Here is a 116,725-nt window from a genome sequence, read left to right on the forward strand (position 1 = left end):
GAGTTTCTCATTGTGTGGCCGGACACTTCAGGTTAACACGGGTCTATCCTTCTCGCTCAAAGACACCAGTCCCTTCAGCCCTTCAGGACTTCAGTCAGTGGTTCGTCTTAAAGCTGTCGCCATCATGATGCACAGAAGACCTTTGAAGGTCAGATTTCATAATGCGCCAATGTCACCGGAAAATCTCTTGAAATACTTCTCTCAAAGGAGATATATATCGTATGATTGGAGGAGACTCCATTATTCACTGATATTGGCTGATATTCTGAAATCTCCCTCCATCATTTTGAGTCTAGTTTCAGTTGGGATACAAGTCACTGAGCAGTGCCAATGAACATTAAAGTAAGTCAGTTTCAATTTACAGTGTAGGTCGCTTTCACAATCTAAACCTTTTTCCAGCGTCCACAACAGTTTGCTCTGCTCCCATTCCCTGTTCATCCATCTCTTTATACTGATTCAATGTCTTCCTTATGCAAATTCAGGGAAACAACCCAGTTTAGCTGCAGCATTAAACATACAATCAGTTTGAGTTTTGTGTATGTCTTGTGTTACAGATAACCTTGTGTGGTAATGTGTTATGCTGCCGTGTTAACTTATTTTGTGAATGCTAAGGTTTTCAAACACCCTAAAGATACACGATTAAGTTAATAAAATGTGCTCATAATTTATTGGAACTGTTACCATACAACAGTGGGGGCGGTCTTGTACCTGAAATCTTTATTTTTTACCACAAGGTGTCAGACTAAACACAAAGTCTTAAGCATTGGGTCCTTTAACAGACCTCAGGTGATGGACTGGCCAGCATGGGGAGTGAATGATGCAGTATCCTTGGGTGCCTGTCTGACAGCTATTTCAGGGTGAGAGCTTTTGGTTTTATCTTGTGCCAAACCACCTGTATAAGCATGAGTCACCTGATGTGATGATAAAAATGATATACAAACTTTCAATTCCTGTTTTAATAGAGATCACAGTGATTCTGTGATTTCTTAATGATTTCTTAATAATATATATATATATATATTTAATTGAACATTTTTAATAATGCCATATTCTAATACTCAGACACCATTTACCATCGATCAAACACATTTCATGAATAGAAATAGTTTTAAAATGCTAATAGATAAAGCTACATCTATACATATATAAATAGATGGAAAGCCTATCAAATAACTGTTAAAACCTGTGTTGATGTTTGTAATTAAATCATGCCGTCAGGATCATTATGACTTTGTCCACCTACCTTTTAGGTCACTGTGGTCATGTCCTTGTGAAAAGCTATTTTCAAAATATATTTGGTTAAATTCTTGGCCAAAACCACGGCCATGATTTATACATGTCTGCCTTAAAATGTCTGTAGAAATACACATCTACCTGCATTTTTGTTAACAGTTAACTTTTACTTCTCGCTAAATAGGCCCATCAGTTAGTTTTCGTCTTCCATTAACAGCTATGTTGATTTGAATAGTCACAACCTTGAGTTTTATTTGTAAAAATGGAATTATCTGACTGATTTAACACAGTTTGACAACAGATATTACAGATTAGTTGACCACAGGTTGAGTCGCTGCGGGGTGTGAGTCAGCATGGGTGTGCTGCAAGACCCCCAGCCTTTCTGACAAAACCAGGATGCAATTGATCCAAAGTGGTCCGGCATCCAAGGCTGTCTCCTTTTGTTGTTGTTGTTAGCACAGCAATAGAAAAAGGTCTGGATGTTGCAGATGTTAGAGAAATGTGCCTGCTTTAGTTCCAAGATACTCTGAAGCAGTTGTCTGGTGAATTGGTAGTCATTCAGGTTTCAGGGCAAAAGGTGGCATGCAGTGAAATAGCAACTCTACATATGCCCCAAACCAGCTCTTACACATTTTTGTTTAAATCTAAATTGAATGAATTGCTGTTTCAAGGCCCCAGAATATCAGTCCTCGTGTTTATTTGTCTATCTGTCAGACATCTTCTGCTGTTCTTCTCCAGCAGGTTTCTCCAGTGCTGCCATCTGAGAAGGGGGAGCCCACAGCAGTCTGGTCTCCAGAGACATAATGAGAATACCGTTTCCAAAAATAGAGGTTTCCTTCTCTCTTTCCATCTTACTCTTTCAGATATCTGCCACTTCAATTTGCTTAACTGAATGGAGGACACAATCACACATCATTCGCACAGTCATGCATAGGAATGATCTGCATCCTTTAAAGAATAAATTTTTGATGGGTTTTTATGAAATATTGCAGGGAGATTGGGTTGCAGAGTTGTAAAGTCAAGTCAAGGTTAGCATGTTTGTGTATGTGTGGGCCCATTGATTAGATATCTTTGTTATTAGCAGCATCCCAATGCAATCCACACTATGAAAGCTTTAAGGGGATGGTGTATCATTGTTGCATCTAACATGTCTGCAGCTGAATGAAACATGGCTGTAGTGTGTCTGCATGTGTGTGCATGTGTGTATTGTTTTCAGTGACTGTAATTAGCAGAGTTCTGTTTATCTCAGGATCATAGCTCCCCTTTCTTCTGAGGACAAAATGGTAGATTTGAACATATGATTAAAACTCTATCAGGCCAATCAAGACCAAATATGACTTGGTATTAGGCAGTATATAAACTTTAACAAATTGATAGCACAGTGCAGTCTTGGGTAGTAGACTTTACAGACATTGTCAGAAAAACATTATGTGAAGATAAAAGTTAATTCTCTTTTAGTGGTGAGGATCTCTCACACATCTCATGTAATAATTTCATCCTTATAGAAGTATGTCTCCTCATAGCGAGCAGTTGCCAAGAATCTCTATTCAGTCTAATGAATCTAAATCTCTAAAGACCTCAGTTCACTATTTCCAACAAGAAAATGATTCACTGTTGGATGCCATGTGTATAATTTAATCCCTATAAATTAGTTTTGTGATGATGAAGTGATGTGTAGTCAGGTTGACAGCGTAGATCTCTCGGAGTTGTTTTTCCCATCTATTCTTCATCTTGTCCTCAACTATCATATCAACTTGTGAGCTGACTAGATTTAGTGGGCTTTGGATATACCTCGGACAGGAAAGTGTTTTCATCCTTTGCAAACTTTTTATTGCACAAGGCGATGATTTATCGAGTGTGATTGTCAGCCAGTAGGAGAGTCCTTGTCTGCAGTTTTACAATTCCTCTAGACAGTCAGTATCTCCAGGCCTGACAAAAACATATCTATCTGTCTGTGTATCTATTTGCCGACATATATTGAAATGGGGGTACCACTAGGCTGCCTTAGACAACAGTGACTGATGCTGTGAAGTATAAACCAAGTGCCCCAGAAATAACTTCATGATTAATCATGGTCCTGTGTGAGAGCTAAAGGCGACTTTGGCATCTGCCAGCCAGTGCTTAACCATAATGCTAAATGTTTCAATGTAATTATATCCAGTCAGCGTGATAATAAGTAAATCCTCTTATTAATTGAGTGTTAGTGTGTGGCTCTTGCTGTCACAGCTAATTGACCCCAAGAATGAGGTGGAATACTTCCTTCATTTGTGCATGGCACTAATTAACGTCACTAAAAGAACCAGTACAAAGTGTGTGTGCGTGCTTAGTATGTCAGTGTTTGTGTGTGTGTGTTATATTGCATTGTTCTGGGTAAATTGGGATTTTTTTGACCACAGTCAACCAAGCCAGATGAAATAGAAAAATGATCATAAATAAAACAATGTAAAAATGCTCTTAAACTATGAATTTCATACATCACAACACCAGATATAGAAATACAAAAATGCAGAGGCTATTGTGGAACTGAAGAACAATAGAAGACAGTGATTGTCACTGTTGACACCGTTTCTCCGACCGTGTCAACTCTGTTGACAAATGTCCACAGAACTGAAAGATCAGGTGAAAATAGTGCATGAGTTCATCATGAGATATGACCCCTTTCATTCACAAGTGGTCATGTGATTATAAGTGTCAGATAGGCGCTAGGTTATATGTCGTACATCTGATTCACTGAACATAACAATTATGACACCACAGCAAATAATTTGTGTTAATGTCAGATTTTATGTGAATGATATTCCATTTTCTGAACAGACGGTACGTTTTCAAATTAAGTTAAAAGTGTATTTAGTTGTTTCGTGGGTGTGAAGGGTTCAGTGTCTTCCTCAAGGACACTTCTGCACGTTTTCTATTTATGACACTGGCGAAGATGTAATCTGACTCTGTCCACTTACGGGACACCACAGCGCTGCCACCTCAAGGGACAGATATTTGTTGTCTTTCAATTGTCCTCACATGCTAAGAAATGATTTGAACTTTACATTTTGCCCAAGTGACATGATTAATAATATATTGATCGTATGGATTGTGTTTAGTTTGTCCTGCAGAGGTACCTTTGCATGTTACGTATATTTTGATGAGTAACAGTGCTTCGTTAGCCTCTGCAGTCTCTCCAGCAGGTTTCTGTACTCCGAGTGGACTGCCCACGCTTTTTCTCTCTTATTTTCAATCCTTTAATCTCTGCATAAACCTACTCTGACTTCATAGCCCTGAGTCACACTGTATCACATCTGACTCCTCTCCTCTCCCCTCTCCTTCACGATGAGGCTTCTTCCTGTCACTGTTACACAGGCAGCAGGGGGTGCAGGAAACACTTGCACACAATTGTGGCATTTGTCGCAAAACAGTTCTAATTTAATGCTAAGCTAATTAAGCAAGTGATTAAGATGATCACAAGATCTACAATTAGAATGTTAAAAGTACAGGAGTGAAATAATTATTCTCATCTTTTTAAAAAGCTTTTTGAAATGTGAAAATCCACAAAAATGCAAAAAGTTAATTTACTTAAATGGACGTATTTAGTCATATCTGGTCTATCAGGTTTTAATAGTTACCCATTATGCAGTAGAACTACCCTTTCTCATTGTAAATGTATTTATTGCATTATTTTTACTATTATTGGCTTTATAACCATTTATAAAATATATATTAATGACTGTATAAACACTGCGTTAGCTGTTGCAGAGGGTGCCTCAGTCAGGATTTCACGACAATAGTTGAAGTTGACGTTTATTGGTACTCATTCGAACTTCAGTCGGTCTTGTGTTATTTTTTTCTTCCCAACTAGCTGCTGTTGTCAGTGTAGTTGAGCAGTTCTATAAATACAATCCATCCTGACTAATCAAATAAATGCTTCCTGCCCACTGAGCAGTGTAATTGATAAGATTAACAGGCTTTGTCAATCACTGATTTGTACAGAGGAATTTCTTCTCAGGAGTGCTGCTACTGTCCAGTAATTGGAACATGTGACTTTTTATACTGAGTCAGAGGTTGTATAGCAGCATATGGGAAAGAAATGACAGTTAAGGCAAATGTCATAGTATAACACATAATGCTGAAATGACGCAATGGAAATGTGGTCAAATCCACAAAAGGCCATCTGTGACTGGAGGCTGTGACTGTTGGAGTAGCGTTATATTCTCAATCTGTGGATATTTACTGCAAACTGCAGCAATGTGGAGGACATTTGTGATCATGCTTTTTTCCCCCTCTGTTTCCTGTCATCGGGCTCCTTTTAAAGAGTCTGTATGGAAAAAGTGCCTCTGATAACAGCAGCACAGGTGTTACCGTGAAGTAACATTATGCCTCATGCTCTTTCCTGCATCCTCCTTTGTTGGGTGTGTGATGGGGGTGACAGTGGAGCTTGTGGATGAGGAGGAGGCAGAAAGGCAAAGAGAGTTGGTCTGCAGCTTTACTCTTGCAGTGACTCAGCAAATTTCAGACACAGATTTTTGAAAATAATCCCCCCTTTTCATTTCTGCTCCCCCCACTGCTTATCCCCTTTGGTCATCTTTGCACCCCGTTGACAACTCCTCCCCGCTCCCAATAATCATTTATGTCTCATTACTTAATTGCTTTTGCACATAAAAATAATGCTTCATTATTGTAATGACTCAATCTGAGAAAAGAGCAACAGCAAATTTGTGCTCTCATCATCACACATTCGTTGTCCATTGTTGCTCCTTTTCTAGAAATTGATAGAGGTGGGAAAAATAACCAGTGAAGATAAAAATAAGGAAAGGCATTACCTGCTGGTTTGCAGTAGGGCAGCACGGCAGTGGTAGCGTTGTTGTTGCCTCGCAACAAAAAGGGCACAGGTTCGGTTCCCGGCCTGGGGCCCTTCTGTGTGGAGTTTGCAGGATGTGCTCCCTGTGCCTAAACGTCATGTTTAGGTTAATTGGCGACTCTAAATTGTCTGAGTGTGAGTGTGAGGGGTTGTTGGTCTCTGTCTGTCTCTGTGTGTTGGCCCTGTGATGGACTGTGATGGTGACCCCGCCCTCGCCTAATGTGAGCTGGGATTGACTTCAGCACCCTCCATGACCTGGAAACAGATAAACGTTAGAAGATGAGCGAGTGAGCAGCTTGCAGTGGCACCTTCAGCTGAATACCCAACACTGGCATCCGTCATCTGTTTGGTGCACAGAGAGAGAGAGACGTCAGTGGCACTTGGCTGAAAGCACAGCGATGCGGCGACAGGAATAGACCATACTGGGATATGGAGAGAGGAGGAGAAGGGAGAGGCCCTGCGATAACACCATCTCTCCAGCATGGCGGGGTGGAAATAACGGAGATTGTGAGCATGCACTGGGTCATGCTTTGAGCCTGTGCGTGAATGTGTGTATTTGAACCGTGAGTAGTGGCTTGATAGAAGATCGAGGAAGGCGATCAACTCCTCGAGATAAGGAAGGAAATCAGCACGAATCATGGCGACGGTTCATAATGTGTGTCATGGATGTAAAATGTAAAACCAGCAGTGTAACACTTACTGGCATATTTGGGTATGGGTCACCTCCACAATGATCTCATACTGATTGAATCAGTAGCTCTTTCACACCAGAAATTACTCCTACATTCACTCATTCATCACTCTCCATGGTGAGAGAGTGAAATTGACACTTTGGTCATGTACTAATATCATTTTATTTCTAATCCTGCTGCAGACTCGCACTAAATGACACTCCATTTTCCACACAGCAGCAACCTCGTCAACCTATTTTGGAAACATTTTTCTGTCAATCTTAATTTCTTACAGCATAACTAAACAGAGTATCAGCCCTGTTTGAATCAGCCATGTCAGGCTGAACCAAAGGTCAGTTTGGCCAGAGCGACTTTTCCCTGAAGCTCCAGGTGTTGCTTCTATATTTATACTTCATTTATGCCACATGAACGCCAGCTATAATACATGTTACAGACCATGATGAACGGTGAAAATGTTCAGTGCTTGGCATGTTGTTTGAAGACCAACATTCAGTTTTAGGTTAAACAATGAATGAAATGAAAAACTTTTGAACGATTTTCTTTAGACTAAACTTTTCCACTGTAATTATTTATGAGCACAGTAACTCTTTCCTGCGATTTGTGCTTGTGCATATTGTGCATATGCTTGTGCCACCCAGTGGCTCTCTCAATAGCCACTGGGTCATCATGTCTTTATTGATTTGTTATTTTTTTTCCTCACGATAAATAGCTTGAAGATAAATGAGTTTGACAGGTGCTGGCACTGGTGGTTTTATAAGCACATTTAATATTTCACACTGAAATACTTTCCTCAATTAGATTTAATCCTCTCCACCAATTTTTCTGGTCAGTGGGATTATCAAAAATTAAAGGCCCATATCTTAGCAGTGCATTTTGTCTTCTTTCAAAACCTTTCTTCCTGAAACTGTAGATAATTGCTTCATTCTATTTCATGATGTCCCACTAACCTGTTCGACGATGCTGGTCACAGTAGTTCAGATATTGCTATTAATTAAATAATTGCAGATCCAGTAAAAGCAATATCTTTTGATCAAATGATTAAATATGGACAGTGTGTGCTGCTCAGACTCTGCTACCTGATACCTCTCCTCATCACTGTGCTGCTTCTCTCATCCCGCAGTCCAGCCTCCTCCTTACATGCTAATGTTTTGGTGTGCCTGATGCATTTGCAAGCCAGAAAAAGTCCAACATTTAAATGTGTATCTGCACACACAGTGAAAACAGACCAAAGCTGCTTCTAAATAGATAAAGATAGATATGTGCAGTCATGGGGAGAAACAAAAAGCTTGATGATGTGGCTGGCAGGCACATTAGTATAGTGACTGCAGAGACCTCAGTCCTTTTTATTGCTTCTGTTCGTCTTGCCCAACTCACCCAACATCTCGAGGGCGCCATTAGGACCGGGGGTTGCTCCGTGTGAAGCTGATGGATGCTGTGGGATTTTCAACCTTCCTGACAATTGCATCACCACCGCTGCTCCGCTCTGCACCCAGAAACAATGACCTGCTTGAGATGCCTCAACATAGTCATCAATCTTTTCTAAGTCCACTTACAAACAAAACTAGAGATTATATCTCTGCAAAGAGGGCTGGAGTCTGCTGCAAAATGCAGGACCCCACAGCAGCATGCTAATGATTGTGGTCACATAGCCAGGCACAATGACGGTGCAGAACAGACTGGCCCCTGGGTTAATGCTCAACATCTGAATTAAATAGCTCTGTTAAAGGGTCAGAACAACAAACAGTTTGTCTTGTTAAATATTTTTGTCTGGTTTCTGTCGCTTTCTCCCCCATCCTCTGAGCTGTTGCCTAATCGGTTTCACACACAGCGAATCTGCAGCAGCTCGGAACAAGGAAAAAATGACCTTGTGATTTGCACAGAACAGTTTTATTGCACTGCTGCTTATTTACCCAGCACAGCTGTGTTTCAGTGAGAGTAACTGGGTCTTATTTGTGCAGGGGTATGTGGCCTATACGTCATTCATTCATTCATGTATCTGTATGATGATGCTTCTTGCAGCATTAAAGAGGTGTGCTGGAATGGTTCAGGAAATGAGGAAATCTAACGGGGAAGATAGATGTAGAAAACTGCCTCTCCTTCCTTATTTTTGGGCTTTTGAATTGATTAGAATTTAGAGGTCAAAGGTCAAGGTTTTGGTCACCTCAGAAAACATGAATTTCATCAAAGTACTTCTGAGATGTTTCAGTTGGATGGACTACATTCAGGCACCCTGAGACATAACAGCCCTGGCTCTAGCTGATGCCAAAGTTAAAAACATATCTGACTGTAGATATTTCTACAGTCCCTTGGTGCTGCAGGTCACAGGCGAAACAGAAGCAACACCAACATAGCAAAACTGATAGGATAGGATAATCCATATTCACACAGCTTTACATCAAACGCACACCATCTCAGCAACTCATGTATACAGTATTAAGCATTAAAAGCAGGAATCGCCTGAACAGAAAGCAAAATGCTAATGAAACAGTGCTAACATTGTGGGAGAGCTCTCATCTCACTTGGAACGACTCAGGACGTCTCCTCCTCAAGAAGTGAGATAGGCCACTGCTTTGGGTTGGAGTTCTACTTAATTTCTTCCCACTTTTTAACAAATGTGCAATTAATGAAACTCATTTGATACGTAGCAAACTAATGGCTTTGGGTGTCAGTTGTCCTTCAAAAGTCTCCTCTGCCCTATTTGTTTTGCTCAAACTTGAGATAAGCTTAATCTCTCCACAAGAAGTGAACATGCAAAGTTAGCATGGCTCAAACACAGAATGAGAATGAGAAACCAATTAGCACAAATACCAGAATTTTAATGTAAACATTGTCTGCAGAAGACTTCAGAAAACATAGTAGAGACTATAAAGTCTGTTTGTGTTTGTTGCAAAATTCATAATATTGACACGACTTTAACTATTAATTCTACATACACTATGAGCATCTCCTTTTAAAAAAAGTCATAAATATGCATACATAAATATATCCAACTTGCTTGTCTCCTGAAAAAACATAATTTTTCCATAGTTGCCACACGTAGATCAGTGAAAAAGTGTGATACCATTTGAAAGAATTTCATGTGAACGTGTGACCTGGAATAAATGAAGCAAACAACATTTGGCTAATGAGCCAAAGTGAAGACTTGCACACGATACCTTTAAACTCAAGAGATAAACTGTCAGCAGTGACACACTGACACACACACTGAGTGCTATCAGTGTGCGATGTCCGATTAGTTAACAGCAGCTTTATGAGGGACACACACATTCAGATGATAAATATTTTTCTCTTTTATGGCCTGTGCGTATGTGTGCATGCGCGCGTGTGTGACAGCATTTGTCAGTGTGTGTATGTGGGAGTGTGTTTGCTCTGATGAATAGCCACAGTGTCACTGAGTACAGACCCTGGCAGAGCAGAACAGATGAGATGATTCAGAAGCCAAAGCATTGTCCTGGCTCTCATCACTTCAGCTGGCGGCCCCGAGCAAATATTATCAGTGGAAGTGGATGATGGGCCTTTTTTTTCCCTGTCTCAAAAACAATCACACCCCACAAAGCCTAAAGAGCAGAGGAGATTAAATATTTTTGCTCAAGAAACACAACATGAAGGGGGAAAAAATGTAATACTGTTGGCATTGTGATGTATTTATTCTTCTCCATTTCTTCGTATGGCTGTTCGCCATAAGCCCAGCATGTCTCTGCTGTACTCTTGGCCCTGCCTTTTTATTTCATACTCACCATTTATCCTTTTCTCTCATTTCGGCCAGGAGGTTTATGGACCTTTCGGGGTGTTCTGTAATGGGAAGTGTTTAGCAGAGCAGATGCATGAAGTGCTTCTGTGGCCAGCTGCTCACAGGGAGCCCAGCGGCCCATCTCCTTTTTTTCATCTGCCCATTCTCTTTAGAAAAAAAGGGAAGAAAAAGCTTTCAGTACCTGGAGATCCGAAGCGGTGAAAGATTCACTTTTCCTTTAGTGAGAATGATAAAAAAATAAAAATGAATTCGGAAGAATTGCGTGTTTCATTCACGGAGCAAGAGAATTTCACAGGAAGGTGCATCTAAAGTGGTTCATAAATGTACCCAAAACGCTGTATGAGCTACACATTGCATGCGGCCTTGTTACTTCTGTTGCCCCATTCTTACACTTTCCCCTCCTTTTGAAGAGACATGCTTCTCATCACCTACTTTGTTACAGTACACTTACAAATATTGATAGGAAACATGTTTGAATTCTCAATGCAGCAGCAGAATGAATTTTAATGTAAAGAGCATTAAAACAGAAAGTGTATTGGAACAAATGTTACTTATAAAGTCCTGGATTATGTGAGCAGCTGCAGCAGTGGCGTTAAAACATCTCGGTGTTTCCTGTCTTTTAATGCATGCAGCAAGCATGTCACTGAATGGTCAACTGAATTACAGTTGAGTCAGGATCATGTGACTTGTAGGCCACGGGGTCCTTGGATGAAGACACCATTAGTCAGCCAGGAGGAAAAATAACCTCCGTTTGTCTAAAGAAACAATAAAACCAACCAACACCAAAAAATGACATTTGTTGTTATTTTTTTCCAGGCTGATATCTTATGTATGCCACATGACTTCTCTTATGTCTCTTGTTGTGTGTTTTTCTCTTCATCATTTCAGCTTGACGTACTTCGCACTTCCTCCCCAGCCCACTGCCCAGCAAACTGTGGTGTGACTGAGGCTGCCTGCGGCTGTAAGATGACTTACTGTATCTCACTCTCTCTGTCTCGCTCACTGACTCATTCTTGGACTTTGAGCTCGGACCAAATGCTAATCCCGGCATTCAGATTGGCGCCGTGGACGCTCCCTAGTGCAGAGAGGCATGACTGAAGCAGCTTCAGCAGAGGGGAAGACTGGGCAGTATCTTATTTCTACGCACACACAAAGGCACCTGCAAATGTTAGAATGGTAACAAACCCAAATGAATTGCTAGTGTGGAAAATATATATTGTGCACATTGGCAAAACCCAGGAGACACATCTTTTGTGAAATCGTAAAAAAGGAGCAAAAGAGGAAGTTGATGAGGACCAGTTGTGCCAAGGTCTTTGGCAATTAAAGGAAGGAGATGGATGGGAAGTCATGGTGAAACCAGAAAGCAGCTAAATAAGCAAATTGCCCTCTGGAGGTAAACAGCCAAGGGGGTAGTGCAGGAGATGCTGATATGATTAATTGAAGTAGGACAGCCAGGGACACAGTAGAGGACCAGCACTGCAGAGGGAACAAGGTAGAGGACAATCCTCGGCCATCTACAGGATGAAACTATATAGTCAGTCTACATATAGCTTCACAACTAGGTGTAGTATCTGCCTACAGCCACTATCAGTGCATTGCTTCCTCATTGAGTTACAATGAAATGAAGAGACGAGAGAGAAGGAGAGAGAGAGAGAGAAAGAGAGAGAAAGGGAGTGTGGTGTGTGTGTGTGTGTGTGTGTGTGTGTGTGTGTGTCAATAGAGCAAAAGAGAGAGAGGACATTATGTCACGTCAAGGTAAAACTATGTACGCGCACTGCGGATGGCCTCACCCACATTTGTATCAGCTGCATGTCGATCTGAGGAGGCAGCATGAATGGTGTAAAGTGCTGGATGGAAACCTCACCTTGCATGTCATTTTAATCTTTCTATTCCAGTGTGCTGTGCATAATCACTGAGGAGCCAGGCAGCACTGTGCCGATGTGTGTGTATGGGAAGAAAAAGGAAAAAGACAGAGGGATTAAACGGGTGGGTGCTGCTCCCAGTCTGCCAGAGGAGTGTGTCCTTGGACTGCCCTCATCTCTGACGCACACACGCACACACACACACACACACACACACAGCCACTGGTTCATTTACCCTATTTCTCTCCATATCAGACAAATGCAAAACAAGAGCTTGCATGTGAATACACACACACTAAGCTACGGGGATAAATTCACTTACTGCTGTGCTGTGTGCATTGACACACACACACACACATACGCAGAAAGACTAGACTGAGCTCAGACATCTCATCAGGAATGCAGTAGAGCTCCTGTCTGCAGAGAGAGAGAGAGAGAGAGATCTCATCTGATGTGGTGTAGGATGAGAAGGGTTGCTGGCTAATTTACAAGGTTGAGGTGGATGTGTGTGTTTGTGCACATGTGTTTGCAGAGACAAGTGTAACTCCAGAAGGTATGTTGAATGTTCACACCCATACACTGCATGCAACACACAGCATCGGGAACAACAAAGAGACACCAGTGAATAAAGGTTCATACACAGAGATAAGTATGCCAATGCACTCGTCTTTTTATTGCACAACAATGTCTTTTTACGAACGCTTAAACAACATTGCCACTGACTGACAGACCAGCTTATTGAGACAGACCAGGGCGTGGCTCTGTTTTCTCAGCCAGCAGAGGTGGTGGACAAGACAGCCTTTTGGACACAGGTTCAAATGAGCCCCGTGCCCTCGCTGCCAGCTGTGTATCACAGGCTGAAAGGACTGGGCAGCGACAAGTATGAGCAGCACTCACAAGCATCCACCTGATCTCACGAGGTGGATTTGGAAGTGCTGCAGCTCGGGCTGGATGCTGATTTGTCCCCGGATTGTAGACATCAACTTAGACAGAGCTGGAGTTCTGACATTCTTGAACCTTTTTTTGTTAAGAGCAGAAGCCGAGCACAGCCTGAGATGGTTACAGACTGGCCTCCAAAGAGAGAGAGACAAAGAGAGAGGGAACACATGCTGTGTCAGATATCTGTGCTGTTGTCTACATGGTGCTGGTAAAGTGTGTCTGGATGCCCACACCGAGCTGCTCGTGCAGGCTGTGGAATGCTACTAAGTCTAAGGATGTGCCAAAGTCGTTTCTAGGAGCATTTTTGGGGTTTTGTAGTTTTCTGTAGTTTTCTTAATTTTTTTGGTCTTTTTATTTATTTATCTTGTTTTATTTTTGTAGAACAAATGGAGTCATGACCATGTAACATTTTCCAGCTGCTGCTGAAGCCTCTCTTTGCCTGACGCGGGGTTTAAAACCCACTAAATGGCATCATATTCTGAAGTGGGACCAACATTATAGAAGGAAAGGCACGGGAACACACACACGCACACACAAACTCAAGCACACAATACACAAAGTCCTGAAGCAGAGAGAAGGCTTAGGTAAGCTAAGCAGGCTACAGTAGCTACGACACAAAAGTTTAACTGTTAGACTAAATAAAATCATTGTACAGTAGTTGGTACACAACAATGTCTAGATTTGAGGGTCCCACTAAGAATTGTACATAGAACTCTGCTTAGATAAGAAAAATACAAACATGCACTCTGCTATTATCTGTCATGGTATTTCAACCAGGAGTTGAGCTCCAGACTGTGGTGGCTCGTGAGCCAAATGCAGCCTGGGAGAGATTTTTTTTTTTTTTTTTTTAATGTCAAACACCAGATCAGTGAGCAACCAGCATCAGTCTACAGAACTGTGCAGCAATACAGTTTGAGAAAGATTTTCCAGCATATGCACAGCCTAGTTTTGTTCTTGTATTCTTATTGTTATTGTGCAGGCGTCTCCACAATTTAAGATGGAATTTTTGGCTCTGTGCAGCAAGCAGGTCATCTAAGCTAACGTCTAGACTGCCGATATCCACCAGAAGCCTGTCAGAGCTCACCCTCTCACTGTAGAAAATGTTTCTTATACAGCAGGTTTTGGTAAAAACACAACAATGTGTCCCACATCTCTGTGTATACCATATATACAGAACATGAAAGTACAGAGTACAGCGCGCATGGTGTTGGAAGGCTCAAACCAACAAAAATGTGCAATTTTGTGTTTCCCAAATGAGGGAAAATTATATATACTGACATTGTCATTTTAATTCAGCAATACTAATCTTCATCTGATGTTTTTACATATATTGCAAGTTGAAAATAAAAACACTGATTTGCATTTTTACAGGCACATACATACCCCAAAAATAGACTATGTGGAAACTAGATATACTAGGCACAAGGTATATACAGTCCATGTGCATGGGACACATTGTAAAAACAATAATCAAACAAAATATACTAATAAACCAAAGACACTTTTACAAACAAAAATAATACCCTGATTTGCTAACATATCAACACCAAGGCATTCAGTACCCTTAATATCTGGTACAGCAAGAATGAGAGGTTTGAGACTTCGATGCTCTCAATAATTGTCAGTCAGTGTCAAACATGTATGAGGGATTTCAATCCCACTTCACAGCAAGGTCCAGAAGAACCATTACACATTCGCACTTTGAACCCTCTGTCATCAGACAAATACAGAGCTTTATCTCTCTCTCTCACACACACACACACAAACATGTCAAACATGTCAAACGTGGTTGGCTCGAGGCCAACTGAATGAACACACTCGTGACACAGACACAAAAGAGACAACTGGCAGAAGTATGTGCTCGGCCAGAGCTGTATCAGCCTCATAGCTGAGGGTTCAAACAGAGCAGTGCTGATCAAAGTGTCGGGGATGCCATCCTTTGAGTGGGAGTGAATTACACCCTACAGTGTCGCACTGGATGGATGCAATAAAACAGAGATTGTGCCTGATATTGCCTGAAACATTAGCTCTTTGACTCTCCTTCCATCTTGCTCTCACTAACTGTGGCTTCATTCAAATAACATCAGCACAGTCCTGATAGCAGCTTAATAGGGCAAACTCTGGTATTAGCACAAAGGAATAGGGATGAGGACCAATTGATTGCTCTGGAACAGTATTGAAGCACACAGCAGCTACAGACTGACTTGGACTCAGTTCATTCACAATCGTATTGGCATTTTGGCATGTACCTTTCCCATAGGAAAAAAGCAATACAAAGTTCCTGTGTTGCTGTTGAAGCAGGTTGCAGCACTGTGACCCGGGTATGACAAAGAACGAGGTCTAGTGATGGTTATTGATCAAGCAAAACGTAAAACTGTGGCTGCTCTACAGCGACAATGACACAGGGATTACAGCAATGAAGCCCTTGGATAAAAACAATTGTGTCAAAACATGGAGAGCTCTCAGGAAGAGTGATCAGGACACAATGTGAGCAGTGTGTTCTGCTAAAAACTATTTAAGGGTTATGACTCCACTCCATCCGCCTTATTTTTTCTCAATCAAAATTAAAGGGGGATCTTTCAGGTTGGTTAAATCAACAGGTTGATTATGGGAGGATAGACGATTCTAAATAAATCAATGGAAAGCAATGCTGCAGCAATCAATACATCTCTCCGGAAAGGTAGCAAACCTGAGTGAAATGTCCATTGCATCGATTTTAGTTTGGCTGTGGATCAATGCTCCAAGCTGAAAAAGTTGGGTGTGGTGTTTGCTTAACACATTTAAACAGCTGCATATTTTCGGTCCCAATTGAATTCAGTTTTCATCCTTAGAGTTTAACCAGATAATGGTTCCTGGAACAGTCCTGCAACCACTTTAAAAGAATAGAGCATTGATTTTCATTTTGATTTCAAGGTTGTAGTGCAACAAAGGGTACTTCAACGGATGTCCTCAGTGCTCACATTAGGCCGAGGAGTTCAAAGTGGTAATGACTCTGTCTCGTTCACAGCCATTGAAATAAAGCCACGACAAAAAAAATCTCCTATTAGATTTAGGGATGGGGTAGTAGTGGGGGTAGCATTCAGGTTAAATACAGCAACGCTCAACCAAGAGAAGCATTGTGGAACATAAAAATATCACACCGACACTCAGCAACACATACAGCAATGCCCCAAACCCCCTTGCATCATAAAAGCTCCTTTAAATCTGTTTCTTTATTTACATGGCAGTTTATATCTGATTAGCTGTCTTCCTTCTCATATGGCATACATTCAGCAAGAGAAGGTTTTTAGGCTCAACAGGATCAGAATAGTTAGAGTAAATATCACTGAAGCCTCAAACCAATCCAAAAGTTTGAGCTATCGGATTATTGTGGATCTAAATGTTGAGACATTCATGGGAGTTTTGGGTGACAGTTGTGACTTTAATATGGGACAACAACTTTTTGTGGGGCATTCCTGCCCAGTCTTGCTTGACCCTAATCTCCCAGTCATCTTACAATTGAACATCCTCAAATAGGCTTTAAAAGTGGCATTTTGACGGATCTGATTTGCTGAACTCAAAGTTGGGATTCTTCCTGCGACTCTATACCAGTTTTAAGTAGTTTGTCTGGTCTGTTTTAACAAAAATGACACTGCACATTCTCTCATTCTTCAAACATTTTTGGTTAAGGTAACAACAGGTCACTGGATTACAATACCTCAAGTGAAGCCACAACTGCTGGAGTCTTTAAGATTTCACATTAAAAAGAAAACAAGAAGAAGAAGAAAAAAAAAAGAAATTCACTTTCCTGTACAGCATATGTATAGATATTTATATTCATATATATTTATATATAGGCGGGGTAGAGTATTGCAGAATTATATTGCATGTGTTAATCATTAAACCTAGACAAAAACAAGCAAGTATACAGTATGGGCTGTTCACAAATGTTTCCTTTTGATAAAGCTCAGATTATTTAACCACCTTTGCCTTCAGGGTTACAATCAGTATGCTGACCAAACAGCTGACCACCTCCCAGATGTTTTGTGAAAACAGGTCAGTGCCACTGTCAATATGTCAAGCCAATCTCGCTTGACAGAGCAGTGTAGAGAGTATGTGAGTCCATTCTGGGAAATTAGAACCAAACGTACCAACAATCTCACACGCACAAACGTACACCCACATATATACAGACACACAAACCAAATATATGGCTTCTAACGTTGAATCAAGGCAGTTAAATAAATGGCATTTTCTTCTATGTTTCTTTTTAGTTGATACAGACACAACCAGACTTTGTGTTCAAGCTCAACTTTGGTTTGGGTAGATACAATGAATATAATATCCCTCTGCACTTTTTTCATCAACTATTTACACATCGATGTAAGATCGACCAGCGGTCTAAAACACTATCACTACTATTTATTTTAAACAATATGAAGAGCAATGTGTTCTTTTGCTACGACAGCTTATACAGAAAAATTACACTCAAAACACTTTTTGAACGCTTAAAATGTCATTGTCATTTGACCTCAAGTCCCTGATTTTCATTTTTACATCCAGCTCCTGCTAGATTGCATTGCATGAATTCTACACAGTATGCAATAGTTACATTAATCATACTTTTCTTCATATCTTTACAGTAAAGACAGCGATATACAGTAGGTGTTTGGAAGCAGAGTGTAAGGGGGTGATACTAAGACTAAAGGTGCTGGCACAGTAGACTAGACCAGTTCAACCTTAAGTTATACTAGTTTAATTGTATAGACTGCTCCTAGTCAAGGTGTCTGAAGACTTTGAGTTGCTCTTTTCCTTCTGCTGACATCAGCACACAGTGCATCCAGGTCAAATGACTGGTGGCGAGAGTGGTAGCTGATTGGTCATTTAGCAGGCTGACAGATCAGCTGGACTGACCTAAAACAAACAGATTCTCCTACAAAAAAGGCCTCTTTCCTGAACTCTACCAGGGTCACAAGTTGGAAGACAGCCGGGATCTGGCAGAGTCTAGCTCTGGAAGGCTGACAATTGAATCTTTCTTGGGAACTCCAGAGTCTGGAGGTCCTGATCCAGCAGCTGCTGCTACTGCCCCCATTCCAGCAGGTCCACCTGGAGGTGGTGTGGAGGCAAATGCCACCCTCTGTTGAGCTCCTGCTGATCTCCCCACCCCAGAGGACCCAGGCAGGCCCGGGTGTGAGGGTTGAAGGGGGCCGATGGAGGTGTTGGAGGTTCGGGTGGAGGGCGAAGGGCTGGGCGCTGCAGAGGCAGCTGGCGCTGGTCCCTCTTGGGGGAGTGAAGGTTGGGAGGCAGACAGGGCACGGGTATCCTGACTCAAGGTGCCTGCATGGAGGGAGTGGGTGCTCTTGTGTGAGGCAGGCCTCTGCTGGGTCTGTGTGGGACTGGGTGCATGGTGCTGTACTAGGGACAGCTGGGATCCAGAAGGTCCGGCACTCCCCATGTACTGGAAAGTCCGTCCTGAAGCTGCGAGCGGGCTTTGGACAGGAGGGCTGGAGATTGCGGACCCAAATGCCCCGCCGAGCGTCTGAGGCGGTTGAGACTGAAATGGAGACATGGAGACGGGGCTGGACAGGTTCTGCATCATCTGGAACCGTCGCACCATACGAGGAGACTGCAGAGTCCCAGGACCCACCAGCGGGCTTGCCATCTGAGGGCAGAAGCTCATGGCTACAGCTTGTTGGAGGGTGGCAATAGCAGAGCCTGTCTGCGACTGACCAGGGGGAGCAAAGATACCACCAATGGAAGGGGTCATAGACATGGCTCGTGGCCGCTGCAAGTCCACCGGCTTCACCATCTCACGGTCATACTTGACAATCTCCTGGATCATCTCATTCTCCCGATTGTTAAAGACACCAGAGTTAAGATCATGCTGAACCTTGTGCATCAGGATAGAGTTCTTTTTACCTGCAGAAGCAAATAAATGCATTAATTATTCAATCGCTAAGACCAGAAAAGAGAAAGGACAGGACAAGGAGGTCAAAAAGCAGAACAAAGCAGAAATAGGTGGTGGGAAAAGGATTTGGAAAAAGAGAACAATACGAGGTAGATAAAGCATGTGATGTCCCTCAGACCAGGTACATCCTCCAGTAGAACAAGCCCGGAGGAAAACGGACGTGCACTGTCATGTATCGCTACAGTGTCCTGCGTCTTGTGTCTTTTGGGGGAAAAACACAGCTCATGTGACCACCTAATTCAACATTAATATACTCGAATCATTCCCAGAGCGCAATATAATTTTTTTTTCTCTTCATTTCCAAGCGATTTGTTATATTTAAAAAAATAATAATAAGGTGGTATGCAGAGTTGATTACCTTGATCCTATATTGCTGGTCAGAGTGTAAATAGACCCAGATCACAGAGTGTAATCTCATGCATTGATTCCAGTGTAATTCCCCTTATTTCTCCTTAAAGTGTCTGCTAAAGTTGTTGTTTTTTTGTGTGTGTGTGTGTGTGTCGTTCCGTCTGTTTTTTTTTTACCTATGCGGTCTAGTCGGTCAATGGCCACAGTCTCAAATGCTCGTCTCATCATGGGATATTCTTCCAGCACCTCATTGAAGTGGTCAACAGAGAGAGAGTAGAGCCGACAGTAAGTCTCTGCTCGCACACTGGCTGTTCGCCGACCCCTCGTCAATAAACAGATCTCTGAAATTATGGACAAAAAAAGAGCAAAAGCTTATGGAGAGATAGTTAAAACAAACAAACAAACAAACAAACAAACATGTGGAAGCTATAAACTGTTGCATACCTCCAAAGTAAGAGCCATCTGAGAGCTTCATTGCAAGAGTGCCTTTGGTGATGACGCTGCAGACTCCGTGCTGGATGAAGTACATTTTCTTTCCAATCGTTCCCTCTCTTATAATGTAGTCATGTGGTTGGAACACCTCAAAATGCAGCTTGGTCAGCATGGCTGTCACAAAGTTTGGCTCTGCATTGGCAAACAATGGCATGGATGCCACCAGTTTGCGACAGTTGAAGTTGACAATTTCCTAAGAAAAAAATCAAAAATTTATTGGTAAATACCGTGCAAGGTGTTATCCTGGATGCAACGTCCATGAAAAGTGCGGCTTGTGTGCAGAAACCATAGCTGATACATTTTCCCAAAAACCATCACCATCAACGAGAAGAACTACACAGGAGTAATACACAGTGCATTTGTTGTATTTGACCAAATTAAAGTTATTAGTTGATGCTTATTTGTAGGAATTGTGTTTTATTGTGTGGTTACCTCTCTGAGAGGCTCGCTGAGTTCTCCCAGAATGCTCTCCTCATCGAACATCTTGCCCTGGTATCTGTGCTCATAATAATCATGGATTTTCTGTCGGAAGTCAGCAGGCAGCTTGTGGAAGGACATATACTGCTCCACTTGTTTGTACTGAGAGTAGGGCAGACGGAGATAATGGTCTGTTAATGCAGTGCATATGATGCTTTTAAAAATGTTTGCAAGAACAGTTTTTTAAAAATACACTCAGCATGTTAGCTAGTGTATTGTAAAAGCCTGACCTAAGATGAGGTAAGCGTTTACATTTTCCTGTAAAAAAAAAAGAAAAAAAAAAAAAAAACTAAGAAAATAATTATCGAGTTGTGTTGTCTATCTAGCTTAAGTTACATCACCATGCCATCAAATTACATTCTAATCCAAAAAGTAATAAAAGCACATTGATTTGTCAGAGCATTCAGAGCCCTGCAGTGGATCCGGCCTCCAGGATGGTGTTAATGTTCAGTTTACAGCAAAACAGTTTGACATCACGGTCATTTTGGAGGCTGAAATTTATTGTTTTGTTGATTTATGTTGTGTTACCGTGTGTCGTCGTGTTGTGCTCACTTTTATTTAGCACAACACAATTCAACAGCAGCACAAGCTACAGCCTTCGGGAGGGGTACAACATATCAATGACAAGTATCACGGCATCTCATCAGAGGATGATGCAATGCTATTTCTGTCGTATTTCTCCCAGTGAATCAACAGAGACAGGTCAGCAGCCACCCAGAGCAGAGCGAGCTCACGCCCCTTCATCTGTCAGCCAAAATGAACACGCTTGCTCTTTGACCAGTGCTTCATGGTAGTTAATCAATGTCCGATCAATAGCAAGTGAAGGGTCCGATATGGCAACAGCACAAACTATCAGATCTGTTGTTGAGCTATGCTAATCATATTCTCTGCCAAAGTGACCACTCGGAAAGTAAAAACTGCAGAGAGGAGGATGATAGATGCGGAAGTCCTCGGGGCAGAGAGTAAACTGTTGAGAGAAAAAGACTTTAGCTCGTACTTTTCTGTCACACTGCATGCACACCACAGCTCAACCTTGCGCCTATGAAACTGTCCAGAGCACCATTTTAAGAGACAGTGTGAAGTACTCGGCAGGCTGGGACACGCTGACTTGAAGTCGTTTTTGTCTGGCCTCTGTCCCACTGGACCTTAGACTCTGCTTTTGCAAGGTGCATACACAAAAACTATCAGCTGGCACGAAGTGACAGTCTGCCGACCAGGCTTCAGCAGGTCTGCTGAGTACAGAGACTGCAACTCAACTGGAAGCTCAGGGCTTCTTCTGCTAAAGACAGCTGCAGACAGCAGTCATGTTAGCTGTCCCCCAGGACAACCCCCCTGAAATAAAATAATCAGGTCCACCTGCTCACACAAGTGCTGGATCCTCAAACACATCTGAGAAATTACTACACTGAGAAGTCTTTACTATCGCAGACAGACGTCCTCTCTGTTGACAGGACAGACACATTTGACAAACAAACATGATCCTCGTCTCAAATCCTTCAGCACAGGGCAACAAAATCCTCATTTTTCTTCTCTAATTTTCATGAAGGCAGAAAAAAAAAAACCCACCTGTTGAGCAGAAAACCAGCTTATTTACTCTACAACAGAGAAATTGTTTTTGCAGCTCAAACTACAAACTAAACTCTTCTGCTTTATAACACAAAGATCATTTCCATCACAAAAAGTCTCCTGGGCAGCGGCAGCTCCACAGCTTTGGTGATGCTGTTATGCAACTCACTGCCTCACCTGCATGAGTAATTCTGCTTCCTGTCATCTACAGATGGAGGGCAACCGAAGAAGTGACCCCGAGTCACAACTCTTTACCAAGCATGTCAAAGCTAATGCCGCAGCTGGTGTTCCTTTCATAGAAAAGAAGAGCTGATAGTGAATAAAGTAGGTGTGGGTTCTCCTGCAGGGAGGAAAGACCTCACGCTCTCCACAGAGATGATGCAGCAGCTGTAAAAAAAAAAAAAAGAAAACAAAAAACTCCCTCCAGCCCGTTTTGGCTCAGCTAGGTCTGTATGAGTGAGGCAGCAAAAGCTTATCTGACTGAACTTCGATGGTGGCATTTAATGACCTGACTTTGAAAGCCATGTCACAATGCATCGTATCGATCAGAGCCAAGACCAGCCTGAAATGTCTGCAGCGTCACAGAGAAGAGGGAGCATTTGGTTGGTGCACCGCAGCACCCAAAGGAGACTGACAAACACTCAAACAAGCTTGAAAAAAACTTCCACTTTATAAAACACTTAGATGACGTTTTGTCAGCTAAAACGCTGTCTAGGGAACTCATTTAGTGAGTTTTCATTCAGATGAAAACCAACAGAGTTTTGTGTCTAACTTCAACTGAATTTACATTTGAACCGCTTCAACTGCTCCAATGTATTATCGTCCCTTATTCTTCCTTCCCTTTCCTCTTCTCCTCTCCTTATTTGTTTTCCCTTCCCAATCCTGTCCTTTCACGTTATTTTTCATGCTCCTCCTCTCCTGTAACATTATATCCTTCCTGTCCTTCTGTCCCTTCATTTCTCCTCTCCAGCTCAATCATCCCACAACTTCTCTCCATTGGAAAGTCTAATTCGGATTCATCCCAAACACCCATGTAGATGTGTAATTCATTCACTTCATTCTGGGCTAAATCGCCTCATTACATTATGAAGCACATTCACCAAAGAGAGGGAAATCAGATAGCAGTAAGTCAGCTTGTCTTGCCAGACTTCAATTCAAAAATGTGTACAGACGGAGGAACAACACACTGTGGGGTCTCACACAGTACAAAGTCTCTTTGGATGAAATGAGGCTTCTAAGGAAAATTCTTTCAAAGGGAGTGACGAGCAAAGGAGAGCGGCTGATAAGGGTTTGAACATCAGACACACTTTTTACTTCACTGAATATTGTTTGGCACAACCAGAAGGACACTAGTTTTATTGTAGACACTGGTGAATGTGAATTTCTTCGGCTGCCCTCTTTGCAAAGTCAGCCTCACTCGGAACAATTGGAGTGATCAGTAGCAACTGATCTGGGGAAGAGAGGACAAACCCCTGTTGTTGATGGTGTCAGTGGCACGGAGATGGAAAAGGAGGAGGGGTGGAGAGGGAGGAAACAGTGTTGTATCCTGTGCAGTGCGACATTATGGCACAGAGCTCAGACTGCTGTCTGCTCGCTCTGTCACTGAGGGAGAATAGTCTCAACAACGGAGGGAAGCTGATTCAGTGCAAAATCCCCTTGTGAGGCCGTTAGGAGCCGATTATGGCTGCACAAGGTGAACTGTTGTAGAATCATATCACTAAAACGTAGCGCAATTTCGAATGACACAACATGTCGACCCCTGATCAGCTCACAAAAAGAGCCACAATTTCAGCTTTGTGACGATGCACTTTTCAGATATTCCAGTGGATTTTTAAATGGTTTATATTTGGATTAGCAAGTAGGAGGAAATTCTCATTGAGAGACCGTGAATCATTCAGTTTATCAGAAAAAATGTCAAATTTATTGACACTGTGCAGCAACCAAAACCATAGAAAGACTGAATAAGTCTGCAGTCTTTCTAATACTAAAAAGCTTTTTTAAATAAGTGATATTTTTAATGTATTCATTGGAATAGGTCAGTGTTTGGAATTATGATACACAAAAATTAAATTTTTCATTCATAACTTGCATTTTACAATATATATTTAAATATTTATGTTGTCCTAAAAAAATACTTTTTATTTTTTTTTTACATTTGTCATAAAAAGAAACTCATTTAAACTAAAAATTAATATATAACATATCTTAGGCTTAATGTTATCTGTAAGATTTATGTTTTTCCTACAGTGATAAATGTCTGCTGCTCTTGCAATAGCTGGGCACACTGCTCATGCTCTACTGCTGATTACCAAGTGACAGTGACAGGCCCAGGTCAGTGATTTCAGGAGGGAAAGTCACTCTTTCAGGCAGGCAGTGGGAGAAATGATTATTTAACAATTTGAGAATTCAACAGGCTTGCAGGCTGATGACAGGAAGGGGAAAAAAATGAAACCAACAACAGACCTCCAAATTGGTTGCCAGGTAAAAGTTGAAACAAATGAAGGAAATATCACAGATGAAATGACACAGAATGAAAGGAGATTATGGATTTAAATACTCCTGAGAAGACAAAAGGACAGGTGCAACTGAAACTCAGTCATTCTCTCATGTCTCCCTCATCACAAACTAGGGAGTTTGACATAAAGTTAAAATTGTTCTTTATTTCAGGAGCGCAATGTATGATGGCACAAATATCTTATATCGGGTGTAATAATTCTCATCATACAGATAGATAGCAGAAAAATGGCTTCTCCCAATAGTGAGTGATGAGGGATTTCAGACACTGCAGGGGCGTGATAGAATCAGCAGATATGCAGTGACGTAAAATCAAAGCAGCGTTGGTTTCACTGACACTGGCTCATTGAAATTAGGCTGAGAGGTATCCAAACAAGCACTGTCGCCCCACAATAAGAAGGTCACGGGCTCGGTTCCCGGCCTTGGGCCGCTCTGTGCGGAGTTTGCGTGTTCTCCCCTTGTCTGCGTGGGCTTCCTATGGGTACTCTTGGTGACTCTAAATTAACCATAGGTGTGAATGCGAGCGTGAGCGGTTGCTCGTCTCTGTTTGTCTTTGTGTGTTTTCGTCCGGAAGGTTGGCTGGGATTGGCTCCAGTAACCCCGTGACCCGGGAATGAATGAATGGTATCCAAACACTAAGGTGTAACCTCTTTCACCCAAACTGGTGCCACAGGTTGACAAGAGGTTGATACACATGTCAATCCCGCACAGTACATAAAACACTAACATCATTTTGTCTGACCAAGCAAAAGAGCCTAAATTGGGAAAAATGTTCACATCAGCCATCAGTTACCGTGAATTTCTTTCTCACCATCACTTTATCTAGATAAAAATTAAAACCTACAGTCGGGTTATTAGGCTATACTGTACAGATTAGTACAGTAGAGTTCATCAGTGTCTTGGAGTGTTTAGTGGGAAGCAACTGGACTCTTTATCTTGTTTTGAAGACAAGATTTGCCTCTTATCCAAAAGGCTTCTTCACTTCTGAGGGTCAATGTGGGAAACCCAGGTATTTCACCCTGGTTTACCGAGTTTGGATTTTGACCCATGTGTCCATGTGTCCATGTGTCCACACATCTGAACCAGTGGCAGGGAGTTGTTCCTGTGAAGGAGTCCAGCACTCGCTCCTCCACCTCTTCCATGCAGAGGTTGGCCACAACAGGAGACACTGAGGAACTCCTGGCACAGCCGTGTTTCTGCCTGTAAAAAACGTCATGGTATTGGATGTATGTCGTGGAAAGGCAAAGGTGCCGAAGGGTCCACATTTGGTCAGGGTTGAAGTTAGTTCAGTGGGTGTGGAAAAAGGGAGCCTTTTCAGCTGGTGTTCCATGAATAATGACGCATGTTTCTGTTGACCGGATGTAGGCCAAACAGCCACAAACACAAATCCTGACCTCCAAATGTGCAAAAGGGCCAAATTTCATCACCAGAAATAAACTGATAAATTTAAAAGAAGCAAAAGATGGCACAATTGAGACTGCCTCCTTGTCTGTCTGTGTATAAATAACTCTGAGGTCTCTGCACCAAAGTGTCCAAGCTAAATTCTCCCTAAATTTAACCTGCATGGATTTGGAGTCTGGCATTACAGCTGGGCTGAAATGGAAACCTCCACACAATGCTAGCTTGAGCCTCACAGGGGTTTTAACAGACTGCCAGCAGACTTGTTTTGCTAACATTCTCCTAATGATAAAAATGTCACTCAGTCCTCTCTGGAGGCGGCAGCAGCATCAGCATCAGGCTCATTAGCATGGCTGACACTTTCATGCTCGGGATGTTGTTTTTTTGTTTTTTTTTCTTGTTTGTTTGTCTGTTTGTTTTTCTGAATATACACATCTTCTTAATCCCCAGAGAGCAGTAGCACTAAATAAACGTTGCTGTGGAAAAAAAAAAGACAATCTAAGAACTGGTCAGAAAAGGGTTCTGGAGAAATGAGAGTTAGGTTTATGCATATGTTTGAATTAATCTTTAATGAAGACGCAGGCTGTTCGAGGGTTATACAAATGAGTACAACTCAGGGCTCAGGCCTGAGTATTTAGAACAGGACGGGGTGAGGCGGCAGTTGGTCAGCTTCTTGGAGAAAAACAGATCCTTGATAAAACAACTCTGTAGCCTTTTAACTCCCATCATCCAGGACACACAGGAAAGACGAGAGCACCAGTCAGCACTGAACTTGCTGAATCGTTGTCTTCTAAACCACTTATTAGACACAACTTATACCTTAATATCCGTCTACGAGGCTGAAAAAACCCCTGTGGGGAGTCCTACACAACTGTAGCCAGACAAAGACACTAAATAACATGAAAAAGGCATATCTTGCAGTGCACCAGGGCTCATGCCGACAACAAGGCCTTTCCGTCTCCCACAGGTTTCCCCTCCCCCCTGCTTTGCTCTTTGTAGCAGCCAGTTAGCAGTAGCCCTGCACCTCTCAAGGACACCACCACCAGAGAGGATAAAGAGAGGGGAAGAGAAGAAAGAGAGCAATTCAGATCCAGAGGGGATGAGACAGGAAGAGAGCGATAAAGACGGCGTACAAGAGAAAATCAGGTGGGGTGTATTTAAGGTGGTCCGGAAGAACAAAGAATAGAGGCGATCAGATAATGCAAAGAGGAACACTTAAAGACGCACAAGAGACGATAAAGAGTGCAGGTAGACTGAGGGAGAGTGAGAGATCAGGAAGAGAGAGGCAGCCATGGATGCTTACGTCACCTTCAGGATGACATTGGCAGGACACACAGGTCTGCTGCCTCATCAATTCTACTACTGCCCAAGGGGACATCATATCTCTCTCTCTTTATCACACACACACTATCACACTGTCACACAAACACAAACACACAACTTCTCTCTCGCTCTCTTTCTTTCCATCTCTCTCTCACACACACACCTTCTCCTTCTCTGTCTGTTCCTCACACTCTCTCTCTCTCCCACATCAACTCGTCCACAGACACACATCCCCTGGTGATGTGGCTCTACCTGGCCGAACACACCCGCATCCTCTGATTGGTTGCTGAGAGCCAACAACACTCCCCCTGCTCCCCAGCAGCAAGACTCTGCTTGGAAACAGAGAGGCTGCTTGTTACCACGACAGACCACTGCTGCAGCGCTGCCCAGCAATGCTCTTATCCCATCCCTGTTTTAAGAGATGTCTGATAGTCAAGGAAACATACTGTCCAATGATGATGTGTATGAGTGGTTAACAGGACCTGGTAATGTCAATTTAAGGTCATAAGCCAAAGGAAAGTGTGTTGGTGTGGCCCGAAGCTGTGGCACCACAGTAAAGCTCATCGTATGCAGTTTGAAGCTTTTTGAAATTCAGATTTTTTTTGTTTTGTCGTTTAGAAATCAGCAAATGATGACTATTGATTGATTATTAATTCTAAATCTAATTCTAAACAGTCAATGATGAACAAAGAGAATGAGTTGCATGATCTTTTTAAAAAGCGAAGTCTCTCCTCATTCCCATTGGCCTCTCCCAGTCAGTATTCAGTTCACACTGCAAAGACACATGGAGTGAAACCTCTCCAGATTTTTCTCCCCCTACTAATTCCAGGACCCAAACTCTTCTGCTCACAAATTTAGATTTAAAGTAAGCATTGAATTTAAAGTCAGTGATTAGGTGAAACTGTCACTACACATCAGTTCTTTACAATAAATGGAGACATCGTGACCCAGCAGTTTTTAAGGTTTGTGCATGTTGCTGAAGGTTTCATTTGTAAGATATGATGTCAGAGTTTGTGTTCTGAGCCTCTTTGCATCACCTGTCTTGGATAGATTAAGCTGTAAATAAATAACTAGAAACACAATAGAAATCTCGACATTCAATGTTAATGTTTAAGTTACCTCTCACATCTAAACAATCTCTGAGCAACTTAGTACAAATAACTGATCGCAGCATTCCTAAAACTCACAGACATGAATTTGGTTTCTACAAAGGATCCAAACGTTTACCAACTTTAGATGGCAAAATAGTCTTAATTATACAGGAATATATATATTTTTTAAATAAAAGTTTTTATGAGCTAGAGCTGATTTAACGAAGCTCCTCACCTTTTCCTGATACTGCCGCCGGGACGAGTCCAGGGACTGGATGAGAGCTGTTGCATGGCCAATAAAAACAGCATAACAAGTAGCTCCTACAATCATACTCAGCATGGTGAGCCAAATATCTGAGAGACTTTCTGGGGCCTGCCGGCCATAACCGATGCACAGCATGTGGCTCATTGCCTTGAACACAGCAAAGGAGTACAGCTCTGACCAGGTATCATTCTGCAGAGAGAGAGAAATGGGGAGATAGAGAAACAGTTAAAGACATCAATGCTATCAATGTTATATAAAAAAAACAAACATGTTGTGAGGGAAAGTGGAGACAGAAAATAGGGAACCAGAAGTAAAGCTTTGGGGACTTCAGGGTCACAGAAAAGCACTTATACAAATGAGAACTCAAGGGACAGAGCTGCATTACAGGGAAAGACGGAGGAAGTGGCAATGACATCAGGGGAATCCTTGGAGGCCTAATCAGTAAAGTACAGACAGTTTGAAAATTATTTCCTCCAAGAGGGATGGTAATGAGAGGTCATTAAATATGCCCTGTCAGTGCTATGTGAATAGGAATCCACTACAGGTGGTGGCAGCTGGACAGCGGTCACCTATGTGTCTACCCCGGGCAGATTCATGAAGGGACAAACCAGTCTTAACTTACCAGAACATCAAGCAGAATAATTCATTTTGTGGATTCAACTATCAGAGCTATTTCACTGACCCAAAGCTAAGCAAAAAATCTCAACTGATCTGATTGCTGTGTTCACTAAGCTTTGTTTCCTTTTTTGTCAGAGTGGTGGCTCTGGTGGCCTCAGCGTGAACAATATTAATGCCAGTCCTTTCAAGTGGAAATCAAAAGTTTGGATCTAAAAATAAATGTATTATTTATTGGAAGTTATACCACAGAACCTTGTAGCCTTATCTTGTTTTTAATTGTGTTAAACTTGAACACAAAGAAAAATTGAGTGCACTAGCTCATGTTGCCTTGTCCTCTCTAAATCTGCTAGGAGCTACACAGAAGTCACTGTCTGCGCTTAGCTATCAGAAAGGTCCTGTCTCCAAACCTTGAGTACATTTTTTGCAAGGCCTGTGTACTTAAAAAAACTCTCAGCCCATATTCTCATAATTAATACACAGGATACACAGGTCTCAGGGGCGAGTGGAACATGCTAATATTGTTCGAATGCTAATAATAACAGCATACCACTGTGTATTGTTATGAAACTCTGCAAAGCAGAGTAGATTAACACATTCACTGGTTTACAAAAAACTGTCAGGCAAACCTTTTACCGAGCAAAAACAGTCTAATCTGTGAATATTTCCTTCCTTTCCCTTTGTTTTTTAATAACCATTTAGACACTTCAGGGTTTTCATGCGTTATGCATTTTGCAAATTTTTCTGATGTTGTAAAGGCAGAAACAAGTAAATAAATGCTAAAAATAAAATGTAAAAGAAAAATAGGTAAAATACAACAAAAGTGTGTCTGTTCATGACCACGAGGAATAACTTTAGATGATCACATAGTGATTAGAACTGCTTCTCCTCAAAGAGAAAACTCCAAAAATAAATATAGCTCCACCAAGTGGGCTGAGACTTAATGGTGTATGTGAAAACTGAAAGAGAAACAGTGGAGTGAAAAAGATTGAATAATAGATGAACGATGAGCACTCTGATTCTGAAATAGCGCAGCCATGAGAGAGAGCGAGAGAGAGAGAGAGAGAGAGAGAGACTCCATGACATCAGAGAACCCCTGAACATCCCTCCACAGAGATTTCACTCTGTCCAGTCAAACTGTCCATTGCTTTAGTGTGAATCATCATCCCCATTAGATGTTTCCAGAAGATGTCTAATAATGCATGAGCTTTAAATTTATCTTCCAGTATCTGAAAATGTGTCAATGTCATGGCAGCTTTACAGTGCAGCAGGCGTGAATTTCATCAGCCAGGGTGTCCATGTGCAAGTTAAGTGATGTACCTTAAAGGAGCGACACATTTACTCATCATGGACAAAATGCTCAGGATAAACACAAAATTCAAGGATATGACTGTTTAGCCACGCTACCAGCCCTGCAAGGCTCCTTGAAAAGTCTTTTGCAACATGTCAGAAAGGTGCAATAAGCTGTCAGTAACAGTCATAATAAAGTTTATCTGTGTGAGGTTGTGTAAGCAGAAGTATCTTTACAATGATGAGCATTTCCATCAATGTTTATTGATGTAATCACTACAGTTTGGCATGTTAGCATGCTAATATTTGCTGTGGCAGCTGTTTCTATAGCCCTGAAGACATTTCAGATTTCAACCTGATAAAAATGCTAAAAAAAAAAAATTGGGATTAATTTCCCGGGGATTGTGAATTACTAGAAAAATGTAACCCATTCAATTATAAAGCAAAAAAATATTTGGCTCACTGACTAACATCCTCACAGCCACAGCACTAACATTGCTAAAAATGGTGACCCCCCCCCCTCCATACACCTAACTGTCACCCTGTTACCACTCACATCAGTTCAGCCCCATCATAGGGCAAAGGGCTGGAGCTCAGTATTGGGCAGTAATGGGCAAGAAGTACTACCTAGCCCTGAGACAGACTGAATAACCAATCATCTGACAAATATCAAAATATAAATGAAGCAGGCTGTGGCCTGGCCCACCGGTTTAAATCTCACTGTTTTATCTGACTTGCTCCTGCTTCCTTTCTCTCTGTGTCTTTCTTCATCCCAGCTGCCTCATTGAATCTCTTTATAAGCTGCAGTGTGGACAGTGGAATATAACAGCAAATGTGGTATGAGGTATTTAACCATTTCTATTAACAACATGTAATAGCTGTCTGGATGTCATTACATGGCTCAGAATCATTAATGTCAGCCCTAATTTATTCTGTTAGAATAACATAGAATAGAACTTTAATGTCATTGCATGACAAAGCCTATAATGAAGTTGCAAAAAAAAAAAAAAAAAAAAATAGACAATATGAAAATATCAAGCCAATTTAATGCTGCACATTTTAACGTTGGAGGGATTTCAAATCACTTTCACTTTCAGTCCCTGTCATTTTTATGGATATGCAGAAAGAAGGCAGGTGATTTTTCACTTAGCTCAGTATTAAGGTCAGATAACTAAACTGGTTAGTTTCAGCATAATTTTACATTTGTATTCGAGTACTGGTAGAATAAAATGAATATAACGTGCTAATTGATGAGCTTTAGCTGCATTACTAAATCTTAAATAGAGTTTTTCGGTTTTAGAGCAAGATAATCAGTTTCCTTTTCCTCCCAGTTTAAATGCTAAAATGAGCACAAGATTACAGCTTTATACTTTGTGTTAGAGAAAAAAGGGTAACAAACTCCTTACAAGTACTTTCACCAGTCTTGGAGGGGCATTCGTATTGGGACTTTTTGCAAATGTGTTAATAGGAACAGTTCCATTTTTAGAAAGAAATTGTATTGCACATTTAGGTGGGTTGATTGTGAGACAGGTTAAAATGGCAAACAGTTCCCAGGAGCCCTGTGACTTTTAGTCCCAATGAGTAAAGAAACAATTTCTTTTTTTTTTCCATTAAACTCGGATGATACACTATCCTAAGTGAGCATCCACAAAAATGTAGTTCAAATTTTACATGTATTTAAGACTGTAATGCTAAATTATGCTAAATTCATTAACATTTCTACAGCTGGTATGTGAATATTAGAAGTTGGTTTGTCAAGATCAGCAGTGGCTATAAATTCTCCAGTTGAATACAAGTACACCACTGCAGAAATAGCAGGTGGAGCAACATGATGCAAGTGAAGGTTCACCAGTCAAACTTTCACACATTATTTCTCTTTTCATCTACCACTATTTTTTTGACCTCTTTATTTTAAAGTCACATAAATGCACAAGTTTAGTTTTTATCAATACAGCAAATTTTTCTACCTCAGTCAAATGCATAAAGGTATATTCTGAAATGGTTTCAGTTTTCACGCCAATATTTACGCGTGTCGTCAAAATACCAAAAGACACAGGCGTAAGCACAGCTCCTGGTTTCCTTGAGGTTTTCAAACTCAGCAAATCTCCTACAAATGTCTGACAAAGAATATATCACAGTTGCCTTTACGGGTTGAAAAGTAATCCACAAGAAGTAAACCAAATGCCCCCAATTTTTGATGAAGTTGGCTTCTGTATTGGCACACAGCTCTGGCTGTATGGAGGTAATGAGGGAGCTAATGTTTTCTTTCTTCCAAACATGGAAGAAACACCACTATGAAGAGTATGACTGAAGTGGAGAGGGGACTGACAACTGAATTTGCTTGGGAAGTGGCTACAGTCTTAATGCCACATTGGCGCATTCACTGTGACCAAATACATTCAGGCTTAAATTGTTCACTGCTGTTTGAGCAATCTTTAAAGTGTAGTAATGGTCCGTCTTGCTTTAAAGAGGATATTGTAGCACTTCCTGCACTCAGAACAATGAGACTGTTGAAAACAAAAACACCCGAGTTGCTGTGAGACAGACATAATCACATCCTTTCCTCTCCTCGCATGGGAAGCAAACACCACGTAATTTCTTTTCCATTTACGGAGGTTGGACAGCAGCTTTCACTTTTCATGTTTATATGTTGTTACAGGCCTACAGAGGAGTGCAAATCAAATTTTCCACGTCCAGCAGCAGTAGGCCCATAATGCTGTTGGTCAAACAAATAAAGTAAATAAAGTGATTTAACGCCACAGTGATTACTGACTTATCTTGTCCAAGCCAGCAGACTCAAAGCCCCTGCAAAGCCCTTCCTGCTGATAGGAGAGGGGGATATTGGGAAAGAGACATCTTGCTGATGTGGATACAGTAAGGAATGGCACATGCAGTTGTAATTACAGAGTCAAAACTCTCCACTGTGTGTCTGTCGGTTAGCGGTGTTGTTAATACCCAGGTGTACCCCAGTGATGCAGCAAGCGTCTGCCACCAAACTGCTGTCCACCGAGGAATTTAAGCTTGCCTGCATAAAGCTAATGTCAAAGAGAAACTAAATGAGGTTAATGGAGATAGGTTGCTTATGTTTTACACCCCTACGTGTCCTGAGGAATACCAAGTTAGACAGAACCCAATTACTGGCTGGTGGATGTCATCCAGAAGTGTAGCGTTTTCTCAGCGCACTACATGGGTCCTGCCTGTGGGCCCCACACCATCAGAGCCAGTGTATGGTGAGAGGCTTGATGGATGGCCTCGCTGCAACACACTGGCTAATGTTACAAGTTGTCAGCCACTCAATGGGGGGGGGCAGTCTCAGGTGGCTGTAGGCAGCCTGTACCATGCCAAGCTAGCCCTTTATTTGGAGTGACGGTGCTCTGGAGAATCACTGTCTTTGATTATTCAGCGGGAGAGAGCAATGGAGGAGTCGATGGCCTGTCAGTCTTAAACTTTATCATCCCGGTGCTGCACACAGTGCATTGTTGTCCTCTTGTGAGAAATGTTTGCTTTTAACAGTTCTTATATTCATGTTTTCTTCAGGTTGAGGTTTTTATGCTTGAAAACTGATTATATACATATATCTATGTATTAATTATTACATATATAAGAAACTATTTTTTTCATGTCATTATTCTGCTAGCCATATTCTTGGTTAATCATTTAATGAACAAATGTCAAAACATCCCTATTTCACAGAGTAAACAGAGAACGAGAAATCATCAGTGAAACCAGCATTTGGAAATTGTGATAATCATGTTTTTGTTTGAACATACTATTTAAAGAAAATGCTGATTCAATTTTGTTTGCTTTTTTTTTTTGGTTCAGTGAGTGTGGATGCAAGGATTTAATATTTACTTACTTTGTTACAATGAGTGTTGAGTAAGTTTGGTTAACAGCAGAGGGGAAATAGGCAAGGGCAATGTATAATGGACTCTTTCCTACTCTATTTGACAGTTATGGACGCACTTTCTGCAATTACCACAAATTACCACAAATATCTGCATTTGGGTTGTAAAATAAAAATGCTGAATATGTATGTTACATGCTATCCTTTGATTACATTGCAGTAAAGGGAAATTGCTTTTTAAACTGAGTTGATTGTCTTAATGGAGGAATAGGCAACAAATAGTTCACCTACGTTGTCAATATAAATTGCTATTTTTCCACAGATCATATTGCCCATGTTTTATGCAGCCACCAGTCATCAGATCCAAAGGATTGTAAACAAAATATAACAATTTAGAGCCGATTTCCTTCCCTTTGACGGAGAGCTATTTCCTCTCATCATTACATTATCTTGCTTCAACCGGAGTTACTGTTGTACAACAAGAAAAGCTGCTGTCATCCAAGAAATACTTCAAATCTGAAATTTACAACCCGTCATGGCTAGACGCTGAGTGGGACCCAATCAGTTTAAAACCCCATTTGGACCCATTCCTGGTGTCTGGGTTAGTATGGTCTCCCCTTGCGCAGTAAAAGACTGGGCTGACAGACAGACCTATAAACAACAAGCTTTTATCTCTCAGAGAGCGACATGGCAACAAAGAGCCCAGCTGGCTGGCCATAACCCCCCACCTGCTCATTCTATCCCTCCTTTTACCCCTTTTATCTTTTCTGAAGCGCAAAGGGATGTAGAGGTGTGTTTAAATTTCTCTGTGTCATTGGTGTTCTAATGTTGTTTTCTGTCTGCCACGATGACTAAATGCAACAGCAGAAGCTGCTGATGAGTCATTTTTTTGATTTGTTGGAAAGAAATACAGAAAGCAACAGACATCACTTAAACTATTAAGGTTTTTCTGACAGTGTGACACTCTCTTCTAAAATTGTACCTTCTTGAGCCAAACTGCGAAAAATGTAACCATCACAGCTAGCACACAGGACCCTTGATTATTTATTGCTCCAGCACACCAGATGTTCATGGAGGATGAATTCTACTGACAACCTTCCTGGTTCATGGTTTTAAGATAATAAAGCCTCGTGATCTCAGTGTTTCTTAGATTTTCATTAATACTTGTTTAAATTTGTCCAATACTTTGGTTTATGATCAAATACTGGCAATTCTAACAAAGTTTCCATCATCCTCAGCTATAATGTACTCATTGCTAATTAGCATATTTTTGCAAACACTAAACAAAAACAGTAGTTAGCAGTCAATGGGAGCTTTTACAAAGGGCCAGTATCATTATTAACTTTACAGTTTAATTGTATTGAAACACAAGTTGAGTTACCAGGAACTGGAATTAATTTTCAGGTCAAAATAATAAAATAAATGTCATTCATATTAAGAAATTCATACACAGATTTTTACACACAGGATTTTTTGTTTCAGGAAAAGACAAAAAAGCATTTATCATGGCCACAATATATTGATTGACATTCAGCCAATATTTTCTGATGATGGTCAGACACTTTGATCAATACTCTGTGGCCATGATCGGCTCTTTCCAGATCAGCTCAGAATAAAAATGTAAATCCAGTTCTGCAGTGATATTTGCAACTTCGTATGCGCAGACATGACCCCCTGTCACATACCTCCATCTTGTTGAGAGATACCCAGCAGTCTGAGGGGAAGTCCTGCAGCATGGGAACCAGGAATTGTAGGCAGCCATCCCAGTGACACAGCAGCAGCATCATAGCAATAAGGTTAATGATCCGCATCACCGCACTAGCCAGGTCATAGGTCATATGGAAGATCTGGGGCAAGACAGCAAGACAGAGGGGGGGTTGAAACCGTGCTGCAAGATGTACATAATATTTTGGAACCAAGGACAGCAGAGGAAGAGCATTTTAAACTGCAGTAGTATTTTGGGTATAAACTTTGTCAAAGACTGACATCATTGACTCATATCTCAGTAGCAGGAATGGATACCCACTCAACTTCACCATCTCCTTTAGATTACACTAAGTTTAATGAATGAATAAGAGAGACCGGCTCCCATCAGTCCCAAGTCAAACGCAGCAGGAGCAGGCAAGACATTTGTTACACAGAGACACATGACATCAATCAGAGACTCAAACATCCAGGAAAAAGTCCATTCACACACACAAAACAATCACGCAAGCCTGTGGGCACAAAGATGCGTGAAAAACATGGACAGATATGCCAACTTGAACAATTACACACATTGAAGTACACAGGATGATGGACAGGGACCATCATGATCCTTAACAACTGATATTCCATGCTGCCTCACCCATCAATCATTTTGAGTCATTGGACAGTCACTTAGGCCAATCATCTATCACCTGACTGACCTCAACAAACCACACACTGTTTGTGCTTTAATGGCTGTTTAAATGGAATAATTACATCTACGATGTCCTAAACTGAGGAAATAACTATACTGTTCATTGTAGAAATTGGCATTGTCTGATAAAGTCTACGATCAAGAAATGAGAAATGGGTCATTTCTTTGTCACTGCAGCTGGGGGAGAGGTTGTGCTTGGTGAAGGGAGAGATGAAGAATGAGACTGGGCATGAATCACATGTGCTGATAAATGCCGCTTTAACTCTTGTGAGACTTTTACTGTCAGTTTTCGTCAGTCAGAAACCGAAAAAATAGTAATTTGTCAAATGATTTTCGCTGCGGATGGATGAGAAAGATACTGTACAGTTGGGTTGCTGCATATGTTCAGTACCATGGACAGTTCTGAGATTGACTGAAAGTACTTCAGAATTTGGAGGCAAAAGAAATGATGGCCGATAAAATCAAAGAGACGGGCACTTTAAAGTAGGCATCGCCTATTTCGGTGTTTCGCTCTCCACCTTACCTCCACTCTCATTCTCTGTGCATGCCAAGTATCGTTTCCCATCATGCACCTCTGTGTGTGTGTGTGTGTGTGTGTGTGTGTGTGTGTGTGTGTGTGTGTGTGTGTGTGTGTATCACATCATATCTTCATAAATCCAATTATCAAAAGGTCAAGTGAGCAGGCAAGATGTACTGTGCTGCTCACCATTGCAAAATGCAAACGCCATGATGCTGATATGGACACAAACAAAAAGTCAAGTAATCTCATGACATCTTGGAACCTCCTGGCTCGCAGGCTGCACGCCTTCATTTGATGAAGGAGTCTGAGGAGATGCTGGATCAGGGCCCAGACAAAGTGCCCTAACAGAGTAAATAAAAACGGAGCAGCACGAAACAGCAGGACTGGCTCTTTGATTTCGGTCTGTAGAGTTTATCCGGCAACAGCACTTATCTTGACATCTTAAATATACAACTTGGCCCACCTACATAAGAACCTACACAACCTTTCAGACTTCTCTGAATCAACAATTAGTGACATAAGCGATCACAATCAACAGCCTCCTAGTGCTGCATATTATCATGACTCACTACCCCACCTGTTCTTCCACTGGCATCTTAATTGATTAACTGTGTTTGTCCTGGTAATAGGCTTCTTATTAGACTGCCTGGTGCTGCCTGTGGGCCTACCAGGTCAAACAGAGGGACAGAAGGGTGGGGGGAGGGAGGGTGACAACAGTAATTAGGATGCAAAGTTTGTTAAAGCTCAAGCATCCTGCTGACATTGTACATTTCTCACCAGGTGGCAGGTGAGAACATGAACACTGAGCCTACAGGCGGAGGAGAGCAAGCAGCTCAGAGCAAGCAGATTGCTGGTTTGGTCATGAGCCAACATCAGCATATTGAAGGCAAATCAACGACCTTTTATCACAGACTAGATTGGGTGCTTCCTCCTCCATGGCTAAGAGATGTGTGATTAGATTTAATATAATATTTACAAAAGGACAATAATTAAATGCATGCTCTTACCTCTTCCCACTGGTGAATGTAGCGTATTAATCTGGAGAGCCTCAAAAGCCTCAATAGACTGAGGATCTTGGTAAAGCGAACGATCCTCAGGGCCCGAGCAGTCTTGTACACCTCTGAGTCAATTCCCTTTTCCACTATGAGGAATATGTAATCCACTGGGATGGAGGAGATGAAGTCCACAATGAACCAAGTCTTTAAGTACTTCATCTTAATGGTCTTAGGGTCCAAAATTATGTCCGAGTTGTCCTCAATGATGATACCAGTGCGAAAGTTGAGCACCAGGTCCATGAGGAAGAAGGTGTCGGAGACCACATTGAAGATGATCCAGGGCGTGGTGGTCTCTTCCTTGAAGAAGGTGATACCCACAGGGATGATGATCAGGTTGCCCACCATAAACAGCAGCATTGTGAAATCCCAGTAGAACCTAGCCGGCACGTGTGTAGTGTTGTGTGTACATGACGATGTTTTTAGGCCGGTGTGTGTGCAGTACAGGAAAGGGAAGAAAAGAGAGGGCACGGGGCAAAAAGAGAGTTAGCTGGAAAAGTTGCCGTGCAAAGACAATAGGCAGAAGAGACCAGCTCAAGATGGAAAAAGGTGTAAACAAACTGCAGGAGCTACACTCAGTCTGAACATGCAGAGAGCAAACAGAGATGCTGAACTTTCATCTTCCAAGACTGAAATGTACTATAATTACCATTTAAAAGCTGCCTTCTTCTCTCCCCTTGCCTTTTATATGTGCAACAACATGAATCCAATTTAGGTTTATCAAGGAGTGAAAAAGGTCTTTCTCTTTCTCTTGCACAATAACTGAATAAACTAAGATATGAAGAAGAAGATTCTTGCTGCAAGATTTAAATAAGAGATGGAGGCAAATGTTTTGCTCCTGTCTTAACCCTTCTCTAACCCCAGTTATTTGATGATGGCAACAACGTACAGAAATGAACTGAAAACAATGAAATGATTTGTGTTTGGGATCATACATGGCTTCAGAGCAAACACATATGAAAAATGCCATTCATGACAGTGATGTCATTTGCATTTGGAGGTAAAACAAGGGAAAAATTTGGAAATAGGCTTATTTGGGGCATCAAGCATCTCCACTGTAATTTTACAGACAGGGTCAAACACAACACATATCCGCACTTCTTGTCAACCTTGTAGTGCACATGAAAGCGAAGACGGCCACTGTCCTACTACTGCCTCCCTCGGTGGTGATGTGACACTTTGGTGACTGGGCCAGACGGAGTAAAAGTAGTGAGGTCTGAGTTCGTCAGAGGCCTCTCTGCAGGACAGGTGCAGCGCTGAGTCATTACACTGCGACTTATGCAACAAGCTGTGACTGCTCCACTCCACGGCAACGACAATAACCGCTGCGATGATCATGTCTGAAGCAACTTTAATGCTCTGACTATGTTTGCATTCATTAGACTAAAATAATCACAGGGAGACAGAGGACATCTGACAGTGACATCTATTGGATGAAGAAAGGTCCCCAAAGTGGCCTGTTGTCAAATTACATCTCAACTGCTGAAGACGTGTCTCAAGTTTAGCCTTTGGTGATCTACTGACTCGGTGTTATGTGATACAGATGGTCCTAACACGAATGGCACTGGGTGAGGGCTGGGTGAGGGCTGGGTGAGGGCTGGGTGAGGGGGGGGGTGAGGGGGGGCGCTCAAACGCGAGAGTCGACTCCAAATTAGGGAGACGGGAGCTGTCCGCTGGTTGTGGTGCTGAAAAGGAGAACCTGGGAGACCGGCTCCCAGAGCCAGACCAAATCCAGCCACTGAAACATGTCGAGCACAAGCCCCACAGGCTTTTCTCTTTTTTTTTTTTTTCACGAAGCCCAGGTCACAAGGAGCACTGTGGGCTGGTGGATTTCCCTAAAAATTTGCATGACAGTCGAGCTGGTGAAGTTATCAAAACTGAACCGCGATAAAACAGCGCGTCCGTTTTCAATGCCAGCTCCGGGGAGGCGACCGGGCGGATATGCATCCAGTGAGCATGCTAGAGGTTTTCGCACACTTGGCTCAAGGTGACATTCCATTACTGGGTGCATCTCATATACACGTATACGCTCTCACACACAAACACACACACACACACATAGCGTGTATGCTATCCGCACGGTTCTTGCCGCAGAGCGCAGCTCATGCTAGAAGGAATATTAACCCGATCGGTGAAAATGATGGCTTTGAAATGAACTCGTCTAGCGGCAGATCGCTGTCCTCTGTGTTAAATGTACCCGTTACTGCTACGAAAAGTCGAGATGTACTAGCAGGCCGGGCTTGTTGAGCATCCCATACACGCTGCTGTGCATTAAGACCGGAATGGGATTTGTTTACAACCTTGAAAGGACACTCGTGGCGAAAGTCAGTTTGCCTGACAACAGGTTGTTTGGGGGATTGAATGCACTGAGTTGAAGTGAATTGATTGAAATCTCTACAGACACAGTCACAAGGGAGGGAAATGGAAAATCGGCAGACAACGATCATACATGTGTTCATATGGCGTCACGGTGGTTACTCTCTATAAAGTAGACTAAGTTGGAAATGACAATTTGGAGCCATACGGGCCCAAATGACATTCAACGCGAAACCAATGGAGGCCCCAGCTCTTACCTGAAATCGCTGTAAGGGTGGATAATCCAGTTTCCAGCTGATTTTACCCTCTCCTGCTCTTTCTCCACTGCCTTTTGGCTGCCATACATGCGTAAGGAGAATTTGTTAACTCCGGGCTGCAGCATACTACTAAACTGCCGCTGCATGAAGCTGGCTTGGCTGCCTCGAGGTTCGGCATCCTCGGCCGGCACAATCGGCGGTCCATCCTCCGGTTTCTGGAAAGTGACAGAGGTCCTGGGCTGCTGGGTCTGAGTCGGGCCGTGCAGCGAGGACGAGGCTTTCCGGCTCGGTGCGTTAGAGAAGGACACCTTGGAGTCCTTTTTCTCGGTGACACCGCTGGACACGGGGGTAGCGCCGGGGTTTGCACTCTCTCCGCCGTGCCCCCCGCTCAAGGAGCCGCCAGGGGTGATCGAGCCGTCCATGCTGGCGGTGGTGGAATTACAGGCTCCTCGCTTGGCGCTGCCTCCGTCCTCGGCCCTCCCCGACCCTCCCGTCTGCTTCTCCTGCTTGGAGATTATTGAGCGCAGGCTCCCGGTACCAGAGTCCCTCCTGCATTCTCCGTTCTTGTTGCATTTCATGCTTGAAATTGGAGCGACGCCGTTGCAAACATCACCCGCTGTCGCGTTTAAAACCTCTACAGCGGCCGCCGATTCCGACACCTCCACCCCAGATGCTCTGCTGGTCTCGCCGCGGAGCGCAGCATCGCCCGGACAGGGTGTCTGGGTCTCGGCAGCTCTTGTGGGCCGTGGGGCGGCGGGAGCGTCCTCTGTGTGCGTAAGGTAGGGCTCCTTGTTGGAGTTCCTCCTGGAAGCCGAGTACTCGGCTCCCCCTCCTGGCGTAAAGTTCTTCATCCTGATACTGCCTCCTCCTCCTCCTCCTCCACCTCCGCCGCTGCCGCTCCCCCCGGCTCGGCGCAACCGCGGATGCTGAAACTTAGACTCCTCTTCGCCGTCCTCCGTCTCGTCCATCACGACGTCGCTGGCCAAAACCAGCTGCTTACCGCTGTTCGCGCCGGAGGAGCCGAAGTCCAGACAGTTGTAGCTGCTGCTACTTCTGGCACATTTGGACGCGGCAGCTCTGGGTGCGCTGATGCGGCCGACTCCACTGCCGCCCACTCCCTTCTTTTTCATGGTGGCAGCAGACGCCGGTGACACTTCATTTCTGTCCATGACATTAAGCAGATCAATTTTTGCCTCCAATTATCTTTGAAGAAAACCAATCAGAGAGGAGAGAAAGGGGCGAGAGATGAAATGAGAGGGGGCAAGAAAGGGAGAGGGACAGAGGGAGGGTGGACGTGACTTCTTTGCAAACTACTGCATTTGTTCTCTTTCACTAGTCATTCTGTCAGACAGGATCAAGTATCGAACTATTTAAGCCCCTTTACTGCGTCAAATATCATTAAACCATTAGCTTGTGCTGCTCCCTGTTCAGTTCAAGTGCATTTCCCAGCTGAGTCCTCTCAGCCATGACCTCAGGCATCAACTGCCTCCTGAAGCTCTATGCAAAACATCTGGGGGATTTAAATACTGGAAACATGCTGTCAAACAAAGTGTATAGCCAGCGAGCGTCAGAAGTTTAATTGCCACGTGTTAATGAAAACTGAAATGATGTCATGTTGTAGAAGGTGTTTTCAATGACAACCCCTAGTATTGGTATAACTCATAATTGGCATTTAGCGCACCCTAGTGGCCGTGCAGAGGGAGCACAGCAAGTAGGAGACCACTCTTTAAAAAGCTTTAAACCTTGTCAATATGAGGAATATATAGTCTAGGACTACAAACTGCCCACGGGTGGACTCTCCTAATAGATGCTCTCTTCTGGGTGTTTGTGTTAGGGTTCATGGACCAGTGCTATATGTGCACAACTTGGCAGAAAATAATTTTTTTCATTTCTCTCTTAAGTCTATTTTTCTCAGTGTAGATCAGCAGAGAGAGCAGCAGTGCACTGAAAGTAGTGGACAACGCAAGGAAGAAAAGATTGCTCTGTCTTCCTGTTGTGTCCCCTTGGACCTGAATTAATGAAAAAAGTGCTATCCAGGTTTGAAATCGCCCAAAAAAAAAAAAAAAAGACAATCTAAAATGCTTTATCATCTCGAGGCGGTCTGAGTTGAATCATCATTAGTATAATCTGTGGTCATACCACCTTGGAGAAGCATCAACAAGTACAGTAGAGGGGATAACACAGTGCCAACACTGATTGGATGCTTTTTGCTCTGACTTATCCAGTAAGAGCATGTGATCGTACAAACCCCCATTCACATGTATAGTGCAAAAGTAGATGTATGGTCGCGTCTATGGCCAAAGTTGCAGAGCTGCGGTCATCATTCCAGCACAGTGAAGATATGGGCCATGATAAGCAAGAGCTCTGTCACTAGAGAAGACATTAAGAAGCTAACCTATTGTCTTTGATCTCGATTTGGGTGCATCTAATTTTGGTCACTATGTAAAGGATGGTTTATATACATTCACTTTGCAATAGCAAGATGACTACATACAAAAAGGTGCAAAAAAAAAATCAGATGCATAAACTCAGTTTACTTTCCACAAGGTTTTAGTTTGATCCATTAGCTGACTACATACTAAGTGGCTTTTTAACTATGCACATATCATTCGAGCTGCATGTAAACCTGTCCAGTAAAACCTAACATTCACCTTCAAATTTTCTCACTGAAAAGTTCTTACCTCTTGACATCAGCGCTGGGAAGTCATAAGCATCCTTTCTCTCTCCTGCCTCCTCCTCTCTCTTCTGTCCCTCTGCTTTCCTCGCTCAGCTTCTTCAGTCTAAACTACGCAGCTGCACCAAGGGCCCTTTAATTTCCTGGTGATGCAGCAATGTGACAGTGTGACATATAATTTTCAACGAATGACAAAGACTAAAAAGACATATTGATGCACCTAAATGCCGAAAGAAGAAAGTACCGCACAAACACAGATCAAGTTGGCAGGATGTGGTGGCATGAACAGCACAGAAATGCATTACAGTAGAAACTATCACATCCTATCCAATTATCAAAACAATGACAATGAGTGATAATCTTACTGATGTAATGATCCTTGCATATAAATATCTGGAAACTGTAAAGCCTAGTAAAGAGTCACATCATCTGCATCAGTTTTCAATGCTACCTTCAGTGAAGGTGGCATTTCTGGACACGAGCCCTTGTTTTGTCAATGTCATGTAAGTCACCTGAACAGCTTTTTATATTTGCAGTGGGGAGCAGGAAATCTATTTCCAATGGGAACTTTGCTTGTGAGGAATTTTTCTGATTCCACCTCCAGATTTGTGCGTTTTACTCATGCTGCAAGTTTTCCCTTATTACTGATCCTTTTTACACAAGAGGTTAGACTGTTCACAGACAATATGCAACTTCGAAGACCAATTAGCTGCATCATGATCAAACCATGATACAATTGTATTCTCTTAAAGGGGACAGATTTGTAAACAAATTAGTGTATATACGTATATGCATATACACGTTCTATTGTGTTGTTTAACCTTTGCAAACATCACAGTATTTTTGCAGGAAAGACAAAGACAAAGATGAAGACAAAATGCCTTTTTAATAAAACTGTGGCACATTTGAGGTTAGATCATACTGTCTTTATATTATCAAGTGTGTAAAATTAAACCGTACTGATATGGTAACATTTTGAAACTGCACACTATGAGCAGAAACTTTTTTCTTTTTGTAGCATTTTATTGACTGTACGAAAAATCAGTAAATAAAATAATGAACACATTTGGCCAGAGGTAAGATGATCCCATGCCTTTTTTTTATGTATTTTTTCTTTTACACTGCCCAATTTGGGTTTGGGCAAGGGTTCAATAAATAAGTAGTTTCATGATTGTTTTTATCTTTAGGAATAAAAATGTGTTGAGCTGAGGATATTAACCTTGTCAAGATACACTAAATATACTGTCTCAAACTTGAATAAAAGTCCTAAAAGACTTTAAATGCAAAAAAAAAAAGAAAGAATACAGGTTTTTGTTCAGTAGTTTACCTAAATTCACATTCTCAACACCAGACTGAATTCTGTGCAAAGTAAAGAAAACAAAAATGTGCAAATAAATAAAAATCAGATGCATACACTCAGTTTCCTTTTCACAAGGTTTTAGTTTGATCCATTAGCTGAACAGTAGCTGACGGTTCAAAAATGAATTCCCTATCTACATATCTATGGACTCTGCACCACCACAGGCAATGTTTAAAAAAGAAGAAGAAGAAAAAAAAAAAAAAAAAAAGAACATTTTGTCCTTTAAATATAAAATGTGTCTTAGCCTTGTGGCAAAGACATTTCTCCATCAAAAAGCAGGCCACTCCGTCTCAAACTCTGCCCCATTTATGGTCACAATCCAAATTTTTATGGTTATTATTATTATTTTTGTTGTTGTTCTTGTTACCATTATTCACAGCTTCTCTGGAGCCTCTTTTAACACTGCCAAGTCCCACCTCAAGTACTCTGTAACAATAGCAGCAGGAGCTGAACCCAGCATCCATTCAGCGCGGGGGTGGAAGGGATGCGAGTGGGGTGGGTGGGTGACTATCACTCTGCAACGCATGCAGAGTTTGTCTTGACTCATATTGTCCTCAAGAATTGAGACAGACAACTATCCTGTACTCAGGTGCAGAGAAGAGTTGTTGGGTCTCAGCTGGGTGTGAGGTGGTGGTGACTGTGAAAATCTATGAGTTGCTTGCAGCATTCTCATTACTTGGTGAGCTTGGCGAGGAAGAGGAAGAGGAGGAGGAAGGAGAGAAGTTCATTCCTGATAACCCTGGTGGGTCTGTCGCTGTATTCTGTCCACTCAGACTCTTCCTGCACACAGGACACGTATCGTGCTGTGGGGAGTGGGGGTGGGGGGGGGGGTGAACAACATTAAGCTTCTTCATCATCAATACATCAACACATTCAGATAATTTATTTGTTCCAACCATTCAATGGTATCTGATCCAGACCTGATTAACTTTTGTCTTCCCCCAAATCGGTACATCAATACCGAGCATGGACCTATTTATTTATTTATTCATTCATTCATATATTCCATCATAATTAAACTGTTTATGCCTACTGTAGCCATTCCATTTCACAGGTGCTAGACACCTAAAGTGTCTGGTTCCAGGTCTCTGAACTGGCACCCATTTCATAGAGGTCTGGTGACAGTAGTTACGAAGTTAGAATAAAACTTGACCAGAGCTCGAGTTTTGAGATTGAGAATTATATTTAAAATTATATAGGTTGTTCTGTTATGCCATTTGCAGAGCAAAAACAAAAGGCAACACAATCTTATACAATCATTATAAAAATTATATCTTCAGTCTGTGCATTCCTTCAGTGGGGAACTTAGTACTTTTACAGTGTCATATATTGAACATCATAATATCAGACATCTTTTCTTCATTCTTAGTATAATAAAAATGGTGACTTAAGTGTACCAGCAGAATGATTTTAATCAACCAAAGTATCTTATTTAAGCTAAAACAGCACCTATTAATACCCTTAAATTACATTAAAAGCTGCAGTTTGAGTAGTTCTGCTGCTTATTTGCTCTTAAAAGAGTGTGTGAGGAATCACATGTAACATTGTAGCAAGTCTGGATTTATATAACAATAGTTTTATGGACAAGTATAATAATCAATGTCTGATAGCAATCAGGAAGCTCTATCTGAGATATGTTTATACATACCTGTTCGAGCCATGGTACTATACAGTCATTATGAAACAAATGATTGCATGGCAGCTGTCTAACACTCTCCTCAACGCTGTAGTCTTCTTTGCACACAGGGCACTCTAAACCAGCACCTGGACAAACAGAGAATGACAACAGTGTGTGCGTATGTATGTGTCCGAGAGTCAAGTCACATGCCTCTGTTGCATGAACAATTGTGATCCCACTGATGCTGTTTGTTTGAGTTCAGTGTTATGCAGTGTAAGGTTAAATTCAGGCATTCACTTCTCCACCACTAAAAAAACAAAACAAAACAGTGAAATAGAGCTACATGTGTGTTTGTGTGCATTTACAGTGCATAAATATACCTTTTGAACATTTAATGGCATAAAACTAAAAGACAAAAAAAAAAAAAAAAAAAAAACTTTCACTTAGCAATTATTGTTAAGTGTTCTGGAGGGTTTTTGTAACAAAAAGAAAGCAATTATTTGGCTCAGGGCTTAGGAAATGGTCATGTATTTTATCTTGTGGGCTGAGATAAGTAGGATATAGTGACATCTGGAGCATGTATGGAGTGATGTTTTCTGTTCTGCTTAGATAGATAACTCCTAAAGGAAGCAGAGATGATTCTGGTGCAGGCTGGGTGACATACACCAGGAGTATGTGCAGTAAACGAATGCTAAGCAGAAATAAGGACTTACCCACATGTTCCTCTTTAATAGAGATGGTGGGTAAATTTTTTATCCTTTCTCTGTCTGCAGGAGGGGGACCAGTGTTTTCAAACTGATTCAATAACTAGAAAAGAGCAGAATTGCAGTAAAGGGATGAGATCATTTGTTTGAGAGCTAGGTTTTTTATAGTACTAGTATTCTCTCACAGCATGGAGATATCTGTTTGAAGATGTCTGATTTAAAAGAAAGATTTGCTGTTATCATTTCATGTCTATTTAATAACTTCAAATAACATTATCATCAATTATTAATTATGATACAATTCCTGAATTAGGGTTCCTTGGGACCCCAGAGCTGACTATGTGATTTATTTCCAGTATGATGTGAAGAAAGAACATTTTGTACCTGTGTAATGATGGCGTCAAGTCCATTGGCACCCCAGGCATAGTCCATTGGATTGGAATGTAACATGCCCCTGCCAAACAAAAAGGCCGCCAGGAGAAAAAAAAAGAAAGGAAAAATATTAACTGCCGTTCACATGTTCAGCTCTTAGACATTTTTAAGGAAATAAACAAGGTTTTTATTTTGTGCTTACCAGGGTCCCATTCCAATGTTTGGCATTGCTGTAGGTGCTATAATTCCATTGACTAGCTGCTGAATAATTCTGGGAAGCAGAAAATGTATGAAAAGGAATATATATACAGTTTTTCAACTAACATTTACTGAATCAAATTGAGAAACTTGACTTGCCTTCATACACAAACCTAACAAATAGAAAATGTCTAAGATAATGTGTAACTTCATGGTCAAAGAAATATATGTAAACTTAATGCAGATTGCAATATTATATGTTTACTGTTTAGTAACAACAGGGATAGCAGATCTTAGCTAAAAATGATAATAACTGGCCACTGTGTGGGTTCTATTTATTTTTTTAACTAAGTGTTTATTTGTTTAGAGGTATCACAGATTACGTACATAGAGCATTTTTTGGTCTGTTAGTCAAGCAAGATTCCACATTATTTTTAGTTTTATCTTCACACCGAATGTCTCTGAAACTAAAAGGAGTATTGTAAAAGTATTGTTGGCCGTTACATGCAAAGCATGTGCTACTACGACAGCAAAGAGATTTTACATGCATTCTCTTGTGTCCCAAACCAACGTCCCACACACACTCTACTGCTGAAAATGTCTCACCCCTCTAATGTGGGCACTCCTTCATGGCGCGTACCCTGTCTGCGAGGAACATGTCGACCCCGCGGTTGCCGTGCACTGTATCGTTGCCGTGATGCCATTTCCCTTTCCCTTCTGTTTTCTGTCTCTCGGTTGTCCTCCATGGGTAACCGTGTTCGAAGGTCAAAGTTTTCATCAAAAATTCCAAGTGCAAATGGGCCATACCCAGAGGGAAATGTAAATAGGTGTTGGTGATCCATGTTCTAGAGGTAAAATACAGAGGCAATGTCAAATTGTGCCGCAATGTGAAAAACTTTTTCCTTGATGAGCTGATTGTGTAGGTCCCACTAACCTCAAAGGCTGAACGGTTGGGATCACTAGTGGAAGATGTAGATGCAGACCCATTTTCAGCACTGGGGGAACACAGTGGTGAAAAAGGGGAAGTCTAAGACTCACACTTAAGTATGAAATTAAAATAAATAAATAAATCATGAGACCCTCCATACCTTCTTTCCTCAGGCAATTCCTCAATGAATCCTGATTCACAGCGAGGACAGGTGTAGTCCTACAGTGAAAATACAAATGTAAATGTATGCATTCCCCATGACTAATATATTTTGGAGTTGTCATTTGATTGGGTATATCTAAATAAAATTAATGCACTTCAACAGCCCTGTATAAAAAGCTTACTTTTATGGACCCTATGGTTAATGTGAACACTGCAAGCCACTGTGGTATTGTATAACGGTATTCTTAGAGGCATGACTAATATTTTCTCTACCCTTGATGTATATGAACTGAGAAAATAAAATAATATAAGTTCCTCACTGTATAGCACAATACAACACCACAAAATACCACAGTCTAAGAAAATAAGTGCAATCACTTAGAACTGATAAATAAATATGATCATTTTAATGCATATACACATCTGATTAAATCAATTATTGTCTATTAATAGAAAAAGGATGCTTTCCTGTTATGTGAATTTTACTTTTGTTGATGTCGACAGAGCTTCATGACAATCAGTAACATCCATGTCTTATTTCCAGTACATTCTGCGAATAGCACAGAACTACCAGAAAATGACCACGATCTCCTGAGAAAACTGTCACACATGTCAGCAGCCAATAGCTTGTCCGTAAGGGGACACTTACTGTAACATTCAAGAAGCTTCCCATGAATAGCTGACAACGGACTGTGGTGGCAGCCAGGCTCATGGTACAACATCAGGGACATTTCACTGAAACCGCCTTTAGACTAAAGTGAACTTTTACTTTCCTCTCCGCTATGAGCACAGTAGGCTGTCTCTGTGGTTAAGAGATGTTCGCTGACTTTTTATATTAGCTGACAGATGAGGATGAATTCAAAACCAAATACCGCAAACAGAACTGTGACAGTCGGAGTCAAACCAAAGTGAATCCGCGCTCTCTCCTGTTAGCTAGCTCACGATAGACCCGTACTACGAGACCCGGTGGGGGAGCTTCGGCTGGCTGATGTTCAGAGTCCTGTGATACAGTCGAATTTATACCTCTAAATCACAAAATCCTACAGTGAGAGTCCTCGCCAACTTAATTAGACTACAGCAACTTGACTGTCACTGTAGACGGTTGGTGCTAACGAGAATAGCTGATCGGCAGCAGCCGACAGTCAGTGACACGCTAAGCGACACAAATATACACACACGGATAAGTCCATAGCAGAAATAACAGCATGTCTCGGTCTCCCTGGGGGCAGTTATGTGTCTTTGTTCCTTACCGGTAAACGTGGACTAATCTCTGATGAACACCGGTGACAAAAAAACCGGCAGGGCCGTGGGGGAGCTTCGGCCATTTCTGAGCAGCAGACCAGTTCGTAAGTAAGGACGGACGGGAGGCGAAAAGGGACAAATGGAATAGACTTTACAACCTGAAAGACGTTACGGCGAAACCGTACGTGCCTACGTAAAATCACCATGGCAGCACCACAAAATGACTAAGTAGAAAAGCTCCGGCCCTTCAAAATAAAAGCACCCCATCTAAAAAGGTATCGGGAGGCTTTTGTTCCGCTCGTGAACATGGTTAACTCTGGGCTTATGTAGCAGCTGTAGATCGGTTGACAGAGGCTGGAGGACACCAGTTTGTCAGGATCTACAGTTTATTCTATAGAAGGTAGCACAGGGGCAGTTAGTACACACACACACACACACACACACACACAGACGCACACATACACAACTATAGTCCCCATCAGTCACAATCACAACAGCTTCCACAGTTTTGCCGGGAAGCCGTGCCTGCACCACTCATGCATGTTTTGTGTGTCGCTAATTAGACACCCCGCTACAACGGGTGACATGGAACTATATAGATATTGAATAGAGTTTACTACACACACAAAAATAATAACAGCAAGGCTTTGAGAATGTTCACCAAAATAAAAATAATATGAACAAAATATTAGCTCAGCTACAATTACTGTAGTGATATACACACGTTCCCTATTTGGATCCCCGATGATCACCATTGCTATTTCCTATGTGTTAATTTCAAATCGTAGCTCAAGATGTGCACAAGTTAAGATCTTGAGTTCAACATACAATTCTGCAGTACCGGCCAAGACTCTCCATCAGATATCAGTTATATGTGAACGTGTAGTTGGCACTGGTGAAGCTATTTACCTACCTCGTGAAGAATGTATTGTTTTGTTGGATTTTTTTCAGTATGACAGACAATTCTGAGTGCGTATCGCTCATTTATCGCGACTGAAACCCATTTGAAATTATGTTTACGAGAAGGAAAAATAATAACATGATTGTGTTTCAGTTGGAACCATCGTGTTAAAAAAAAATCCGATCCGTAAACTCAGATCATGCTTTTACTCTGGACAACCACGACCGGAAGTCCTCCCCTGGCTTTAGCAGCAGGGTCGCACTCCGAGTCAGCTACACTGTTGAGATACTTGTTTTATTTTGCTCTCTACATTTATTTTTCTCCTCCTGTTACGGCCATGGAATCTGGCGACACAGGTAAATAATTATAATGAATTAGAGTTTTGTTCTAACCCAAAATATATTAGTCGCCAACGCGTAATTCAGTCCGGTTAGCACTGAACGTTAATAGCTAATGCATCTGTTTGGTGGCGTAAGTAGTGAGCAGGAGGTAGCTAGCTTTGCATGCTAGCTAAAGGAGACCCTTACAAATAAGAAAATTTTACATTATATTCACCAAACTGAACAAATACTAATCTTTTTTGAAATCTTCAAGTTAAAATGTCCATATCCAATTACACAACGCCCTTTTAACAGCTGTTCAAAGTTGGGTTTGTTTTGGTGGATGTACAGAAGCTTTTCTTGTTCGCCAGTTTGTGATTAGCTTACTACACAGTAAAACAATCACTGACCTCAGTCTAAATACTGGGAACTTATGACTATTAAATGATACAGTTAAATTTAATCTTTTTAGATAGCACTATATATATATATATATATATATATGTACACATATACATATGTGTACGTGTACGTACGTACTGCAGCAGCGTTACATGTTAAATGTTTTCCTTTTATTTAACCTTTTTTGTCTGTTCAGGGCGAGGGGGGTGGAAGTCCAAGCCTGCCCAGCCACAGAAAAACAAGATGAACATGAATATTCTTCGTCAAGAGAAGCTCATAGCTCAGAAGAAAAAAGAAATTGAGGCCAGAATGGCAGAGCAAGCAAAAATGAATGTGCAAACTACTAGCAAGCCTTTGCCTCCAAGGTCAGGATATACTCATAAGCCTAAAAATATGCATCAAAGACATGTAAACATTCAGTTGACTCACATATTTGCTTTTTTTTTTAATAATTGTTTCTCAAATACTGCTAGCTAATGATGAAATGCATAATGGTTTTGTAATTTTTTTTACACTGATACTGACTTTATGCATTTCTTTTCAACGCTTTTCCCACTAGTTCTCCCAGTCTCCAAGCATCAACCTCAAACAAATTTGCAAATGATGGAAGCTTCTTACAACAGTTCATGAAGATGCAGAAGGAAAAAACTTCCAGTGCTCCAGGTTAGTATCATTAGTATCATCATCTGCACATTATCTGCAAAACGTTCTGATCAGTTTAGCTAGTAAGCTTAGGCTAGCACTAGACGTTTAATGTGTCTCCTTCTCCTCCTATTTATAGGTTCCACCAGCAATGCCAAAACTCCTTCAAACCCAAATTCAGGAGGAAACTTACTTCACAAAAAGAGCATTCTCGTTGGCAAGCGGCCTGGCCTTGGAGTCGGTAGCATGCTTAGTCAGTTCAAGAACTACTCTCAGCCTAAGAAGAATCCAGTTCTCAGCCAGAGACCGAGTGTCTTCTGTTCTCCAGATGATGAAGATGAGGAAGAAGAACCTGATTACTCCAAATTCTTAGAGATGAAAGGTAATTCAAGACTTGGGACGTTTCAGTGCATCTTCTTCGTACTCCAGTGGTACAGTTGCCTTGTGACTGGCATGTTGTCATAGGTGCCGTTAAAGTAAATATACTCATAGCCTGCTTAAAGTCTCTCCTCCAGAGGATTCAGACACCAGACTCATTATCGACAAGATGGCCTCTTTTGTAGCAGAAGGGGGACCTGAACTGGAGAGAAAGGCCAGGGAGGACTACAAGGACAATCCTGTTTTCTCGTAAGTCAAAAGGAAATTGCAGCTTATCTAGATTTAATGAACCGCTTCAGTGTTTTTGATTTTCATTTTTTATAATTGTCTTTCAGATTTTTATATGATAAGAGCACTTTGGAGTATCTCTACTACAAAAAAAGAGTTGCAGAAATGAGAAAGGATCTTCTACGACCTGAGAATACAGCAGATGTTGGTAAGATTATTTCTTTTCATCCTCTCTATTGTCACAGTTTTCTACCTTTTACATTATAGCCTTACATGCAGATCAATAGACATTCTAACCATTATTTTAATAGTAATTTTGATAACCATTTAACTTGTGTGCCTTAACTTTTTTAGACCTTGTACATCTGTTACAGATACATTATGTGAGATTTTTTAACTGTCCAATAAAAGTGTATGGAATAAGAGTAAATGCATATATATATATAGCAGCTTTTCTTTGATGTCTCTACCTTACCTGTAAGTGTTATTTAGAAAATTATTGATTTGCATTTTAAAAAAGCTGGAAGAATACATCTGCATACTGACTGCGATTTATGTATCCTGCGCTTTCTGAAGCAAAAGACTTTGACATCCATACAGTTCCCCATTCACGACCCATTTCCCCCTTGCTCCTCCTTCCTCTTCTTATCCCCTATTGGCCCTAGACTGGTGGTGTGTGAGGGCCAGTTGAGTACAGTACTGTAGTAGAGTGTGAATTGAGCCCCAGTACTGATAGGCTGCTTAAAGTCTCCCCCATAGTGGACCCGGAAACCCAACAGGTGGCTGAGAAGCTGGCCAGGTTTGTGGCAGAGGGGGGTCCCGAGGTGGAAGCTATAGCTGCCGAGCGTAACAGAAACAACCCTGCCTTCGGGTCAGTCACTTTATATGAAACTGTGTTTTGTTTTTCTTTTTTTTGTTGTAGTTGGTTTTATTTTGCTAAACTTCTGACATCCCAAACCTCTACCATCTTTCCTACAGTTTCTTATATGATCACCAAAGTCCAGCCCACCACTTCTACAAACAGAAAGTACAGCAATATCGTGCTAGTGTTTCCCAGAGCTCTTCACCTCCTTCAGCAGAGTCAAGAACAGATGTTCAGCAACCTATAGCTCCTTCATTACCAGGAATCCCCCCACTGTTCAACCCAACATCTTTACCACCTAATCAGGAGTCAGATACCCCGCCTGTCAAGCGGAAGAGAAAGAGCAGATGGGGATCTGAAGATGACAAAGTTGAGTTGCCCATTCCTCCCATCATTGTTCCTCAGGAGATTAATCCTCCGGACCCTAATACTCCTACTCTTTCTGGTACGTGAGTTGGTACATCACGCAATTGTGCACATACTACTGTTTTAGACAATTAATAAACATATCCATTGAAAAAAAAAAATTGTGTGTGTTAAAGCCCAGGAACTAAGAGGCCTTGGTTATAAAAAAGGGAAGCCTCATGGTCTTGTGGGAGTGACAGAACTGTCTGAGGACCAGAAGAGACAAATCAAAGAACAACAGGAGGTAAGACACACAAGGTTTATCTTTCTCTAACCGCATTTTGATTAAGTTGGTCAACCGTACCAAAGGTCAGGATATGACTTCCTGTGATCCATCAGTAGCAACTATGAGATAGGCAAAACTGAATTTCACCACCAAAACACACCTCAATTTTGCCATTATCACTGAATATATCAAATATAATGACCAGGGGTTCAGATGTCTTCTGCAGAAGGAATTACAAGCTGACACACCACGCATAGAGTGATGAGCATTACGGTCACAGCCATGGTAGTGCCACATTGAAAAATAGAACATTTCCAAAAAATTTCTATTGTCGCCCTTTACTTAGTTTGTAGCCAACAACGCTAGCTCTTGAACAATATTTTTTAGGTTTCTGCTTTAATTCTACCTGCTTATCTATAAGACCTTGCATTCCAAAGCCAAGGAGGATATAAGTGTGTCTGACTGTCCACTATCAGACATAACAGAACACACTAACCTGTTGTATAACACAGTATGAAGGTCACTATTGTGAGTGCCCAAGGAACACAGGTGAGGCTTAGGAACATTGGGCAAATTGGACTAAGAAAAATCTAGTTTAATTTTTTCAGTAATGAGAGTAAAATCAATAGCGTTGAAGGTTAACAATTGTACTGGTAATTTAATGTGTAAAGGTTTAATACCAGTTTTATTTGTTGCTCACTCTGCCTGTGTGATGTTTTCTTGTGCTCTGTAGATGCAAGAGATGTATGACATGATCATGAAGCACAAGCGTGCAATGGCAGAGATGCAGGTGATGTGGGAAAAGGCCATGAGAGACCACCAACATGAATATGACAGTGATGAAGAAGTGGACCAGGATGCAGGCACCTGGGAGCATCGTCTCCGAAAGATGGAAATGGAAAAGACGCGAGGTAAAGCTAAACATAGGCATTTAGAATGATTCAACTGTAATTCTAATAAAGGCAGATATTTAATAATCAGTTTTTATCAATGTGATTAGATTACATTAATGGTATAAAAAAAAAAAAATAAACTATTTGTAATTTTCCAGAGTGGGCAGAATCTCTGACAGAAATGGGTAAAGGGAAACACTTCATTGGTGACTTTCTCCCTCCTGAGGAGCTAGAGAAGTTCATGGAGACTTTCAAAGCACTCAAGGTCAGTGTTTCTCTAAATTCACTTGCTCTCCAGCCTATCAATGAAGAATTCTATTTGTTTGACTGCAGTGATTGCCTCCGTCCACTATCCTTTATAACAATTAGCAATGATGAATGAAGCAAAGTTGTTGAATTAAAAAGAGGAAAAAATAAATCCAGACATCCCTAGAGGTCATGCACTTTTTTGCATCACTTTTTAATTCCTTTTTAATTAACTAAAGAGGTCTTTTGTGCACATGAGAATGGAAGACTATATATCAGGGACCTACTGATACTTTCATATATTTTTTTATGTGATTTATGCTCAAAATTAGTCTTAAATGTCCCCCATATAGCATTTAGTAGGGCTGGGTTCAGTTTTAAATCTGCGTTAACATTATTTTTATCATCCATCCATGCCTCTCTTCTCAAGCTGATTGTGCAGGGCAGGGGAACTTTAGCAGCCACCATCAGAACAACACAGATGTCCAGCAAATTCCTATAGATTTGCCCCAGTAATTGCCAGTTGTTTATTTGAAATTATTTAGCACAATTTGGCAAAAGTGCAGTTCCAAAGTAATGGGAAGGTAAGTTAGTTACTATAATCCAGGATATAATTGGTAGAAAAGCATTTGAGCATAAATGCATACAATTTATAAAAAAAAAAAAAAGTTGTTCTCTGACAGAAAAACATCACCACAACAAAAATAGGATGAATTTGTATTGAAACAAAGTCTTCTTGACTTGCAGGAGGGCCGGGACCCAGACTACTCAGAATACAAAGAATTTAAGTTGACTGTTGAAAATCTTGGCTTCCGAATGCTCATGAAGATGGGTTGGAAGGAAGGTGAAGGCCTCGGCAGTGAAGGACAGGGAATCAAAGTTCCAGTTAACAGGTAAGCATTCATCCTCAATACATTTACCACAGACTGAAATCACTGACTTTCATTTTGTCTTCCATATATGCGCCTGCTTTCTTCTTTGAACTTTTCCCATTTGTATGTCTGTATTTCTCACACTGTAGCAACTGTCCAACTCAAACCATCACCATAGGTTGATATGTTGCTGCTGCACAGAAGACTGTCAGACACACCTACAACTTGACTTATCAGAATTTGTGTGTATTGTAAGCAATCAGAATAATCCTATAATTACTCTGTGTGCCTTTCTGTCCCACTCCAGGGGAACTACATCTATGAATGGGGCAGCTTTAGGAGTTGAGCGTCCAGCTGAGCTCACAAAAAATGATGATGAATATGATGCTTTTAGAAAGAGGATGATGCTTGCTTACCGCTTCAGGCCAAATCCACTGGTAATATCATGTTATTTTATGCTTGTACCAATGTGCAAGCACATTGTACTAATTTATTACACCTGAGGAGATTATGTATAATAATTTCTAATTTTATCATAGAAATCCATTCTTGCTGTTTAATAGTAATGGTAGCTAGTCATAACTGATAATAGAAATTGACATTTAAATGTTTTATATTGCTGATCCACTAAACATTTCTGTGTACTTGCTAATCTATTAAATCTATTTATTGGCCTCTTGTGTTTCTGCAGAATAATCCACGGAGACCATATTACTGATGCAGAGGACTTTTTGTTGAGCTTGTTTAGCAAAACTTGAGAGCTGGTTTCTCCAGTTGCCACACCTCTACTAACTTGGAAAATGGACATCATTGCACAGTAGATATTTTGAAATTTGAAATGTGGGTATGCAACAAAGGGTAAAACATTGGTAAATCCATTATATTTGACTGTTTTCTTTAATATCTGATTACCTGTTTTGTTACAATTTTAATACAAAAACTTTAAATATGTAGAGACTTGGATTGCCTGACGTCCATAATAATATCACTCTTATGTGTAAGCATTTTGTTCCCTTTCTTAACTTGACTTGGCATTGCATTTCACTTTAATTGTTTTGTGTTAGTATGTGACTTTGTGTAATTCAGCCATTTTCCTCACAATATTCTAACTTAATTTTTGCTTCCTTTCATCTTATGCTCCAGTGTTCACAATTAAAAATGGCCAGTCACTGAAATGTGTTGTCCTTGTATTAAAACATATGGCAAACTTTATCAACTGTATGTATCTGCTTATTAAGACATTAGAAGGCATTAAGCCAGAAAAAAATAACATGACATAAATGCTCAGTTCATGGCACAACTGTGTGCAAGTGCACATGTTCATCCATTCATGTTAATTATTCATTTTATTGTGTAGCTATGGAAAGCAGTGAATATGTGAGTAGTGTTGACCTGGCTCAAGAAGCCAGAGGTGATAAGGGTGACAGATCAGTGAAATCAGACCTTCACTTTGCTATTCCCCAGGGTGGTTTACGTAGGATAAATATAACTCCAAAATCCAAGCTAAGCAAAAGCCACTCTGTTGTTGGCCACAGCATCAGACAGAGCCAACTTTAGCCATAGGTGCTGCAGGATGAGGTTTTTAGTTCAATGTTAAAAACTCAAGGAGATCAAAATGATCATTAGCTTTCAAGTGCCTTAGTTTTGCAAGTCCAATGTGATGACAGCTTTTTGTTTGAAGCACAGGCCTAAATACAAAGAAAGAAGAAGAAAATACCCTTAAAACAATCAATTGAATATCAAATAAAAAAAATCTTCACAACTGATAAAGAAATTTTATTAATTTTGTTTGAATAACGAATTAATCCGTTTTCAGGACACCTGCTTTTTACTGCAAATTGCTGTAAAGGAAAGTGTGTCACCATCTGAAATAAATGTATTTTGCTTTATAAACCTTTCTTCATAAGTAAGATATCTCTTTTAAATTACACATCCTGTGGAAATATTGGTGTACCTGATGCCAGGACCATTAGGTGTGCCTAACCCTGTCCACTGTAAATGAGAGCTATCGGTGGTGTCATTACTTGATGAAATAGAAACGACTGAATAAGAAAACCTAAAAAGTCATTACAGAGGGAGCTTTCTGAGGCGCCCTTGTCCCTTCACCGTGTGGAGTGAAAAAAAAAACTTTGATTTGACGCAGTAACGTATGGGCTGTCAGTGGTGGTTGGGGGGAGGTAAACAAGATGGCGACAACCTGAGTGGCAAGAGTAACACGAAGAGTCAGGATATTTTCCAGATATCTCACCATACCCCGGGATAAGATTTACTTCACCGCGAACCGCCATTTAAAGACGAAACAAACCTCGGACGGGATCGGGACTCATACGGATCTAGGTGAGACCTGTTAGCAGGACTCAGTTAGGTTAAGGAGCTAGCTAGCAATTTACATTGGAATCTGAGCGGCTTGTTAGCCAACGCAACTCCGGTTAGCTCGAGTTAGCGGGATGGATCTATCTGCCGGTTTCGTGTGCTAGTTTGGGTGGTGGAGCAGCAATTCTGTCATGCTGCTTGGTGGGCCTGATGCACGATAGCCACACATGAATACCCGTCATTCGGATTTCCTCTGTTACTAAGGTAAATTGGTTGAAGTTGGCTAACGCTAATCTCAACGCAAAGTTGGCTTGCTAGCGCTGCACATCCACTGTTAGCCACAGTTGTGTGACGACGTTTGGGTTGTCCCCCCTCGGTCCACCTCCATCGCTCTTCATCCACACAACATTAGTTGGGATTGTGTTTGAGCAGATTTCTGAGTGGAAACCTGTACATGAATATCGAGGAGCCACAAAGCGAGTTTATGCTCACAGGCTAATTCATTCAAGCAGACTGTTAGCGTGCCAGCTAGCTAACATTCAAGACCTGAATGTTTATTGCAACGGGAAAAAATATCAGTCTGATCTCAGACACTTTCTTGTTTGAATAGAGCGAAGTTTTAGATGTGCAACTGTGCTAACTTTAATCTCTCGGTTCTAATTTGAACCCCACAGCAGAGAGGAAAAGAGAGGAAGCCAAGTAAGGTGAAGCGGTCAATGTTGGTGTCTGCATAGACTGTTTATCAAAGAGGGCTAACTTATTTGTGAATTGAGCGGAGGCCACGTGTGTGCATTTTCATTAATGCTTAAATTACTCTTGTTTTCTTTTCAGTCACCAGGCAGTAGGAATTGTGGTGGCATGGAGGACACCTGAGGACGGTTGGATACATTGGATGGCTCAGGCGACCTCCGGGAGCCGGGTTGATACCAAGGATTGACTGATCCAGCTGCATTCGTTTGGCTGTACGTCTGCTTGGAGCTAATCCAGCTGTGCACACTTATATGTCCCGAGAAAAATGGAGCTTTAACAGAAATTCTTTGCTGCAATCCCCTGAAGAAGGAGTGAGACCTTTACCTCTGACTGTATGGTATTAAATTCATATAAGGCTGATCTAAAGTTAAGCAGAAAATAGCTACATTTTAGAATGACATTTTTTGTCATAGCTGTTCAGCTGCACTTATCCCTCATGTAGTACGTCATGCACAGTATGAAGCACTAACTCTGCATGAGACCCGAAAAGTTCTTCACCTCTTTCTGCACCTCTGAGTAAAAAGAGCCCTAATGTTTACAAATTGGGATTCATCCCCCACCTCTTCCCTAAACTCTCAGGCGTAATTACACTCTCTCCCATGTCCAGTGTTTTGTAGTTTGTCTGTGTTCCACCTTTGGGAATTGAAATACCCAGCTCAAAAGATACCAGTGGATTACGCTCCAGCAGCATTCAAAGCAACTGGCAAACATTTTTTGCACAGGAGGTTTAAACTGTGGTTGCTGAACTGTCAGTCATGAGTACCGGGGAGCTGCATCATCTTGACTATCTAAATGAAAATGAACTGATGGAGATGGATACTTTCATTCACCGCATTGACTCCACAGAAGTGATCTACCAGCCACGGAGAAAGAGGGCAAAGCTGATAGGAAAGTACTTGATGGGGGATCTGCTGGGGGAAGGATCTTATGGCAAAGTAAAGGAGATGCTGGACTCAGAGACACTTTGTCGCAGGGCTGTAAAGATCCTGAAGAAGAAGAAGCTGAGGAGGATTCCTAATGGAGAAGCCAATGTGAAAAAGTGAGTTTTTCTCATTTCTCTTTGAGGAAGAGTGGGTTGTCAGCTTGCTCTGATGGACACCCTATCTCCCCCTTTTCTCTGAATCTGGTAGTTCAAGTCTCAACACAGTCTCTGGTGATCCTGAATAAATGCAGGTTCTTCTCTCTGATGGGCATTGAGTTGCCATAATTTAGATAACTTAGCACTGATACGACTTTAACACTTTGTCTTGACTTTCACTTTGTCTTTGTTATATAGCCTTTAAAAACTCTTTATGTCTTAACCATCAATATTGTTAATTGATCGAATGATTGTTTTTTTTTTTTTTTTATATATTCTTTGTATCCTTCACAAAAAGTCAAACTCATCACATTTAAAAAAAGAATTTCACACGGTTGTATCTTGCATGTCTGTTGCACCTATGGCCAGCATAAATGTTGGGTTTGGTCTTAGTGCACCTAACTGTTTGTTCCGAACACACGCAAAATACATTTTGGCATCACTGCATGACTTCAGCCGTTGGGGGACAACGTTAAAATTGGGACACTTTGTGTATAAATGTGTAGAATATAGCAAACACCAAACCTTTCGCTTCACTTCATGAGTAATAGTATATAATAATTCTCCATTCTCTCAGCAGTGTAGGAAGTTGTTTGTTGTGTGTTTAATTTGTCTTGCTTTGACAAGCCTTTGCTGTCTTGTTGCCGCTATGGCTGCAATTTCTTATGTATTCAAACTGTCTGCTGCACCCTTAGTTTCCTGATGAGTATCAGAAGTTTTAATCACACAGCAGTTTATTAAATATTACTCCAGCCTTTCGCAGAGGGACTGTTCTAATTATAGAGGAGCTTCAGAAAACTGTCAAAATTAGTTCACACAGACAGCAAGATGGCATGTTGTTTTAGGCCACAGTCAAAACAGCAGTAGTGAAATGAAAACCCTGTAAAGATAGCTTAGTAAGAAGAATTTTTAACCTAATACAATATTAAATGATCTAAACTAGATAGATATATTTTTAATGCCAAAGTGACAACAAATTAATAAATTCATCTGAATTAATTCCCAATTAAAATCACTCAGTAATTTGACATCTCAGAACTGCAGGGTTTTAAACTGAGATAGTTAGCCCTGTGTGGTTTGGGCGGGGGAACGCTCACAAGACAAGTGTGGAGGCTGTAAAAAGAAAATTGCAAAATAGAAAGAAATCCTCAATGACAACCCAAGTCCTGTTTTGCAGGAAATCCTTCATCAGGAAGATTCTATTTTATATTAATATTAAGATCCAAAGCCAATCTCAGGAGTTATTAATACAATTGGTATAATTTCTTAAAGTAGAAAAACCTGGTGGCAACAGCCAAAGTACAAACTTGAGGCTTAAAAACTGCAGTTCACAAAGAGCGGCCTTGGGTTTTTTGATGTGTGAAGTTGGTTTGCCCCTGCTGTCCTGGCCTTTTCCTTTTTTAAATCTGTTTTGTGTGGTAGAGGCTGTATGTTTTCCTGCCTGAAGAAGCTGGAGCCTGTAAAGGCCTGTTGTGTGTGAATACCGTAGTAGCTGCCATCCTCCTCATTCAACCTCTGTTTAACATTCCTGTCTGCCAAACACTTCCTGCTTTTACAGGGTTGTCATGGGAACGGACATGCTCATACTGGCATTGATCTAGTAATCCTTTTCCTGTTTCTACGGCAACAATCCAAGAAAGCTGTACCCATATTTGGAATGACAGGGGTGCACATGGACACAGATGCATGCCCCTATCCAGACACAGACTGGGGAACAGCACAGAAGCAGGTTCATCATTTGTTGTGTGCTGATGTAGTTGCTGTATCAGAGTGCTGTACAGCTCGGCAGTCTATACAGTTTGAACAGGAAACATGGCCACACATTTGAACTGGACTGCAGATGGACTGCATCAGTCCGTTTTTGTGATGTAGTAATGCAGATGCATCAATTCAAATGTCATCTGCACTTACTGTTCAGCTGAGTAGCAGAGATGATGTGTATCTTGAAGTTGGGCTATTCATTACACAAAACAGCATTTTTATTTTAAATTTTTATCATAGTTGTGTTTTCATGTGTGCAGCAAACTGAAATATATACAGAGGATAGTTTTATGCAAGCATTTAGTTTTTATTTATAAAAAAATACCCACTAAAACTCTCAGAAATACAAATGGAACCCAGAAAGTTACCACTAACTGTAACTGCTAATGCATTACTATTTCCTCTGAGTGTGGTTGTGAATAGTATCTCTGCAGAGGTCTGTGGTTTGTAGTTTGCGCTCTTCCCATTCAGATCCAAATTCATTAATGTCCCAACTTACAGCTCCCTGATGAATGTTGAGTCTCCAAGGGGCTTTGACAAGCTGCTGATTTAAACCTCTCTTTCTCGGGTAGCATCACGTTATCTGTCTTCATAATGAGACCGGTGTACTTGTCTGCTGCAGCACTTGTTCACTAGGCAGGTTTTTGATGGGTTTGTTTTGTTGAAGTTGGGCTACACTAACAAAAATCAAGAAATATTAACACATTGCTTCAGTTGTAGGCTTGTGTCTATGCCATCAGTGCCATGATAGTGCCAGTGTGCTGATGTACGGCACCTGACTTTTGGACCTATTTACGAGATGAATGGTTGCCATGTTTTTATTTTGTGTGGTTTTTGTCCACGTTTAGGGAGATTCAGCTGCTAAGAAGACTCCAACACAAGAATGTGATTCAGTTGGTGGATGTCCTCTACAATGAAGAGAAGCAGAAAATATATCCACATGCTTTTAAATGGAAAGAGTTGATTTTTGTCTGTTAAAGGTTTCAGTTTTTGTTTTTGTTTTTTTTTTTTTATAGCTAAATATGTCTATTTGTTAGTTACCCTCACCATTGGCTAATTTTACTGAAGGATCTGTTTATTTGGCTTTGGCAAATCTCCTTGACTCCTGGCTCACGTATATGGTGATGGAGTATTGCGTTTGTGGGATGCAAGAAATGCTGGATAGCGTCCCAGAGAAAAGGTTTCCAGTATTTCAAGCTCACGGGTAGGTCTCTTTTTCTTTTTTTTCTCTTCTTCTTCTTCTTCCTTCTTCCTCTTCTTCTTCTCTCCCTCACTCCCCTCTGTGCCTCTTTTGCTCTCTGCTATATTTAGCCTGCTCCTCTCTGCAGCCCTTGCTCTGAACCTAAGTTTAGGTCCTCAACTTCAGAGCTTCCACTGTAATATAACTGCTGGAAAGCCACTGAAGCAAAAGTTCTAAGTGATGATGGCTCATCTGATCACAGTGATACGTTGTTTATTTGCATATTTGATAGTATGGAACACTTTAACTCCACTCTGTTATTTTCTTTCTGCAGGTACTTTTGCCAACTCTTAGATGGCCTTGAATATTTGCACAGCCAGGGAATAGTTCACAAAGATATTAAACCAGGGAATCTGCTGCTGACCACAGACGGGGCACTTAAAATCTCCGACCTTGGAGTAGCAGAGGTGAGCTCAGGCAGCAGGATGATGGTGTTTACCATCTAGATTACAGCAAATTAAACCTCTTGTTATTCAATGTTTTTCATTTCCCAACATTCCTGCTTAAATCAGTTTTAAGTAGTTAGAATTATGTGAGCTGTTTTAGAGTGACAGTTACAATTTTCAGACAAATCGCTTGAATAAACAAAACTGAGGAAAGGCACTGTAAATAGGCAGGTTTTTTAGCTTTAGTATGCTGAAATTCCTCCTTTGCAAGTCTTTGTTTTGTTGCCTCATGTTTAAAATAAATGGCCCTTCTGTGGATACATTACAAAACAATTCTGTAGATTTTTTTTTTTTTTTTTTGTTACTCCCAGTGTTTCCTCTACTCAAATTCATACTGATCATATACACTGTCTCTTTCAGGCTCTTCACCCTTTTGCCGAGGATGACACATGTCGCACCAGTCAGGGCTCTCCGGCCTTCCAGCCTCCAGAGATTGCCAACGGACTGGACACCTTTTCAGGGTTTAAAGTAGACATTTGGTCTGCTGGTGTAACACTGTAAGGATTGACTAGTAGTGAACTATTTATGCATGCTATACTGTGTTCCATAGCTGCAATTAGATTTGAAGAAAAACCCCTGTTTCTTCTTCTTTCCATTCAGATACAACATTACAACAAGTTTGTATCCATTTGAGGGAGACAACATCTATAAGCTATTTGAGAACATTGGAAAAGGAGACTACACTATTCCTGAGGAGTGTGGGCCCCTTCTGTCGGACCTGCTGCGAGGTTTGTGTTCTTCGCTGCACAACCTTTTCAAAAGAAGTCAAACTTTGCTGTCAAGGTGTTGTTTGCATTCTTACATTGTAGCAATTGTGTAATCCACACAATTCATCCTTTGAGAGTCATGTCATTTTGCTTGCTTTTTTACTTAACTTTTTTGTTTTTCCAATATTGCAAAATACATGATTCATGTTACATCACAGAAGTTGAAGGTTAGATAGAAGACGCGAACGTGACTCTCAACGAAGCTGTCACACTATAATATTTTTGTCCAGTAGGTGGTGCTGTGGCGCTGGGAGTCACTGTAATTTCCTCCGTGGACAAGGCTTCCTCCAAACTGTAGAAATCCCTCTAGCTGATGACGTAGTTTCCATGGATTTGAAGCCAGCAGCAGAATACTAAACACTTCATCTTGAGGCATTGCTTCTTCTGAGACAATTGCAACAAAGCAGTTGTAGCATCTTTTACAGACAAATGTATAATCAACTGTATGACAGGAAACTTAAACTGTAACTGTAAAATCCTAAAAGAACACCTGGAGGATTAAGACTGTAAAAGCTAAAGAACCAATTTAACATGCCTAAGTATTAGTCTAGCCTATTATCCAGGTTTGCTCAGTTTGTCCTTTTATGGTAATGAACCCACTAGTCATACCTTACATCATGGGATTTTACTTTAACAACTACAATGATTTGTTATCAAATTAAGGGCTTTTGGTGCCTCTTTCATAGATAATCAAATGCTAATCCATAAATAAATAGGGGAAAACTGCCATATTGTTTTGCTTTTATAACTGCGCTACCTTCATGCCCCATTTTAAGTGAGTGTGTGACGTCTGTGTGATGACGCAGCACCTGAGAGATAGTCAGTCCATAATTGCATGGTCTAAAATAAGCTCAGTGGCACCAAAGGTGTCCTTCAGCAGGCACAGCACTATCAGCTCTCTGCATGCTACTCTTCTGTGCCTACTGGGAGACAATTACATTATTAGGTCTGCAAAGGCACTACATCTCTGCTGCTTTATCACGCTGACACTCTGCTTTTCACACAGATTCCATAATCTGTGTAATAATTGCACTAAATCTTCATTTCATTGGTACATCTGTTATGTCATATTCATATTAAATTATGATACTTTACTGTACCTCGTTGACTCCTTAAACTTTGCAGGATATCTTGGCACGCAGCAACAAATGAGATTATTATCATTAATTAATGTTTATTGAGTGAGTTTATTGTCTCACTGTCATGAGCCTGCCCCTCACTGCTGTGAACTCACACCAGTTTAGGTTAAACACTCAGCAGAAAAAAAATGCATTCACAGAAACAGCTCAGAATTGTTGTAATGAAATTCACCTTTTCGGTGCATGTTTTTCAGGAATGCTTGAGTATGACCCTGTGAAGAGGTTTTCCATACAGAGCATAAGACAACACAAGTGAGTGATTAAATTTTTGACATATATAACATAATGGTTACCAGACCACTGAACACTTGAGTGATCTGTTATATTAAAGGAGATGTGTGACACTCCTGTCCTTGAGGAAATGTATACAAAACATAGTCAAAAGCTAATCTGCTATTTCCATTCTATCCTTCAAACCTATTAGCTGGGTGCGCAAGAAACATCCTCCATCTGAGCTCCCTGTGCCCATCCCTGCCAGCGCAGAGAGCAGGGACCCTTGGCGGAGTATGACGGTGGTGCCCTACCTGGAAGATCTTCACGGCTACACAGAGGAGGACGATGACGAGCTCTATGATGGAGAGGATGAGATCATATATACTCAGGATTTCACAGTGCCAGGTAAGCTTGAACGCTGCACTGTCATGAGCTCAAAAGTCCTCTTACAAATTCGAACTAAATCTGTGGCTTGGGAGTAAAAGCTATAGCATCCATATATTTATGTATTGCTGCTCAATGGAACGGGAATCCATTAGCAAGAATCAGATTTATTTAATTTTTTTTAAGGACCTGACACAAAAACCATAATTTGTTCTACTTAAAAAAAAAAAAAAAAAAAAAAGGTAGAGCACAGTGATAGTAAATAAAAGGTGCAATGTGCAGTTTTTAAATCCTTCCACAGATTATCAGAATTGCAAGTGTCAGGATAATCAGATTAAGATAATTTTCCCTTTAATTTCATTCAGTTTATCAGCCTTGCTTCTGTTCATGAAAATTTTGTTTAAATGTTTGGCTCTTCTGTTTAGTTCTATCTTTACCTACCAGTTGTGAACGACACAACCGTTTTTATATCATCACTTTCTTGTGGGACAGAAGTGTCTGCGTCTTTAACAGTGATTGCAGAATTAATTAGTTGGTACTTAACCTCATTGATTTAACAACTTCCAAATATGCATGCTCTCTTCCTCACTTGCAGTTTTTCTGTGAGAATGTTTAATGAATCTAGGTAGATATGTAGCTCTTTAGGAAAACAACATTCCTAACATCTAACATCCAAGTTTTGGATCCTGGAATGCATGGACTGCGGAAATTGCTGAACAAGGCTGTGCACGCAAAGGACACAAAATATGTTTGTCCTTTAGTCAAACTACAAGTACAAAAATACTGTTTATTCTCTGAGAAAATACTGCAGTGTTTCCAGTTGTGAAGTGTGTGTACAAACTTGGCCAGAGAGTTGACTGAATTTGGGATGAATATATAACAACAGTATCTTTATGTTTATTTAGTTTGTTTCCCAACTCCTTTTATCATTTTCCCCCAGAATTCAGAGCCTTTATCTGTTGCTTGGCAACAGTCAGCAATAATAAATGTCGTCAGTATCGGGCCTAGAAGTGGTGCCCCACATAGAAATCAAATGGAGCTGCAGAATGTGAATGAAGTGATCTAAAAATAGTCTGGTTGAAGTGGTTCTGATGTGGGAGTATGAATGGTTTTCCAGGCTTCACTCCTACACACGGTCTCTGTCGCTGACAGGAGGCTTCATATGAAATAACTGTGTATGGTCAATTAAACTACCGTTGGACCTATTGTGTCCCTTTTAGCAGTACCTACATGTCACCACTTGTAATATTCTCATGTGGACTACACTTTTTGCTGTGTGGGAGCTCATTTACACTTTGATTCAGCCTCATCTTGGTGTGCAGATACGCACATGCACACAGACTTGAAATAAACATTTTACACTAAGAATAGAGCTCATTTTGTTGGTTACTGTATTTGTCATGGTCATCTGCCCTGACATTTTGCAAGCACTGCTAATAAAATTCTTCTTGAAGGTTAAAAAAAAAAACCCAAACACTTTTCACATTTTAAAGGAGCTAGTCCTTCCTAATTTCCATCTATGTTCACTATCCTTCTTCATGCTAATGCCTCAACATTATGGTCCACCCTCAGGAGGGAGTGTGATTTGTCTTGGCCCTGATGGCTGTGTACTTTTAGGACAAGTGGCTGAGGAACATCGGGATCAGGAGAACACAGACCACAGTCCAGCTGTAGCTAAGCCAGTTTGTGTGAACGGGACAGAGGGGGGTTCTCTGAACAGCAAGGCCAAACCCGAACGCAGATCTTCCTCCTCATCCAATCCCTCTCGCAAAGGAGTGTCCACAGCCAGCAAGATCCGCAAGCTCTCCACCTGCAAACAGCAATGACGCCTCCCCTTCTTCCCCCTGCATCCCACCTGGTGAGTGTGCAGAAGGTTGGAAAGCTGGTGCTTCTTAAGGATTTACATTTTTACAGTTTATGGTATGAAGAGAGAAAATTCCAATAAATGAAAAAGGAGAAGTGCAGAGAAGACTGGAGGGATGAGATGAGAATGCATTACGACAGACACAGTCATCTGATGAATGTCAGATAGGAGGAGGAGTGGATGTAAGAGGAAATAAGGATGGGCGGGTGAGAGAATCTGTGTTGATATTCAGAGAGCAGTGCTCTGACTCACCACCTCTCACCAGGTAAACATGGTTACTTTCCTCTGTCATCATGAAAACAAGATCTTGTCTGGTCTATTCTTTTCCCTTTTAAGCTTCTATCTTGATCACAACATTATTGGCAGATTTATGCTGAAAGCGTACACACCAATTTAAAAGGTGGTAACTCCTCCAAGTTCCCACCCACAGTTTGCTCTTTCAATCTCTAGCACATACAGACCACTCGTGGCATGAGGCTGTTTGTCAAGGCTGCAGTGCAGAGGAGATGCTGTGTATTAATTTGTTCAGGCAATGACTCACCCTGGATGAGATGAAGTGGGATGTTTCTCTCTCTTTCTCGCCCTGTGAATGAGTCTTTCTCTTAACAGCAGCAGTTAGTACTTGTCTTGTTATAATTCTGTCTCGTTATTCAGTGTTATCTGAGAATGTTTTGTCTCAATGAGATGAAACTCAGGAGTTGTTAATGTTCTGCTTCTCTCCCTCTCAGGTTTACATGTCCCCGTCCTTATGTTTCTGGAGTCCTCACTGTTGTGAGACAAACCTGCTGACGTAAATGCCCCTATACCTCTTTGGACCACTGACTACAGAGTCTTTTGAAGATGCGGTATGAGTGACCGAGAGGAGGACAGCATGAAATGTTCTTTTTGCTCTGAGACTGAGGCACTGGCTGTGAACATGGTGGTTTTGTTTTGTTTTGGTTTATTTTATTTTTTTTGTTTCGTTTTTTTGCCTCCCATATTTTGGCCCCTTTCAAATGTCATTCACTTCCATCATCTGGCCACCCCCTCTCTCCTTCCCCTCCATCCTGTCATCCTTTTTTGGAGGGCCACGTATTACAATGGATATTACAAACACCATCACTTCTGTATCCCACCCATTCACCCCCAACACCTCCCCTTGTTTCTTTGACTTCCTTTGTTTTTACAGAACCCTAATGGCAGTTTTTAAGACACATTGTGATGTGTGTAAACAAAAACAAAAAAAAATTAAAGAGGAAAAAGATAACAAAAGTTATAATAATTCTATATTTAAATCTATGAAGAGAATAATTATTACTGTACTCTACTACCACCCACATAAAAACTGCATGCTGTACAGAGCTTGGAAGAAAGGGAAAGTCCTTGGTTTGTGGACAGACGGGAGCTTTGAGATCCACCATTGACCTGTTAGGGATTTTGGATTTCCATTTAGGTTTTGTTTTTTTTTTTTTTTTTTTTTTTTTTTTTTTTTGTTTGTTTGTTTGTTTGTTTTAGCCCCCCCCTCCCCAATGAATATTTTTTATTATTATTTATATAAAATATGTCCCAAACAGGCTGCTTTGTTGAATGATCTTTTCTGTTTAACTTTGTGTTGAGGTTGTGGTTTTTTCGGTTGTTTTGTTTGTATTTATTCATTATTATTATTATTATTATTATTATTATTGCTAGTATTATTTGTGCTCTTTATAAGCAGATACTGATAGAAAAACCCCTCCACCTCATTCATCAGTTTCTGGTGTATGAAACCAGATTGATGCTGTCAGGAAGTGAAGCTGCTGATCGGCAGCCTTTGTCGTCACAGTCACCTAGTCACCTGTTCTCAGCACTGCTCTTTGTTGTGCTGATCACATCAGCGCCAGCTCTGCCTCTGTCTTACACAGTCAGTCCCATCATCTCCTCTTCACCAGGAATAGAGGTCCATCAGGTGAGTCAGAACTCTGAAGGAGGGAGAGGGCAGCACTGCCTACGTCACCAAGCTTGACAGAGGTTCTCCGTTCAACAACACACCCAAGAAGTCATGTGGCGAAGATGAAGAGAAGCCTCACGTCAAGAGGCTTCAGAACAGCAGTGTGACCTCGTGTGTACTTAACCTCCAAGCCAACTCCACGTGAAAGAAAAAGGAACAAGCTGCTATTGCAGTCTCCTGTTGTCATCAAATGCAGCAAGATGACATGAATTCGAAACCCATAATTAGACTATCATCCGTAAAGGAAGAGAGAGAAAAAGTTGTTCACTCCAAGATCTCACAAACTCTAAATTATCTCCAGCTTGTATTAGTTCTGATACATTACAATTACAAAAATCTGTTTACTAGCGCAAAAAAAAAAAAAAATGCATTAGTTTTCACAATGTCTGAAGTATACCAAAGTGCAGACTATTATTTGGTTGGAGGTTCTGAATTGTGAGGATTTGCTGCATCGGTTTCACATTAGACATTAAATACCAGTGAGTTTTATACTGATTTGTTTGACTAAACATTTCTTTCTTGACCTTTGAAACATGAATTTGACACAAAAAGAGTTTCTAAACAAAACAGCCAGACAATGTTGAAGACTGAGGAGCAGCTCCTAAAACCCCTAGCAAATGAACAGCTTACCTTTTGTCAAAGAAATGTAAGCCTTCGTGCATGTGATTGGCATTTTTAGCCAATTTGTAAGATTTTAGTTAAATAATCAGATTTTTCAGTTTTCAAAAATGAAAGTAATCCTCGTCTACCCCAGTTATAAGCCTGACATTTAACTAATATTACTTCATACTTTCTGCCACCAATTCTATGACAGACAACAATCCACAGTGTTAAATGTTTTCAACCCACCTCAGACACTTCCTCAAACAGCAGTTAAGTCATCTATAACAAAAAGTAATGCATTATGTTGGACTTTGGCCACATAGATACAACTTCTAACTCCAGTCATTTCCTTATGTGTTTTGGTCTTTCTATAGGATTTGTTGACAATGATAAATAGTTGACATTTATTAATACAAAGTGAGTATATCCCAGTCTGCTGGGGTTTGGTCACATGATGCCACTGCTTATCAGTTTCAATTTCCACTTTGACGGCCTGAGCTCTTTCTCACTGAAACATCTGTCTAGAAGCCTGAGAGGCTTCTATCAAGTCTTTCTAAAGTCCTCTGCTGGTCTCCCCCAGAGCAGAGTCCCAGCAGCGACACAACACTTGAGCTCCTGGATAACAACTCCCTACTTATGAGGTGTAACAAAAACAGATGACAAGCGAAGGTCCTACGGAAGCAGAAAAAATAAGCATCAAAAAATGTTTAGTGCGTGTACTTTCACCGATTGTAATGACTGTATACACTGAGCTTTGTTGATGATCGAGAAGCCTGCAAGCACATATATGCTTTTTTTTTTTCTTAACATGATAAGCATTATTATTCCTGTCACTAAATACAGATACAGCTGCTCTCACATACACATGGTACCTCATGGTGATTGAAACGAGAAGGACACTTGAGGAGTATGTAGTATCAAAATGAGAGAAATGGGTGAGTGAAACTCCGTCATCAGCTTTCTTCCCATCAAAGTGCTTTTGTTTTCAAATTAAAACTGTACAGTATTCACATACACATTGTTTTAACATACAGTAGCATGCTGGAAATTCACAGTTAAGTCTGAAAATAGTTTTCTAAAGATGGGTCTATATTTTCAAATCTATGTAATGAGTGCATTTCATTTTAAGAATGGTACCAATTAAAAGGGGCATCACATGTCACGTTGGTGTGTCAGTGGAAATTAGGGTCTGAATTGAAACACTGGGAAAGACTGGCCATCAAAAAGGTATTTCCGTCCTTTGGGTTATGTTTGATGAGGCATCTGTAGCCAGACCAAATGTAAAGGACGCAGATTGACCCAGTATCTGGCACATGATGACGTGACAGGGAGCATCTTGTTCACACTGTGTTAATGAGGCGTAAACATGTTATATGGGACTGAAGCCGGGCAATGCCGTGTGACACACGGTGAGCACACGCTCGGATCCTCCCTGGCTGAGCTTCTCTGCGCTGCGCAGATCGCCGTAGAGCCTCTCTTCCACTGATGACACCAGTTTGTCCGACAGGCTGTCCTCAGTTAGGATAGCTTGGCTGCTGTTGTTGTTTCTGTTGTTCACTCTTGGATCCATGTGGCTGATCTGAGCAGTTACAGTGGTCGAAGACTGGCTGGGTGTGCTTTCTGTGTCTTTGTTTGTAGAGTGTTGGCAGCCATTGCTTCCCCCACCTAAGCCTGCATAACTAGAGCTACTTTTTTTTGCATCTGTGCCTTCATGTGTTTTGTTGGCTGCACTTTCATTGGCCTCTCCAGCACCTCCTTCCTTTGATTGGTCTTTGTTCTCTGTGCTCTCTTTTGCCGCCTCCTCGCAAGCTGCCACCTCACTGGCTTCTTCGTCGGCCGCGCTTGCGATGCGTGAGAGGGTGCTGTGGTATTTGGTGTCCAGAGGGTAACCAGCACTGTCACCCCTTCTCAGAGGGGTAAACCTCTGCCTCTCTAAAGACGGTGAGTATCTGCCCCCAGTGCTTGTCCCTGGGTCACTGTACTGCTTGTGTCTCTGCCACTGCTTCCGAAGATGAACTCTAGACCGGTGCCTGGAGCGCGCCGGAGAGTCCTGCTGGTCAAACCGGGGGTCATGACGGAGGAACTCGTTGAAGAGAGCATCTGTCTTTTCATCAATGCTGTAGTCGCGGCGACGGAGCCGAGGCCGGTGATGACTAGAGGGCTGAGCGATTGGCTTCATCAGTGGTTGGGATTCTGGAAGTTTCTGAGGTTGAAGGGGTTTCAGAAGTTGATATGGTTCCTGAAGCGTAAGAGATCTCTCTTTCAGCTTCTCCTCTGTGTCTGCGTTGTCCGCCATCTCATCCTCCAGCTCCTCCTCGAACATCTTTGCTTCAATGCTCTCACACACTGAACCGCTCCTCCCAGAGCTGGTAAAGAACAACCTTCTCTCAGATGCTGTCTTCCCTTTTGGGGCCCCAAGTGTCCCAAAAGCCGCATTTCTTCAGGCGCCCTGGATGGTGCTTCAATGGAGGCGTAGCCACTGTCCATTTGGAGAAGCTTTCGAGTACCTGCCTCATTCTCTCCTCCACCACTTCCACTCTCACTGTCCCCACCAGACGCCCCTCTGATCTCACCCTCCAACCGCTCCACCTCCCCGTCTCCCTCAGGCTCGTCATCAAGATCTTGGGACAGGCAGCTGTCCAGCCCAGAACGAGCTCCCGCAGCACCAAAGGACGACACGCTGTCAGCGTCACTGCGGATAGACTCGCGGTCTGTGCTGCTCTGGTCGGAGGAGGCATATTGCTCCAGGGAGGCTCGCAAGCTCCAAATGTCTCTGTAGAGGGACGGGGGAGCCTCTGAGCTCTCCTGTCGAATGATTGAGGAAAGAGACGAGCCTGAGTCTGCCCTCCCTCTGGCCTCAGCCCCTAACACCACATCCTCTCCTTCATCTACTTCTGCCTCATTCTTTTTTCTCACATCTGCAGTAACGCCCTCTGTCTTCGTGTCTTCAGCTTTCCTTGACACAGCTTCAAGCCTTCCCTGGCTGGCTGACTTTCGCTGTGCCCCAGAAAAGTCTTCGGTTGAGTCAAGCGCATTTCCCACTTCACTTAATCTTACACCTGCATTGAATTGTATTTCTTCTCCTGATCCATTGGTTGTGGCCTCCTCTTGCCTCTGGGTGTGTGAGTCATCTGTTGGCAAACAGGGTTCCTCTTTCCTCGAGCCACTAGCGCCATTTATGTTCACCATGGCCTCCAGTTCGAGTCTGCACAGATCGAAAACAGTCAGTTCATTGGTAATTCTGGGAATATTGCGTAGCAAGTCACAGGACTGTGGGTGGGGATATACCTGCTGAGGAAGGCTGAGGATGTGGGTGCAGTCACAGGGTGAGATAAAGACTCTGCAGAGAGGGACTGAAGGCCACTGGTCAGGATGGGAGTGTGTGGAAAAGACTCATCTTGGAGATTTAAGGAGTCGTCATCAATGTGATCAGTGGTTTCACTTGCTGCTCTCTGTCTCTGGAAGGGCCTTCTCTTGGGCGATCCTGGTAATAATTTATATGAAAACATTGCTGTCTACTTAATGTTCTTTAACATGTCATGTTCACCGTTCTATTCAGAGGCTGTTCATTTTCAACAAATCACAGCATACTTGTCCATTTATGACATTTATCCAAACCTTTAGCATCCAGACTGGCCGCCCGGTGACTGCTGTCAAACTTCCACCTCTTGAAGTAAGGCCCTGCCCCCTCCAGACTGGCGTGGCGCCGCAGTTTAGAGAGGAAATGTAGAACTGAAGTCTGGCCTGGAGCTTGAGTCAGCTCTCCTCTCATTCCCATTTCACTTTCAACGTCTCCCCTATCCCCGATAGCCTCCATCTGACAAAAGAGATGTGAAGGCAGAGATGAAGCGAGATAAAGAGAGAGGAGAGAGGTGATGAGACATTTAAGAGAGGACGCAGTCGAGGCAGATGCCCCCCCCCCCCGAGCCCGGTTCTGCCCGAGGTTTCTGCCTCTTAAAGGAAGTTTTTCCTTGCCACTGTCCCCAAGTTCTTGCTCTTGGAGGGATCTGTTGGGTCTCTCTAACAACATCAAGAGTTTGGTCTGGATCCGTTCCATGTCTAAAGTGCTTTGATGTAACTTTGTTATGATTTGGCACTTTATAAATAAATTTGATTTGATTGTGACAGACAGAGGCAAAGACCTTGGGCGACAACAGTCTGTCATATTGTCTCTGAGCTGCAGTGAGCCTGTGGCGGCTGATTTTCACAGCTCTGTTTCTGAGTGACACATGTCAGTCAGCCCTCACTCAAGAACCAATCTGTGTCAAGTGCACAGTATTTTGAGAAGCTATTCATCTTTACTGGAATGTTCTCTGGTTAATCAAGCAAAAAATGTTGTTTCAAGCAGAAATTGAAGGTTTTATATATATATCTGTAAACACATTTGGAAAATTTCCACATATCTTTGTTTCATGGGTTAGAATGGCAACACATTCTGAGTTCACTGTTCCCGCTGGGTGTTCTGGCTTTCTGCCACAGTTCAAAGAATCTAAACTCTAAAATTACCCAAACCCTTTAACGTGGGCGTGAGTGGTTGTCTATATGTCAGCACTGGATGTATCCTGCCCTCACCCAGTATCAGCTGGGATTAGCTCCTGTCACCGTGTAATGAATGGAATGAAGAGTTTGAGACGGAGGAACTCACTGTTTGGGACCGTGTGTGCTGTGTTTTCACGGCGGATGACGCCTGTCTGGGTCCTTGGTCCAGGACGACGGAATGATGCGGGTCTCCAGGCAGACCTCCACTGAGGCTCTGTCCCATCCAGTCAGGGACTCTCTCAGTGGGCTGGAAAGACAAAACAACACATTATAGAGATGAAAAAACAATACTGATTTTCTCTTGTGTGTTTCCATGAAAGCCAAATTAAAATCTGCTGCAATGATTCAATCACAGTGGTACATTTCACCTGGTAGATGGAGAGGGGCAGTTTTGGAGCTGCTGTCTCATTGATGTTAACAGTGCTGCTCTCTGCTGAGTCACACTCCATGATGGTGAGGATCTTCAGGTCACAGGGGGCCGGTGGCAGGTGAAGGTGGGTCAGTCGGGCCTTTTTCAAGTGGTGGAAGTCTCCTTCAGTCAGAGTGTATCTGAAGACAAGGAAACTTCTTTAATTATCAAACAGCTCAACCAAATAAGCTGCTGATAGTTTGTGTTCGGAGCAGAAAAACTGCACCTGCGTCCTTTGTTCTGAGTTGTCTTCTCCTGCTCATAAAGTGCAGACTCATTGAAGGAGACCCTGCGCCCGGTAGATCCCGTGGAGACAAATCGTTCTGACTCTCCATCATGACAGCTTGAAGCAGAGAGAGCATCTGACTCGTCCAGACGAATGGTGATCTCTGAGTGGCAGAAATGACGAGGAAAAGCCGAAGGAGAGAAACAATGGAGTTAGTGACGACAGCCGATCAGAATATTTATAAATCGTATATGACAAAGAAAAAACAACAAAAAAAAAAACACAGCTCTGACCTAGGGTGGGCTGAGATTCCTCAGCATAAGTGGTGTTTGTCTTCTCCGGGTCATCGCTGGCTCTGAAAGAAGAAAATTACTTTTGACCGTCACAGACACAAAAATTCCTTGTCACGCCACAGTTTTCAGTTTCATAACCAGAAAAGTTTTAATCCAGTGCTGTGATAATCCTGTTGATTTCGCTAATCCCTGTGTGTTTGCAGACAGACCAGGCCTGCACACGAAACACACACCTGGAGTAGCGCCGTCCCCCCATGCAGCAGCGGTGACAGAAGAGGAGCAGCAGGGAGAGCAGCACCAGCGTCCCCCCAGCAAAAACACTCAGTAGTACCAACAGCAGCACATAGTTCTCCACCTGGCCCGTCGATACGGGAACATCCTGACAAGGTGCAAGCAGGAAAAGAGGTTAGGACCCCAGAATTACACTTAATCAATCACTGACACTGGACTATTACTTCTCCCTTCATAAAGCCATTACCAACATGTTAGCAACAGCAGGATTTGGCCTTCTCTTAATCAGATGAGTTGACTCTTGTTTTTCACTGAGCTGCTCTTATTTGCTGTAGTAGTTGTAGTACGGGAAAGAAAATATTTGGGTCTAAAACAGTTTTTGAAGCAAACTGAAGCAAACATGTTCTTTTTATATATGGTGAATGTTAAAACTGATCTCTGGCGAAACGTTCCATATTTTCTATATTGAACTAACTAATGGGAAATTGTTCCATGAAGTCACTGGTAAAAATATGTATTTGGGCACCCTAACCCTCCCAGGTATCAGTGATAACAGTGCTGTTCATGACATGTGACCCTAATATTAATTTGTGCTTGTATACTTTAATCTAAATGTTCAGGGTGCAGGCCCAGATCCATTTCAATTGAATGGACAAAATGAACTCCATGAACTCCACCCACACATACAGTTGAGCCAGTGTTTCCCTTTTGTAACTCCCCTTTGCATCATGAGACACAACATCAAAGTAGTTTTTCCTTGTGACGAGAGCTAAATTTCAAAATCACACATTTACAAATATCAGCCACCTTACTAAAAACCCTGGTCGGCACCGTCACTGTTTGATTTGCACAACATCTTTTTTAACTTCTGCTTGAGTTCAGCAGCCATCACTCATAACTCATAGCTGAAAACTCATTCTCTTATGGAACAATAAGATACAAGCTCATATATCTGTTGTCATGTTTTGTTGGGACAGTAATTGGTTCTTTTCCCTTTGGGTTTTGCAGCAATAAGGAATGTCCTTGTCCCACAATGCTGTCATCCAAACACTTTAATATATAATAAGGAATGGAATTAAGACTGAAAGACTGAAAACTTAAATTTACTCCTCACAATGATTCTTATCCATGAGCATACACACTCATATATATCTGTTGTCTGCTAAAACAGAAACACACAGAAACAAAGCAACTGCTCTCCTCTGGTCTCTGATTATTACTCTCGGTTTTGGCTGAGTGAGCCTGGGGATGCTAATCGAAACGTCAGCGAGACCCTTAATTCAATTTCGCTGCGCTTCTCAATGAGGAGGAAATGAGGCCTCCACAGGCTAAAAATGGAAATGGGAGGAGGATGTGGAGGAGGATGCAGACACACATGAACAATCCCCAGACCAGACCTTCCTAGCTCTTCTTCCCATACAAGCTTAAAATGGTGATAAGATGTTGAAAATAATTCGGCTCTGCAAATGTAACTTTCATAGTTATTTATGAAAATGACAAAGGTCGCCATAGTGGTTTGGAGGAAAATTGTGGCGTGGAAGAGCTCCTCTAGGATCACAGAGCGCCATGTAGATGATGATGACCCTAACAGGAGCAGCAAAAATATCCAAAACCAGCTGCTGAGTAGATGTATGTACACAGTGAATCTGATGATTATCATCAATGAATCTGCATATAATTTTTTCCAATTCATCATTTTGTATATCAAATCGGTTTGTTTGTTTGTGTGTTTTTTTAGTTTATAATAATCTATCTTTAAGCGCCTTCTTTTGTTTGAAAAATTGTCCAAACCCCCAGTTTTTGAAATAAAAAGATTGTGGCTTCAGACAAAGAAAAACTGAAACCAGAATAATGACATTTTGATTTAAAATAAAAAGAAAAAGGTTGTTTTTTTTTTTTTTCCATTATAGATACCATTTAATTTTGTTTCAGTCGTTGAATAAATTCTATCTTTTCCAGCTGTAACATGCGTACATAGGGAAATGGAAATTAGGTCTAAAAATAGGAGAGGTGGAGGTACATTGAAAAACAGAAGATGTGTGTGAGAAAGAGCAAAAGCAGCTGATTTTATGATGACTCTGCTCTCACTGTAAAGGTACCTCGGTAATACAAAGCATCGATCAGTCTCTTTCAGCTTCAATCCCAGGCTCAATCTAACAGCAGCCAGTCTCTACGGGGAGGAGACGGTGTCGCTGAACAGAAGGAGCTGTTGTGTTTCTGCTTATAAAACCAGAACAAGATGACGAGTGTGTGTGTAAGAGTCCATTTTCATTCAACCTCAAACCCACTTCAGGCCAGAACGCAGCGATAAATGAGCCCCACGTCACTTCTATATAAAGTACGTTTCTACATTCATGAGAAGCAGTGTGGCCTACATACAGCTGAATCCTATTGGGGGATATAAGATACTATGTTTGAATCTGTGCATGTCTGTGTGAGACTAACACAACATCATAACAACACTCACACCTTGATACGCCCAAAGTTGCATGGATGTGTACAACACATACACACACGCACAATTTTTCGGAGTACCTGCTAAATGAAATCTTGCATTTTTATAAGCTCAGCCAAACAGGAACAACAACACAATCAATCAGTTGGAGCAGCGAATTCTGTCTTCAAGCCATGTTTGTAACACACTCGGTAGATGCAAACAACAGTCAATTCTCTCTTTGCACAGATAGCTTCAACTGTCAGGTAATCACTGCTGCTGGCTCTGATGCCCTGCTCCCCTCCAGAGGCCGTCGGCACACAGAGCCAGGAGCACACACACAGCAGCGGTTTTAAGTCAGATCTCTGGATACAGCTCAGCCTCTCCTGCACCACTGCTCCACCTGTGATATAAACCAGCTATTGGAACATCATGGTGTTCACTCAGCTGCTCTTTTGTACACACCGACTGTTGTTTTGAAGGGCTCAAAAGTCAACAGACCAGAGCCAATGCAAAGGTGTGGACAGTATGTGTCAATGGCGTCTGATGGAGTGGGAGGGGTGGACGCTGAAGTACTCACAGTGGAGTTCTCAGTCAGACTTGTCAGAACAGGCAAATCATTGCTCATGGTCCAGGTCAGGGTGAGTGAACCCTGCGGAAGATGAAGGAAGTTAAAAACGTCAGACAGAGCTGCTCTTTCTAAAGCAAAAACACAACTGTGAATTACAGAACTGGACAATCTGACATTTTCTTTCAATACACTGAAGATAGGCTCTGCAGTTTTGTTTTAGTTTTTTTTTTTTTTTTTGTTTGTTTTTTTCAGTCGATGAGAACACACAGTCCTGCTGCTGCAAGCAGGCCGACTCATGAGAACACAAAATTTGCATCAATATACAGTTGAAAATAGGAAATAGCTAATTTGTCCTTCTTTGAGTTATATAAAAAAACTGTGCAGATACATCTTTGAAAATTAAGCATTAAGGGACACACAACTAATAGTTGGTCTTGATCTTACATTGTGTTTGTTAAAAATAACAAGTACAGAAAATCATCATTCCTTTCCTTGTAAATGTCTTGTGTGTGTTTGAGTGTATTTTCATCCTTATTATCACACGACTTGGTAACCTCCTCACATATGCACTGCAAATCATCAAATTCACTGTGAAAGCATGAGGGTTCCTCACAGCTCATCCATATAAACCTTTTACCAGAGGAAGACCATTTGTGAACAGTGAATTTATTTTTTACAGTTTCAGACAAATGAGTGATTATTCTGATGTTCTTTAAAGTCGCCATCTCTAAATGTTACCATTTAAGCAACGAAAATGCTTGAAACTGTTGCAATCTTGTCCAATCCCAGGTAAAAAATTATCACCGGATGAATTCACTGAGGTATTCTTTTTCTGAGAGTTTAGTTAATTACCTTCAAAATCACAGAAAAAAAAAATCCCACTTTGATCCAACACCCTGAGCATAATCCTCACACGATGTGAGTTGATCTGCTAGTCTAAAACTGGTGTAACACCCCCTTAAACATACCAAAATAATGGAAAGCATTGCTGTATGTTCTCCAATGTGTCTGGAGATTTACCGATTTACCCTGAAAATGATCAATTACCAAGAAACCCTTTTAACGCACTCCCAGTTCAGCCAGCTCAGACTGACCACAGTCTAATCTCTGTAAAATGACCATTCCTTTTTTTAATGTGTCGTCAGTGTAAAGAGATGGAGCAAATGGAAGCTCTGATAATACATGGTTATTTGCACAGAGTCCGGCTTGTGTAACATCAGTCCGTGGCCATACTCCTTACACATGCTGCTAACACTACCACACATTCCCTCACCATGTGAGAGTCATACATTATGTAATATCTAAAGAGCTTAAGGTAACTGATGAGGACAAGGCGCTGAACATCGAGAACATTCTGACAACAGAGATGCACAAACACACATTTGTACACATTAACACACAACACAGAACAAATCCTTGTTCAGATATTTTCAGTTTGGATTCACACATGATCAGTGTCAGCAGGTCATTTTATCTTGTGTGTGTGTGTGAAGGGAGTTTTTCTGTCTAACACCATGCAGCAGATTAATTAATCCATACTGTGAATCGAATGAAAAATCAGATTTTAGTCTTTTTCAGCTTTTGTTTGATTAACATTACAAAATGACGACTGTCTATTTCAGAGCAGATCTGCTACTCATGCTCTGCTATTCCTTCTATTTAAAAATGACACTGTGGAATAATCCTAACTAAAAGATACTCTCAACAATCTATTGACATTCTAAGCTACTTCTATATTGTTTTGGGGTTGTTTTCTCCCCCCTCTGGAAAATGAATCTCGACTTTGATTTGTTGAACTGATCCGTGTTACAGCAACGAGGGGAGTTAAACATGGCAACACTGAGTTCGTGCATGTACTTTATGTATACTCACTATGGGCTGTGTTAATGGCCTGCTCGTGCAAAATAAAGCCAAATATTGTTCAAACTCACACAGGACTTAACCTTATGTTATGAGAAGTCTGTATCAGAAATTATAAAATGAGGAAATTGTGCAGCCATAAAAACACCCAGCTTTGGGTCTGAATGTTTTTCTGAATGTGTGACCTATACTCATGGTACGTAAACACAGAGAAAATAGAACGATTAAAAAAAAGAAAAATTAAAAAGTGCAGCCTACATGATGCAGTATTATTTTTCTATAATCACCATAAAGTGCCTTTTTGGTAAGTATAAAATGTTTGCTATATTTACTATTATATATAAATGACAGTTTTAAATCGTTATTATTTATTCATTACAAATGTAAGTTATTCAAACCAATAATTAATTTTAAAAAATTCTACTGTTCTCTTTTAACAATTTGCCGATGTTGTTGTTGTTGATCCTAATGAGCAAACAAATGAACTTCGCCATCATTTGACTACATTTCTTAACCCGTAAGGGGAAGAAGTCAAAATACTGACCCTGACTGGGTGAAAAAAAATAGAAATCCGAAGTGTGTGTGTGTGTGTGTGTGTGTGTGTGTGTGTGTGTGTGTGAGTGTGTGAGAGAGAGAGAGAGAGAGAGAGCATGAGCACGCAGCCTTTCGTTCCCAGGGTCTGATGACACGTTACGTCCTCCCATCATCTCCCACAGAAGACGCAGACAGATGGACAGATCCAGCTCCCTGCCTGACTCTCCCGGGGTTTACGGAGACATAAGCCCTGAGTGTGGCTGGATGCTGATGTGATCCAGATGTGCTGTATCTTACGGTCAGTGCGGGCGGTGTTGGAGCAGCTTCCCTCCGCTCTGTGCAGACTGACTACAGCGACCCGTCGCAGCCGGCGGCTCTAAGCAGCGGCACCCTGAGCATCATCATCATCATCTTCTTCATCGTCTTCTTCTTCTGCTCTCCTGCGAAAAGCCGCGGATCAGGGCTGTCCCACATCTCTGCGTCGCCTGCTCTCAGCCTGCAGGGGATAAATCACCACAAAGTCACGCAGAAGCCTGAGTCTTCATGCGGCGGGGGGGGGGGGGCACCAAACATGTCTCACTAAATCAGATGCTGCCATTTACCTCTGTCACCTATCCCCACATCTTACATAACACAATAGTAGCACATTAGGTTGTGAGCCCGTGGTCCTGATGTGATGCGGACTCACCCGGCTGTGGATCCCGTCGGCGGCGCGCAGGCAGCCCGGCCCGTCTGCATACTTTAACGCCTCGCTTCAAAAGAAGACCGTAGTTATGAATGAAACCACACGCGATTAGACACGCCCACCGCCCGCTGCCGACGCACCACGTGACCCACACCGGAGAGGGTGACGACGAAGATGGTGGTGATGCGAAATGGAGGAGAAATCCCGTCCTCATTCACAGCTGCAGCTCATGAATGGCGCAGGGGGGGGTGGGGTGGGGAGGGTGACAGAAAAAACATCGATTATCGGATTGGGAATCGGTGGTCGAATATTCTCAGCTCGGTGTTTTTTTTTTTATTGTTTCCTCGGTGCCAGACAAGATGCACGAAGACAGACCGATGCTGGAGACGTTTGTGAGGTCTCTTTCACCACTTGGTGACAGCGTTGCACTGTAGCTTTCATGTAGTTAAGATGGAAGGTCATGTTACATTTTTTGTTTTTGTTTTTCAAGTCAGATCCGGTCCTGACCTTTGTAAGAGTCGCACGTGGAGCTGGGTAAAAACAAATTTTTACTGTAGTTAATTCGATGGAAATGGCAGACATGAGTAAAGTTATTCACTCGTTATGTCGTTTCTAACTGGATGGACACTCACTCCTCCATCAAGGCCAATGTCAAACCACAAGAAACTTCTAACAAGTTCGTCCCCAAACAGAATCAAAACATCTCTTGAAAATGATGAAAACTTTGAATTACATCAACAAGCACTGTTTTAACAGCTGCTCACTCCGTTGTGTTTACTCTGTGAATGTGGCTTTGTTTCATCTTTGGGCCGTTGTTAATCTTTGTTTGCACAGATATTGAAGGCTCAGTAATTGCATTCAGACATTCTGCTAAAATGACCAACATGGCCCACCTCTCAGGAGCATTAAATCTTTTCCCAATCAGACCTTCTGCAGTGTGCACGTCTCTGTGGTGGGGAAAATGACGGCTCTGCACAAATAGAAAATACCTCAGCAGTGAAGCTGCAGCAGGCCTCGTGGTATGTATGAAAACTAAACAGGTAAACATCCTGTTTCTTGTTGCCACACAAATGTTTTCCCATGAACACTCAGCAAACAGACTCAAAGAAGAGGTGGAGTGACAGACGTAACATGAGCAGGGATTTGATCATCCTGACAGCCAAACCAAAATGACCTACAAATATTAACTCGCAGGAGCTACCCAGCATTATAAAGTCTGCAGGAGAATGGAGGTGTCACAGTTTAATGGCTCAAGAAGTGAGGCTGTAAGTTCAGGAGTGTAACCATGTCCCATATTACCTCCATGTCCTCACAGTTCATGTTCCAGTTCATTTTTAGGACCCTTTGAGTTCTCTGGTTTGTTTCCAGTGTACTTAAGAGAGTTCTTAAGCATCTGAGACACAGACAAAGCTTATGTTTTTCCAAGACTTGGGTCCTGTTTGATTATCTAAATTATGGTAATGTCTTTTCAAAACTCCTACAATCCTGCAAAAATCATATTTACATTTGCTCAAATGATAATGCTGATACACAGTTAAACAGTTGAACAAATACCAGAAAATAATAAAGTCTGTCAACTCACTCACAAACATGTCATTTAGCAACATCTACCCAGATACCAATCATCACAACCATAAACTGCTGAGAAAGAAAAGCTGTCAGAACAAAACCATTGAGTACTGGTGACCTAGGAATCCAACGGAAGGGGAATTATGGGTTATTTCCTAACCTTTATTTAAGTTAAAAATAATTTAACTTTATTTTAAGTTTCCTAAATTTTCCTATAATAGCTCAACAATGACACTTTCTAAAAGAGCTTCAATAGTCTTAAAATGTTAGTGAATATTTCCATGACATTTGCGAAACTTATTTATAAAGGCCTTAAAGAATAAATAAGTGTTCAGTGACTTCATGAAACCTTAGAAAACTCCTGCTGCAATGTCTGTGTTTATATATGGAGAAACTTGCATGCTTGTCCCGATAAATATAAATAATCAATAATTAAATAACATCTTGGGTTCTTGTGTTCTTTACAACAAACAAATAATGCAGACGTGTGCATTCAGAGATTCAGAAATCTAGAGATTGATTGGTATTTTCATTCCAGTCAGGAATACAATCTGATGCATATACGCGAAGAGCCGTCTTTGTGTGTGTATTTCCTGAAAACTCAAGGATGATTTCATCTCAGTCCATTAGTGGTATTCTTGTGCAAATATTCAGGACAATTACTTCACCTTCAACTGTTTTTAACATTCAAATTCCAGCTACTCCAAGGTGTAACATACCAGGGGCGTTGAAACATCGGGGAAATGATGCCAGGAGAGGCCGTGTAGGGGCGGGAGGAATGTGGAGGAGAGTAGGAACGCAGTGTGTACATGAATGTGTGTGTGTGTGTTGCTGGATGGTTGACGTCAGAGCTGCGTCTGTGCCTGCTCCAGAGAGCAGGACATCCTGTGGAATTGTTCTCAGCACAGCCTGAGGAATGTAAAGCAGCAACTCCTCCCTTCTCACCAGTCTGAGAGAAACACCAGTAACACGCTGCCTTGGAAATGTTGTGGGTGAGGGAGTGCGGGGGAGGCTCAGGGAGGGAAGGACCACCATCAGGTCCTTCCTCTTAAAAGGAGAGAAGACCAAGAAGAGATCAGAGTGGAATTCCTTTTGAATTCCAGAGAAGTCAAGCTCTGAAATGCTCTCTAGGGTATTTCTAGAGTACATATCTATGATGAGTGTGAGCACAAACATAGATGAAAATAATGTAGTGAAACAGAACAGGGAAGGAGAAATGAATATGTGTTTTTTGCTCTGACTGCACAGGCTGATTGTTTTTAGTCAGAAAAAAGACCAGATGAGACAAACACTATTTGTGTGGAGAGGAGTGTGGGGGTGAGGTGAGGAAGAGAGGAAGGTGATATGGGAGTGGGATGACGCAGACTGGATAGCGGGGGTGTAGTTGGTGCAGCTATTTTTAGCCGGCGTGAGGAGACACATCTTAGCTGCTTCTCTCTGCCCTCTCCAGCATCCTACATCACTTTACTCTGAGCTGGTCCTCTGCTCCATCTATCATGTGACAGCTGCAGCTGGTGCAGACCCTGCCATGGACATGAGGACACGAATACTAAAGAGAAAGGGGATGCGAAAGACTGCAGAATGTAAAAGGCACTGCAGACTCCTTTTATGATGATCTCCTCCCACCAACTGAACAGTGACGCCTCACAGCATCCAAAGATGTGCATGTGTGAATCTCTGGTCAGGGTGTTTCCCTCCAGCTCCATGACTTCAGGCTCCAGCTTCCTTGTGACCTTGAAAAGGATCGAATTTTCCAAATCCTGATTCAAATGAAAAATTTTAACAGCTTCCATGTGCAGTAATATAAGATGCACAGGATGTTATTACATGCTATGTTAGGATTTCCATTTGCATACACAAGTGCTGGACAGATGTGTCCAGTGAGTTCCATTTCATGAAAACAGCATGACATTCACACGCACGTGCCTTTAGAATAGCTCACTAAAAGTCATCAAAGAAGGCGTGAAATCTTTTTAGAAGACCAAGCTTTTCGATAGTGACTCGACTGAAGAGCTGTCTAGTATCTCTGCTTCCTGGAGAGGTAGCATGTTCAGGTTTGACAGTCTAAAGTAGGCCATGCAGTGTTTAGGCCACACAAACAGGCCTGCAGGCGGGTTAGTTATTAATATCACAATGTCCTGGAGCTTCTCTTTGGCAGGCTGACTGTGTGCTGACATGACAGAGAAAAACATGTGGAACAACATTGTGTTGTGACCACCAATGACAATATAAGTTGATGTGTTGGCAGAATGAGTCAGTCATTAGTGTAGACATTAGTTATCTATCTGCGGGAAGCCTTTCACAGAGGGAACAATCACATTTCAAATCAGCTACAATTTGTCACTTGGACATTATGACACCGTACAAAGTGTTGTTGGTGCTGTGCAGATTGCATCATTTATGAATGAGCAGTGAGGCACAAAACAGGGAGGAGCCACGAAGGGAAGCACGCGTTTCGGTTGGACAGCACAGGTTGACCGGTTTCGTTGTTGTCGCTGATTGGCTGTGCGTTCAGAGGGGCGGGGCCATCGCCGTGACTGTTGGGGTGTTTTACGCTCGGTGGAGTAGATCTCCGCTGCGACCAGAGGCAGCCAACGGCGTGCTGGAGCTGCTCCGACCTTCATCTTTAACCCCCCAGAGCTGCTCATCACGTCCCTCCGAGGAATGAGCAGTGATACTAAACTGAAAAGAACCGTCAAATCTCTTCCTATCTGAATCCAGTGGCGGATTACAACCAGGCATCCGGATGGAGCAGCAGCGGGGTCTCTGGAGCTTCAGCCCCGCACGGTCTGCACGCATCGCCGGTCAGGACACCATGCGTTTGGCTATCACCTCCACCACCGGCAGCCCGGTGGAGCTCACTGTCCCCCGAGGAGAGACGGTGGAGGGCCTGAGGACTCGGATCTCCCAGAGACTGAGACTACAAACCGACAGAATCCTGCTCCTGCATAAAGACAGGTGAGCTGGTGTGGAGACACCACATAGTGGCCCCTTCAGTGAACTACTCCGCCCGTTTAGGATGTCATGTCTGGTATGTATGAGGGACTGAGATGTGATTTCTGAATTAGGCAGCTGAGTGTGGGAAAACTGCTGGACCTAGGTGTAGCAGATGGTAGCAAACTGACCCTGGTCCCCGTCATAGAGGCCGGGTTAGTGGTGAGTACAACCTAGCACCAAACACACTGAAACAGTCTTGTACTAGTACTGATGTCTCCATTCGTGTCGAATCACACTTCATCGCTCCTTTTCTGCCACAGTGCTCCACTGTCAAAGCTGAAAGGACTGTAATGGACGTTTTGGAAAGTTTAACAGAAATTCAGGTGAGAGTTTTATTTCCCAAATTACTACTTCTGTGCTGCAAAGTAGACACTTGCTAAATGCACGAGTGAAGATGAGGAAACAATATTCTCCTCGTAGGATTCAAACTATACACTTGTGCATGCATGTAACAGCACAACAGCATTTCTCTCCTGCAGATCAGTGACTTCCTGTCTGGGCGCTCACCTCTGACCATTAACCTGGGAATTGGAGCTCAAACGATGTATGTGCAGCTCCAGCTGTCTGAACAGGATGCGAAGAAGCTGCAGCAGGACGGGGAAGGAACAGTCCAGAGTAGCAGCGAGCATCAAACTGGCCTGCCAGTGGCTGCAGGTGTGAACCATGCTGGCTCTGCCTTGGCCTTGTCTTCCACCAGTACCACAGGATCCACTACCTCACTTCCTGTTTCCCCAATCTCCATCCCAGACACGGACACTGCTGACTCTACACCCCAAATCCAACTTGACCCTCAAAGGCCAAAAACTTCTTATAGCACAGCAGTTTCCAGCTCCCATTCATCCACCACCCCTGCTGTAAACTGCCATCACCACGCATCTCTACCTCTATCCTGTCAGCATGTACACACTGCTCCTTCCACCCCTTCTTCGCCCTCTGGTCGTCCACGTTCCAGTTGTCTGCCACAAGCAGCCACACCCATCTGTTCAGCAGCTTCCACTGGATCTAGTTCTAGACCCCCAAGTCCAGTACCTGCTTCAACCTTTGAAAAGGTTAGTCTTACATATTCTACAGCAAACCCAAGTGCTCTGTCATGTTTTCACCTTTATGTGTTATTATGAGTAACAAGTAACATAATTTAAATAAAAAGTTCAAAATGATGTGTATGAAATAGTTTTACTCCTTTTTATGCCTCACAATGGAAGGTGAAAACATTTCCCTCTTCTTTTTTCAGAATAGGATTCATGCTTCACCTTCTGCAGAACTGTACAGGCAGCCAGGGGCTGTCATTGATAGTTTTGTGAGCCACTCTCCAGGCGTGTTCTCTGGGACTTTCTCAGGTTAGTTCCTCTATGTGAGCTGCAGTCAGGTCCACCTCAGAACGACAACTTAAAAAAAATAATAATAAAAAAGGCCCCTCAGTTTACAGTTCAACTGTCAATCACCCACATGCTCTGTCTTGGCCTTTCTCTTATTTTTACTTGCTCTCATCTTTTCCCATCAGGGACTCTAGCTCCTCAAAGTCAGAGTATCAGTCACCCTCGTCGCGGTATTGCAATCATCCTCCAGATTCTCAATGATCTCCTCAGAGCTGCCTCGTCCCATCAACGGGCACCAGCCCCCCTTCGTCAGCACTGCCCTGTTCCAAGCCATCCAGTCAGCCCAGTACCAGCGGAGGAGCCCAGCAAAGCAAGAGGCAAACCACTGGTGGTCCAGAGGACTGAGCACTTAAGTACAGGTTCAGGTCAGCTTGTCCAGATTTTATTTTTAGAAAAAGCAACAACTCCCTATTTCTGCTTCCCTATTCCACCCTTCGTAGGATGCTAATTTCTGCGTAGAATGCCTATCTAACTTTCTGTTTCCTGTAGGCAAGGAGACTTACCCCCTCCAAACCTCCACAGAGGAGGATCAAACCTTGCAGTGTAAGCTAGAGCGTCTCCAGTTTTTGATGCATCAGCAACGCCTTCGAAGGCAGACTCGCAGGAGTTCACACTTCTCAAAAACATCTCATCCATACCAACATCGTCACCATTGTCCTTAGACTCCTCATCAGAGAAGATCCACTCACTGTGATAACAGCGGCCTTGATGAACAGAAGAAACCATTATGGAAACCAGAATGAATCCCCTCTGAGGAATAGCAGTGGCATGTGCTAAAGGTCATGAAAGAGATCTGGGATGGATGCTCTTTTATACTATGAATATTTCTGAAGAATGTAAACCTAAAAGTCCAAGGACTTTTGTTCCTGTGGCCATCATTGCACTGAGCATGTTATTTCATCTATACAGTAGGACAAATACAGAAAATAAGTCCTTTTCTAGCAGATATGACTAATTATTATGTAGCATTTACCACAAGAACTGTCATTTTCTTTGTTATATGTCTAGGTGTTTGGTAAGAAGACCTTTTACTCTATGTTTGTTTCTGTATTCAATGCCTTAACAATACATGTCTTGAATGTAAACTGTCTGTTTTGATCTGTGTAGAAGATGTTTCACTTATGCAATAGTACAATGTAAACACAAAGAATGAGAACATTTGTAAAGAATAAAGGAAAAAGCTGAAAAACCTGCTGTTTCTGATACAGTTTCATTTGGGGAGGACAGTTGTCAAATGTCTATGATCACTATTTTTACAGTATCAGTTAGCTTCTCGTGATTGTAATTCAACAATCTGATAAGTTCTGAGATGATTAATCACAAAACTAGACATTATTTGGCACGTCTGATTTTAAACGGTCGGTAGCCACAAAGGTCAAGAAACAATGTTTGTCACTGCTTCCTTTGAATGTATGTTATCCTCCAGGTACTCTGGATTCCTCCCACTGTCCAAAGACATCATGTTCGGGTTAACTTTTGACTCTAAATTGACTCTAATTGAGTGTGAGGTGAGAGGTTGTTCATCTGTCTGCCTGTCTGTGTGTTATGGGCCACTAATCACTATTTTGCCGTCCTGCTGGCTCTGCTGTAACTTGAGATTATTATTATATTTATTATTTGTACCCTCAGAACGACAGATGATATTTTCAGAGGGGGAGAAAGGTGACGCTTTAACTCTGCCATCCGGTGCGGCAGGTGGCGCTGTGGGGCCGTGACGGGAGGCGGTGCAGTGGCCAGGCGGCGGCAGAAGAAGACGCCTGCACGTCGCGCTGTGAAAAGCGGAGCTCCGTCTGTTCTCCCTCATTCGACCTGCGGCTCAGCTCTTCGTCAGCTCCGTCACAACTCACCCCAAGGTAAAGGCTGGCTTTAACACAAGGGTACCGTGTTTCACATTATGTTTTTGGTACAAATTATACATTTAACGCATGCATCTATGTATATGACGTGCGGATGTCGCCTTTTAATTTGATGGTGAAACGCGACAGTAAAATGCAAATGAGCTCAGAATTTTATTTTTAGCGGTTTAAACCAACGGAAAAAAAAAAAAAAACACCAGACCGCGCCAAAAGCTTTGCGGTTCTGCTTGTAGTGAATAACTAGCCAGTGCACACTGAGCTTTTTTTTCTGAAGTCAGAACAGTTGCATAACGCATGAAATTGGGCAGCTAACGCGTGTTCCTCACTCGGTCGGTGAAACAAAAGTGGGGAGCAGCAGCTCAGTGCAACAAAATGGCGCCGAAGGAAAAAGCTAGGTGGCTAAACCGCTAACAACCCGGACCACGTTTACGGGCCCGAGGCCTCGCTCGACGTTTATTCATAAACCACTGTTGGTGATTCAAGCAAATCAACTCAGATTTGTTGAAATGTTTATTTAACACATTGTTAGGCAGTTGAAATGGGCTATGGCACAATTTCGCGGGAAATGGTTGTTACTCGTGGAAGCGGGCCGGTGACCTACTTTTCACGGTGCGTGTGCGTGCAGCTCTACTGGTTCACGTTTATTATTTTTCATACTTTTTTTTTGTTTTTTTTTTCCTTCACTGAAGATGTCGGACGAAGGCAAATTGTTCATCGGAGGACTGAGCTTCGAGACCAACGAGGAGTCTCTGGCTGCGGCCTTCGGCAAATACGGAACCATCGAAAAAGGTAAAGTCTAATTATCCCTATAAATCATTTATCTACATGAGAATACTTGCGCAATCTTTTAAGATTACGTGGCTTTTACTTATTTTTCTTTTTCTTCTTTTTTTTTTTTAACCCTTAGTCGATGTGATCAGAGACAAAGAGACGGGAAGATCTCGTGGTTTCGGCTTTGTGAAATATGATAATGCAGAAGATGCTAAAGATGCATTGGACGCCATGAACGGGAAGGTAAGTTATGACACTAGTGTATGTGTTAATTAAATTTTTTTATTGAAGTAGTTTTTAATTAGTTTTTTAATTAATTGCCCTTTGTGTTGTAGACTCTTGATGGTCGGGCTATCCGTGTGGATGAAGCAGGAAAGGGCGGTCGCTCCAGAGGAGGCTTCAGTTCAGGCCCAAGAGGAGGCAGATTCAGCGGCTCACGGGGTAGGGGTGGACGCGGTTACTCGAGAGGTGAGGGCCGATTGCGGCTTGTTGTGTTTGTGATAGGTCCTTAATATTTATCTTGGTTTTGTCTTTCTCCTTCTATTGACTTTGGAGGCGGCGGATACAACGGCGACAGGGGATACGGGGACAGGAGTTATGGGGACAGAAGCTTTGGCGGTGGAGAGAGGAGCTTTGGTGGTGGTGGAGGATACAGGAGTGGTGGATACTCCTCAGGTGGCTACAGGGAAAATAGGTAAGTGAATCTTTGACAAAACAGCCCTGACCACATTGACATGGCTTCCCTTAATGTGTTTCTGCATATTGACATGTTGAATTCATTTCCAGGGGTCAGGGTGGATATGGTGACCGCTCTGGATCCTACCGCGATGGATACGACAGCTATGGTAAGCACGATTGATGTGCACCTGTATTGTCTGTAAACCTATGTTGGGGCTGTAATTTTCCAACATGGCATTTTAACACAAAGTGGACTTGCCTTTAGACACAATTAAACCCACAATTTACACTTCAGTCACTTACAGTCACATCCACAATAAATTAGTCAGTGATGGTAGGCTGAGAATTGTGCACCATACAGCTGTAGATCATGTCAAAAGATGGATTTTAGACAACTTCACAGCCCCAACATATGCAAGCTGATCATGTATGCCCCTCAGTTTTTGTACCTGTGCCCACGTTGATGCCTCTCTGTATGCCGTTGGCAATTCTTTGCTAGCCCGCGCCCCACTCTGATAAAGAGGCTGGCAAACGATTTGAAGCACTTTAGGTAACATTCAGCATTTGCTATTCTAAAACTGCTCGTATCTCAGTTGATGGAGCCCATGAGGCAAAAAATGAGGGAGGGTTTTTGGACTGTCTGGTGGGTTTAAGGGAATGTTGTGAAACTCCAGTGTTGGAACTTTCAGTGTCTTTACCTATGTGCCCGCTTCTTATCCTCAGCTACACACGAGTAAACATCTCCCTGATTCAAGATCATCACTTGGCTGGCTGTATTTCAAAGATGCGCTCCTCAAGAAAAATGTCCACGTGTTATTGCTGACCTTTAGTTTTGTAGTTCTGTTGTAGTAGCTCAAGCATCTTTAAAAATGTAGTCATGAGTTTTGGTCATTCCTTAAACCATGTTACAAATTATCGTTCAAGACTACATTGCTCAATTGGGCATCTTTACTCCTCCAAAAAACCGTTTGACGAAAAGGCACCTGTAATCTGGTTAGTTCCACATTTCCCCATTTGGGGACGCAAACAGTGACTCTCCACTTGGCTTTTCGTTGAACAGCCACTACCATCGCAGTAGACTCTTGTCTAGCACGTTAAAGTGTTTCCTCTTTTGATTCCTCAGTTTTTGATTTATTTTTTTTTTTAATAATGAAATATCCGGTGGGGCTTGTCTGGTTTTTGTTTTTTCTTATTTCCCCTCTTAGTCTCTGTGACTTCGCCTACCTCCTGTCAGGTTTTCAACTGAGTGAGGAAAGAGATCCATTTTCTCTAGAAAAGACTTTTGGGGGATTTTATGCTAAATTCCTTTTTACTATTAAAGAAAAAAAAAAACAAAACTTAGTTTAGCTGAGGCTCCTGTATGTTCAATTTCCCAAAAGAGTGAATTCCTTTCAGACTGGTGAACTACACATCCGAAGTGGCCGGCTGTTCATGAAGTTGCAAATTGCAGCATGCTACAGTCTGTCCAAGGTATCTTCTGTGCTCTGCTCAACATCTGCATTTTAAATGTGCTGTAAAATGGACTAATCTTGTTTAAGTGATCGAATATGTAACTTCGTTTCCCCAAAGTAATATCTCAACCGGGAACAGTTTTGTACTTTATGTTCTTTGTATGATCAACATTTTTTTTTCTTTGTCAGTTTGGCTTCATGGAGCCTATTAAACAGACTGTGGAAAATAATCTCGATTCTTTTGCCTTTCAAAAATATCGCATGGGGGAAGTTGAGCTTAGTTGTAGACTCATGAGTTACTGTAATGCTGTGAGCAAACTAAGTCAACTGCTCAAAATATTGATCCTGCACATGGCTGTCTCTGGAGGGCAACTATCAATTGGCAGTTCAGTTGAAGTTAGCCAAGTCTCGAGCTGTAGCCAAAGTAAAGCACCAATTTTTTTTTATTTTTAATTTTTTTTTTTTCTCTAACGTCAATGTCTGCCTGGTTCCTAAATCCAAAAAGATGGGTGTTGACCCAGTGAATCCTGTACATTTTTCAGAATCATATGTAGCGATGTGTTGACAGACATTACCGTAATCATACCTCTAGTGGGGTTTGAATAATTGGCACCTATAGTGGCGTGGAAGTGCTGGGAAACTATCAGCTGGTGTCTGGTCATGTTAATGCTTCATTACGTTCAAGAGGTCAGCTACTTCAAAATCCTACAAGTCCTTGGAGAGTGAAGTGTTGCGCCTACCAACAAGTGCTCATCAGAGATGAAAGCTGCTCTCTTGCCTAGGTCATATGTGGAGAAAGTAGGCCAATGCACGTGAGGTAAAAATCTCCTTTTGCTTTGCTCACATCCTTCAAACTCAGTTCTCATTGTTTCCATGAATACCAAGTTAGTCGCTGTGTTTAGTCCTCTGCTTCAGATGCCGCCTACAAACATGCCATGGCCTCTTCCTCGATTCTGATTCTTAAAAGAAATTTGCATTGAGGAAAAACTTGCTATGAAGCTCCTCTGGATTGTAGTGCTCCACCTCCTCAGTCCACCAAAAAAAGCAATGGCCTCTTAAATCATGGGTAGTAATGTGCTCAGTCCACTTCTGTTCACTGCATTAGTCCACAAATTTGCTCCAGTAATGTCTCACAGCAGTCCTATTCGATGTGTAAGGTGTCTAGACTGTACTCAGTTGTTTTTCTTTGTACCCTTACATATGAATAAGTGGTGAGTTTCAGACTCATGAATAGTGTTGCATGCACTGTTTTATGGTGTATCTCGTACATTAGTTGCCAGGCTTAATTCATGTTGCTCTCTTTCTTTAGAATGAACAGGCTGACGACTCCATGGGATCTCCTCATAGCTGAAGCTGTGCAGTTTTTCATGGCAGTGACTGGTGATGCAGAGGCAGTAATCAGGTAAGATCATTTATTAATGTATGTTCTGGGTTGATGCAGTGAAAATGTCCCGACAAAATATACAACTTTCCTTTGTTTCAGGTCCAGCGGGCAGCTGTAGAAAGTAGCAACACAGGAGGACCCTGCCAACTTGATGTTCAATTGTTGGCCTGCCAGAGATGCATCTTTCAAATGTTATGGCTGCTATTCAAAATTATTGATATGAAGGATGGTGGCAGAATAGAACAGTATGTTTGAGGGAATGGACATTATTGAATGTTGACTAAGACTATCATCTCTTTTCAGACTAAGTGGCTTTAATGACTCTTTGAAGGTACAAGACAGTTAATCACTTGTTAGTTTTTCTATTGTTTTAAAAATAAATCTGAAGGGGATTAACTCGTGTTATAACATTTTAAATCTGATACTTGGGATTATACTGCTGATCCTTTTGTTGGTTAGAGAGGCTAATGATGAAGACCAAGTGGGAGATTTATTTATTTTTAAATCCCCCATCAGCTCTGACTTCCATGGTTGATTTGGCTACAGGTTTTAGACCAGGTGTCCTTCTTGTCACAACCCTTCCATTTGTCTGTCCCTGATGGGACCAGCACAGGCAATGCAGGGCATGGTGCTTGACCACTGAGCTACATTCCTGGGCTTTAAATACAGAGATACTGAGACTTAATTGGATCAGAATTCAATTATTCCAACAAGAAATATTCAGTTTCACACTGATGGTCCAACTGTAATTAAATTTCCTTCAGTCTCCTCAGAATACATTGGCATGTTGGCAGAATATTGCTTTTAAAAGGGGGTATTTATCCAGCTGAGTTGGTTACTTAATTGTTGAAGTCTGGGTACTTTCTGCAGTGTTAATTTTTACCACAAGATATGTTTCAGACAAAAGTTGAGATTATGGAGATAAGAGTTTGTTTCTCTACAGCTATGATGCTGGACTATAAACATGTTTTCCACCACCAGACATGCCATAAACCTCAGATAATGACAGGAAGACAGGATGAGGTACAGAAAAAGATTTAGTTTAATATTGAAAATTTACAAGCTGAATTGGGTGAGTGTTCAGGTCCACGTGATACTGAGGGTGGTGGAGATCAAGACGCTGTTCACGCTGTGGCACTCACACATACCACAAGAAACCGAAGCGCTTGTGCAAAAGCTCCTCACGGGGCCGCAGGTTGAACAGCTCCTCTGACAGCGGGGCGACCCAGCGGTCTGTGTTGAAGACGCTCTCACCAACCTGCATGTGTGAGACAGTCCATATTATTACTGAGGTATTTGTTCTGCATCTGGAGCCAGTGACACTAGATTAGTAATGGACAACTCAAACTGTCAGGCACTTCCAGTGTATTAGGCTTGTCTAAATACATTTTATTTCTAAAATGTATTCACTGAGTAATACAGATTTTAGCCACTACTTCAAAGTTTTCTGAATTTCTGTATTTTATGTTTTACATTGTTTTGTTTTTTTAAATCACTGAATTTCCTTTCATTATCTGTATCTTAGTAATTAAAATGAATTTCTCATGCTTTATCATTGTCAAGTGTTAAATGCATGGTAGTAAAAAAAGAAAAAAAAAACTTTAAATATTAGGTCTGTGTGTGTGTCTGAGTACCTCTGCAATCAACTTAGACAAAAATACATCCAGAGCTAAGTTGGTAAATTGTAGAATCTCAAATAACCTTAATTTAACTATAAATGCTGTACTTAAAACCATATAAGATGACAGATCACCTTTGGTGTAAAATGTTTTGCTCCACCTGAACATTTCACATGTTCATAGTGTCACTGTACAGCTGACAAATAACTGAAATGGATTTGGTTAAATTTAAAAGGAATGTCATTTCCGTTCTGCTTTCAGATTAAAAAAAAAAAAAAAAACAGGCTCACAGAAAAGAGTGATCATTTGTCTTTACCTTCCATCCTGGAACGTCCTTCATGATGACCGCCTCCTCTTCCAAATTTTCCCTCAGCATTCGTAAGGTCCTGGCCAGAGGGGATATCCATCTTTTACATAAATACCTAAACTGCATATTTCCAACAGATTACAACATTAAATGTGTGTTTTGTGAGTTCTTTTTGAATTGTCACCTTCGATCGTGCTCTGCCTGCAGCAGTGGCATCATAGCTATTCTGGCCTCCATCTCCTCAATCTGCAGGCGCCTGCAACATACAAACACACATCACCACCAGTTCTGGCTTGTCAGATTTGTCAATTTTATGGTGAGCAGAAAAAAAAAAGCAGCATAAAACATTTTTCCTACCTCCTCTCTCTATTCCACTTAAATAGTCTCCAGTAACCAAAAACCATGATGCCGATGCCAATGCCAAACATGCTATATCCTGTTGATCAAACAATTCATTTGTCATAACAGAGTGGTTTTATATTATACCACAGAGGACTTGGTTTGTGTTTATATTTCGTAGTGATATTATTTTCAATTTGAGTGTCATGCATGACATCTAATTGCTACAGCTCTTGCTGTGTTTCATTTGTAGTCATGGCTGCCAACATGAGAGCAGAGTAAATGTCTTACTATGCATTTTCTTTGCACTCTTATATGATCTGCTGCACATATTCAATATATATATTACGTTATACGTCTACCAAGGCTTTCTGCTGCACTGAGGCTTTACTGAGTCCCATCACTCTTCAGTTGTTCCGAATAAAAGCACCTGCCAAATAAATATCTTAGGAATCATTAGACCCATATTACGACTAGATTAGTGACTTCAGATACAATCACACAGTTAAACTGTGTTGTGATACAGTTTAAAAGGCGCTGATCGATTATTTCTGTGATTCATGAAGATAAGATGTTGGAAATGACTACAGGGACTGTGATCCTCGTTTGGTTTGTTGTGGTACTAGTACCACAGATCGAAGTGAAACACCAGCTCCAGACTGAACGCTTAACTATTTATTTTTTTTTTATTTTTTGAAAAGCTGCATTACACAAATTTGTACTGATAACAAATGTAACCAATCAGCTTAACTGTACCTCCAATCAATCAGGTTACCGGTGTTAGCTGGTTAGCTAGCGGCTAACACCGCTGCCATCTTTATTAGTCACCCCTGAACCCCATTTTAGACACTTCTACTAAGTTGCAGACAGTATAATTTTACTGATTGTGCTGAAAAGAGACAGGAACCCGTCCGATCGCCACCAAAAACGTCTATAACCTATTTCAGCAGATCACCTCCTGTTTCTCTCCTGTTAGCATTAGCTGCTGCTCTCTTACCACCTAATGCACCGCAGTCTCGGCAGTTTGTAAGACAACGTGTCTTTGTAGTGAAATGAGTGCGATGAATGAGTGGTGCGTGTACCCGAAAGTCCTCGTTTCGGTAGATTTCTTTTGTAATCAAATGCAGCATATCCTCCCGGAGGAGGCATGTCCTGCTTCACCTTGGACCCCGCCATCTTCCTCCGGCTTCACACAAACACGCTGCTGACGTCACAGACACGCGTCTTCTTCGCCTGTGAAAAGCTCCAGTCCTCCAACTGCCCAGCTGCGCTATGCACCGGCGGCAGTTTCTGTTGATAGTAGATAAAGATAAACAAAAAACGTGAAATCTCTCTGCAGAATTAGGAAACAAACTCGGAAATTTTGTTTCATCGAATCTGATTATCAAATGACTGTGTCAGTTCAATTTAAACTGTATTAAAAAGTACACAAAGTAAAATGTATTGTGTTACTGATCACCTCAGCGATTCGTGATCTAAACAGTAGAAGATTAAAAATCAACACTTAACTAGAGAAGCATCAACGCCACTTTCTTTGAAATACTCTATTAGAAGAAAAAAAAACAACTCCATCCAAGACGTAAAAGGAGCCATTCAGCAAAAATAATTCTGTTTTGTACTGTTAATAAAGACACGTCCATTCATGTTAATGGGATGGTCAATGGAGTTCGTACATACTAGTGCACAGTAAAAACAATGTTACTGCAGCATATTTATTGGAATGATTATGTCTGTTATACACAAAACTCTTAATCCACAAAGTGACTAAGTAAAGGAGTGACGTAATAGTCAATTACAACATTTGCTTTTGAAGTACTGACAAAAAACTGAGGAATAAAATAATAGAATGTGAAACCACAGATTTACATTGTAAAAATGTATTTTACGGTACATTCCACCAAATGGTACATTTTCTACTGTATTGATGTTGTGAATTCATTTTTCTGTTTTAAGAGCGTGGCTGCTTGTAAGGTTATGGAGGCATTTCTCCCCCCTTTTTACTACACCGACCTGACGAGATCCCTGAAAGATCTATACACTGAATTCAACAATCCAGCTATGATGTCAATTCAGTGAATTGTGTCCATGTATAATGTTAGTGATTTGTTATGAAAACATGAATGAAATTGAGCATTTAAAATGTATATTTTTTATTATTTCTTTAGGAGCTAGGAAAAAGGTAAAACAAATAAATTTTAAGGTAAGTTTGTACAATGCAATTAAAATCAGGAAACTAGAAATTATGCAACATAGTGACAGGTACAACATAGAAATGGTATTCCAGGGTCTTGGTGGCCGGGAGATGTTCCCTTTAATAACTGATTCAGGACTATGTATACGCCAGATATTGCATGAATTATGATTGTGTAAATTGGAGGCGAGATCACTGGCTCCAGTGTGGCAGATTCAGCTCCTTCAGAGTTTGCATTATCTCAGCGATGACATTAACACTCAAAATAATCTTACAATGTTGACATTAATATAAAATAAGCAAATTACAGATGGTAATTACAGATGACTTAATAACACCATGCTTTTTCAGCTAAGGTGCAAAATGAACAGAAGGGGGAAGGGTAGGCATGCTGTTAAACAGGGAAAAAATGCAAAGCTAGAATAAACTCTTCATTTGTGGAAACCACAATATACTGAGTGATTTTTAACATCAGCCCCCCCCCCCCCAAAAAAAAAAGGAAACTAAAATAACTTACTGTAAATACAAAATATTTAAAATTCAAACCTTTAACTACAGGGTGATGTACTGAAAATTTTACAACTCCGATGTTTTGTTTTTGCTTATGATAAATGTAACTTCAATGTGAACACATGGGTATGACTTTAACCATTCAAGTGTCAAAAGGTTGGGTCAGTTCGACCCACATCATGGCAGAAAAGGCTCACAAGCCCAGAACAGAGTACTCATTCAAGTACTCACTGTTGACATATCCTCTTATCGCACCATTATTTGTAAACCCAGTCTGGAGGACAAAAGTACCCAGGGGGCAGCCCTTCAAGTATTTATTTTTTATCTTCCACAATAAAATCATAATGGTTTCTTTACAGTTACCAAATAAGAGGGAAGCTCAAATTAAACAACAGAAAATAAGAAAACTAAAACAACAATCTTAGATAGGTAAGGAAGGAACTTTTCCCACTTTGAGAGATTGTATTTCCTTAACAGTCCTCCAGGGGGTGCTGTTGACCTTAATATTGTAGCTGAGGAACATTGACAGAAACTAGTGAAAGGAAGGAGTTTAAGTTATTTCCACGTGTTTGCAGTCTGCGAGATTGATGAACGAGATGGGATCATGTCCAGCAGGTACTCCCTCTGACGAGCGTCCACAGTGGCTGGTGTCTTGTGGCCTGTCAGGCTCGGGTTCACGTAGGCCATGGTCACTCCTGTGAACATGCAACAGAGCAGGAAGTCAGGGAGTGGAGCAATCCCCATGCTGTCCATTAACTACTTTTAGTTGGAGAAGAAAAGTTGTATGATTTTGTGTAAGCCACCCCACAACACAGACAGACAAAAGGGAACATGTCAGTTCTAATCTAAGGTACATTAGCGAAACCCAGGAAAAAGCAATCCACCAAACGGAGAGATGATAGGAAGATGAAGATCATTGCAGATGGGGAGCTGGAGAGTGGGATTGCCTTGTCCGAAAACATTTCCTCCTGCCTGTTTCTTTGCTGTATGTTATTTTTCAGTAGATTTATTGCATTTTTTGCTTCCTTTAACGCTAGAAATTTTTGAATTTAGGATGTGTAAGGATTGCTTTTGGACCAGACAGGAATTTGAAAGAGAGTAGATGTCAGGTGCCAGAGTTGGGCTGGTTATTGATGTGAGTCTACCTGTATTGCTGTTGCTCTGCTTCTTCCATGCAGTGGATGAGGCACTACCTCCGCTGATATTCCTGCCGCCGCCGATTCCACTGCTGCTCACCTTTGAACTCTGGACAGAGCGGTGAGAAACATGGGCATGCTTACCTGGCCGGCTGACCAAAGCTGCGGCCGCCACTGCACTTTGCAGCTGGGAGGAGGAGGAGAAGGAATGGGGGACACCCCTCACTCCCACTGAGGAGACACCGTGGGACAGCTGGCCCTGGGAGCTCTGGTTGCAGTTTAGAGACACACACAGAGGGGGTTTAGACTTACACTCTCATGGATGACACAAGTGCTACTTTTAAACTATTATTTCATTATTATTCCAACCTGCTTGATGGAGTGGTGGTGCATGATGTTGCCTCCTCGACTGGCCTGGTGGTGGTGCTGGAGGGAGGACGCTCTGACCTGAGCCTGTTTTAGCTGCTGAGACACCAGCTGCTCGGCCTTCATCGATGAAGTGATAGATGACGAGGATGAAGAGCTACCATGGGAGACTGGTGAGGACGTCTGCTGAATGATCCGCTGCTCTATTTCCTGCTCTTGCTGCAGTGCTTTGACAAATGCAGCTTTCAGCCGACTGGTATGTTCAGCTTTAAGAGCCTTTTTCTGGTTGGATGACATGCAGTCTTCACAAAGAACTGCCCCACCTTTAGTTTTGTCTTGCCTCCAGCGGCAGGTAAAGTCAGTGTTGCACTGAGTGCAGATGAAAGGGTCTCTGATAATGGTCTTGGACAGTGCTACACCTGTCTTGCCTGAATGAAGTGAGAGACAAAAACAGACAAAGGTTCTTGCCGTTTATTCGCCATCAAATAAGGACATGGAAAGATGGCAGACATTTAAATTCTAGACGACAGTCAAGATTTCCTGAAAGCATAAAAAATATGCAAATTCCATAGAAGCAGGTAGGGCAATTAAGTAACACTTGAGTGAAAAGGTGGGGAAAATAATTACTTTTAATGATAGAGGACTCTGGTGCTAATTTTCTCAATTAATCAAACAGGTATTTGATATAAAATTTTATTAAAGCCCAAGGTCATGCGACAAAATTGTCGTTCAGGCAGTGATTTCTGAATGAATCCTGACAATTTAGAATCTGAGACTTGAGAAAGGTTTTTTGCTGATTAACTGGCTGATCATTTTCCTTCAAAAAATATACGTACACAACAAAAGACAGAAATCCAACCCACCTCTGTGGATGGTATCCAACAGATTCTGGACAACTTCTTCCAGACCCACCAGGTAGATGAACTCGTTATTTGCAGCTGAGGGCAGGAAGTTGAACTCTGGAGCAGGGGGCTTTGGTGGGGGGATCTCCAGAAGGGTCTTCTCCAGTTGCTTTCGCAGAGCTAGTTTAGCGGCAGCTTGGCGACTGGCTGGAGAGTCATTTATGTTAACCACAGACACGCCACTGCTTCCTGAGGAGGAGCCCTTCAAACTGGATGGCGAAGCCTTTGAAAACATGCAAAGACAGGAACAAACAAGACAGGTCTGAACATCCAGTCCACTGTTTCAGTAGTCAGAAGGTGTTTAATGATCCAAGCACAGCACCATGGAGCGAAATAAATCCAGTTGTTATGGCTACACACAACCATAATGTAAAAAGGTTAAAGGTTACTATATGACTAAAATAGTTTTATTCAAAAAATGGGGCTATTGGTAAATGCACCAACCACCATGAGTCTGAAGTGGCAGTGGCAGAGTCTGAACTTAGATAGGAAGTAAAATATTTGAGATTATATTGGGGCCAACAATGGTTTTGTCTCATTGTTATTTTGTGAACTTTGGTATAGTTTAGCCCATTAAAAGACATGTACTCATTCAAAATGCAATAAAATAAATAAATAAATAAATAAAACATTGGTATATTGTCAATTTTTTCGGAGACAGACCAATAGTTATTGTCAGGTTACAGTTTCCATGACTCTTTAATAGACTACTCGCTAAAACAAAACTAACGATGAGAATAAACTTACGATGGTGTGGTGTGTAACATTTTTGGTCGAGTAATTGAAGATACACATTTGACAATTCTAGTATCTTTTAAAACTGACCAAAGACAGAAACCCTCTGAGAAAACAGCCTGAAGTTAATTAATTCAGTGAATTGAATAGTGGGATGAACTCCAGCTATCACCATAAAGTCAGACTTAACACGAAGCATAGATCTTAAACAGATCCATGCAAAAAACAATCTTCTGCTGTCAAACTCTGGACTTACATCAAATGGGGTAACAAGAAGCAGACTCGATGGGAACTTGTGTCCACAGTAAAACACATGTCCATATTCACTTACTACATTTAACAGCTGTGGTACTGACCAGCATGTTAACGCTACTGCCGACTCTGAGGAGGCCTGGCTGAACAATGCCTCTTGGGCCCTGGGCTGTTGAGGCCGAGGTCCTGGGGCCCAGCAGAAGAGGAGGGGGCCCTGAGCCTGAGCTTCCAGAGGCAGCCAACTGCTGCTGCTGCTGCTGGCGGAGAGCCTGGATCTGCTGTGGAGATACAGAGATGGGCTAAACAGGACAATGAGAGGGACGACACGGGGGGCAGGCACATCACGGAAAAGGAGGACGACAGGGAAGGGACATCCAAAGCACCAAAGCAAAGGGCACACATAAAGAGAGAGAGGTGTAGAGATATCATAAGTACTAATTTTAAGGGTAATTATTTCCAGGCAGTTTTTCTTGGAGAGTGATGAAGAGCTGGAAGATTGAATACCTCAGGCTATCATTGCCCAGACAAAGGTGACATCCAAATATAAAATATGGCTTTTTAATATCTCAGCGTGCTAATTATAGTCGCAACATTTCCCCCTGACTCACCTGTGCACCTCTGACCAGAGGTGGCATGATGATCTGAGAGCCATGTTTGGATGATACCTGCTGCCCTCCTCTCACCAGTGGGGGAGGGATGACTGTTCCTGAACTCCTGCCTGTCAAAATCTGCACAGAAGAAATCACCATAAGAAAAAGTAAACTACAGCATGAGGGGCTTCAACCCAATATGCACATGCTCGAGCACTGACCTGTTGAGAGCCCTTATTGCTTGCAATTGTTCCCCGAATTAAAGGAGGTGGAGCAGAGGAGCCCGACATACCTGATGGCTGAGAAAAAAAAAAAAAAAAAAAAAAAAATCAGATTTATATCTATACATGCACACATACTACAGTTGTTGTGGAGCTATATGACTCTTTACATGATCCTGTGCTGCAGTTGTTTACCTTCTGGAGAGTGTCCCTCTGGATCTGGCTCTGTCGGAGCTTCTTCAGCAGCACCAACTTGGCCTCTTCCAGTCTCAGCTCCTCCTTAAGCTGCTTAATGATGCGCTCCCTCTCTGCTGGGCTGCTCTTCTACACCCAACAGATCACAACATCATTTACATCACACACTTTACAAAGGACAAAATTCCTTTCCAGGTACTGAAAGGTCACATGTCAGATTCATATCTGGCCCTTGCGCCCACTGATAACCTGATAACTTATAACTAGTATGACTAAAATCTTGGAATATGCCAACAGGTATAATTCTACAAAAGCAGAAATTTTGATTGCAATTTCCATTTAAACTTGAGGAGCCATCCCCGAAGGACAACAATATGAAGTGCATGACTTGTGGTTTTGTACTTGCTGATCTCACCATAAGCAGGTCCGTGTCCAGCTCTTTAAAGTGGCTCAGACCGTTCATGGGTGGACTTGGGGAGTCATTATCTGACAAGATGATCACATCATCATCTTCAGGGGATGGAGGGCGCTTCTCCCTTTTTATACTGCTGGACATGAGGGAAACAGTGAGAGACAAATTTACATCTCAGTATTTTATGTTACAATAAAATAATTATGCTAGTTAATTTCCAGGGTATGAAAGAAAATGTGCTCTTTTCTGCTTCAAGAAAAGAGTGATTTAAACCATTTTAATTCCTTAGCATTCAGTCTTCCACCTTTATTTCACCTTAAGTAGATTTAAGGCTATTAATGTTATTCCACACAATTTTCTATTGCATATCAGCTTGTTCCAGTTCTTTATAATACATGACACAAATTATTCAAATCCAGTCTCGTGGCTGCACCTGTCCATCAAATGAAGATATTTTAACTTCCCTAAACATCATTTTACACTTAATACACTTCTCCCCAAAACCAAGACATATTTCATATTTTTGGAAAAACTTTTGATCTCCACTAGACTTTAAAATAAAGCTGTTTGTGTTTAGCTGCACGGTATGAGCTGGCACTGACCAATCCAGTGGGTTGAGAAAGTTAAGCACGTTTTAAGGGTGTTTGAAGCAGGAACAAGGAACACCTCAGCTGGCTCTAATATTCAAATCCATCAGTAATGTCGGCATTCACCAAAGTCTGTTCTTCAACCACAACCATAATTTATGACCACGGGTTGTTTCGTTCCTCTGAAATCTAGCAAGTCCAGACATCTCTTCACAAAGCTTCCCTTTATGTTGATTCTCATCCAACAATACCACAGCAGTCCTAAACAGTAAGGAGCGGCATGGTGGGCCTTAAAGCTCCAGTAAAGGTCTTTTAAGTCACAATGAAAAGGCCGCTTGAAAGCACAAACTGTTGAAACAGGATATTCTGGGAGGATATAATACACAGCTGAGGCGTGTAGGTCAAAATACATACAAATGCGAAGGAAAGGAAATGTCAGAGGATCAGCCATCAATTCTGATGATAAAAACTGCACGATTAAACTGAGTTCACACTTGACTCCTCCTGACATGTACTGCAAAGCGGCTAGATCGACTGCAGGCCTCTATCTGAGAGCAGATGACCTAAATTCTTTGACTAATGAACAAACTGAGGAACATGAGTAATGCTACCATAAAAAACAAGGACGGTCTTGTGATTAGACAAATTATGCATTTATACGAGGCCTAAGAAGTCGTTAAAGTCAACGCCTGACAATGTGAGGCCTGTCCCTCCTAACCGCTCTGTGTGTGTGTGTGTGTGTGTGTGTGTGTGCGCATTAGTCTCTCCTCAGGGCTTAGCGCCATCATCACTTCCTGTGGATTAATCACTACTCTTCCAAAGAAGTCACATGACCTCAAAGTCATCATCACGTGACACACTCACTTCCCCCCCACCACCACCACCACCATCCCCCTCCCCTCACTGTTCCTTCCACGGTGGAAACCATGGCAACAACCGGCTGGAACCGGTTTGTGACACACGGCTTCATTTTGTGTGAGGGGAGTTTTTAGGGTTCAGGTGGTGAGTGGGGGGAAAATGGAGGTAGACTGAAGGAGAAAGTTAAACATCACCCCCCTACCACACTCTCTCTTACAGTCAGTTTAAAGAACATCGGGCCCATGAAAGTAATTTAAACATTTTTAGTTAGATTTATTTATCCCCCTGTAAGTTACCATTGAAGGGGCTGTTTGGGCGAACACATTTGAACAAGAAGCTTGTGGAGAAATCGGATATCTTCTTGGTAAACAATGATTTCCTGCACATTGACACTATTACTTTTTTGGCAGGAACTTCAACAGAGTTGACTCTGAGCTGGTCCTCACCCTCTGGAAGTGCTCATGTCCACAGGCTGCTCTGCTGTCTGAACTTCTAGTTTAATGGTGGCCTTCACCTCCCCTGCAGCCAGCATGCCACTGGACACCTTTGGCTCCGGCAGCCGGGCCCGGCTCCTTGTGTCTATGGCCTGCTCCGTCCTCACCTTGGTGGCTATATCATTGCAATCAGTCCGATTGTCTGAGCTGGATTCAACCGTCAGCTCACAATCATCCTTTGCTGGCTGAGAGGCCAAAGGTAACATTAAAGATAATGGCAACCGACTCTGCTCTTGCTCCTTCTTGTTCTCTGATCCGGTGCTAATCCGACTCTGACCATCTTGTGCCACTACAGGGTCAGGTTTTGGTTTGGTCTGTGCCTCTTCTGTGGGCTTCGATGGGTCCAATTTGGGCCTTTTGTTTTCATTTTCAGCATTAGAGGGCTCTAGAGACTGGGGGGTAGCCTCCCTCTCCAGCGCCCTCTTCTGGCTGCGTGTCTGGCGGACAGCCTCCTCAGACATCCCCTGCACACATAAGAAGAATAAATTGTGTTAGCCAGTTTGAAGAAACAAAAAAATTGTTACAGGTCAAAAGCCAGAAGTTACAGAAATTCAGTGATTAAAGTCTTTCCGCATATCAACAAAATAATCACGTTACATTTTATCAGCAAGCAATTATCCCAAACAACAGATAATCAAAATGTTCATGATAAAACTTGAATGATGCATTGTGTTTCTAAGGAACTGCACATGTAAAACCTGTAAATGGATTAAAATGCATTGGAATCTGGATTCCTTTCATGTGAAACAGTGCATGGGAGTTGCAATGTGGACTTTATGATCCCGAAGGTCTTTTCATTTTATCTGGCACTCAGAAAACCAAGGAGGTTCTAGTGTGTAGACAATGAATATTTGCATGCAAATAAATTTGACTCAATGGCCTGTCCTTTTAAACTTATGTAGACAAACTGACCTTGAATCAGCTACAACCTACATGCAGTGACATGGCATCCAGACTAAACATGCTGAGTCTGTAAGGTCACATGACCAAAATTTTGACCCAAGTAGCAAAACACCCAATTATCCAAATGTCAGTGTACACCAAAAACCATAAGAAGGGGGAAAGCACGTATGTAATGTTTGCACAAATAAAATTAGCAGTTTGCCCAACTGTAACATCAAGGTCTTATGAAAGATGGTTAACAATAAAAAAGGTTGCAGTGCAATATGGAAGAATGAGACAACTTTGCAATGAAACCAAAATTAAAGGAGATATGAAAGCTGCATGATTTCCCGTCAAATATTCACAACAGGTGACAAGTATCATTTATGTGAGCAAGTGAAACGTTTTTCATTTATTTCAAAGACTCTAGCTTATGTATACTCGTCCTATTCCTAGACGTCTGGTACTGATGGAGTTTCAGATTCATTACACTCTGATATTTCCTGTACAACAAATCCAATCCCACCAGATGCCGACATGCTGGATACAGATACACAGCAGCTCGTTCTGTCAGACAGATGAGCGGTACAGAGTGAATCTGAGCACTCACAGATGTGCACACATTGCCCCTGCAGTGGCAGCTCTGAATCCTCAGTGTTACATCTGAAATGAGAGGGGAGACGCCAGGAAACAGGCACAACAACTCAGTACATGTTTACGTTTAAGGTTGTGACTATTACCCCGTCCTGTGGACTCCTCTGATGCTTTTTCCACATCATGAACCGTTTAGGTTTAATAGGCAACACGCCCCTTGATGGCAAAATTGGAAACCGTGTGTCTGAAAATTTTCTGTAACTTTCCAAAACCAACGATCTGATAAACACACATTTGAACAGGTGTGTGGGACTGAGGAAGAAAGCAGGATTTGAACTCTAAAGCTCTCTTTATACAGCTACTTCTGCCACTTTTTGTGCCCTCCCTCAAACATGGCTGCTGATAAGATATGTTGAATACAACGAGTATGTTTAAATGTCATACTCCACCACTTTTTTCTGTTGCGGATATCATTTTTTTTTATCATTTCTTGGTCTCAAAAAGCATCAACAGTAGGGGCCCTCCTTTGCTCTGCTTTGTGCATCGTCAGTTGATGCGTCCTAACGCTAAATCAAAACAACCAGAAACATTACATATGATCAACATGCTGAAATACAGTAGGAGCTGGACTCAGTTATGGAGAGTATTCATTATATTTCCCCTCTTGTTTTCCTTCACTTGTTGTCAGACAGAGTTAGTGAATCGAGCAAAGGGTATGCTACATACAGACAAATCAATTTCTTGGACAAATGTTAGTTGTTAGTACAGAAAACATAGGTTTAGTTCACATATGGAAGGATAAAAAACTCATAACAATCAGTTGTGATAATGTCTATGGGAATATCAATATCCATGCCCTCGCCTTCCAAATTAAAAGGTAAACTTTTAAACCCAGGATGAGACTCACAACTAGGACACACTAATGTATGTAAATACACTCACTGAAATGACGCACATCAATATCAAATGTGTAAAGGCGTTGACTCACATGGCGTGGTTTAAGACATGGCATGTGGTCAAAGTTCACAGAATCTTAAACAGAAAGTAGAAAATGACAATTAGGGATGGGGTGTGCAGTCCCACAGCCACAGAGAGTGGATGCAGCAGTTATGTCTTCTTTCATACTCATACATACATGTTACAGTGTTACAGAGTCCAGGCCCAGTGCTGACAATTCTGCTGAGGCCCTCGGTCTGCCCAGTGACGCTCTCCAGGAAGCTATGTTTTTGCAAGGGGGGGCGGGTTACAATTAACACTTACAACCTGAGCTACTTTTCAGTGACACACACCATACACACTCATACTCCCTCCCCTTCCTGTTCTTCAGGACTGTTATGGCGGCGAACATTAAGCACAATCAGTGTATCCCTGATATACCTATGCCACACACATACAGAGTCCCACAGCACACAGAGCCATCGTCTGATAGCAGAGCTGACTAAGTTTTTTTTTCTTTTTTTAATACTCTGACATCACTCGGAGACACACATGACATGACCCTTCCCAGGATTCACGGGGACACACAAAGCACTTTTCCTGAGAACCGGTTTAAACCAGTTGGCTAGTGTGTGTGTGTGTGTGTGTGTGTGTGTGTGTGTGACTGAGAGAGAAGCTGAAGCTAGTTTTAACCCTTCAGGTGCTGGAGCAGGCACTGGCCTTCAACAGTGACGGCCATTATACTGTGTGTATGGGTGCGTGCATATTTGTGTCCCGCTGGGGAGGGACAGGTTGGCAGCGTCATTATCAAATCTGTTGGAAATGGCGGCTAACGATGTTGGTGTAATAAGTAGAACACAAGGAACATCAGCAAACACCAACCAACCTCACTCAGACACTGACCCGTCTTTGTAACAGATGATTTGAATGGCTGACAGGTCTCACATTTCATCTCCATGGCAGTTTACACCCCACCACGCAACTAAGGCAAAGCTTCAACGGGAACCTAAAATGTGACTTTGTGACAACGTAACAAACATTTTGACACTTGATAGGGACACTTAAATATCTGTTGACTAACACACAGACCAAGATACAGGCATAAGTACTGTCACTTTCAGTATGATCCAATTTTTCACCATTAGGCCTGTGTGATTATGATCATGGTTCAATTTTCAGCATAATCTCCAAAACAATATTATCCAGATGGCATTATCGCCAAAAGAATATTATCCAGATAAATATTCAAATAAGATGGAAATCCTCAAACAGCATTTAACTGCATAGTGAAGAGTTCATTATTTGGTGCGTGGCAGTAGTAGTCATGGTGCTTTGTCCCTAAGTTTACTGGACAGCTGGTGTTTGCTGGCTCTCACTCTTCCAACGCATCTTCATCACAGCAATAGCTTTACATCTGCACTTCTCTCCACCATGTCAACGCACTTAAACTGAATCATGTTGACAAAGAAAACAAGTTATATGGTCTTTGATGGCAATACTCGTTACTTTTCGTTACTTAAAAAATAAATAAATAAATAAATAAATAAATTCAACAGAAATTTGGTAGCATTGAGATATAAAAGGAGAAACTTTACAAAAGGAAAACTGAGTGGCAAGCTACCAGGAAGACTTTGGTTTCAAAGAGAAACTTTCTGTGGCAACACTGTATGTTACACTGCAACTGTTTTACAAAACACACGTCTTCACCTCATACCAGTCAGCCATCAGTGGGTCGACTGGTAAGCAAGTGTGACACTGAGATACTGTTTTGCAGGGTATCTTCTGCGAAAACATCAAAACTGATATGTATTACAAAAATCTATGTGATCATTTTCCCAGTTATCTTGCCGACCTTTTGACATTGTGTGTTTATTACTGAGGCTAGATGATCAAAGTCCCCATCTTCATACGATTACCATGATAATTGAGTTGATGCGTGTCTTTTATACATATAAAACTTTTGAACCAACTGTTGTCCATATAACACATGTAATGTGTTATTTAACACTACAGGTGATGTATGCGTGATTTCTGAAACTCGATCAAAGTAATACATGGATTTAGTATTTCGTGTCTCCTCATTGCTGTCTGGGAAACTTGACAAGAAGTGGAAATATCTGTTTGTGTTTAAACAATACTACCTGTTCTACCTCTTTCTACACTTTAGATGTAGTATTTGTTTAGTCAAAATCAATCCTCCCATTAACATTAATTACATTAGAATAAACACTTAGATGTTATCAGTGTGCACTGCGCAGGTACACATGACTCTTAACTTTCACCACTGCAGAATACTTACCCCTATACCTATCACTATGAGGGCTTTGTCGGAATCTACACCTGCCTGGGTTTTTACTGAGTGCCTCCTTTTCCTGCCCCTAGGTGTTTATTCATTCTTTCATGGATCATGTCGACCATCAGTCATTCAGTCATCCTTCAAATTGGCATGCTCATGCTCAACTAGGGCTGAAACAATCATTCAAGTAATTCAAATAACTTGATTCCAAAAATGATCCAGGCTACTGTTCCTGAATCGAAGCTCAGTTTAATTCATTTGACTTGCATTACACAGCATTCTGTACCTGTGCTTCACACAAACGGTTATCACTGGTGCACAGCCCCTCCAAATTCAGCAGCCCGATCATAGATAAGATGGAGCAAAGCCAAGAAATGAAAGAAAAGACAGAATATGTCAAAGGTCTGGGATCATTTCAAGTTTCAAAAAAAACTGAGAACACTGTGCAGTGTCCACGGTAAAATGGAGCTTGCAAACCAAATAACAGCAGGTCTTGAATGATGCACCACTTAAACCAGAAGCACTCAAGTCCACAGAGCACACACAAGGTAACACAATGGAACATAAACACGTTGATTGACTTTTTTGGCCTTTTTTTTTCCTTCTGTACAATTGCTATTTAATAAAGCAAACAAAATCATTTGATTACTCAATGAAATAATCATCAATACCATTCTGAATTACAAAGATAACAGACAGTTGCAGCCCCTGTCTCAACCAGCATGGATGTCTGGCTATGCGTAAAGTATGAGTTCAGTTTTTTTGTTTGTTTTTTTAACCCTCTGACACACCTTTACCCTGGGAGAAGATATTTCTACATTGTCCAAGGTTTCAGAAAGTGGATTAACCACGTAGTTGCACATGACCAAAGAAAACTGCTGTAACAGCTAAATATTATTGTCAATTATCTAGCAGCCTCTGTATTACAGATGATAACAATGATAGTCATGAAACACCAATTTGAAACAAAACCACTGCTGCATAATAATACAAAAACAATTTGATTTAGTAATTTATTTTTGGTGCTGCTAACAGCCAAAGTTAATGTTTGTTGATGAATGACTTGCTCAATTGAATCACTTTGGACCCTAACAAGTTAGTGCTTTATTCAACAGCTCACACAAAACGGGCCAAAAAAAAGAAAAGAAAAAGGCAATTATAGAGGAAATTGCTCTGTATATCTAATAAAGTCATGGAGGACTGGCCAAACAGCTGCCCTTTGACCCCAACAATCATGTGCAGCAGCTTAAAATGTGGCCAGCAGACGACCCTTTCCAGAACAGTGACTGATTACACAACTACTCTGGATCAGTCTTGTATGTGATCAGTGGAACATTGTTTTCTGGAAAACAAAAAAGCCTCAACCTTCTGACTCACTCAGTCTTATATTTGTAATATTGTGAATGGAGCCACTAGGATAGACTGAACAACCAGTGCATCATGCTGTGGATATAGAACTGCTGTTGTGACGGGGGGTTCAACAATCCCATAGTCAACGCGCAGCATTCTCCTCTCTCCTTTATTTTAACCATTGTTGGACAGCCCCTTCACTGAAATCAAGCAGCATAGTGTTCACTGTGACAGTTCATAAACAAAGCAGCCATGCTCTGCTTTGTTAACGTGCAAATAACACTTTACAAGGGCCTTGTTCTCATGAACAACTGAGTGTTTTTTCTAGATCTCCACAAAGAGGCAATAAAGTTTCGTAAAAGCAGGCCACTTGCCCACTGTACCCTCCACAGCCAGCAATGGACTCTTCAGTGCCTGTGCTGTTCTACACTGGTCTGGCTGCAGTTGTAATTAACTAACAATTACCGATAAGACTGTTAAACACATTTGATAAAAATGTTTGCAACAATTATCTGATGGATTGATCAATGGAAAATCTGATCCCAACAAACATTTAACTCATTTACGAAGCACAAGCATTGAACAGGTTTTAGCTTCACACATATAATTACTTTGTGGATGTCTTGCAGTTTCCTGCTTTTAATCCCATAAAAAGAAGACATTTGAGGAAGTTGTCTCAATGTGGGCAACCAGGACTGACCTCCTGGGTGAACCAATTATCAAAAAGCAACTATGAAAATCATGCTTGACACACCAATAAAGCTTTTGTGCACCTTATAGATATTAAGTTATACTCTTTTCACTTCGTTCTTATTATTCAAATTATGATCACATTAAAGTCTACAGTTGGGAACTGGATTTTTTTTTTATTATTATTACCGCCACAGGGAAAGCAGCTGATATGAACTTTTACAGCAGGTCAAACATTTTGCACAAGACTTATGCATCACTCAAATGTATTAAATACGCTGAAGGAAAATATCCAGTAAAGTTAACAGCAAAAAGGGAATGCATCCATGTGGCTTTGTCAACGCTGCGTGGGCAACATCGGCTTCCTGTATATTAATCAGTCAGTAATAAAAGCCTTTAAATTCAAATGCTCGGATAAACAGAAGATGGAAAAATGTGTGTGTATAAACTGGTTTGACGGCAGAGATCCTGAGTTTCAGCTTTGTCCCGAGGCGCTGCAAAATGTGTGTGTGTGTGCGTGCGTGTACGCGCCTGTCTGGGTCAGAGGAAGAGACGGAGAGGGAGTGTGTGTGCTGTGTGTGCGCTGTGTGTGTGTGTGTGTGTGTGTGTGTGTGTGTGTGTGTGTTCAGCTTTAAGAGGAGGAAGACTACGGTTGTCACAGCGAGAAGTAGGAAGATTAGCTACCAGATAGCAGAACCGACTCTGGTGCCACGGGGCTTAAAGCGGGCAGCGGCGGCCACCATTACCGTCACAACACAACCAGTACACCGTCCAAAAGCACAGGCAGCCCTTTAAAAACTAAAGCCAGCCCACACTACGTGTGCCGGCGGCCGGCTTCTTTCTTATTGACACCGCCTCGGAGGAGCTGAGCGTGTTATTAGTTAGCGGGCTAACATTAGCTACTTCGCACAAAACAAAAACATGAAGCCACTTCGGCTCGGACATGAAGCGGGTCGTGTCGGACCGCCCGGCGGCTCAAAGGGACTTCAAGCCCAAGTAGTAAAAGTCCTCCAGCCGGAGCCCCCCCAGCTCCGCACAGAACCGAGCCCGAATCGGTGACCTGGCTGCACCCCGATGCGGGACAGCCACCAGCTCCGGAGGAGGGGGACACAAACTTTCATCCCACTGCGCTAAAAGTGAGGCTGTCTGCGGCTCACTGGGACTGTTTACCTGGCTGTCCCCCCTCCCTCCCTCCTCATCCCTCCCCGAGGAGGAAAAAAGCTTCCACTCGGAACTCATGGATGAGATCGACCGGCCCACGGACCGAGCAGAGCAGGGCTGAGCTGCTGCCGCCGCCGCCGAGCCGCTGGCGTTGTCACGCTATAATCCTTACCTCATTTACCGACTCCGGTCCGGGGATCGTATTTACGAGCTGGCACGCGTCAGAAAACGTAAAATAAATTACATTTTGGCTGAGAGAGCCCCCCTCCCCTCTCCTCCCCGGTGCTCAACCTTTGGCTCTGCGGAGAAGTGTTACTTTTCAACAGCCCATCAGCTTCTTTATCGTCACAGATAGGTGGAGGAAAACCTGGCTCCTCTCGACGAGTCCGAATAAAAGGCTGCCCTCAATCCACTTACTAAAAACTTCGGCTTCCCCTCAGTCAACTTACTCGGTCGCTTTGTCGCCTCTTCTTCGCCGATGGTCGACCAAGGAGTGTTTAATCTGCAGTTAACCTCGATAAATCGTTGCTTTTTTGAAATCCAGGGGATATCCTCTTTTTTCGGCCCTCCCCACTGCCGCGTCTGTTGCCAAATAATGCGCCTCAACACACATGGAGCCGCTGCGTCCTCTTAGTGGGCATGCGCACCTCGGCATACCAGGGCGACAGGATCACATCATGTAAGCCAGTGACCACGGAGGGCCCGAGCTGGGCGACCATGCCAGGGGCCCCGGGCTCCTCGGACTGACCTGGGACTGTACCAGCAACTGCAGACAGTTCTTCTATCACACACACACACTCTCACACGCACACACACACACACACACACACACACACACATCACATTACCATAAGGACATAGAGAAAATGAAAAGCATCACACATTTAACAGTGACTTGCATCACATTTGCCTCCTTAACTTAGAGCATCACTCTAAACTTGGTCAAGACTCCAACTCTAATTACACTTTATTTCCAGCACACTGAGGGCATTGAGTCTGGTCACACCAAAAAAATAAAAATAAAAAACGTGGTAGCTTGGGAGGATGCAGCACATTTTTTCATGGTGAACTGCAGCCACAACATCACCAAGCACTAAAAGTGCACGAGAGTCGGCAATCCACTCATTTGCACCCTGCCATCTCAAGGAACCCTCCACCCCCACAACAAAGCCAAGGTTCTGTAAGTCTGTTTTTTGGTAAGATGGTCAACTACATTTGTTAGGGACTCCTTGCACCACACCCCCTCAAAGAAAGAACAATGTGAGCTCTATAACTGCAAATGTTTTTGACCTACTGAATCATAATTCATTTGTCCTACAAATGCCATGTGACTGAGATGAAATTTCCTCATTGGTCGCTACTCTTTCAAAATGATTTGGTACAAACCCTTTCTATTACAGCCTGCAGTGTTTCCAGTTCATCTTTCAGTTTCTTCAAGTCTGCATTGCGCTTTGCTTGATGTGCAGTGTGAACACTCAGCACTCCAGTTTTACTTTAGCCATTGCCATTTTATTTTAGCCCTGCCATAGATAGAGCGTGTGCTATTGCACTGTCACTAGAAAATATATATATACAGAAATGGTATACCACAGCAAGACTGGTAGAAAAAGAGTTGTTCAGTCAGCGGGAAGACTTACTTTTTACTTTTACAATATACATTTAAAGTACTATGAACGTCAACATATATAATGAATAACTATAGCATAGAAGCAAATGTATGTGCATGATGATATTGCAAATATAGAATCAGGACCTAAGTCGTAGCAGACTAGATGCTTGCAAGTCAACATGTGTTCCTAATGGGATGCATTTCAGTGAAACCTTCATGCTAATTCAGTAGCTTCATGACAAAAACACTAATCATATAGATGAGAATGGTTTTATTGGGTTTATTTAGTATGCATTAAAATACTTTTCTCAGCACAACCATCAGGAAACAAACAAGCAAACAGATAAAGAGCTGATGTCAGCAGACACTAGGTTAACTGCCAACAGCCTACAACGTTTGGAATAGTTAGAGCCTAACTTTTGGCCAAGTTGTG

At 41.8% G+C, this 116,725-nt stretch overlaps 9 protein-coding genes across 19 annotated transcripts; 4 read left to right on the top strand and 5 right to left on the bottom strand.

Moving 5' to 3' along the window:
• Positions 1 to 18,271: 18,271 nt before the first annotated feature.
• Positions 18,272 to 42,169, bottom strand: LOC115057595 (potassium/sodium hyperpolarization-activated cyclic nucleotide-gated channel 2-like). The gene is made up of 8 exons (XM_029524753.1): positions 41,040 to 42,169; positions 38,422 to 38,845; positions 36,179 to 36,340; positions 28,715 to 28,933; positions 20,543 to 20,689; positions 20,063 to 20,303; positions 19,795 to 19,959; positions 18,272 to 19,221 (listed from the first exon to the last, which is right to left on the bottom strand). Exons 1-8 carry the CDS (start codon positions 42,167 to 42,169, stop codon positions 18,272 to 18,274), a joined length of 3,438 nt encoding a protein of 1,145 aa, XP_029380613.1.
• Positions 42,170 to 44,617: 2,448 nt separating this feature from the next.
• On the bottom strand, positions 44,618 to 50,400 carry rnf126 (ring finger protein 126). Of its 2 annotated transcripts, none has more exons than XM_029525143.1 (9): positions 50,306 to 50,400; positions 49,054 to 49,112; positions 48,900 to 48,960; positions 48,656 to 48,810; positions 47,970 to 48,041; positions 47,780 to 47,849; positions 47,405 to 47,498; positions 46,722 to 46,837; positions 44,618 to 45,876 (listed from the first exon to the last, which is right to left on the bottom strand). In XM_029525143.1, the coding sequence occupies exons 1-9, from the start codon at positions 50,378 to 50,380 to the stop codon at positions 45,721 to 45,723; spliced, it is 858 nt and encodes a 285-aa protein (XP_029381003.1). In that variant the 5' UTR covers positions 50,381 to 50,400; the 3' UTR covers positions 44,618 to 45,720. The 2 variants fall into 2 exon arrangements, with proteins under 2 accessions (XP_029381003.1, XP_029381002.1); XM_029525142.1 differs by having other exon boundaries at positions 47,970 to 48,038; positions 48,572 to 48,810.
• Positions 50,401 to 51,434: 1,034 nt separating this feature from the next.
• sugp1 (SURP and G patch domain containing 1) lies at positions 51,435 to 57,878 on the top strand. The gene is made up of 14 exons (XM_029524654.1): positions 51,435 to 51,554; positions 52,117 to 52,285; positions 52,480 to 52,583; positions 52,702 to 52,944; positions 53,066 to 53,189; positions 53,276 to 53,376; positions 53,916 to 54,039; positions 54,147 to 54,475; positions 54,573 to 54,679; positions 55,395 to 55,572; positions 55,713 to 55,819; positions 56,548 to 56,693; positions 56,980 to 57,109; positions 57,364 to 57,878. The coding sequence occupies exons 1-14, from the start codon at positions 51,536 to 51,538 to the stop codon at positions 57,388 to 57,390; spliced, it is 1,908 nt and encodes a 635-aa protein (XP_029380514.1). The 5' UTR covers positions 51,435 to 51,535; the 3' UTR covers positions 57,391 to 57,878.
• A 970-nt stretch (positions 57,879 to 58,848) lies between these two features.
• stk11 (serine/threonine kinase 11) lies at positions 58,849 to 70,096 on the top strand. 2 transcript variants are annotated; one of them, XM_029525061.1, is made up of 11 exons: positions 58,849 to 59,009; positions 59,817 to 60,774; positions 63,423 to 63,506; positions 63,689 to 63,778; positions 64,089 to 64,221; positions 64,621 to 64,757; positions 64,861 to 64,988; positions 66,361 to 66,418; positions 66,591 to 66,784; positions 68,381 to 68,621; positions 69,356 to 70,096. In XM_029525061.1, exons 2-10 carry the CDS (start codon positions 60,491 to 60,493, stop codon positions 68,587 to 68,589), a joined length of 1,317 nt encoding a protein of 438 aa, XP_029380921.1. In that variant the 5' UTR covers positions 58,849 to 59,009; positions 59,817 to 60,490; the 3' UTR covers positions 68,590 to 68,621; positions 69,356 to 70,096. The 2 variants fall into 2 exon arrangements, with proteins under 2 accessions (XP_029380921.1, XP_029380922.1); XM_029525062.1 differs by lacking the exon at positions 58,849 to 59,009 and adding an exon at positions 59,134 to 59,249.
• A 2,469-nt stretch (positions 70,097 to 72,565) lies between these two features.
• cbarpa (CACN subunit beta associated regulatory protein a) lies at positions 72,566 to 87,171 on the bottom strand. The gene is given in 12 exon segments (XM_029524758.1): positions 72,566 to 73,611; positions 73,614 to 74,401; positions 74,485 to 74,497; positions 74,815 to 75,013; positions 75,842 to 75,982; positions 76,104 to 76,284; positions 76,371 to 76,533; positions 76,664 to 76,725; positions 76,897 to 77,042; positions 83,083 to 83,198; positions 85,493 to 85,594; positions 87,102 to 87,171. Coding segments are annotated over 12 exon segments (3,027 nt in total).
• LOC115058134 (midnolin) lies at positions 87,138 to 90,043 on the top strand. 2 transcript variants are annotated; one of them, XM_029525447.1, is made up of 7 exons: positions 87,138 to 87,505; positions 87,616 to 87,703; positions 87,805 to 87,867; positions 88,024 to 88,593; positions 88,776 to 88,881; positions 89,046 to 89,285; positions 89,380 to 90,043. In XM_029525447.1, exons 1-7 carry the CDS (start codon positions 87,294 to 87,296, stop codon positions 89,580 to 89,582), a joined length of 1,482 nt encoding a protein of 493 aa, XP_029381307.1. In that variant the 5' UTR covers positions 87,138 to 87,293; the 3' UTR covers positions 89,583 to 90,043. The 2 variants fall into 2 exon arrangements, with proteins under 2 accessions (XP_029381307.1, XP_029381308.1); XM_029525448.1 differs by having other exon boundaries at positions 89,410 to 90,043.
• Positions 90,044 to 90,676: 633 nt separating this feature from the next.
• Positions 90,677 to 93,617, top strand: cirbpa (cold inducible RNA binding protein a). 4 transcript variants are annotated; one of them, XM_029524360.1, is made up of 7 exons: positions 90,677 to 90,773; positions 91,466 to 91,565; positions 91,684 to 91,790; positions 91,883 to 91,988; positions 92,094 to 92,241; positions 92,334 to 92,392; positions 92,949 to 93,617. In XM_029524360.1, exons 2-7 carry the CDS (start codon positions 91,466 to 91,468, stop codon positions 92,960 to 92,962), a joined length of 534 nt encoding a protein of 177 aa, XP_029380220.1. In that variant the 5' UTR covers positions 90,677 to 90,773; the 3' UTR covers positions 92,963 to 93,617. The 4 variants fall into 4 exon arrangements, with proteins under 4 accessions (XP_029380220.1, XP_029380217.1, XP_029380218.1 ...); XM_029524357.1 differs by having other exon boundaries at positions 90,680 to 90,773; positions 91,883 to 92,015; XM_029524358.1 differs by having other exon boundaries at positions 90,680 to 90,773; positions 91,883 to 92,015; positions 92,103 to 92,241.
• Positions 93,618 to 96,079: 2,462 nt separating this feature from the next.
• ndufa13 (NADH:ubiquinone oxidoreductase subunit A13) lies at positions 96,080 to 98,539 on the bottom strand. The gene is made up of 5 exons (XM_029524362.1): positions 98,408 to 98,539; positions 97,344 to 97,422; positions 97,171 to 97,242; positions 96,996 to 97,065; positions 96,080 to 96,318 (listed from the first exon to the last, which is right to left on the bottom strand). Exons 1-5 carry the CDS (start codon positions 98,499 to 98,501, stop codon positions 96,199 to 96,201), a joined length of 435 nt encoding a protein of 144 aa, XP_029380222.1. The 5' UTR covers positions 98,502 to 98,539; the 3' UTR covers positions 96,080 to 96,198.
• A 522-nt stretch (positions 98,540 to 99,061) lies between these two features.
• On the bottom strand, positions 99,062 to 115,269 carry LOC115058346 (transcriptional repressor p66 alpha-like). Of its 5 annotated transcripts, none has more exons than XM_029525691.1 (11): positions 114,856 to 115,097; positions 106,727 to 107,238; positions 104,839 to 104,971; positions 104,424 to 104,552; positions 104,229 to 104,306; positions 104,026 to 104,145; positions 103,522 to 103,716; positions 102,392 to 102,653; positions 101,532 to 101,956; positions 101,172 to 101,430; positions 99,062 to 100,721 (listed from the first exon to the last, which is right to left on the bottom strand). In XM_029525691.1, exons 2-11 carry the CDS (start codon positions 107,233 to 107,235, stop codon positions 100,582 to 100,584), a joined length of 2,250 nt encoding a protein of 749 aa, XP_029381551.1. In that variant the 5' UTR covers positions 107,236 to 107,238; positions 114,856 to 115,097; the 3' UTR covers positions 99,062 to 100,581. The 5 variants fall into 5 exon arrangements, with proteins under 5 accessions (XP_029381551.1, XP_029381552.1, XP_029381554.1 ...); XM_029525692.1 differs by lacking the exon at positions 114,856 to 115,097 and adding an exon at positions 115,133 to 115,269 and having other exon boundaries at positions 99,064 to 100,721; positions 104,839 to 104,968; XM_029525694.1 differs by lacking the exon at positions 114,856 to 115,097 and adding an exon at positions 115,133 to 115,269 and having other exon boundaries at positions 99,064 to 100,721; positions 103,522 to 103,692.
• Between the last annotated feature and the right edge of the window lie 1,456 nt (positions 115,270 to 116,725).

This window comes from Echeneis naucrates, chromosome 17 (assembly GCF_900963305.1).
Source record: "Echeneis naucrates chromosome 17, fEcheNa1.1, whole genome shotgun sequence".
NCBI classification, from domain to species: Eukaryota; Metazoa; Chordata; class Actinopteri; order Carangiformes; family Echeneidae; genus Echeneis; species Echeneis naucrates.

What these genes read in the sequence shown, in the direction of transcription:
- sugp1 (XM_029524654.1), top strand. An exon ending in AAGGACAATCCTGTTTTCTC is followed by an intron (nt 53,190 to 53,275) that starts GTAAGTCAAAAG and finishes ATTGTCTTTCAG; the next exon opens with ATTTTTATATGATAAGAGCA. An exon ending in GGAAATGGAAAAGACGCGAG is followed by an intron (nt 55,573 to 55,712) that starts GTAAAGCTAAAC and finishes GTAATTTTCCAG; the next exon opens with AGTGGGCAGAATCTCTGACA.
- cirbpa (XM_029524357.1), top strand. Translation starts at nt 91,466, where the DNA reads ATGTCGGACGAAGGCAAATTGTTCATCGGAGGACTGAGCTTCGAGACC. An exon ending in ATACGGAACCATCGAAAAAG is followed by an intron (nt 91,566 to 91,683) that starts GTAAAGTCTAAT and finishes TTTAACCCTTAG; the next exon opens with TCGATGTGATCAGAGACAAA. An exon ending in TGGACGCGGTTACTCGAGAG is followed by an intron (nt 92,016 to 92,093) that starts GTGAGGGCCGAT and finishes CTCCTTCTATTG; the next exon opens with ACTTTGGAGGCGGCGGATAC.
- rnf126 (XM_029525142.1), bottom strand. Translation starts at nt 50,380, where the DNA reads ATGGCCGAAGCTCCCCCACGGCCCTGCCGGTTTTTTTGTCACCGGTGT. An exon ending in GGAGTGCCCACATTAGAGGG is followed by an intron (nt 48,039 to 48,571) that starts GTGAGACATTTT and finishes TCTGCTTCCCAG; the next exon opens with AATTATTCAGCAGCTAGTCA. An exon ending in TTGACGCCATCATTACACAG is followed by an intron (nt 47,499 to 47,779) that starts GTACAAAATGTT and finishes GCTCTTTTCTAG; the next exon opens with TTATTGAATCAGTTTGAAAA.
- stk11 (XM_029525061.1), top strand. Translation starts at nt 60,491, where the DNA reads ATGAGTACCGGGGAGCTGCATCATCTTGACTATCTAAATGAAAATGAA. An exon ending in AATGAAGAGAAGCAGAAAAT is followed by an intron (nt 63,507 to 63,688) that starts ATATCCACATGC and finishes CTCCTGGCTCAC; the next exon opens with GTATATGGTGATGGAGTATT. An exon ending in TGGTCTGCTGGTGTAACACT is followed by an intron (nt 64,758 to 64,860) that starts GTAAGGATTGAC and finishes CTTTCCATTCAG; the next exon opens with ATACAACATTACAACAAGTT.
- LOC115058134 (XM_029525447.1), top strand. Translation starts at nt 87,294, where the DNA reads ATGGAGCAGCAGCGGGGTCTCTGGAGCTTCAGCCCCGCACGGTCTGCA. An exon ending in AAAGTTTAACAGAAATTCAG is followed by an intron (nt 87,868 to 88,023) that starts GTGAGAGTTTTA and finishes TCTCTCCTGCAG; the next exon opens with ATCAGTGACTTCCTGTCTGG. An exon ending in CTGCTTCAACCTTTGAAAAG is followed by an intron (nt 88,594 to 88,775) that starts GTTAGTCTTACA and finishes TTCTTTTTTCAG; the next exon opens with AATAGGATTCATGCTTCACC.
- LOC115057595 (XM_029524753.1), bottom strand. Translation starts at nt 42,169, where the DNA reads ATGAAAAAGAAGGGAGTGGGCGGCAGTGGAGTCGGCCGCATCAGCGCA. An exon ending in CACCCTTACAGCGATTTCAG is followed by an intron (nt 38,846 to 41,039) that starts GTAAGAGCTGGG and finishes CGTGCCGGCTAG; the next exon opens with GTTCTACTGGGATTTCACAA. An exon ending in TATCTCTCAACAAGATGGAG is followed by an intron (nt 28,934 to 36,178) that starts GTATGTGACAGG and finishes CTCTCTCTGCAG; the next exon opens with AATGATACCTGGTCAGAGCT.
- LOC115058346 (XM_029525691.1), bottom strand. Translation starts at nt 107,235, where the DNA reads ATGTCTGAGGAGGCTGTCCGCCAGACACGCAGCCAGAAGAGGGCGCTG. An exon ending in GTTGGATACCATCCACAGAG is followed by an intron (nt 101,957 to 102,391) that starts GTGGGTTGGATT and finishes CACTTCATTCAG; the next exon opens with GCAAGACAGGTGTAGCACTG. An exon ending in ACCACCACTCCATCAAGCAG is followed by an intron (nt 101,431 to 101,531) that starts GTTGGAATAATA and finishes AACTGCAACCAG; the next exon opens with AGCTCCCAGGGCCAGCTGTC.
- ndufa13 (XM_029524362.1), bottom strand. Translation starts at nt 98,501, where the DNA reads ATGGCGGGGTCCAAGGTGAAGCAGGACATGCCTCCTCCGGGAGGATAT. An exon ending in CAGGCAGAGCACGATCGAAG is followed by an intron (nt 97,066 to 97,170) that starts GTGACAATTCAA and finishes CCCTCTGGCCAG; the next exon opens with GACCTTACGAATGCTGAGGG. An exon ending in AGGACGTTCCAGGATGGAAG is followed by an intron (nt 96,319 to 96,995) that starts GTAAAGACAAAT and finishes TCACACATGCAG; the next exon opens with GTTGGTGAGAGCGTCTTCAA.